This window comes from Strongylocentrotus purpuratus, unplaced genomic scaffold (assembly GCF_000002235.5).
Source record: "Strongylocentrotus purpuratus isolate Spur 01 unplaced genomic scaffold, Spur_5.0 spur5_scaffold_5, whole genome shotgun sequence".
NCBI lineage: Eukaryota > Metazoa > Echinodermata > Echinoidea > Camarodonta > Strongylocentrotidae > Strongylocentrotus > Strongylocentrotus purpuratus.
Window position 1 is genome coordinate 37,779,882 of NW_022145611.1, and position 125,640 is coordinate 37,905,521.

General features: G+C 36.7%; 5 protein-coding genes across 10 annotated transcripts; 2 read left to right on the forward strand and 3 right to left on the reverse strand.

Moving 5' to 3' along the window:
• Nucleotides 1-38,191: 38,191 nt before the first annotated feature.
• Nucleotides 38,192-62,750, reverse strand: LOC115919060. 3 transcript variants are annotated; one of them, XM_030998554.1, is made up of 14 exons: nt 62,093-62,746; nt 59,709-59,933; nt 58,992-59,186; nt 58,205-58,406; nt 57,307-57,819; nt 54,526-54,735; nt 53,282-53,344; nt 52,241-52,498; nt 51,539-51,754; nt 50,939-51,085; nt 50,391-50,591; nt 42,519-42,679; nt 41,284-41,488; nt 38,192-40,338 (listed from the first exon to the last, which is right to left on the reverse strand). In XM_030998554.1, the coding sequence occupies exons 4-14, from the start codon at nt 58,397-58,399 to the stop codon at nt 40,228-40,230; spliced, it is 2,280 nt and encodes a 759-aa protein (XP_030854414.1). In that variant the 5' UTR covers nt 58,400-58,406; nt 58,992-59,186; nt 59,709-59,933; nt 62,093-62,746; the 3' UTR covers nt 38,192-40,227. The 3 variants fall into 3 exon arrangements, with proteins under 3 accessions (XP_030854414.1, XP_030854412.1, XP_030854413.1); XM_030998552.1 differs by lacking the exons at nt 38,192-40,338; nt 41,284-41,488; nt 42,519-42,679 and adding exons at nt 47,155-48,504; nt 48,882-49,100 and having other exon boundaries at nt 62,093-62,750; XM_030998553.1 differs by lacking the exons at nt 38,192-40,338; nt 41,284-41,488; nt 42,519-42,679; nt 51,539-51,754 and adding exons at nt 47,155-48,504; nt 48,882-49,100 and having other exon boundaries at nt 62,093-62,750.
• Nucleotides 62,751-63,771: 1,021 nt separating this feature from the next.
• Nucleotides 63,772-73,394, reverse strand: LOC115929502 (D-aminoacyl-tRNA deacylase 1-like). Its single transcript, XM_030998555.1, has 5 exons — nt 73,269-73,394; nt 67,604-67,694; nt 66,700-66,802; nt 65,651-65,783; nt 63,772-64,214 (listed from the first exon to the last, which is right to left on the reverse strand). The coding sequence occupies exons 1-5, from the start codon at nt 73,309-73,311 to the stop codon at nt 64,060-64,062; spliced, it is 525 nt and encodes a 174-aa protein (XP_030854415.1). The 5' UTR covers nt 73,312-73,394; the 3' UTR covers nt 63,772-64,059.
• A 5,708-nt stretch (nt 73,395-79,102) lies between these two features.
• Nucleotides 79,103-82,278, forward strand: LOC115929796. Its single transcript, XM_030999839.1, has 4 exons — nt 79,103-79,172; nt 80,281-80,345; nt 80,745-81,151; nt 81,904-82,278. Exons 1-3 carry the CDS (start codon nt 79,109-79,111, stop codon nt 80,925-80,927), a joined length of 312 nt encoding a protein of 103 aa, XP_030855699.1. The 5' UTR covers nt 79,103-79,108; the 3' UTR covers nt 80,928-81,151; nt 81,904-82,278.
• An 8,442-nt stretch (nt 82,279-90,720) lies between these two features.
• On the forward strand, nt 90,721-106,868 carry LOC764666 (probable inactive tRNA-specific adenosine deaminase-like protein 3). 3 transcript variants are annotated; one of them, XM_030999333.1, is made up of 9 exons: nt 90,721-91,167; nt 96,988-97,071; nt 98,336-98,390; nt 98,742-98,830; nt 99,382-99,592; nt 100,750-100,861; nt 101,566-101,728; nt 102,674-102,773; nt 104,763-106,868. In XM_030999333.1, the coding sequence occupies exons 1-9, from the start codon at nt 91,050-91,052 to the stop codon at nt 104,938-104,940; spliced, it is 1,110 nt and encodes a 369-aa protein (XP_030855193.1). In that variant the 5' UTR covers nt 90,721-91,049; the 3' UTR covers nt 104,941-106,868. The 3 variants fall into 3 exon arrangements, with proteins under 3 accessions (XP_030855193.1, XP_030855194.1, XP_030855195.1); XM_030999334.1 differs by having other exon boundaries at nt 90,722-91,095; XM_030999335.1 differs by having other exon boundaries at nt 91,086-91,184.
• Nucleotides 106,869-110,668: 3,800 nt separating this feature from the next.
• Nucleotides 110,669-113,988, reverse strand: LOC105439024. 2 transcript variants are annotated; one of them, XR_004066634.1, is made up of 3 exons: nt 112,924-113,093; nt 111,983-112,102; nt 110,669-111,468 (listed from the first exon to the last, which is right to left on the reverse strand). XR_004066634.1 is itself a non-coding variant. In XM_030999336.1 (3 exons), exons 1-3 carry the CDS (start codon nt 113,971-113,973, stop codon nt 111,217-111,219), a joined length of 381 nt encoding a protein of 126 aa, XP_030855196.1. In that variant the 5' UTR covers nt 113,974-113,988; the 3' UTR covers nt 110,669-111,216. The 2 variants fall into 2 exon arrangements, 1 of the variants encoding a protein (XP_030855196.1); XM_030999336.1 differs by lacking the exon at nt 112,924-113,093 and adding an exon at nt 113,965-113,988.
• Nucleotides 113,989-125,640: the final 11,652 nt, after the last annotated feature.

Here is a 125,640-nt window from a genome sequence, read left to right on the forward strand (position 1 = left end):
TCTTTATTATGCTGCCATATTTCCTTCTAAATTACATCGTAAGTATCTTGAATTTGATTTCTTACAAACCCCGAAAATGGCATTTGCTCTAGATACTTTGATGATTTTCATGCATTTACAATTCATTTTCCAATAACACTTCTATTGACGCGAACAGTGTCTCTAGTTTGTGATTTACACTTTTTTTTAACGTATTGAAATATTTTGCTCAATTGACTGTGAGTACAGATGATGGCTCAGTGAATCCAAATAGATAGCTTCTTGGAACGCAGGTATAGTCAGTCACTCATGTTTCCTCTCATAAACATTAAGGCATTGATACGCATGCTTGAATGCTTTGAGTATTGCAGAGTCATGTCGACACAATCGTATGGTAATTTGTTTACATCGTCAACCTTACTAAAGCACTATGTGGCTATAAATATTATTCAATTGCTTTCACATCCCTTCCCCTGTCCCTGTAATGTCCGATTAATCTGAGTACAGGCTGTGATAAAGATTAAGTTGAATAGTAGTTAAGTGATTGCATTTGGTAATAAAAATGTCTCAAAGTTGTTCATAAGTTAGTTTGTTGACGAGAGGTTGACTCAATCTTGTTGGAAAATACATGCACGAGACGCAGAAATGGGAAAAGGGGACTACACAAATATTTGGTATGAACGTTTAAGTCCAACCCGTCAGGTATTTCTCGTTATAATTCGAATATGAGAGCATTTGAAAAGAAATACTTTCGGTGGACATTTTTACGATGGTATTCGTTCGAACTAATATGAAATTAATTATAGTGCTCAAAATAATTTAATCTCGTGCGTTGTTTTCACCTTTACCAAAACTACGCCTTTTAAATGAGAAGCGTTTGTAAAAATATCTGTTACGAAAAAGAATTAGCCACCATCTCTACAGGTCAATTCACTCTACAAAGATAACTTTTTTCTGTACTAGACAAAAATAATACATTTGCAGTTGATAACATTTGACGATTGTATTGTGAAAAACATTGGTATTCGGTACTTCAGGTCATTAAATATAGTCTTGAATATTTATGGCTAAGATCAAGCCACTTGATAGTCGCTCATGATCAAATCCCTTTGCTTTGACTCGAGAGCTATTGTTTTGAGAGAGATTGCGGAAGAAACAAACAACAAACAAAATGAGATGGAAAGGAATACAAAATAGGAAGGAGAGGTTGAAAGAAACAAAGATAGACGAAAAAAGGTTTTATCAAGAGAAAATTTCAGTAAACAAAATGTACATGTCTGAATGGAGAACGACTTAGCAAGTGATATAAAATATGATCCCATCTCACAAACCATACTTCTGTGGACATTTCCTAATAGACATTAAGAGAAACCAGTCTGTTGTGTATGCAACAGTGGTACACTTTTAGGCTGTTATATAGTGAATTTCAAAAATTGTTTGTGTGCGTGTGTGTTTGTGTGTGTGTGTGTGTGTGTGTACGACCTCATACCTTTCATTTATATCTGGCTACGCTATCAAACTGGCGATTTATCAAGACACACACATACGCACCCACACGCACACACATCTAGGCGGCACGCACTCTTAGGCGGCACTAGGTTGTTATTAATCCATATTAAGAACAAACAACCAAATCAATTAGGTCTCATTAAATCACGGCGCGAGGTTAGATTGTTATTCCACTACAAAATAAAAAGGACACCCAAGGGAGACGACCTTTCTAATAAAACCTGATCAACGTGTTCAACTTATAAAAATGCTAATAAAAAGGAGGCAATTTGAGAAAATAATTGGATCAAGTTCTAGACCAGCACGGGAACGTGAAATCGGTAATTGGTGAAAAGAAATCCGCCAAACATGGAGCACGAGTAAAACTAGGTCAGAAATCATGTGACAAAGCTATCAATTGTAATTACCAAAGTATCAATAATAAATACTGGGCCAGTTTTTTGTTCTTACTAAAAAAATATCCAGTCATGGCGTCGAATCAAATGTTTGTGAAATAAGTTCATATCTACGACTGATAAGATTATTGACACCGGGGCTCGTAAAGCATTACGACATTTGGAATCGTTCTTTTTTCGGAATTGGGCTCCCAACCCCCTCCCTCCCCCTGAGTTTTTAGCTAAGATTGGTTATGATCGATTTAATTTTTTAAAATTTTGAATCTTTAACATTCGGCTATATACGTTCATCTAATTATGTACATTATTTACATTATTTTGACGATGGAACATAGAACAATCTTCCATTTTGCTCTCGTATAGCATCTCCGTACGCTCCTGCGAATTCTACCCGTTTTTTCCGTCCCACTCTGCCCGCATATGCCTCCTCGTATAAGAACGACCGTGTAAATAAGAACGCTCAGATGCATATTCATTTATCCTGTAGTATTGTTTTAGTAAGAAATAGCCACGGTCATAATCCAAACAAACAATATCTTATTTACGATCTACAAAATGCTTTAAAAAAAAAGCAATACGAAAGTTATTGCTGCTATTATTAAAATGAAGAATTTTTGTTCTGAAGTGTCCTCTCATACGAGTAATCTAAACTGTTTGTTCTGGAAAGAGATTTCCATACCCTACGTTTTTCCTCTCATATGAGGATGCAATTTAGACAGCTGTCGAGTAAACAAGCTTCCGAAAAGCATGTAAAACAAAAGGCGGGAACTGATTTAAGAAAACTAGATCACGTGATGAGAAAGTTAGTGATGTCGTCTGCTCTGTCATTGCTAGTCACACTGATGGTATTATCCAATTCAGTTGGTATGCAGTAAAGCAATTTCTGTCAGGTGGGTCGCACGTTGCAAGGCTGCTTTATATACCTTTCCTGACTCATAATCATCAACATTTTCCCTCCCTTTCCATCATGACCGAGTTCACACTGAAAGATGTAAAATCTTTGATTTTGGACTATTCCGTCGAAATGATATATTTCTATTCTCACTGTGTCTCTTCCACTCATTTAAACTGTGACTATCTTTTGAATTAAAGATCCTGATATCTCCTGACTCAGACGAAGGAAAACAAGGAGATTAAAGAATTGAGTAAAGGCAGCGGTAATACGTATGTTCATAATTATGACAGACAAACAGAGGTGGCAAACAACAACTCGTTCAAACTGCCAGTATAACACATTAATTAATCACAAGAGGTAAAACCAGATTTTCATTATCATTCCAATGGCCTTTAGTGACCTATGCCTTTGTACACAATTCGATTATTCGAGTTATCGAATCAGCGCATTTGTGAGAGAATGCAACGTAAACAATATAGTTCAGGGTCAAAGTTGTTTACGCTAGCAAAGTGCAGAAAGGTCAAAAGAGAAACTATTAGTTAAGCGCATCGCGCGCGATACCGGTAAAGTGCGCGCATTCCAAGTTAGCATGCGCGGCACAACAACTGAATTCGTCTCACATACTCAACAAGTTCCACTGGGGTTGGATGTTTTTCTTTTCCCGCCTCCCCACCCTTCTACTCCTTAGACAATAAGAAAGGAAGAAATAAGAAGTAGAAAGTGAAAGATCTCAAAGAAAGGGGGAGAGAAATTTACACAGCAGAGCTCGGGGAGGATAGATTTGAGACATGTGGCCAAAAAACAAAAAAGTGATGATGATTATGGTTGGTTTGGCTTGATGCATTTTAAATAAATGGTTGGTTGGTTGGGCTAGTATGCTTTTAATGAATGGATGGTTGGCTGGGCTTGTAATAATTCGTGTTATGGTTGGCTGGATGGGCTTGTATTCTTAATTGGAACAAAGTTTTGGTTGGTTGGTTGGGCTAGTGATGTTCCAATAAATGGCTGGTTGGTTGGGCCAGTAAGCTATTAATGAATGAATGGTTGGCTGGGCTAGTATAATGATTCGTTTTAGAGATTGGCTGGATGGGCTTGTATTCTTAATTGGAACAAAGTTTTGGTTGGTTGGTTGGGCTAGTGATGTTCCAATAAATGGCTGGTTGGTTGGGCCAGTAAGCTTTTAATGAATGGATGGTTGGCTGGGCTTGTAATAATTCGTGTTATGGTTGGCTGGATGGGCTTGTATTCTTAATTGGAACAAAGTTTTGGTTGGTTGGTTGGGCTAGTGATGTTCCAATAAATGGCTGGTTGGTTGGGCCAGTAAGCTATTGATGAATGAATGGTTGGCTGGGTAGTATAATGATTCGTTTTAAAGATTGGCTGGATGGGCTTGTATTCTTAATTGGAACAAAGTTTTGGTTGGTTGGTTGGGCTAGTGATGTTCCGATAAATAGCTGGTTGGTTGGGCCAGTGAGCTATTAATGAATGAATGGTTGGCTGGGCTAGTATAATGATTCGTTTTAAAGATTGGCTGGATGGGCTTGTATTCTTAATTGGAACAAAGTTTTGGTTGGTTGGCTGGGCCAGTGATGTTCCAATAAATGGCTGGTTGGTTGGGCCAGTAAGCTTTTAATGAATGGATGGTTGGCTGGGCTTGTAATAATTCGTGTTATGGTTGGCTGGATGGGCTTGTATTCTTAATTGGAACAAAGTTTTGGTTGGTTGGTTGGGCTAGTGATGTTCCAATAAATGGCTGGTTGGTTGGGCCAGTAAGCTATTAATGAATGAATGGTTGGCTGGGCTAGTATAATGATTCGTTTTAAAGATTGGCTGGATGGGCTTGTATTCTTAATTGGAACAAAGTTTTTGTTGGTTGGGCTAGTGATGTTCCAATAAATGGCTGGTTGGTTGGGCCAGTAAGCTATTAATGAATGAATGGTTGGATGGGCTAGTATAATAATTAGTTTAATGGTTGACCGGATGGGCTTGTATTCTTAATTGAAACAAAGTCTTGGTTGGGTGGTTTGGATTGAAGATTCATTTGAACATTCGGTTTTGGCATTCTTTATTTTGAAAATATGCTGAAGGGTTGTGGCTCGTAGTGCCTTCTTGGACGCTGTAATTAAGTAGATATAAGTGCCCAGATAGATGTATCGAAGCTTATCATAATTCATCCTGCTATGAAATTATTATATGTATGTTTGGGGTTGAAAATTGTCAAGGTTGCTTATTGCTATTGATATTTATGTTAATTGTTGTTCATAACAGGGGAGAGCGGTTTGCCCAATGGCAAGGAGGGGCTCTCAGTAGGAGAGGTTGTTTAGGGGAATCCGTAATCTCAGGAAACTGGGACTTCGGTTGGATGTCTTCCTCCCGGTTGGTCACGTGACCCGGGTTCCCCTACTTAGTATCTCGTTTTTATTTAGCCTCTCCCCTCTTCCCTGTACAATAGTGCGGGTACAGATATCGCCCCTTTTTAATTTCATTGCATTTCTGTTATTTGATTGTGACATTAATTGTTGGACGGTTTGAAAGGGGGAAATTCTATCCCCAGTGGAATAAATGTTGAGAAAATGGCAAACAATGTATCCATGTTGTATTTCTTCTCACAATGAGAGAATAAAATACGGGCGTTCAGAGGGAAACGAGGTTAAGCGATTCTGGGAAATGCATAGTCTCCATAACAACCGGTTGAAGAACGTGTATTTACCCATTGTACCAAAATAAAGGTGGTCAACACGGAAGATGAAATGATTACGTACGACGAGAGAAGGTCATAGGTGACGGTCCTGTCTTCTTGTTAAATGTCACCATGACATATTGGTCACGTACTACCTGCAGTTTGTAGCAGCCGTTTTTGTCCTTGTCTTATCCTTTCATTCTGTAGCGTGGGATCCGTTTGTACTTTCAAACATCACTTCAATATATGCCCACCTGCAGCATTTCCTATTCGTGCACTAGAATCAAATACATTAGGACTCATTTTCAGTTTGAAACCATGAAGGTTTTGAAACATCTAGGTTAGAGATACAAAGAAGAAAATAATTTGTAACGGGCACGGTAATGTCTGTTTTGGTAAGAATGTGGAACATGTTAGAAGCATCGATTGTTTGTGTAAACTCCGTCTCCTGCCACGCTTACATCAGGGGTCTGGTAGAGTATTTTCAAATATGGTAACATCGTTTGAGGATGTCTGGCAAATGATTTTCACTTTCCTATCATCAGTGACATCTTCTCTTCCTCCATCTTAACTTCTCATTTGTTTGATGAATCTCTCTAATCACAATCCATACCTCCCTCACACCCACTGTCTTTAGCTTTATCTCTCTCTCTATTTCTCTCTCTTATACGCTGAGAGATATGATAATATTTTGGAAAATTACAAATACATTTCCAGTACATTTCTATAAAATTCAATCATTTTAACACTAACTTGAAAATGCTCAATGCTACATTAATATAGCTTTAAAAAAAACCTCAAACCTTTCGACGAAGTGATATGGTTTGATGGTATATAAAGGAGTATTTTGAATAATGCGGAACGATCTGATGTGATATGTGACCATATGCCCACCTGAATCAGTACTGCCATATGCATACATACGGACTGTAAAACTGAATTAATAAAAAGAAAAAACAAGGTTTATGTACAACTTACTGTATTCATTCAAAGCAAATCCACACCTATACATTTGTCTTTCCAATGACAGCAATATCAACATGATACATATCTTTCTTTTCATCTACTGGAGTTCCTTTAAAATGGCAAACCTGGCCAGCTGTCGAACTGTCGCCCCAATTTTTTCTCTCCTTCTTTTCTAAAATATACACCATACATTATCACCACAGTCCTGAATAAACGATCTACTAGAATAAACCATGCAGACACTCACAATTCGGATGTATTGTAATACTATTTATTCATTACTTCAAGTCGTTCATCTTTATTGACTGTAATTTTCTGTCCATGCCCTTTAAGTCTTGGTTAGAAGAACGCTGTGGCTAAGGCCTTGTCTGATCGCGAAACGTCAGTGATGATATGTGAAAAATGTAACGCCTGGCCATATGCATCAAAACCTCGGCAAATAGATCGGCGGTTTATCATCACCTAGAGCTGTGAAATGGGTACATTCAAGCGTATAAAAAAACGAAGTAATATAATCTGACTTCTTTACTTTTATTGGATGTTGTACTTATTGCTAAACATTTTGATTTAATGCCATTTGAAGCCACAGACGTAGTATACAAATATGTTATCGAGATTCAGCACAATTCCCAAGTTTCTTATGCAATGTAATGACATATGGTTACTTTCGCAAATTTAACATTGTTCATTAAAATCACGTACTCAATATAACTCGTAATATTGTTGTTCAATGTAATTATATTATCGAGTTACAACACGATTCAGTTTGTGTGAAAATTGCCGACTTTGTTGCTTGAGGGTGATATCATTTGAGAATTTGTAATGACTCACAAGACACTCTTGGGAACAAAAATGATGTAGATGCCTTCAAAAATCACAATTTCAAAGTATTTGGAGAGCACAAGAATTCAAGAGAGAGAGAGGCAAATTATCATGCTTGGAACACCGGTCAATGATTGTGTGTAGATTGTTAACACTGACTCCAAGAAACGCGTACACTGAAGACGAATCGCCGACTATTTATTTTTGTGTTTTCTCGCAGAAACAAAAACCTCGGGGCCAGTCAAAGAAAAGGAGAAAGGAGAAGAGGAGGAGAATAGGAAAAAAATGCGCATACCGAATTTCATTTGAGCTCGGTTGTCATAGGAACGCCTTCATTTTATTTCTCCGCAAGCTTTCTGCCACTCATTACAGCGAGATACCTACTGTGAAACACTATACCGTAGAGCATTTAAACTGTATCATGTAGGCGTTTATTGAGAATAAATTTGATGAAATGGAATGATACTGAAATACACATTGCTTCGGCTTAACATAATATATTTTTTTCTGCAGGGTATAATTCAAACTTGAATTATACTATCATTAAAATTCGCTAGAAAAAATATGTATTTAATACAAAGTAACAAGAAAACCGGCAGTACGTGATCTTTAAACGACGTTTAACTTGTCAATATTTAATATAAATATACCATTCTTTTTCATTCCTGATAATTTATTCTTTTAACAGAAGTTCAATTGAGGTGTACGTGTCATACGCCACTTTCCTATTTTTCAAGGGCCTTCTTAGGATATTCTGCTTTGAAAATGATACAATCCTCAAACAATTTGTAAGGAATGAGCACTATTATGAACATTGTCTCAAATGCTTGTTAATAGGCCTATTAGGCATATGTGATTTTGTGGTCCTTTAATTTACCTGATTTCACTTAACGATTTTAATTTACCTATCAATATAAGCTTCCTTGTAAATACTAATCATTTCTACTATTAATCTAATCACCACTGCCAATTAATCTCTTAGTATTCCATGAAATTCATGTTCATGTAATCATTCAAATTCATAGGCCTACATTGATATGGCGGATGATTTAAAAAGGGAGACGTAATGCATTTCTTTTTACACGCATCAATGACTTGTAATAAATTTTCACCAAAAGCATGACATAGATGTACGGTACACACTTTATCAGTCTCTTAGAACAAAATCAGGATCTCAAAATTATGTTACATAAGCTTTTTGCGATATTGTCTTATTTTCTTCATGCCAATAATGCACGTGTGCACACATGCATATACGCGATGTCATACATGGTGGGCAAACGCGCATGCATGATGCATAATGCCATTGTTCACGTGGTGATTGTGTATACACAACTGTCAGTGTGTAAAAGTATTTTCCTCCAAAAAGTATACAACGCATAAATCGCCCAGATGGTAATTGCTTCTCCAGCGTATTTTTAGCTGCTCTACGCTGACCATCTTGGATACGACATTTCTAAATCAACATTTACATCTGTGAGGGGCGGATTTAACTTGATTTCCACGTTCAAGTCAAACTCAATTTTCCTTCTAATGATGATCTGCGAGTGTTTGTGCGAGTATAGCTAGCTGTTTAGAAAGCTTACGCGCCATGAGTAAAAATCAATTCATTTAAGGAAACACCTATTACTAATGAATGTTATCCGATGAATGGAGTTATTAAAAGGATCCTCGTGATTTCTCTGCTAGTATTTTAGCAATGCAATGAATTGTCTTCAAGGATTTTGTGAGAATTATTTTTGTGTAACATGGGAAAACTCTCAATGAGATTTTAGTTAATTTGTGTAGCAGTCACATGAAATTGGTGTTCTATAATAATCTTTTTTAAAATATAAAATCCTTGCCATTTGATTGGATGAATGTTGGTCACATGATATTCAATAAATAATCTATTGGACGACTAAGTCATTGAGCCTGCAAATTTGGTCATATTCACCATGCATTTCTTTCTATTCAGCGTGTATTTTTGGTTGTATGCGACCCGTATTGTTTTTGTAGTTGTGACGTTGCACTGCAGCACAACCTTTGACACATACATTCACAAGCAGACGACATGGATCATCATGCCGGCCGGTATGAACAACAAATAATGAATGTTTTTAATTCGTTCAATAGTGCGAATATTTTCATTCGTTGAAAGATTAACGTTCTATTGAACTCATAAACATTCACTATTTGTATACTAATATCAAGGTAACATCATCCTCCTAATATCCATCATACTTTCCTTTATCCCCCATCTCTATGTTATCACTTTTTTGTTAACAATCGGGTGTGCGGTTACACGTAATCAGTAGACTATCCTTTCAGTAAAATATAAAGTCTTTATTATTCATTTCATTTAGAACAAGAGTATAACTGTATGATCTTTGCCGTAGGCAAATATTTTTAGAAATGGAAAAAAAAAATGATTTGAAACCTATTTCAAATCAACGGCAATATCAAGGTGCGCATTATATCAGATGTAGAAATACTAAGGATGCTTGAAGCGGTTTTCTCGAAAGATGTTTTGTCTTATTCTGCGACAAACGTCCGAAATGGGGGATAATTCGCGAATATTGAGCGCCTAAAGACTTAATCAGATCGACTAATCCACCTGATATTGTGTTCTATAGCATTCGTTACACTGGGCGAGAGTATATTAAAGATAAACTCCAGTACTGGTAAAAAAAAAAAAATTAATTCTCACAGAATCAAACGAAACTTACACTGAATGTTCAAGATTACAAATAAATGACATGTGCCAAACAATTTTGGAAGAAAATGTATACTGGCTGAGTAATGAGCATAGAAAGACAAGGAAACCAAGGTAGTACCATCCCCGACACGATGTGTGTTGTCCCATATATAGCTTTCTATGTGAGTGTTTGTTACTTTACCAAGACTCGGTCAAATTTATTATGATTTTGATGACTCCAGAACCTTGCAGTGCACACCAATACTCACATGCTACATGATCAACTGTTTCTGATCCTTTCACACCTTTTCTTTCACAATGCAATCGCATTACCAGTACTAAAGTTTAGCTTTAAGGTTATTGCTCACGTTTAGTTCTATATTTACTAAGCGTGGGATGAAAACTAGAAGACATAATATTTACAAAGAAGTCCAGTGGGCTACAAGAGCAAGATCCAAACAGCAGTCATGAAAGGCCCTAGAACAGACATCAACAGTTTCATGTAGCGCTAAACATCCCACTTAGAATAAGTAGAATGTAGGCCTATACAAAATTAAACGTTTATGTTTTCTTGTTTTCTGTCGCAGCGTTTTTTTTCATTGAGCTTGGCATCACCATCTTTTTGTTGTTGTTTATTAAGCTCACTTAGAGATAAATTGTGTAACCCGTATATTGCAATCAATAGATGAATCTTGTAATCTACGGTAGATGTAAACTAAGCGTACTTGAATTGGCAGAATTCTTCTTAAATGATGGAGGTATTAATAACCACATATCTTTTCACACATAAAATCCGTCACCATACATAAGCAAAAAGAAGATAAATTCTAAATATTAGAACAGAACAAATATGTAAACAGCTAAAGTTAATTACTAGGCTTTGTTAAGAAATAATTATAAATAAGAAAGAAGCCTACATTAACCCAGAAAGTTATGTTTTTGGCGCGATTATTACCACTCAAATTTTGTCAAAGGCAACAAGTGAATTCAGAATTAAACTAGTCTCTATTAAAAGCATAGAAGTCCTTGAAATCTAAATAATCGATAGACTTCCGATCCAGGTGTTTCGCTTCTATTAATTATATTTCCAACTGCGAAATAAAAGGAGGATGACTATAGTTTCGCGAGTAGTCTATTGATTTGACATTTACGACTGCTAGCTGATGGGACTAGATCCATGCAACATTTTCACTTCATTACCACAACCCCGGAAGTCAAGATTCATATTGTTTACGTTTTAAACCTACCGTAGCACCTGCCTTAAGCTGGGCGACAAGCGGGATTTTAGAATCAGAAACTAATATCGGCGGGCAGGTTCAACATACTTCTGAGATTATGACAATGATTTGATTTAAAGTTACTTTCTCCTACGACACGAGATAGAGAAGGAGAGTTATAAAACAATATACATTACTGACGTCATATCATCAATGTTTCATTTCTAGAGAAACGTGAAAAGAAAAATTACCTGATAAACATTACTGAAAACTAAAAAATTAAAAAACGAAAATTACACAATAAATCATGAAACCGTTTGGATACCGAAGAAAGGAATACATATCATAACCATTCTACAGGGTTGTTTTAAGCAATTTAAACCTTTGATGGCATTGTTCATAGTATACGAAAGCGTAAACCATTTATCATCAATTTAATATAATATCAATGTTTTAAAATTTATGTAAATGGTTGGCGTTTTCAGTTAAAAACATCCATTTAATAGCCTCTGTTATGGTAGACGGAGTTATCTTGAGGAAGTTCTAAGCAAAAAACTGCAACTTAGTTTTTCATTCACCATCTATCTAACATTCTTTTTACCCTTTTTTTTAAACAGATATTCAGTTTCTAATTTTGTCCATGCATGCTGCAAATCATCATAATTTTTCCCCCAACATGAAATGTAATCCTAAATACATGATAGGAAATGAAGGACAATATTATGAGATATAAAATGAACCTCAAAAGTCACAAACTATAGATCACCATTATATTAATGAAAGCTGCGTGGAAAAAAAGTTGTTCCCCCTTGAAATGTTTTACTTTTTAAGTCGTGTGGGCTTTTACAGCGATCTAGGTGATATGGAACCGTCTTCAAAATCGATTTTTATAAAAACAAATTTCTTATTTAAAAGCAAAACGTGCAAAGACATGGTTTCAGACGCACCAAAAAAAAAAAAAAATCTTGATAAAGTTCGTTGTGTGTCTATATCGCATAACACATGGATGCTAATTCTAATTCTCTTATCTTTATCATCTCACCATGTGAACATTCAATGCTAATATTCATCTCTCTCTATCTCTTTCTCTCCCTATCCCTCTTTCTCTCCCTTTCTCCCTCTCTCCCCCTCTCCCCCTCTCCCTCTCTCTCTCTCTCTCTCTCTCTCTCCCTCTCTCTCTTTTTCTCTCTATAGTATAATTCCTCCATTACTGTATCTTTCTCAGTCTTTCTTTACTAAAACCTCTAACCACTTCCTCCTACACATCCTCCTTTTTCGTCTCTCTCTCTCTCTCCCTCGCTCTATAGCATTCATAAATTCAAATATAACCTAACACGGGCTTCTTTAAGCTTGAATACCAGTACCTTCTGCATGAATGATAGCGTCTATAATAAAGTAGCATTCGGTAGGTAAGCGATTCTAAAACCAATCACTACATCTCCTCCTGAATATGGGTGGGTTGTCTTGAATCTGTATTCCCTCTTTTAAATTAGTTTTTGGATTGATTGAAAACACTTCGTTTGTCTCGACTCTTTCATTGATTTGTCAGCTTTGTCTATCTTTGTATACTCCATCGTATGTAAATTGTACCTCACTTTCCCTGTCAGATATTTCCTTTCCGTTCTTCTGTCTCTCGCAATGTCTTTAAATACACCCATCTCATTTTCTCGCTCGTTTCCTTGCTTGCTTGCTTCCATTCCTTCTTCTTTCTTTCATCTCCCTCATCAGGGATATAGTTTCTGGTTGTGTGTACCTAACGTGCAGGCAGGCAGCTGGTAGCTGATCTGAGACAATCTTCAATTGATGAGCGAGGCAGAGCCAACATTGCCCACAAAAGTACACAGCAAACATGTGGAGGACAGCACGCTCGCATTGGACTACCGTGCTAATCGATGCTAGTGACTTCGCTCTCAAGTTTGTCCGATCTATATCAGCCCATTCAACAACAACAAAAATCAAACCGCTTTCCATGTACGTTTCGTATGTTTCAATATGCTTGAAAATGTGGTTAACCATGAATATTTCTTAATAATAAGATTTTTATCCTGGCCAGAAGGACTTATCTCATGTAAATGAAAGGTCATGCTATGATTGCTACGATGCAAATCTGTGCATCCACTGTGTACATAGACGATCTAAAATGCATCAATTTCTTTTCAAGAGGAAGATCAGTATACAGCAGATGAATTGTTAATAAATTATAGCATAATGGTTTCGAGGATTAAATGATCTCCAAAAACTTATAGGTGAGAGCGAAGGGTGCCTATCCGCTGATAAGCACTGAATATTGAAGATCAACTTCCCGAAATTTGGTTCTATCCATTTCTTATAATAGTTGATATTAAACATCTACAATGAACTGTGAATTTTCATTTTTACTATGGAAATGAGTTTTTTTTTTGACGGGCTGCAGGGGCTGAACGAAACTATTTCAACAACCAATATACTTTATATTGTCGCTTGTATCATGACTCCTGCAGCTGATACATTGTATAATTTTCATTAATATGAGCTTGTACTGACACTCACGCATTTTTTCTAACATCTTTCTCACTAAATATTTCAATATCTTTCTAACAGTCATGTTTCCGCTTTCCCCCTCCCCTTCGCTTTAATCTCTCTCTCTCTCTCTCTCTCTCTCTCTCTCTCTCTCTCTCTCTCTCTCTGAGGTCCTCCATCTGTAAAGTCACTGCATCCACTCTTACAATTACCGTTGCTTGGGAGATGAAAGTCTATCCTTTAACCCTTTAATGACGTGGGGCTAGGCTCAGGATTCGGTTACTTCACAATCACCATCTTGATTGTATTGCAGATTAAGCCCGGGATGGGTTTAATACGAAGAGGATTAATGCCGCCTTACATCAAGGTCTTTATCTGATATTCATCCTACCGTAATGAAGAAGAGGAGTTGCCCTAGGAACGAGTAAGCGGAAGGAGGAGGGAGGGAGCAGGGGCTGAAAGGGTCCATGTGAAATGGGGAGGAAAAGCACAAAACGTGAAGAAATTATATGCATTATATCATGGTTAATTTCGATAACGGTCAAGAAGTGGAAATAGCATTTATTATTCCTTTTGTTTCTTAATGTAGAATGCAGTGTATAATGATCATTTCACATGCCTCACGAAAATTCGTAACAATTCTTTTAGGATAATCGGTATGCTCGGCAATATTTTGATTCAATACTATACTAATGTACATTAGGATATTTCTTCCGTCTTGAAGAAAACAAAATCTTGAAATGCCAAATAAAGTGATGGCATATTACTTTATTGCAGTTATGTGCAAAATTCACATATCCGAATTATTTTTTCATATTTATATTGAAGGTAAAAAACACATTTTCAATTAAATTTATTTGAACAGTATTACACAAATATTTATTGCAATGATAGCATTGTGAATGAGTTGATATTTGCATACTGACACATACTGGAGGAGAGGGATTCATATAGGATTTCTGTTTTAAAAGGGACCATGGGAGCCCCTAATTATTTCGATGCTTGGAGCTCATTATGAAAGATACTCCTCTCATGGGATTTATTTCAATGTACACTTCTGAAACTCCACGAAACGACGCTACGTATTCATATAGATATGTCTCTCAGTCAACGACAGAGAAAGGGTATAGAGAGAAAAATAGATAGAAAGGGAGGGAAAAGCAGCTTTGAACGAAGATGATACGACCCCTTCCTTATCTCATATTGCAACCACCAAGTAAATCCTGTGCCCTCCTCCCTCGATATCAGTGCCCCTTTCAACGGCTGAATTCACCCGACGCCACTTAAATCGTATGTGTGGGTGCGTGTGCGTAAGTGTGTGTGAATGTGTGTGTATGTGTGTGCGGGTGTGCGGGTGTGCGGGTGTGCGTGTATGCATATGGGTATAAAGTCAGAAAATACATTTTCCAGTGTTGTAGTTTGGTGAGGTAAGAAAAATTTACTCAGTAACATTTCCCTGGCTGAGGCCTTTACAAACACGCTCTTCACGTGGTTTGTACTGCAAGGCCCCTGTACTTAATACAACCATAATGAAATTAAGAACGTGATTTTGAATCTGTGAATGCTTTAATCTAGCATATATATGGGTCGCGTACCTCGGATCAATAGCACAATAGAAGTATCTGTAATGACGTTTAGTTGAGCCAAAATCGACAGTTGGATCAATATGTCGGTTAAATGCGAATGCCCCGACGATGAATCTAGCTATGTGCAAAACAGATTGAAAAGAAATAGACTTATAGAAGTCATAATATATCTAAAAGAAAAACAGCAATAGACCATCAGTGAGATAGCTACTAATATCATTCTATTTTTAACGGTAGAGGAAAAAATGGGTCATGGCTTTGATAAACCGTCAGATTATCATTTTGTGTTTAACGAAGCCGTGATTATCATAAAATGGCGGTGTCGCAACCAATCATCGTCTGGAAGTTACAGACGGGAAGTTAGCTGCTACAAAACGACATCTCCTGCCATTTTTGCGATGGTGGCGCCAACGAAGACACCTCGTTGTCTATTTTTTCATGCCAGCCAAGATATTTCTTTTGTATGAGTCAAAACTGTTTAACTCTAAAATACATCCACTTAGAGCGAAAAGTAGGTTACGAACTATTACTAGAGGCTGCATGTACAGTCCTACCCCAGAAATAGGTGGAATTAGGAACAAGGCATACGTCTTTAAAGGTACTATGTCCCTTTTGCAGCCAACCTCAAATGCTGTAGAACTTTGCAGGAATTATGAATATGTCATGTATGTCCTATCTGTGAAATTTAAACGTTAGCAGTGTCCTAATATTCAAATTATGCAAGGAAACCCGTTTACTTGCTAGACTTCACTGTCAGACACTATTGAGTGACTGACTGGCTTTTTTCTTCTTTAGTAATAACATACATGAAAAGAGTTGTAAAGGGTACATGAGAATTTGTCTACATCAATAACCCACTTCTTGTGATGGCCAAGATTAAACTGATTGAATCTTTGCCCAGCATAAAACGTATGAGCATTCGGTACAATTGTCTGAAAATCAAGACTATTACTTTTGGGCTCTATAGCCCTAAAGTCGATTTGACAACTAATAGTCGTTATTTTCCCACTTGAAGACATTTTCAAGCCCCACCTTTTTTAGGGAAGTTCTAAATTAGTATTATCTTTCAAATGCAGTTGGAATTTAACTTTTTCAATTTTTTGGCCTGCAAATGGGACATAGTACCTTTAATGCATTTTTGTTCGTGCATTATAATTGTGGGCTTATCAGGCTCAATGATATTTTTTCCGTAACATTTTGCATTTATTATCATCTAATTTCCGGTATGGTGTATAGCTAGAGTAATTTCTATAATTCGAATTCTATTTTTTCTGTTTCTCTTCACGCTATAAAATACAATTGGATACTCCAAAATCCTTGAACCAATGATAAAATTAACCAGAGGGATTAGCAGATTCGTAGCATCTGTGACCTGAAAAAGAAGAAGAAGAAGAAGAAGAAGAAGAAGAAGAAGAAAGAAAAGTATCCGTCGGATAAATATATATGGTAATTAAATATTTCTACAACGCGCTCATGCTAATTATCAAGACAACTCAGGTACTGTGGGAATATACTGATGCACTGTACGTAGTATAAATAATACACTAATGACTAGTGGCTCTATAATATCCTCGGCAAAGCAAGTTGAAACGCCTCATTAGCCTCTTAAGTCATTTACGATTTAGTCAAGCACCTTTCATTTTCTTGATTGATATCCATGAGGTCTATCACTTAGAGTAAATAGCATCAAGGGAGTGTACCCAGATCATTATATCTTCATGGTCACGTGGTCTTGAACTCGGATTTACAAGATTTCTTTGAAAGTGATTATCATTCTAACTTTTCCATTGGAATTTTGATGATTCCTTGATAGAATAAAATAATGATCTAGAGCAAATGTATATTCAAAGGTAAGTAGGATGGTTATGTGTTGGCTTACCTTCTAAATCTATTTAATTAATATTATGTAAAATAGTGAATTCATATTTAAAATCTCACGTGAACACACGCCTAGCGAGCTTTCAATGACATACATGTATGTACAAACAAATGTGCAATTTGTCATGTGCACTGGGACACACTTGAGACGTCGTAAAATTATAATTTCATGCCATTAGCATTCATAAATCCGGCATGCATAGCTCCTTCATGACTACGACCTTGTCTGAGTATTAACCCAATAAATCCCTAATCTGTTTAAGTAAACAACAACCAAGGATTTATGATCGGGATATAGACAAACACTTTTCGAGTAAAAGCCACTTAATATGAAATAAAAATATCATTTTTAATCTTTCTAATGGGATTTATGACATGGAAAGCCGTTACTAATTAACATTCACTGTCAGCAATGAAACAGAAACAATAATAAAAAGATTTTGTCAGTTCGTGAATTTTCTTCACACTTCTTCGACTGCTTGGATTATCTTAAGATTTAAGAGATTTGTTCGGTCGGCATAAAACCGGAAATTATTAATTTGTATTGTGAAAGTTTAACGCACTGTATCCGAAGACAGCGACCTTTCTAACTACAGTGTTTATCGTATGGGTTACATATAATGGTACGCTTGTATGAGGAGAGAATACTAGCGTCTATATAACTTGTAAGAGCTTTTAAAATCCAATTTTCAAATTTTCAACATAAACAGAAAGTGCATAGACTAAGGAAGTCACCAGGCGCGTTAAAACAAGAATCAGTGAATACAAATCATCTATGATATTGATAGACTAATAAATCAGGTAAATGAGCATTAAAATACGATTTAAGAAAGAAAGAAAATCATTAACATAACAGCCTTTAATTCTATTTTAATTTAACCCACTGAATATGGTAACAAAGCGAAACAAATTTATGGTTCAGTATGTCAGGACATAAATTGTTCTGCAAAAATGTCAGATTTATCTTGATTTAGCAGACTTTATTTTATGCTTGTAATATTACTTATATCGAATGGGACTAATTGGTTGGTATTCCCGACATTCTTCGTTAAAACATAATCTCCATAATATATTTCTACATGTATATCATTCTCCAATCTCCATGTCATCTCATCATTATGCCTGTTCTACCTCACTTTCTCTCTTCATCTTTCATCATCTTGCAGATCTGTTTTTCTACAACTTTGACTGACTTTTTCTCGGCTTCTATCCCTCTTATATCACACCTTTTATCACCCTGTATGGCAATAAGAACAAAACCAAGTAAAATGACGACTGGTCGCACCATGCAGTCGCCACGTGCATCATCACATCGAATGGGCAACTGATTGCATTAAAATCGATGGATTACGTAAACCGATTTATGTTTTTTATCACTACCTCGTGGCATCAACACGGTGGCCCTACACTGGTACAATTTAATCGATTAGAGTGTCTGACTAAAAATAGGCAAGGTATACTTGACTATATTTCCAAAAGCATGTCAGTATGACGTCATTACGCTCACACGGTTGCTCGAATTAGCTACCAAGTAGGTAATTTGGAGGACCCAAACAGGCATCCATCCCAACAGGCCACTTTGAACACAACTCAGACATGACGCACAGATTTTGAGTGAGAATTATCATCATCATGACAACAATTACATTTCAAGGACTCCCTATCCATCTCAAAACTATTGATATCTACCCTAACTCGATGAATATGTTGGAGTTTGAATTTTAGAAATAAAATTGAGTTTCGGTTGTCCTCTACCCCCTGCCCCTCTTCCTCTCCCTCTCCCCAGTTATTATCCTCTTTATCTTTATTTCCCCTTCCTAACATCCTTGATATGTGATGCAATACACGTGTTATATATATTTCATTTGTATACTCTGTTTAATCTATTCATGCTAACATCCCTTTGAATATTATTGTATTATTCTAGTTGTAAATTAATCCCTCTAGTCTGTGCTGCTGTCCAGGTTTATTATATCCACCAATATAAAAATAAAAAAGCAATAAACAAATAGATTGGCAAACAAGGGGAAATAAAACTTTGATTACAGATGTGCCATTCTCTGAAAGACAGAAAACATCATTATCAAGCTTTCGAAACATGGAAAATAATATTATCAGATCGTAGATTTGCGTTTATACAATAACATGTATTTATGAAGGGCCTATCTAAATTCCAATTGACTCTCTGAGTATGCAAACTAAACTTTGGTTTGATTATATTTTATTTTATTTCTGCATGTTTCCAAATACAATAACTGCATAACAAAGAACATATATAAAACGTAAGGTATAATACATAATATGCAAACACTTATAACTTCATGTTAAAATGTTATTTACATATATAAATAATATAATAACTAACTTAATACTTCTATAACATATTATTATAAACTCAAAGTATTATCCCAACTATCTGTGGAAAGAGTGCAGGAGATCGCAATCATAAGCGATGCCTAATTAGGATGGCGGCCTCAAAGTCTAAACGTGGATAATGTAATATTGTAACTTTTATACTAATTTTGAATCCCTTTTTCACAGGGCTTCCCTGTGGCTAAAAACTACACATTATTACCCTTTTTTTATTTTTTAGTTTACGACTGATATCACTGCTTCAATGGTTGGATTGATGGTGATGGCGAAGTACGTATTAAGGAACAGGCAGATGACCACAAATACCACCACAAACACGACACAAGTGGATTCATTCGAGAACAAATAAAAATCAAGATTTTATAGGACCACGACAAGAATCCTGTCGAAGTGTCTGAACTTTTGAACTCGATATCTTGTCAGAAAGACAATTATCGATGAAATGATTGTGCAGTGTTTATATTTGACTAGAACGATAGCAAAGTGGTCCATCAAAGACTGGAAGGGGCCTTGCAAATACAGATTGGGTGATAATTAGAGCAAATAAATCTAATATACATTAACAAAAGGGATTGCAAAATCCTAAAATCAATGCATCATATCGTTGTATTCAGTGTTATATGGCAATTAGTCAAATTTGACTATTTATTATTTAGGTTGGTATTTCTAGTTCACTGTCCCCTCCCCTTACCTCGGTACAGAGTGAAGTAAAAATATGATGATAGTTACAGTTAGTGGAATTTAGACTTCTCACAAGATCGATTTTTTTTCTCAGTTTCAAGTACTCTATTTAATTACTTCATTCAATGTTTTTCAAAGTTTATTTTATATAAAAATAAAATGAAACTACCAAAAAGGAATACAATTGGCATACCTACATTACTATATCCATGATTTGATTATGTAGCTAATGTTACTCAACATGCCTATTGCATTCATATGTAAATTATTAGATAGCTCTTACAAATGCAAAGTTGTGATTGGTCCAATGTTCGTCACGTGATATCGATTGATTTTATATAACAAAGTGTAATGAGGGATATGTATTATTTTTAACAGATATTGACTGGTAGGATGTGTAATATAATATCTGGACCGCACAGGAGTTATATTTTCCATCGTGAAAATATGAACCCCTTTTGGAAAATAAACTTTCCTTCGACGGTCCAAAAATTGTTATTACATACCCTACCAGTCAATCTGTATAATACATTACCGATAACCTCAGAGTCAATTTCAATTTACAGAGAACGTGTCTTCATATCTGTGCGATAAGAAATGGAATATCAATTGCTTCCTGTTCAATGATGAGTCGCAAATTGCTCTATAAGTCATTCCAATTAAACTAAAATTCAACTAAAATAATTGAAGAGGTCAATATCAATTGTAAAGAGATGAAAACCATTTAGTATAATAGACATTTGAGAACTACTTCTACAATAATAATTGTTAACATTAGCGACATAACGCCTGTCAACGATTTCCAGACATAACAAACTCTGGTGAATGCGATCTTCGTTCTGTTTATTAGAATACAATGCCTCGTAAGAAGAGAATGTAGTCATTGGGTGGGTGAATAGGGCTCCCCCAAACCAGCATTCATGTCTTAAATACATATGAATACATAGAGTGAAATTATCAGGTAGACGTACGCATATTGCATGGTAAATATAATTATGGGCAGTATGTTAAATTACTATCAATTGAACGATCATCCTTTTTCAAATTTCGATTATTGAGCTTATTGAACGGAGAAATCCATATTACAAGTCATGATCTAGATTCAGAGATCAGTAATCACCGCCCTTGATCTATCTTCTCATTAGTCAGATCCGTGCAAAATGTGATCTGTCCATTGATAATAGAATGCGAGAAAAGGAAATATTATCCTCTAGTGTTCCATTCATATTCATTAAGAATACATTATATACGTCATGCAGTTTCACTAGAACAGTGCTGTATCGTTCAATCAGATTGAAGTTATTAAAGCGTGAACACTAACGTCAGACTTACTAATCAAGAACAAACCGATGCATTGCCATGTAATACAAAATGGCTTGAAGATAGAAAACGTCACCGATATGATGTCAATAGAGACCTTCTAACAGGACTTCACAGATTTGCTAACGCATTTAGAAGTGGCAAACATGACTTGAGGCCTAGCTGCGAGAGGGACGAATGCAGCCAAATGATATTTTGATCACGAACCCCGCTTCGAAGAGGTCGATGCATCCATCCATCATATTGTCGACGATGATGGATGAATCTAGTAAATATTTCATCAAGATGCCAATATGTGAAAAGGCTTTATTAAAGATGTTTTGAAATATATTTATGGCTGCATTTTTTCGTAATCTGATGTCAGAATAACTGATTTGGAATCAAATATGTGACGTATCTGTAGGTTGTTAAAAGATATTGGTGATTCTTTATCACATGCCAGCAAAATTATTTCATATTTAGAGTTTAAAATGTAAAGTATCCATGCCCTTTGTTTCCCCATAGAGTCCTGACCAAGAGAGGGTCGGTATGCAGGCCTATACCTCTGTTCATGCTATATTTATCAACCTTACTCCATCGATCATTGAATGACGATAGTAACATTAAAGCTACAAATTAAGATACAAATTGCATCAATTTTGACTTCTTTTTAAGCATAAATTAATTAGCGCTATGATCATCTTCTAAAAAGACTATCTTGTCATATCCAAGGCAAAATAAAAAGAAAGTAATAACTGTGGTGAGGAAATCAAACGTGTTTCGTATCATAATTATTCGCCGCATATATAAGTCCATTGTGAAAACACTGATTTTTAAAGGAGTGAACATCATTTACCATGTCAAAACAATAGCCTAATCAAGTTAACTGGAATAGAAAGAACATGAAAGTTACATGCAATATTTTGCGGAGACGTCAACAAATCAAGTGTATCTGTTCCTATTCCCTCAACGTTAGTAAGACTCATTTGACTTCCATTTGATCGTAGTTTCCATTTCATATATTTAACAGTAGCACTGGAGGGGTTTAGTTTCCTGTTCTTCACTAAGATTCTTTATGTTTCACTTCCGTAGTACACATGCAGGAAATTGTGTAAGTGTTGGAGAAAAGCCCAGGATGTTAATAGGCAATGCAGACAAAATATCTTAATCATAATTGTTCTACTTATTAAAAAAATAATTGGATATAATGACTGCTTCAGTTAACGTCGTAATGAGTAAGAAAAAAAAGACATTTGTCTGTCAGATTTCTAACCGAAAAGTCGTCCGTTTCAAATTTCTTTTACATGTTTACAGAAATTTCCACTTGAATAACACATGAAAAATTCTCGAAACTTCCTTTGAATGCAATCAAAACAAACAATCCGTTTCAAAATTTACAATAACCTCGGCGTGGGCATGGCAAATCACACGTGTTTCGCTGAGCAAGAAATGTCAAGGAGACTTGAATATGACAGAAAAATAAATGATAACAGATCTCCGTTAAAACAGATGTTTGTAAAGCTGATGATATGCTTAAATATGGATGAATCATTGATTCAATATCTGGTTACACACACTCTTCGAATATAACTTTGAAGGACATGAACTCGAGTAGATAGTTTCCCCTATAATAAGTTAACTGCTTAATTCTCAAGAACCCACTGCCCCTGATGATTTCTTAACATGTAAGATGCTATGTTTAAATAGTCATCGATGCCTATAATTATACAAATCATAGGATGTGAACTTTCCTGATGATTTCCAAAATATTCCATCAATAATTTACATCATTGCCGAATTGCATCTAATTTTAAACTGACATATCACATGCACACAAACTTTATTCATTCGAAGTAATTACACTAGGATAACCCAATTTTCTCGCCTATAAGTTTTCACCATGAGGAAGACCAATGACTTTAATCCCTGTTTTAATAGAGTTTTTTTTTTTAAAGCCTCTTGGGAGCCCAACAAATTTAATGCCAAAAATTCACTTCAATTTCATAATGAAGTGAAAGAGAGTGTCGTTTAACACTGACTTCTGCAAGGATTTTCAGAAGAAAAAAAGTTGTTTGAAGACGAATATTGATGAAAGAATACAAAATTTAGGTTTTCTGCGTACAAGACAAAACCCAAGTTTTGTATTCTTTCATCAATATTCGTCTTTAAACACATTTGTTTCGAAAATCCTTGCAGAGTTGACTGTTAATGACATCATTCTTCACATCATTACACATTTTAAATGAAATTTTGCCATCAATTTTTTTTAATAGCGAATTTGGGGCTCCCAACACTTTATAGAAGGACTTTTATTAAATTTTGTGTAGATAAATGCACACCTTCCTTCCGTTTACAATGTACGTAAAGGAAAAGGGTTGATTAGTAAAGGAAATCGCCTGTTTGTCGAGACAATGAACTTCTAAACTGGTATCCAAATAGATTCACCCCGTTGGTGGACAGGCATTTTAACAGGTTGGGTTCACCAACGTCACAATATTTTAAATAGTGGGAAAAAATAAAGCGACCTCGTGATTTCGGTAGGTCAGGTTCTTTATGTTAGGTGAGGGGCATTTTAAAGCAATTCAGCTAATAATTACGCACAGGTCTCCATGGTTGATATTTATCCAGGCGTATCATTGACGATAATAACTTGAATTTACGTGTCTGATTCTATTTGGTTTCCAAATTTTACTTAACAGTAGTTGAAACAATCAGATGGAATGTAGGCCTACAATACAGTCGTCATGTAAATGAGTAGTAGACACTAATGTCTTCGCTTTTTACCAGCATTTCGAAACATTTGTCATGATTACAGGTTAATAACTTTACATCACATATTTGACTAATAATTGTTTTCATAGAGGAGATGATGCCTGTACGCCTAAATATAGCTAAGCAATATTGAGTACTCAAAGGGTACTAAGAAGATCCTCGTTTGATATGTAAGATCAGGAGGTGCCCCTCTTCAGCTCCCCACCTTTCCGTTCTCTCTCTAACTCTCTGTCCCTCCCCTCCCTCTCCCCTCTCTCTTTCTTTTCTCTCTCTCTATCTCTCTACCCTCCCCTCACTCTATATGTCAGGACATCATGGTGGACGAGGAGTTGGAGGATGAACATTGTATTTCATCCTGAGGTCCGGTCTTGCCAAGGCATTCCAGGTATGCAGCTTATGCGTTTCAGCTTTACCCTCTGTCTGGTGATTCGAGATGGCTACGGTGAGAGCAAGCTAGGTATCACTGGAGGACACCGGTGTCATGTGGGAGATCTTTCACCCCTTCACATCATTACATCCTACTTTAAGATACCACTAGACGGAGCCCCCCCCCCCCTCCCCCCCACACACACATTCAAAAAGACGTGCCCCACCTATACACCCCGCCGCTTTACCCTATAGTATTTCATATGCCCCATACGCCCCACATTCTCCCCAGGATATTGTGATGGTGATGAGACGGCCATGGATGTGCACAGGATCGCATCACTAATGGTTCTGATATCCCTACGGTGATGAAAGACTCGTGGCATCTCTAACCCCCTCCCCTCCAGTCCTTATCCATGGCGTACCCAGATATTGGTCAATAAAGGTGAAATCCTGACAGGAAGGGGTCGTAGTGCTTTTAGGCGTCCAGCCACTCTTGATGTCCTAGTGGACATTTTCTTTGGGGGGGGGGGGGGGGGGGGGGGGGGCTTCAAAACGAGAGAAGGGTGTCTGCTTCACCTTATATACAGCATACGACAATGATCATGCCCCCAGTCCTACAAAACTTGAAGTTTCTGGACAAGATGTTCATGGTGTGGAATAGTGACGTGACATCGTGTCTTTTCCCACCTGTCCAATACAATTCAACCTTCTCAATCCTTATATCCGAATTCTCTAATTCGTCCATGACAAAACATATTAACACGTTTGTATTAATAGGTATCGCTTGCCCGACGATTTGAATGCAGAACGAGATAAACGACATTTACCTCCTCTACGAACCCACGGACGGGGTGGTGAAACAAAACATAAGAGCTTAAATTAGAATTATTGATTAATTTTGATTCTCTTCACAAACTTTTACATGCATGCCCGCTTTCAAGATCTCAATCAATATATACATAGAACCCAAATTTACACGTTTGACCAGTTTCACATAAAATATAAAATTAAAATAAAAGCAAAAAAGGATTGGATTCACTAATCTTGCACAAAAAATAAAAAAGTAGACCGCTCTAAAATACAAATATTAGTTACAAACTTACAAAATAACACTTTGCTGGATAGATACTTATTAAATTAGAGATGCTATTTCAGTCATGTTATCACTGACAATGTTAAATAAATTGTAAAGGAAAATAATATCACTGCAAAGATGAAGATACCGCGTTTTCTGTCACCTAATGACGTCAAACGCATAAAGTTCGTTCCAAAATAGACCAGTTTTCTTTACTGCGGTCATGTCATCCATTGATGTCCAGTGCAGTCCAGTCTATTGTCCAGCTAATGTCCTATATTGACTGATAGTTAATGGTTAAAAGTCGATAGCTTTTATTTAGTCTCGTCGACAAAGATTTGTTATAAAGAAAGGACCTCTTTGTGTTACTGTACAGTAATTATATATGACCAAAATAGATCTAACCTTCCATTCCCCACATCAATAGGCTACAGGATAACGAATTCGTTGACGTTTTTTTTTTTTTTTTTTTTGGGGGGGGGGGGGGGCAGATTGGTTACTTTTGTGGACAAAGATAACAATGGATTATGTCAATATTAGTACCAATGACAGAAAGAGAGAGAGAGAGAGAGAGAGAGAGAGAGAGAGAGAGAGAGAGATAAACATGAGTGATAAAGTGTAGTCCCATTACGCAATCAGTACAAAGATCAACTACCAATCAGGTGTATTTAATAAACCAAAGGTGTCAAAGCAAGTAGGAGCATTATACTTGATCTTTAAAACTAAAATTCACTATGCTGTGTTTCATTTCAGTCAATACACTTTGTTTCAATTGGCTGCATCTAGTTTCGTTTAGTTTATTTGTGCTTATTCAATTAATAAACAAAAAATTGCCTTTAAAAAGTTGTGTACAACCAAAAGAGAAGTATCTCTTTAACCACTATCATAAAACGATCCTTCAAGTAGGCCTATCCATTCATGTCACTTTATACCCCCCCCCCCCCTGTAAATCAAATTTTAATTTAAAGACCACATAATTATCATAAGTTTATGCATTCTGGAATGCTATAAATATTGCCCCAGGCTTGACCTACATTGCAACAGCTATTTCATGTCAAAACAACTGACAGAATAGATTAAAAAGCCTTTGAGATTGACCCCTCTCTTCTTGGCACTCGAGACAGAAATATCGGTTGATTGCGAAAGAAGTCAAATTAAAGTAGATCACTATTCCTTTAAAGGTTTCACCGGTGCTCCCTGGGAGGGGAAAAGAATAATTTGCATTAGTAGAAGTAATACATTAATACAATACTTCAAATTTGAGATATATATATATATAAATGCCCCGTATTTTTCTTCAACATTTTATGGGTATTGATACAGTTATCAGTGCCCCGTCTTATAAAGAGTTGCGATTTATCCGAATCAATCGAAAGTCCTCTAATCGATCGCAAGTTTGAAGTCCCTTATCTCTTATGTATATATTTGCGATTAGTTATCAATCGCAAGTAATTAGATGGGACCCTGAGCCGAAGTTCTGAGCCAAAATACGGCTATTTGACCAAAATTGTCACGAAGTTAAGAGTACTGTTGACGTTCTACCGTTGGCTTGGCTTGCCATGTTCGTATTTCATCGACTTAGCCTGTGGTGTCTTCAACTGTTCAGATTAGCCTTGACTAGACACCTATCTGGCAATGATTTCATCCAAGTTCTCAACTCAAAAGAATTGTGAATGAACGATTCATGGGCATAAACCCAAAACGCTTCAATCTCCTCTATTGTGATGTGTATATGTCATGGAATTAGAGTCTATATTCATCATTTCACCGCACGTGTAATTTTGGACAAAGAAGTGGGACGACTTGGATATTGCATAATTGAATACTTACTAAAACTCTAACTTGAAATTAACTTTCGTGAAAACAGTGATGAATAACATTTGCTTGATTTTAATGTTGTATTGCATATCATTACAGTCGACAACATTTATCTGAAATATTCATGACATGTGAAAAGACTTCGTTCGACCAGAGGAGTAATGAGGTCGCTCAGAATTTCCTTCGAGAATTTTAGAAGTTCCTTCTTTAGACATCAGTTTTGAAATAAAATAATTTGAAAACTTTAACATTTCAATTGTCTTTAACGATCCAATATTACGAGACTTTCGTGCTCGTCTCGATGACGCAGACTTTCGCTGAAACATCCGACCGCAAGTGACTCAGAGTTCTTACTGGCTCATAGATTGAAGGTAGACCATTGTACGTTCTTTGCAAACGCAACTTCGAAAATTAATGATGAAATGAAATAAATCACAGCTCATGTTTGAATGTTTTCAACGTAAATAATAAAGGATTACTGTATCAATAGATTATAGCAGTACATTGGAGTATTCAATAATATTGACAAGTTTGACATGAACGTTTTCCTTCTCATCAATCACTGCCATCCAGGATCCCTTGATATGTGATCTTTTCCACACGCATTTTTCATTGAATAGTGCTTTCTAAGAAGAAATAGTAAATCACGTATTCCTTCCATCTATCCTGTATCTAAGTCAAATTTCTTGTTTGAAATAGGTGCAACGTATCGAACTTGTACTATCACAAATACGGGTCTAAAAGCACAATAATGGATATGTTATGAGAGGTTAAAGGAGAATGTCATTGACATTAAACTGTCATAATAGTGAGTTCGAGTAACTGTCAATAAAGATTAGAGACCGATGTTGTAAGAGCTGAAGCGAAAACACGACAGAAATCGTTAAGAATGAACAATTGCAAATTTGGCAACCTCAAGTCATTGCATGTGACTATCAGAAAGCAATGTGTCATCATCAAGCGATTCATCGCACCCATTAAATGACCCTGAAGGGAGCTACAAGATTCAATTATGATTTTGTTGATGATACAAAATAGCAACAATGACACCTAACTAGCCCCCCCCCCCCCCAACTCCCCAAAAAGAATAAAAAATAAAATAAATTAGAAACAATCAATCCTCAACAAACAAGTTTATGTGCTAAGGATAATGAAAGACCATGACCCCCTCTTTCTTTCTTTCTTTCTTTCTTTCTTTCTATCTCCCTCCTACTTTCTCTTCATTATTTGGTTAACAAAATATGATATCACGTGAAGTGCCGTTGTTGTGATTTCCTGTACAAACACAAAAGTTATTTTTTATACTGACCTCATCAGGTCAATTTGTATGATAACAAACTTGATCTGTACGTGAGATCCTGTATTGTATATGACCGAGAATAATATATTGTTCTTCTTTGTTGAAAGAAATGTAACATTGAACGAAATGCTCAAGGCCTCCTCAGCATCCATTGTTTTTAAACGCGTGTAATTTAATGCATATTTTATCGTGTGCCTGCAACTCGACTTATCATAAGGCTAACCAGTAAACCAATCTTTTATCGATGTTGAGAGAAATGCAGGTCAGTCATAAAATGTCATCTTGAAACAGGAGCTTATGTTTCAAGTCATTGAGGCTGGGGTAATATAATATGTCAATGTGTTTATAATTGCGCTTAATCATCTTTGGAAATAGCAATGTAATCATGTTTAAACTTTAAAGAGTTAAACTTGAACTCTGCTTTACTTAGTCGAATTTAAGGTGTAGTCGGGAAGCCCCGGATTTGTTCATTATTTTGTTTCCTTAGTTTGTTAAAGTACATGCACGAGCAACTGAACAAGCAGTAAGCCCAAAACTACACATAGTAATCATGGGTTCGTGTTTTGGTCAACAACAGTCTCCAGATGTGAATGAAAGTTTGATTGATTCAAGCAAACTGCACAAACTACAATTAATAGTGATGGTAATATCACACGTTTCGATTTCGAACAGTAAGTGAGGGAGCATTAATGTGCCTACTATCTCTAAAAAAACGACGTGCACATAGCCCTTGGTGTTTATGTGTACTCTTTGCTTGTGGAAAGAGAGGTACAAAGTTCGCTATGATATCTCAATTAGACCGCCAAACCAACCGACTCCAAACCAACCGGGTCTTGCCCCCTATAATTATAGGGATATGTAATGTCTCATTCACTCTGTGTAAGTCTATAGCATCGGCCTCGTTGGTGTGACTGAGGAATAAAGTGGCTGTTCTTTCCAAACAACCCAAATGATACAATACCGATCTAGTCAACCATCTTACATAATTGTTCACCCCTTTCTTTCCTATTTCGTTCAAGAGGCTGTAGTTCAAAAGATAATATTAACAACCGCTGATTCAGAATAATATATCGAGAAAATAGCTGAATAAACCTTAAAAGTGCTAATTGTATATCGGCTTCTGAATAGATGTCTGTATGGATAGGGTTGATGAATAAACTGAGGTTGTGTCTATTACCATACCAGTCGGACCTTTGCCTCTATGCCACACCCCCTTACGCTATTATCCAGGGTCGATCCCCAGGAGCCGTGATATTATCAAAATCACAGGATAAGTAACGCACCCTTCCACCTCCCATGCAAGTATTACTCGCGTGTGTTTGGATTTACTGTCAGAGCAAGGTTTAATTTGAAGAGAAACTAATTCACAAGTAACGCAAATAGGAAATCGAATCGGATATTAATTTCCGGTATATTTACATCATTGTACAGAGACCAGAGACATTTTTTCACCTTACAAGTTCATATGTTTTTTGTTTTTGTAAATATATTTTTGTCTTCATGGGCAGTGTTTGTGTGTAAGGAAGCCATGCATAACTAATCGCCAAAAGCAATGACCTACAGGTTTGTCTGTTTTAGCATATGCACAACCTTGTTTCACAATGTAAGATTGTAAGTAGGCATTTCAGATGTACAATACAGAAGAATGTGGATAGGCAATCATTCTCAGAGTATACAAACACGCAAAACCTTTGTGGGATGATTCTCAATTGCCGCAGTAAATTGCGTGTTTTAACAAACAAAAAGGCTTCTGATTTGGTAAGCGGTATAACATGTAAAGGCATCTGAATTTGAAAGCTGTAGACAGCTGAAATTGAAACCTGGTAAAGTCGTGTTATTTAATACATGGATTTCACGACAATGCTGGTACGAGCATTGAGCTAAACAAGAATCTCTATGCTTGTTATTGAGGTCATGCTTCATCAAACATCATAATTATCTGCAATACCTGCCTGCGCCACATACTATATTGAGTGAGAATACTCGTGATTGAGTAGGGGGTTAATAGTGTAAATAGTGGCAAGTAAGAGACATACCTGCGCTGTGACGTCTTGCTACGTGTGTCAGTGCAGTCGAGAGGACAAAGATGAGGGCTATAAAGAAGATTTTCTTCCAGACATAGAGGCTCCGGGTCCTCCTACCTCGTAGTGCCATCCCCATCACTTCAGCAGGGTGAAGTCACGGCGCTGCACAGAATGGCAACGCTGTAGCAGTAGCTTTGACTTGCTTCAGTAAGCTATGCACACTCTCAAATTAATGAGACCCGGTGGACTTCTCCAGGCTCGTTAATTGAGTTTAACACCACTGGAAAACTGATCGCAATCACAAAATGTGGGTCCGTGGTGTAATAAAGAGGGAATATCCAACAGTACGTCAAAAAGACTGCAGAAAGGTCTACAGAATGATCAATAAATAAAATGACGTCTGCATTAGTACGTTGTAGGGATCCCCCCTTGCGGCGAATCGTCAAGTTACTTGATGGTAGCTCCTAAGAATGTGAAGCGCGTAGTTTGAGAGGTAACAAGCATCTCCGATGAACATGCATCAAATGATGTCGTGTATCTTCTGCTATGCTGACCTAGCTGTAGTTCAAGTCAGCTGCATTCAACTCGCAACTTATTTTACAGATACTGAATCAGAGTTAAACACGAACGATTGGTAACAAAATGAAGAAGCGGCATAACAACACAAGCCACAGAGAAAGAGAGAGAGAGAGGCAGAAAGAGAAAGAGAGAGCATTCAAAACATTGCAGTCACGCTCTCGGTCGTTCCCCACCAATAATCGCACAACAGTCCAATGAGTGAGCCGACTACGTTGCCATTGGTTACCGGAGAACCCCCTTATGACGTCAATGCGGGCAGGCATGTGAAACTGTCAGAGCAGACGTTACAGACACTACAGACACCCAACACGGAATGAAACACACATCGGTGTCGCGTTCATATCTCCTACAAACGTATATATCCAGGTATATTTATAAGCTAGCCTAAAATACAACCCTTTTATCATACCCCATGTTTCGGAATGAATACACAGACGCTTTGCTTATAGGGAATGCTGAGACCAGATTGACAGACAATTATTACTCGTGGCGTTAGAAATTGATTCTGCTTTTGTCGCGCTAATGTAGCTCAACTCTTCGCGACAATCGAGGTATATTAATTTCCGGATGCGACCCTGGGACGTGGGATGTTTTTACTTCTGACCGAATATCCCGATTTGTTGAACTTTCTCGGTTTCCTATCGAATCTATTTTGGATACAATAGCCTATTTCTGAAAACGACCGTTTTCTTCGAGAAGAGAGGTTCGAACAATATCATTTTTGTTTCATGTTAAACTGGTCAAGGCTTCTCCTGAGTTTATATCTAGACTTTATATACGTTGCATTCTAGGACTTACTTTTCCTTTAATTAATCTTTTGCCTTCTACACAATTATGTTTGCCCTACATGCAAATGCACATACATGTATGTGAAGAAAAAAAAAGAGAATAACTTGCTTATAATCTAGACCGAAATGATGTAGTTTGTATTACATCTTCATTGTTGCTTGCAGGTATGGTACAGAGGCAGACGCGGTTCTAGAAGAATATTCTAGAAGCCCCTGGTACAAGTAGCAAACAAAATAATGATAATTATGGACGACTTTCTTTTGATTTGATTCAGCATTTGGGGATTCCGATCGGTGCATGCTTCTCATGAAATTGTGAGAGAGAAGTTGAATTAATTCTGAATTGTTATGCTGTATAGGATTGTCATTAAAATAAGAGAAAATATTGCATTCCTATAAACCGTCAAAGCTCACACACACCTTCGTTCATGCCCTCTCGCTGCCCCCCCCCACACACAACCCCCCTCTCTCTCTCTATCTCCTCCCATTCCTTGTCTTCTATCTATCTATCTCTCTCCTGTGACTTCTCTCCATCTGCATTCATTTGCTCATATGTAAATCCTTTTGCAAGTATTTCTTTAAAACAAAAAGTCATATCGACATTATATGAATATGAATTTATATCTTATGATTTTTATCCATTGGCAATAACGCATACAATGTTCTCTTTATCTCCTCCTCCTCCTGCTTCTTAACCGTTTCCATTTTACACCAACCATGGGACATTCACCGATATATATAATTATATAAAGTATATTATCATGTAACTTCTAAACTTCTCTCTCTGTCTCTCTCTCTATTTCTCTCTCTCTCTCTCTTTCTCTTTTATTTATTATTTAAGAAGTTTTTCAATACACCAATGTAATTATAAAGTATGAAACTTGTAAGGATTCTTCTTGTTAATATCCTATGTATACCTCCCAACTGAATGTTATATACATCCAGCTTATACATAATTTTGACGTTAAATGTGATTACTTTTTTCTTCATCAATTTGTAATGCATTGTCGGTTTCTCCTCTCTCCAGACAAAGAGTGTTCGCTGACACTGTTAGCGAGCGGGTAATTGATTAATTAGATTTCAATGGTAAGAAAAGACAGATGAATGGATAAGCATGAAAGGAAGGATAAAGACAGTACTGGCAATGTGCCACTTGGAGAAGGCGGCTGTAATCCCTCAGTTGGCTTGCAGCTCGTCTTGAAGGACGCCATCTTGGCCAACCAATCCCGCATGTTTTCTCTCATCATCTGTCTTTGATTGTCATTTCTGTAGACAGTAACACATACCCTTTCTCTAGCTCTCTCTTCGACTCTCTCCTTTCTCGCGTCGCTCTTTCGTCTCTCATACTTTTTAATGACATATGAAATTGAAACCGAATCTGGGCTGAACCTTTTCCGATGAGCGAATCATGATATACCCAGGGGCAACAGGGGCCATTGTTACCCCCAAATCCTGTGATAACGAGTACATTGGAACAGATAATTGTAAAAGAGTTGAATAATAATAATCCATCGTTTTATGGATTATATCCTTAATCACTTACTCACTGTAAGATATATAGTCAGCTGTTGATGAGCTACCAACCCTATATAGGACTCCACATATTGCAGGAGTTGATTTGTCATGAATATTTCTTGTCATTGTCAGCTCATAATCACGATTAACATACTAAATCTTGACAATCGTGATCACAATCAAAGTAGGTCAAGTCTTTTTGTTTTAGGTTTAAAAAAATGACAGGAAAATACGCATATTTCCATAATCTATATACCCTTGATGAAGAAGGTTTTTCTGGGCAATTGATTACTAGTAGGCCTAATCACGTTTAATCCACAATACGGAAGTAATGTTATTCAGATTCAAATCGATATGCCTGGATATTCGTATCTATTCATGACGCATTCATAAAAGGCATAAAGGAAGAATGTGATGGGAATGATTAAGTGAAAAAAGTGAATTAAATTGTGCTGACAAATGAAGCAACAGTAAAGAAAACAATATAAATTGTTAAAAATCAGTTAATGAAATTTCAAACAAATTGATAAAACAAGCAAACGAAGGAATAAATGAATGATGAATAGTTGAAAAATGAATAAACAGCTGATTGATCAATAATTGATTGAGTCATTTTAGAAAAGAGGGATAATGTACAATACGACGGGCCTGTATAATTATATAAAGTCGGACACGGCAAAACCATAAGACCCTACGAAACGTAAGAAATCTATCTTATGGTACTACAACAAAAGAAGAAGTGAGAAGCGGGTGAGAATTTTTGAGAAATTTAAATTAAAAACATATGATATTGGAGTTTAGTCCTATGATAAAATTGCAATTTCACAATAAGAATGTGGCAAAATTGTTGCTCACTTGCTCGGCTTGCTCGGGAAAATAGCTGTACAGGACGTATGATATTTGAACAATATAAAGCCCTGCTATGTTCTCTTTACCCGGTACACAATAGCAAAGACTAAACAAACAAAAAATCAACCTCAGACAATTTCAATAGCCTTGTGCATCACATATTGACAATTATGTTCGAACATTACAATGACATCTGCCGTAAATCTGAACATGATTTCTCCAGGCATTATCATGATAACAAAAGGATATGGAAATGGCCCTTGAAGTGAGTTTATGAAAGTCTTTCAGATCATGTTGCCTGTATCATGTATGCTTGTACAAACCACATAATTTTCGGTTAGGAAAGACTCACAATCACACTCTCCCTTGAAATTATATCATGAAACCAAATTTGATCGAGTATTTTTGTTATGAAGTAACAATTAACACGATCGCAACTACTTTCGACAAATCAATATGGGGCAATTTGCATAGCCTCGACGGCACCGAGTGAAATGTGCGACCATTAATAAGACATATTACGTAATTCTAACTTGATTTTTATGGGACATACCATTGGGTGTTGAAAATGATGGGAGTTTAAAAAAAAAAATAGTTATTTCCTTTTTTACACACAAAACTATACAAATGGAAGCTCAGCATACAAAAGATAGATTAAAAAAAAAGTATATTTCTCTATAGATAATGAACACTAGTGGTTTATTACCTCGACCGGAACCTTTGGTTAAGTATGAGCTATAATAATGTTGATCTAGCCTATATAGAAAATACTAACTTTTTAAAACTAAAAACTAAAATTAGGACCATTTCAAAGGTGGTCTTTATCTCAGAAAGGGGGAGTGTTATTAATTGTTGGAAAAAAAGAGAAAAGCCCACGGTGCCTTGGATGTTACTTAATTTCAGATTTTTTTTTTTTTGGGGGGGGGGGGGGGAAGGGGGGGGGGGGGGTAGCGGCCGATCTTTCTCTTATGTGGATGCACGTAAATGCCGTTCCGAAGAAGTGAGCGAGCGATCTGACGTGTGGGGGAGGGGGGATGGGCGTGTTGAGGTCACGTCGTAAAACCGCTTGGTAAGGGAGGGGGAGGGTTTTAAGCCTACAAGACAAAAATTAGTAGTCAGGAATCCCATGGATACTATCTTGATTGCATCGACATGACCTTAATTGATAGCTTGATCTCATGATCAGTTTTGATTTCGCATGTAAACAGACTAGAGTTCATTGTTCAAGTTTGGTTTTCTCTCTGCGATGCGTGCGACCTACTCGTGTAGCTTTCTTCTTTTGTACGTTGTACTTGAGGAAACCATAGCAACAATTACGTCAAGCAAGCTAACCGGATTGTCTGTTTCGGTAGACAATGGCGGTTTTGCTCAGGTGACTAGAATGGGATATGCCCTGCCAATAAAGTCTTGTCTAACTACACACCGAAGGTTAATCTGTGACCTATAACAGTTCTCTAATGAGACGATAACATAAAGGTTCTTATAGCTTTCCATTTTATTGTCTAATGAACGTTGTAGGAATCAAGATGGTAGGAATAGGAAAAGAAGCTTAATTCACATTAACACAGGAATACGAGTGTTGGGAATTGCGCGTAAAAGTAGGTGGGGATGGGTTGGTCGATGGTGGTGGTGATGATGATGATCGTTGTCAGATATTTAAAAAATCTCCACCTCAATTTTTGCATACCATGCTATTTATCTGTTTTATATTTAAAGCTTATCTGCCTTAGTTTACAGGAGGGATTAGACTGCCCTGCAAGGTCACTGGACAGGTGGTTATCTCATCAACTCAGCTCTCAGTTAATATAAGAAAAAGAGGATCATGGGGGACCAAAGGTCACCGATTAGGCATTGTTTGTTATATAGAGGGCGCAAGTAGCTACAAGTAGTGCAGTGGGCCTTTAAAACTATTGACGTCGGGTCCCATAGACAGCCTTGGATTCCGAATTTAGAAACTCAATGGTTTTATAGGAAGCAGTAAAGGAAGTGGGCCTACATCAGGGATAGAGAGAGAGAGAGAGAGAGAGAGAGAGAGAGAGAGAGAGGGAGAGAGTGGGGGGATATTTACGCGTTGTGATCTTTTTTCTTGCGGCAAAACATCTTACATTTTACTTTCGGATTGTCCACAAAGCGATCTCTTTTTTTTACAGCTTAATAATAATAATCATAATAACTATGTACCCAGGGCAGCCACATCAGTATTGATAGTGCTCTTCTTGCGGGCCTTAACCAATATATATGTACCACAGCTTCTCCCACATTGGACAAAACATAACATTCTGATCATTACGGGGAAAATGAATGAGGGCAATGCCTCGTTCTTCTATTATGATGTAAAAAAAAAAAATCAAGAATAGATAAGTCACGCCAATAATACCACATATATCACCGTAACTGCCACTCTTTCATGGGATGAAATATGAAATAAAAATACTAATATAATTGGACATTGTGGTGATCATATTCAAAGACTAATTCAACAGAAATGCATGAAATAGATTTTGAACCCATCAAAGTCAGCAAAATGGTGCTGATATCATACATCAAGTCATCTGTGATAAGTTTATTATATCATATCACTAACCGTATGGTTTAAACTGTTCTACAGGTGGTGTAGAAAGTCTGCAAGCTTCAGGCAAGGTTTAATGTGCCTCGCTGCATGTTTTCTATATCACGTGAATCCACGGACGGAAAATGTCCATTGCCTTGGAACTTGACAAGCCTGATGTGAAAACAATACAACCTGAAAATCCATCAAATAAATTCAATCTTCTCAGACCACATATTGCCTGACATTCTCTTTATTACATACATTTCCCAATTTCCCTTACGTTCGGATTCGAGGGAAAATAATTACCCACAGGCCTTGGCTATGGAATCACATTAATTATGAAATACCCTTGGAAAGTAACGTTCCTTATGTCCCCCGGCGAAATTACTATTATGTGCAATTGGAATTTAAGAGGATGGGGCCCGGATTGGGGGGGGGGGGGTAGGCCCAAATATATTTCAGTTTCTTAACATAGATGAATATATTATTTCTCAGTTGTTTCATCATTTAATCATCCGAATTTTACTTTCATTCGTTGGTCATCGTTTGTAAATGGTGGTGATGGCGGGGGGGGGGGGGGGGGGGGTATAGTTTAGTACAGACAGTGGTGAGGTTTGGGGGTGGTAGGAAAAGCTTTGGCAATCCGCTGCCAAAATCAGCTTCACCTGCAAGGCTGATGTTATTTGAGTTTCATGTTAGTCTCACTCTGTTGAACAATCATGCTCCACGAAAGAAATGTCTTTTTGAGAGGCTCTACCAAGGTACAACTATTCATGTTCGCTGCAAAAAGCAACATTCTACAGAGAACCAGACAAACAGGCTATCCTGTTTAGATTTAATGCTTTTCTGGCGTGTCTCCTTCTATTCATTCCTGAATTCGATCTTTCACCATCTCTCTCTCTCTCCTCTTATGTGCATAATAATACAAGTACATCTCTGTCGTTTTTCCTTGTGCCTATCGTTCAAAATGAATTTATGCTGCTCCCTCTTTCCTCATTCTTTTGCGGCATCCTCATCTCAATTCTCTTTATATATTGTCTTTTGCTACTGATAATAATTGCTCTATGTTATACTAATACACAATACACGGGGAAATATGATATCTGTTTCGTATTTTATTGAATACATCAATACGACACCCATCACTCATATTTTTTATTAGCAAACAAACCCATCTCAAAAGAAATAAGTCACTGTATACAATAAAATAATCCGGAGATTCAGGGTAGAGGCAGAACAAAGGAAAGAAAAATATTGGTAATAACATACATGCACCAACCTATGGAATACAATGTATGACATGGCATTCAAAGTACTGTTAAATGTGGTGTTATCCTTGCTGTTTGATTTGATTCATCATTTACGTCATACTTTGTGGAGTTAACTAGGGTGCCACCACAAGACCCGAACTGACTGGGCGAAGATCGTGAAAAGTTCGGGGTAGCTCCGCGTACCTCTTTACCCATAACGGACCACACTTTTTTAATCCGTGGAAAATCAACATTCTTTGACATGGTTGTCCACGACGACAATAGGGACTTTTAGATGGCGTGGACGTGTTACATCCTTTTAAGGCACTGGCAGTCACATGTGACGTCCTTTTAAGTACATGGCAGTGCCTTAAAAGGAGGTCACATGTTGCAGTCCACATTCTCGTCGTGCAAATCTAAAAGTCCCTATTATTGTCGCACCAGAGCTAATATAAGCACCCCATATAAGAGCAGCTACAAAGCATCTATTTTACAACATTACGAGACAAAACATCTTCAGCACAAATACTGACCTATACCTCTTTTGTGATGAAATAAATATTCACAGAAAGTCAGAACTCTACATAAAGTGAGATAAGGGAAGTACAAAGAGAGGGAGAGAGAGGGAGAGAGAAGGAGAGAGAGAGAGAGAGAGAGAGAGAGAGAGAGATGAAGAGACAGAAGGTAAAGAGTGTGATTGAGAAAGAATAGTAGTTGATAAGAAGGTTCAGACAACACATGCACATTACAAATATAACAACGGTTTTATCTTTTGCTGTGGTTAGGCATTCTGTACAAAAAGGAGAGACAAGAAAGGCAATGCATCTATCGTACAGTGCCCATTTTTATTTTTATTTTTTTAAATATTTTTTTTTGGGAAGGGTTAATATAACATTAATGCCGACTGCATTCGAGGAGTCAATTCCATTCGACCAAACAAGAATATGAATGCATGTACATCTAAATAGACATGACACGGACACCGCACAGACGCAATTAATTGGCAAAGAGCCTGATTGGTCAAACACGTGGCGTCACTTCTTTCCGATAATAAGTTTGCTCAATGCAAATTAATTTGTGATACACTGACAAGGTAAGCTGTACACCATGAGTCAATCCCACATTCAGTAAGCACTTGATGGTCTGTATAAGCTCTATAATTTGTCAAGTTAGTGTTCCCTTCAACACCAATTACCCCCCCTTCCCCTTGTTTATTCATTTATATGTTTCAAATCCAAAAAATTGCTAGGCCGTCCATACTCCTTTGTCTATAGGGTTGCATCCGGGCCTCTCCTCCGGATCAGCCTGCCTGAATGTCCTTGACTGGCCCAGTGCCGGAACAATGTTCACACCATACCTGACACAGCTACACTTAAAATGGACCAATCACCAAAACATGTTTTGCCCTTGATGTAAGAGGTTCCATGTGACTGTACTGCATTCAAATATGAGGTAATCTCAAACACGCTCAGAATATATTCAATCCAAGGTGAACCTAAATACTTACATGTAAGCAAATTCATCCAATCCCATTCAATTTTTCTACTAATTTTTTCTAAAGACAATAATTGCATTTCCATGTAGATATTACGAGATATTAGTGCTTTCAATAAAGGCCTTGCAACAGTTCATGCAGTATTGATAGCTTCTGCACAACTGAGAAGGAAAATATTGCTAGCAAGATTTAACAGAAGTCAATACAGAATGCACATTGTTGGTTACAATGTGACCTTCCATTTCAATGATTATGAATTAGGATATTTTAAATTACATGCACGTTATCTTTCTACCTTTCTACCTTAGTATTAGTACTTAAAAGCTAAAATTCCAACTACTACACACATTGAAAGTTAATAGACTACACTGCTTCTATTCATACAACTATGACTGCGTCGTTGATAGTTTATCAAACTGGGATATAAGTTCACTCAACCCTGCTGTCATGTCTGAGGGTGCCCTCTGTTCTTCAGGAACAGCCGATGCAGAGTTACTCTGAAAAATAAACAAAATTTGATAGAAATGAAATGAAAAACATCAATTTGAATTAATTTACATTAGGAGACCTAATTTCAGCTAGAAAACAGACAAGGTTCATACAACTTTTTAGAACACCCCCCCCCCCGAAAAACAAAGTAGTTCTAAGTAACCGATGGCGGATCCAGGATTCTTCTATCAAAACCGACTTATTCTATAGTCACAAGGCCAGGGCGACTCAAAAAGTCAAACAACAATATCTTGGCCATTTGGAGTTTGTTTGTTTAGTTATGAATGTTCTTATAAGAGCTTACTAAACATCTATTGTAATCATGAAAACATTCACTTAACGTTTAAATCTAAGAGCCTATATATATATTTTGTGTTTATATTGAATACATCAACGATGTCTCTATTTAAAGTGCTTTACAGATTACCACGGTCATGGGATTCAGGCTTGCCCGCACACAATGAATGCACATTCTCCACTCTCTGGCGAGCATTCCAGCCAGGCACCATTTCACAGAAGCTCACAAATACTGACCTAGGCTATAGTCATCAAATGAATTTGCAGGAGTTGGTATTTTGGTTTGTATGCTTGCTGTGTTTCATAGTTGAATTAGGAATAAACTATCTTGTATGGGGCAAACTCCTTTAAACTTTCATGTTTAAACAAAGAAAAGAAGAGACAAAAAACCTGCATTGTTCATCACTGCGATTCTTGGGCAGGATTTGCAACTGATAGAAAGGAAAGGGTTTTGAATACAAAAGCATATATCAGATAGCTCTTACAGAAACAAAATTGTGATTGGCCTGCAGCTCGTCACTAAATATCAATTGTGAGGATCGTAATTAGCATATTTCACTCCTGGTCAATATTTGTATAATATGCCTACTTGTACCTCATGTAATATTTAATCATACACCTAAATGCTATAACAATATAGCTAACATCACACTCACCCTAATTGAGTCCACAAACTCTGTCAGCTCCTGCCTGTTCAGAGCTGACCTCTGACCTGGTATGCGTACAATGACCTGTGTAGGGTCATTGTTCTGGATGCCAACAGTGTGACCAGGAGGAAGGAATCCAGTCAGACTACATAACAGCTCTCTCTGACCTGACAGCAGACCGGTGACTGATAGCATCATCTCCGCCACACTGATGCTAGGAGGGAGAGGTGATGAAAGGAAAGGTCAGCTGCTAGTCAGTTAAATACGGCCATGTACTTGTCTTCACATATATTTATATCACTCTCAAATGAATCAAGAGAATGTGAGACATTTGATAACTTGTCTGCAACATCCCATTTATTTTTCATGGATGACTATTGGTATAAGCAGCTTCATTAGAAATAGTCATTAAGTAACTGGCTGCAGGTATACCAATCTTCTTTAAAACTCATAATAACAAATCTGACAAAAAGTAAATGTTAAAAAATGGAGATCATTAACAAAATGCATTTAAAAGTGATCAATGTGAGAATTGTGTTTAAGATGAGCTGGGTGGGAAGGATAATTTACTATTTATGTTATCAAAGTCAAAGGAAAATGAATTTGATGTTCAGTTTTGTATATCATTCAGTACCAACTTTATGCCACTGACCTCCAGTGAAATAACAAACAATGGAAAGGTTTGTTATGTACCTCTTTGATTGATTTATCAATTAAAAACTTATAATTTTTCTTATAATCATTTTGTTCTTAAAAATTGAACATAACAATAGCTTATAACTACAAACTATTTAAAAACGATACAAACAACCTTCTGAACAAGGTATTCCCATGTATTTATCATGGATAGTCTTATTATGTTACCAGGACTACTGGTAGACCTTGATTAGCAATATGTTTGTTTCTTTTTCCCAATATGTCTTTATTGTATATCATTGCATGAATGCACAAGTTTTGCTGAGAGAAATTTACATACATTTAGCATTTAACTAGATGTAAAGAGAAAAAAAAGAAGGGTGCAAACAATAGAAGAGTACCAAACTTTGAGCTTATTTTCTGGTCATCTTCCAGAACATGTTCAAATACATGCACCTGCTTGGTACAGTTAGGCTGTGTCTTTTGGAATACATCATCATAAAATTGAAGAAGAAAAAAGAATGTTTGACCTACGGTTAAAAAAATGGAAATGTGTAACTAGTGGTATTGCACATTGATAAATGCAGCCAATTGTATGACTGTCTTACCTGCCCTGTGTTCCTTTGTTGATTGAATCAATGAACTGTATTTGAGTATCAGGCTGATCTTGGAAAGTCTCTGTGAAGTTAGACACATACTTGGTTGCCTTCTCTACCTTCTTGTCCTTGGGTTGTGCTTTGACCACAGCAACGGGCGTCTTGGTTCCAGACTGCCAAACAAGAAGAGGATGGTTTCATTCTCAAAATAAATGATCATGGGAAAGAGTAGCTTAGATGGATGGATGGATGGTTAGGCAAATGGGAAATAATGTAAATGGAAATAATGCACTAAAGTAGCTCCACAAAAAATATTTTGTGTAACAGATATGTAGCATCCTTTACTCAATTATGCTAAACCATTGTTATTCTGCATAATTATGTAATACATGTTGCACTGTAAAGACAACTGTTTTGCAAATGGTCCTGTCTTAGTAAATGACTACTACATGTTGTGATATTGGAATACCAAACACACCAACTATGTGTGTAAACTCCAATTTATCCTTCTCTCCCCTCCCCTCCCACCCTCCCTCATTATCCCCATCATCCCCCTCTCTAATATATTTCCCTTCTCTTTCAATCCCTCTCTCATTCCATCTGTCTCAAACATAATTCTTTTGTAACAAGGTTAAGACTCATGAAGAGGTTCCACATTATTGTCAAGAGATAAGGATATAAACAATTATTATCAAGCTTTTTTTCTTTCTTTTGACAAAGTTTCTACAGACAATAAGTAGTTATTTAAATTCTGAATCACAATCACAATTAAAAAACAACGACAAAGTAATGATAATTAGTACTAGAAAGAAACTACACAAACTTGTTCAGAGTTTTGATGTAAAAAATATCACATACTTGTGATGTTTTATTTCAAAATGTATACACATGTTTCTTTCATATCAATAATTCTCTGTTTCTAATTTCAATAATACATTATCTTTTTATTAATATGTCTCTTCATACTCAAATGTACTTGCAATGCAGAATAACATGAGTGATACATATAACCATGGGAGCTGTCTATTTAAAATCATTTTATTATATTGATTCATTTCCAGTCACACAAAATCATGTAAAGTCATGGACCTTGTACATTCCCAAACAAGGAACAGATATGAACACTCCTCAGATAAATCCATTTCACTTGTTGCCTATCAGTGAATGAACACAAAGTAGTCTGTTTGGAGTCAGAAGAGCATTAACTCATATACTTTACAAGAGTTAACATCCTTCTAGCTCTGTACATATACACATGTATTAGCTACTTGCACTTAAATGTAAAACAAACAGACATACAAACAAATTCATTTTGAACCCTTCCATGAAAGCCAGGATTGCAAACAGTCATCTCCAACAAACTTCAAAGATTCAATTTGGGGGTATTGACTACCGGTATATTGTTTAATTTGGCTTCAGATGTCTTTCATGGGAAGAAATTTTCCATGACATGTACACATTTGTACTTCAATACAAATCAAATAGCAAGAGAATATCAAGTTATCCTTGGGCAAGAGGTCCCCGCTCCCCCTCCCCTCCCTTTCTTCTAGCTATGACAAATTATTTATCTCACATTTGAAACGTCATGTTAATCAACAGCATTAAAAACAAAGTGAATGTGCAATACTGTATTTAAAAATTCAAAATTTCAAGGTAACTAGCCACCCCCCTCCCTCCCCCAAAAAAAAAACAAACATAGAAAAACAAAACTAGAATAAAGACACTCTTTCTCTGTTAATTTGTTAACCTTAACTTCTGTATTTTCACCTGAACCTTTCCAAGATGAGTTTTAAGGCAATTCAATATTGATAGACGCACAATTTAACCACTTCAAGTTTTTACTGAAAATAGTTAAAGAGTACATTTTAAATAAGTAGTAGTTACTTATTATTATGTATTAACAGCAAACAAACGATGGGGCAAGGCAAGAGGACGAACTAGCAAATGCATATTGGCAATTTATCTCATTAATCTTATGAGAGATTCAGATGAAACGTACCGGTAAGAAAGGTAATGTACCAACACTGAATAAGTCAGTCAGAATTGTTGTCTTCTGTGGACATTTGCAAGGGCATTATAAAAATTTATATCATTGTACCTGTAATATGAATGTACCTATTGCACCTTAGACATGATTTGTATCTTTAAGAATGAGTTAGTGACAATCATATGACATAAACACGATCTTCTAGGCTGATATTGCACATACGATCTGAGAAAAATATGTGGTGGGATTATTGAGTATCAAAATGCATTAAAAAAACCTTTTACATCAAGGTTAGGATGCAAATTACTGAATAACCACCAAGTATCATGCACAAATGTACAGCCTACAGGTAGAAATGTGTTGTGTTCTGAACAAAAAATAAATATAATCATTCACACTTGGATATTCATATCCATATTCATATCCATACATGTAAAGATATAAATTATTAGCTTTTCAAGACAACATAGCATAACAAGGACTAAAACAACATCACATAACTTAAGCAATACCTCAACAGGCCGAATAGAACCATGAAATCTGGAATAAATTATATAGCACCATGAAAAAGTAGCATGAATAAATATATTGGTTGAATCAATTAACTATAAAAAGGGCTAAAAACATTTAGAATAAAATTTAAAAAAAGTCTTGGTCAACATACAGAAATGTTGACCAGCATTGATGACATTTTATGGGTATCTTTAAAATCTGCAAAAGTTTACACTGAAGTATTAAATAAAACAGAATGATACATTGAACAAGGGAAACGCTCTCGGCGGCGGTCTCGCCTGCATAACGCAATTCAATATGATAAACCAGAACGTCAATGACGTAGCGCTCATCTGCATCTCGCAACAACAAATATCGTAAATTTTATGTGGTACACTTTTGAACTGGTCAAAAAATTTGATGCCCTGCATGGAAGGGACATAATATCATTTCATTTGCATAAAGTACCATAAATAATCAATGGAGCAAAATCTCACAATTCTGTGTAGAAGTTTAGTGTTCCAAATTTAGCTCTACCAGATAAGGCAAACCAAATCAAAATCAGTCAAGAAATGAGGGAAAAGAAGCAATTTTCGTTATTTTTGGAATAAATTTGCATAAATTACCATACTTAAAGGTAATACAAAGTTTTGGGAAATTTTGAAAATGGGTGGATAGCGATTCTTTACAATTTTGATGTATTTGGATACCCCTGTGGATGTAATATAAGCAGTAGAAAATTTAGCCCCTAAAACACTTCTGCTCCCGGTAAATTTTGATAAACATTTCAATTAGCGTCTACGGCCGTACGATGGTAGCTGCGACCATGAAAATCTCAGAATATGTAGTTGTGATATATAATTTCCAAACGGAAATAGCTAATCGGTCGATTTAAGTCAAGAAACATTGTTTTATAGCTTAATTAATGTCTTGACCTTGAGAGGGAGCTATACAACATAAAGAGTTTATCATGCACAATTTCATAACTTTAGACTTGGTTTCAACCGCGACAATGATCACTGAATATTGAAGGGTCGCATATGCTTCCAATATGTTCATTTGAACCAAATTCATGACCCCATACCAAAACTTTGTATTACCTTTAATTAATGGAGAACAATTTCAAAATTCTGTGTAGAAGTTTAGTGTACCAAAGTAAGCTCTACGATATAAAGCAAACCAAATCAAAATCGGTCGAGAAATGAAGGAGAAGAAGCCTTTTTTGTGATTTCAAATAAATTTGCATAAATTAGCATAGATAATGAATTTTACAATTCTGTGTAGAAATTTAAATCCCCCTCCTAGCCCTATCATATGAAACAATCAGAATCAAAATCGGTTGAAAAATAACGAAGAAGAAGCTTTTTGAAATTATTGATGTTGATGTCACAACAAAGTCTAAGTTTGTTGACCTTAAATGACCTTTGACCTTAACTTAGTGACCTGAAATTCTAATCACATGATTGGGGAGACTTGATAACCCTATAGTCCAAGTTTCATTGACTAAAAACTTATCCTTTCAAAATTATATCAAAAATTCAAAAACTTAACCTTAGGTTAAATTTTCGATGTTGACGCCGCCATCGCCGCCGCCGCCGTCACCGGAAAAGCGGCGCCTATGTCTCGCTTTTTGCTATGCAGGCGAGACAAAAATGAAATTTTGCATTGTAAAATTCTAGAGTATTCAAGACACAAATTTGAGTAAAATGATAACAGTAAACTGATATTCAAGAAAATGCAAGCACTTTGTGAAGCATAGTTTACAAGGATTTCAGGCTTAATATATCTAACATGGATGAATAAAATGTAAAATTATAAAATCTTTCTCCATCACAACATTGGTCTCTTTAACATTTACATCACAATCTAAAATTGGTATCTAATATCTGGTTACTATACTATGACAAGCATGCAAAACATAAGATACAATACATGTAGTGGACATAATCGAATGAAGAAATAAAGAGGTACTAAGGTATAACATGCCTAGAAATTGAGAAACTACAGACGTTCTTAAACGTGGAATGACAAGGGCACCAACATCAAATGGCAAAAATAAAACTTTAACGTCATTTCTGTACATTTAGCATTTACATTTTCAGTGAGCTTCCTAACATTTTTTAAATATTGAAATTTCCTACAAATATAAGTTAACACACTGGTCAAAATTATATATTCTCCTTATCTTACCAGTACATGTTATTGTAGTAATATTGTGACTTTTAATAATACCATAATGATTATAGTATATGGCTGATCTCAAATTACATTTTTTTAATTTGGACTTACATACTTGCAGTCATTGTGATGCACACAATGTAAGTTTGAGGTATGCTCTATTTCATATCAATGATAAATAGCACACAAGTTGAAACACCAAACCCTTGCTCGACAGTCACTCTCATTAAAAAAAATGCTGGTCGTAAACTTGTTACAAAAAGAGACACATTTTGTTGGTAAAATAAATAAATGTCCTTTTATCTGTTGAGATTTCTACACGCCATCAATGGCAAGAACTTCCCCCTCAATTTGACGAAGGTCAATGATTTGATCTTCCACCCCCACCACCTGACTCAACTCTTCCCTGATATGAGCTACAATATCTTCCAGGTCTTGGGTTGATCCCTCAGTATGTATCTGGTTGTCAGAGCTCATGTCCTCTAGAGTGCTATAACAGCCAATATGCATGTCCTCTGGACTATTGCTACATTCTAAGATGAGCTCTGTGTGGGTAAGGGCTGGATGTACTACCTCAACTGAGCTACAAGTATCATGTATCTTTGAATTCCTATCATTTGGCTCATTTCCCTTGTTAAGTGGGTATTCAGAGTTGTTTGTTAACTCAGAGTGCTGCTGATGAAAACCTCCACCATCTATCTTGTGTTTGCTCTCGGCCACTTTCTGCCCCATCTCCTCTGCTTTCTTCTCCATTGATGTATCCTCTTCTCCAGTTGAATTCACCTCTTCAGCTTGGGAGAATTCATCCGAACTGTCATCGGTCACAAGTAGGTACTTTTTAAACTCACCAGATCTATCCTTTCTCTCATCAAGTAATTTTACAGATGTTACGCCTGTATCAAATCCTTTGACAGATGTTTGAGAAACTTCACTTGTTTGCTTAGGATCACCATTGGATGCATGGCCCTGGATCACATCCTCGTATTCATCATCGATATCTTCATGAATGCTATTTTCCTGGTGATTGGAAGCCTCTTCTTTGTCAACGAGAGCAGTGATAGAGCGAACTTTCTCCACGTCTTGAGTGACATTGTCCCCACATGTGGTTTGTTTCTCATACGCTGGAATTTGCAATCTCCTTGGGACCATACTGTGACAGTTGTGTAGCAGAACACACTGTGGATGAAGGCCTCGATCACATGATGAACATGCTGTACGGGTGATCTGCGACTTTCTTGATGTGGAACAAACACAACAGTAACGGGTTATACCATCGTTGATCTCCACATATCCCATGTCATCATCATCATCTTCAAATGGTTCTTGATTATCTGAAGTATCCTATAAAAGAAAATGGAAATATAATAGTTTAAAAAATGACTTAATAGTAGACTGATATGGCCAAATAAAACAATTTTAGTTAAAAAACATTTTAGACTGAGAAGGCCAAATCATCTCCTTACCCCTTCCAATACATTCACTGACTATTTTTCTTCAATTCATTAGCCATATTAAATATATAACAAGTTTTGTCAAGAATAAGAGTCATAGAGAACAACATCACTGATAGCATATAAAATCCCTAATCCAATTCACATTCTATCCTTTGCAACTTTCCAAGAAAAAGGAAACAAAATAATATGACCTCTAAAATAATGAAAAAGTCATTCCACTATAAGCAGATCAGACAGGGCTGCACTGAGACTCTGAGGACTCACCATCTCAGTGAATTCTTGAGGCAGGCTGATCATAGGACATATATGTTGTGGAGCACAGATCCTATGCAGTCCTTTCTTACAATGGGGACACATTGTACTGGAGCGACTGCGCCTGCCTGCCTTACGATTGGAACACACTGCACAGTCTTTCTTCCTTGTCTTGACATCACTCACAAGGATGGGAACCACATCTCCAGTGAAACGTCCACCTGTAATAGCCTTCAAAATGAGAGCAAACGGATGACTGAAAAGGATACTCATTTCTGCACTATGCAGCAATAATGAGTATTTGTAAAGCGCCGAGTGTTCATGAATTATATAGACTGTAATTAAATGAAAATTGCAATACAGAATACATGAACAATATAATAAAGAGTAAAACAGAGTTTGATGCAAGTGGTACAAAAGAGAATTACAAAAGTCTAAACCAAAGTGTGGCTGAAGTGACATTTTAAAGTGATAAAACAGGAAGACTTGCTCACAAATAGGAAGGTCCATAACCTATACCCGCAATCTTACCCCTGGTACATCCACAGCTGTAACATAGTCAATCCTCTGCCTATGGGGTTCAAATGAAAGTGCAGATTCAGGACTAGAAGTACACTGTTCAACATTATGCTCAAGTGATTAGGAAAATCAACCTGACCTTAAACTTGGAATCTACTATTGAAACCAACCTTTTTAAAATTCTAATTTTGAAATATTATGTATGCCAGCTCTGCCATCATTAACCCTATTTTAACTGGGCTATTTCAGACCAGGTTTTTACTGGGGGGGGGGGGGGGTCAATTTGACCCCCCCTTAAGATCTCGGCCGTGAAACGGCCGATCGCCGCGAAAATTTGCATACATGTTAAGTGAAGTGTATAGAATAATATGGTAATTTCAATTTTTTGAAAAATTCACTCATTTACATATTTATGGTAATTTATGCAAATTAAGTCATAAAATTCACATTTTTGCCCATAAATCATACATTATTGATATTTAAGCATTCTTTTTCACTACATATATTTGTTAGACCGTTTGGAATAATAATACAACACAAAAAATTAGAAGAGCCAGGTTATTCCTTATGTTATCTCTTGTTTTGATAATTTCTTATGTATTTCATTGTTTTTTCAACTTATGTATTTTATTGTTTTTGTTGTTTTATTTCATTTATAACTATAATTCAACTAATTTGACCCCAAAACAAACACCCAAACTTTAAACAAGACTAAATAACCAATGTTTTATCTCTTTTTAGGAAAAATGACATTTCCATATGTTTTGTACACAAATCACAAAAATGAGCGATTTTCGGGCTGACATGCAACAACAAAATGTCACGTGACTCCGTAACTATACGTCCGATTTTCGAAAAAATTGTTTTAAAAGATGCGTAAGACTCGAAAGAAAAAAGTCATGAAAGGAAAATTTTATATCTGCCACGGTTTCGGAGTAGTCGCGAAATTTCTACAGGGGGGGTCAAATTGACGTAGGGTTAAAGAAAACATCTCATTCTTACCACTGTGTTTCCTTTGGAAGTATCATTGAACTTGCAGTAATGGCGCCACTCACATCTTAGGTGAACGTTCTCCTTACAGACAAGGCATGCCATCCTGGTTTTCTGGCCAGAATGGCATACCGTACAGAATTTGTCTTGGCCTGTCTTTAGAAGATTAGAGTCCTTATTTTTTTGGTCTTTCATAGGCACTGGAGAATGATCCTATTGACAGGAAAGATATAGAAAATTTATAAAATGATAATCGAGTAGCATACACCAATTAAAAAAAAAAGGTGCTATATGGTTAACAGTTGGCATGGATGTAAAACTAACATAAATGAGCGTGAGGAACAAATGATCAACATTTAGAAAAAGAAAAAGCAATGTTCATTTGGAATAAAGATTACCAGACCTATATAAGTTACCTCAGTACAAATACCACAACATTCAGATATTTCAATCACATTCCACATTTTTATTGCCATCCTTTTGTATTTTGCTTTATAATAACTGAAGATCACACAAACTGGATTGAGAAATAGACAATGTCTCATCTTAATTCAACTTACACCATCAATGAAGTTTGCATTGGATGTAGAGGGTGTTGAGAGATCCTGCTGACAAGGTTCTAGTGATGGTTCTACATCATTCATCTCCTCATTGTTTGAAATGGTCATTGGCATCGTGGCTTCGGTTAAAGCAGTGAAGGATGAATCCTGCATTAAGAAACAAATAAATAATTTATAATCAAACATCCATTTTTCAATCTTGATGTTTGCAGTAACAATGCCTTTAGTGTAGATCATATTAATTCAGTTTTATTAAATTCCTTCAACTGTTACTTTTAATATACAGGAGACGTTGTCTTATAACAAAATAAACAAAGCTGGAGAAAAAAAAAAAATGCAACAAAAAGTTGGAGTAAATTTGTAAGCATATTGTACAAACTTACTAGTGAGAGTTTGCTTCAGAAACATATTATTTTGACAACCACATTGGTTACAGGTCAAGGAGGAATAATTAATACATTAAGTTCTTCTATACATATGCTGCCCGTCAGGATGGAGTATGCATTTTAGGTTGAGGTTTTGATGCTTTAGTATCCATTCATAAATGGTGTTCTATAAAAAGATAAGAAGAAAGCTTAGTGTACACAATCAAAAACCCACTTGTGCATTGCTAACGTTGCTCCCAGGGCAGATATGTTGGGCAAGGCACCTGACATGTAGACCTCTCCTACAGACAGCACACTGTGTTCTTGATCTATTTCTCTTCCCATCCCGCTTCTTTCCTGAACAAACATCACATGCTTTTCTTCCATCTTTCACCTCACAGCTCTCTATCCGTACCACTAATGGTCTCTCCCCAACAAACGTGCCTGTGTTCTGTGCAGTTTCAAAACAGAATATACACTCACTACATTTGATATAATTCACACTATTCATTAATAACAACCCATATTTCAAGAGGGGATAAGAGGCATATTGATTTTGTGAATATGAAATTAGGAAAAAAATGAAAAACATGATTTCTTTAAATATTTTCATAGGTCACCATAAAAATTCTCACTTGAGTTACTTGAAAATAGATGCCCAATTCCAATTTGAATGTTCAAACTGAACACTATGCTACCCATATCCATTTTGTCCGAGATTGATCACATTTTGGAGTTTAAAAAAAAATATATATCTCTATCTTTTATATATCTCTCTGAGTCTCTTTTACATTATTTTCCCTCATTCCCTCAAAGTTGGGCTAAAATGTAACACTTTAGATACAATATTCTGACCCACAGAATAATTGATTACATTATTTCAAACATTACGCTATTACCCATCGAGTAAACACTGTGACAACCTTAGATTACATACCAAGTTAGGCACATGCCTTTCTGTATTCTCCTCGTCCCTGAAGCACTGATGGCGATAGAAGCATTTCCTGTGGACCCCTTTACCACATACATTGCACATGAGATGGGTCATCTTCTTGTTTCCATCATGGTAGGCACATTCATTACAGTCTACTAAGCTTTGTGGTCCACACTTGACCAACATTGCTACCACCTCAGGGTTATCTTCCTGTGAAAAGCCGTCACTCAACTCGTCGGCTTCCTCTACCATATCATCAGGCTGAAAGACAAACAATTGCAAGAAATGGTGTGATGCCACTTTATTCACATTGAATAACAGAGAGCAGTGCTCATTACTAAATATTGCAAAGATACACAAACAAAATTTGGATTTTTTATAAACTTTAAATTAAGACACATAAAATGGTACATATAAGGTGAGGCAGAAATTGTGTGTGGGCATATATAATTGATTGTCATAAAGTAACATATTTAAAATGTACAGTAAACATAGAATTTCACAAAGAATTCAATTTTCACAGTACATAAAGTACACTATGTCCATCAACATCATTTCATTTAACATTCAAGCCAAATTTTGAAAATGCTGCAAAGGAAATCAAACATTTCATCGCTCTGTAAAGCGACGTTTTTTGAGTGAGCAGCCTAGAAGATCAGACACTTTGAAGCTTGATACTTTGACATGAAATGAAAGGCTCCAAAAGCTCTCATGAATTGCTTCATCCAGTGCACATTTTGTGCGAAAAATATGACAAATACGTCTATCACCATGGAGAATTTGCATGGTGAAAACCAAGTCATGAATTCATAGATTTGTTTTTACTGTTAGTCATTTTACTCTACATCCACCTCTATGATGTACAACCTGTATATGAGGAAATCAGATTGCAAGCTATATTGGCAGATATTCCTACTCCAGTAGATGTTTTGGCAGAGGCTAATGTTGCAAAGGGGGCAGAATCTTATCCCATTTGTGTAATGCCTCTATTCATGATACCTTTACTGTCTATGATATTTAATATGTCTATGGTTTGGACCTTACCTTATTACTCCAGGTGAACACTGTTGCTTTATCCACTGCAGAGCTCACAGTTGGGACATCATACTAGCACAGACAAATGATACAAATTTACAATGAATGATATCATTCAATATGAACATTCCATTAAACGCTCATAGGATAGACCCGTCTGCATACAAGGAAATTTTCCTTTGCAATTAAACTATGACCACAAAAGCGAATCGGGAGAATTCACAAATATACAACATACTGTAGTATAAAGCTTATACATGTTACTGTATAAAGGTCATAATTATGCAGGTGGTAATTTTGAAATATGTATTGCTTTATTGTATTTCAGTAATTTCAGAAATTCCATTTTCATCTTTAACCATCTCATGTACAGTGTAAAAGGCAAAATATTCCTGGGAAGGGTCATATAAAGCTTGTCAGTCTATTCCATAATGACTGACAAATAAAAACAATTTTTGGAAATGTCAATCATTGATTTCAAGGGTTAATAAAAAAAATCAAAAAAAAAAATCATCATTACTTGCTTTATTACAATAAGGCAGCCAATTTCTTTACACAATAAGAGGATTTTCATTTTGTTTGCTAACAGAGATGGAGTTAATGAAACGATACGGTATATCATTTTGGCTCTCAGCTGAAAATTTCTTACATTTGGTAAAAGCGTCAGCGTCATTGGTAAGGTTTTCAACCTTACCAATGACACTTTTACCAAATGGTAAGGCTTCAGGCTTCTTGATAGTACACCATACGATTGGTCATTGCAGTAGGCCGAGAAGGAAAAGATTTCTCAAGTTCATTCTTCTCAATAATCTTAACAGTAAATGATTCAAAAGTTATTAAGTGCTTGATCGTGCAAACCCCTCCCCCTTGCTGTCCTGCAAACTTACATGTAGGTATTCAATTTGCCAACTGATATGAAAATCACATTGAGTATGTGAATCTGACTCGTTTTTAATAATAATTGATATCAATAACAAGCCACAAAAACTGTAATTAGCTACTGAAATAAATGTATTTGATTGGTTGTGAGCAAATTTGTCAATGAAAATTGAGTTATTGACACATGTTATTAATAACAAATGTTATGAAACAGGGCCCTGGTTCTCATCAAATTTCTAGTGTGAACAATTATTTGTATGTTCGTGACTTGCGACCATCTATCAATACACCTTTTACATACTGCTACTTTAAAAAAGAAGAAGATCAAATTGATTGAGTGAATGGAGCAAAAAGCCTGGAGTACATGTAAATACCTTTGGATGTTGTTTGCTGAGACCACAGACGTGGAACTGAAGACACCTATGATGTAGACCCTTCTTGCACAGACTACACTGAGTGTAGGCCCTCTTACGCCTGCCAAAACAGGTACGACTAGAGCATACAATGCAGTCCTTCCTTCCATCTCTAACATCATCACCAAGGATCTTCACAACTGTTGGTTTCCTATCACTCTCTATGTCTTCCTGTTGTTTTTTATTCAAAGAAAGGAATTGAAATATCCTTATTCCTCGTGTCTTATTTAATGAAAGCTGTTAGCTTGAAATTGGTATTCACAATGATATCTTTACACTCATACATTTCCAAACTAGTGTAAACTAGATGGACCTTCGACTGTGCGCAGTCGAAAATGATGCCTCCGCCACGGAGCAATTTTACAAACCAAAACAGAAGCAATTTTTAAAATTCAAGTTTGATTGCAATCCACTAAAAGATTCTCAGAATAATGTGATATTTTTCATATTAGGCTTGAGTCGGTACGGTCGGTACGACCGTTGCCGTCGGGTCCCGGTTTCGTTTTTTGAGAACCTAAGCTCCGAAAAAAATAATGAAATATGTAAGAAATTGCAGTTTTGCACACCACTAAAATCAATCCACCTTAAAACTTATAATTGTTACCAATCATATTCTAGCTCATCCTGAATCAATCCGAACTGCTGATATAAATATGGGTTGCAAAGCAGTTTGCCCCATGGGGTTGTACTTGTCAGCTGCTAGCTAGCTACTGGCCGGGTCTCTCGGCAGGATTAATAAATCAGGTTGAAAGAAACATTAATGCTTGAATAATAAAACGGCTTTCTAAAAAGTACTTCTTTACAACATACCGATCAATAATTTTTAAAAGACAAAATAGATATTTTTTCTTTGATTTTGAGCACTGCATGCTTCTTTTAAAAGCTGAAAATTACTTGGTAATCACAAGAAGTTTTGATACGGATAGTTGTTGCAAGGCAAGTTTAGACTAGTCTCGGAAATATGCGCAGTGCTCCTCGTTGTTAGCTGTAATGCGTGCCAGAACGAACCCAAACAAGACGTGATCGTAACAAGAAAAAAGCATTAAAAACTACGAGAGCACAATTGGAAAGACAACTACTCAAAATTATCGTAAGCAGATACATAACTTGGAGGAAGAATACAATAGTTGTTCAAGAAAAGCCACAGAAATAGTGATATTTAAGGAGTTACTATAGGTACAATCATTATCGGAATGGGCCTGCTGATATGTCCGAATTACACGAGGCTAGAAACCAAATACCGCCCTCTACGGTAAAAGGCAGTATAACAAAGGATTCAAGTATTTGCAGCAGGCCCCTTGAAATAAAAATGTTCCCAGTTACTCCTTGATTATCACATTTTCTGTGGCATTTCTTGGGCGATTATTGAATTCTTTGTCCAAGTTATGAATCTGATTATGGTAATTTTGAGCGTGCAGTTGTCTTTCCAATTGTGCTCTCTTATTTTAGTAATGATTTTTTTCTCGTTACGATCACGTCTTTGTTCGAGTTCGTTCTGGCACGCATGACAATTAACAAGGAGCACTGCGCATTTTTTCGAGACTAGTCTGAACTTGCCTTGCAACAGCTATCCGTTTCGAAACTTCTTGTGATTACCAAGTAATTTTCAGCTTTTGAAAAAAAGCATGCGATGTTTAAAATAAGAGATAAATATTTATTTTGTCTTTAGAAAATTATATGATCGGTATATTGTAAAGAAGAATTTTTTAGAAAGCCGTTTTATTATTCTAACATTCATATTTTTTGACCAGATTTATTCAACCTGCATAAATCAAAATGGCGGCTCGAATGTTGTCTTTCTATTTTTGCCTCAGTTTTTTTACTTTAGAGGCACGATAATGGCACTAGACATCGCCAATCATGGATGAAAATAATGTCAAATGGAAGAATATACCAATCTGAGCCAAGGTATGCATGTGTTGATTTGTTCGAATGATAAAAAAGGTCACTTTTAAGGGACATACTGATGATAATAATCATGATATGCGCTTTTTATAGAGGCAAGTGACAAATCCTGCGAGCTGATTTCGGGACACCGGGTCCCGATCGGTACGAGGCCGTCGGGACCTGGTTTATGAAAATCCCGACATGACTCAGGCCCATTTCATATACATGTTTGACCCTTCGATCTTTGACCTCAGGAACCTAAAATCTATTCACTTAATTGGCTCTGCAAGATACATGTTTTGAGTTTGATAGTAAGCCATCCATCGGATCTATTGATAATACGTTCACAAGCTATTTTCGCATACATAATAAGCCCCATATCCTTTGACATTTGACCTCGTGAACCCAAAATCTAATCAGTTCATTGGCTCTGCAAGATACATACATGACCCAAGTTTGGCGGGAATCCATTGATTGGTTCTTGAGATAACGCGATCACGAGAACGGGACGTACGTACGGATGGACAACCCAAAAACATAATGCCTCCGGCTACTTTGTAGCGGAGGCATAAAAATGTTTTAACCCTTGTTTTTACCATTTAAAATTTGTTTACATCCATCATTTTATCTAGACCTGAATATCTGTGTCACTGGGGGAAAAGAATTAAATCATGCACTGTTCTTTGATATCTTGGTCCAAAATTAACTTTTAATCACCAGGGGTCAATTTGGAACATAATTTCAATGACAAGGCAAATGGTTGCTTTTCCTTCTTTAGTTCACATCTCCCTTGTGTGCTCATTATTAAATTAACAATCCAGAGAAAAGGAAGAAGTGATTCTTCCTTCAACTCACCTGTAAGAAATGATGTCCTTGAGAGGAGTCCACTTCTGTAGGGTTAGCTGCATTCGAAATAAACTCACAGTCCTCTTCAATTTCAACTTTGATATTACATGTCTCGGCAAGAGCAGTGGATGTCTGGGCAAGAGTATTCCGGTGAGCATGTGTTGGAGTTTCATGTGGTCTCAGCTGGAGTTGAGACAATAACCCTTCTTGAGTATGGAATCGCATTCGAGGGTTGAGCTGCGTGTGAGAGTTGAGTTGTGTGTGAGAGTTGAGTTGAGTGTGAGAGTTGAGTTGAGTGTGAGAGTTGAGCTGTGTGGGAGGGTTGAGCTGTGTGTGAGAGTTGAGTTGTGGTTGAGCACCGAGTTGGAGATTTGCATTGGAGATGCTCCTGCCACTGCTATGACTTGATAGTTGATTTGCCATATGCAGTTGGCTGCTACTATTATCTAGCAAAGTGCTCTGGGCCTTAGATCCTGTCTTTCTCTTCTTTTTTTGACTGCCAGAAGAAATTCTATTCAACTCCTGCAAGAAAAGATATATATATGCACTGTTAAATTACATTAAATCAATTAAATTTAAAAAGCAGTAAGAACAAAAAACAAGAACAAAAAAAATACTTATCACAAGGGGTCTTGAAGAAAAAAAGTACACTACAACCAAGCAACTCAATGATGTTTGTTGCACAATTATCAGTCAAAATCATTTTTAGATGGGACACTAATATAACCATTTTGTATTCACACAATCCTTTTGTCAGAGGATCCAGCATGACCTAATGGATATTTCCACCATTTCAAAACTTATATGGCTGTATGTATATTATTTGCTAAACAAGATTATACTCTGAAACGTATGGCTTCCTAAAAATGGTATGGAAATCTATATTACTGTTTTATTAATGTCTTACATTTTCATTGACTTCTTCCTCATTCTTCATCCAGGCACACATGTGATTATGTTCACATTTCCGATGCAGGCCTTTCTTGCAAAACTTGCATATAGTCCTGGACCTGTGTCGCTTTCCCAACCTGCGTTGTGAGCATACAATGCAATCTCTCCTCTTTCTGTTACCACCCGTCAAAAACCACATTAGTTCCTCCATCAGCAAGCTGAAAGATACAAGACGAATACTAATTGTCAGTGATTCAAACAATCAAAATACAATACTAACATGTTTCAAACATTTACAGTCTACAGCAAAAATGAATAACTGAAATGTATCATTCACACTTTAATCACAAATGTGTGTGTGCATTCATAGATTTGTTAAAAGACTTGTCTGAAATGTCTCAAGTGTAATTGGTTTTTTAAACATCTGGACCCTGTCTTACAAAGAGTTGATATTGATCCAAATCAATATCAAGTCCCTAAATCGAGCACAAGTTTGCAGTCTCCTATCTCTTATGTACATAGTTGTGATTGATAGCAATCACAAATAAGTTGCGATTAATATCAACTGTTTGTAATACATGGACCAGGTGTGTATTCTTCCAATTCAGTTAAGCTCAATCCTGGGGCTAGGATCATGGTTAACAAAAGAAAACTTTAACCTCGGACAAACTTCCTTGATAAACCCAATTTTGAACAATAGCTCATAAGCCTAGTGTAAGAATGAAATTCCAATCAATACAGGCCATAGAGTTCATGATTAGCCTACAAATGACATTTTAATCAGACATTTTTAAAAGCTTTACCTGTTCTGGGTCTGTTGTCATTAGCTCACAGTTGTGCCTGAATCTGCACTCCCAATGCAGCCCTCTCTTACAGTAATAGCACACAGTTTGTGACCTGCGCCGTATGTGAACGCCTGCACCTCTATTGGAACAGATGCAGCAATCCTTCTTTGTCTTGCATCTCTCCAATCGGAATGATTTCTTAGGCTTCTGTGCCTAAAAAACAAACAGAATATAGACCTGAATAATAAGGATTCCAAGTTTAACATGTGAGGAATTAAATAAATGGTCTTCAAATTCACTCTTGTTCAAGTACAAATAAAAGATGATATTCCCCTCAACATGAAATGTTTACACAATGTGGCTTAGTTCATATGCACTGTGTCTCCTGCTTAACAATACTCTGGGAATTGGCCAGCTACATTTATAACATTTTACAATTTAATGAATTTTATTTAATTGGGAGTTGGCAATTTTAGGCTTTTAGTGACGTGTATCCATCTTGTTTGTCAAAAAAAAATTGGTGAAATTCATATGGAATTACTGATACTAAAATATTGATGATATAAAGATATAATATTTATACAAATTCACAACCCCACATAACGGCTCCTTTGCAGTATAAATTGAATTAAATTGACACCGTACATTTGCCTTCCCAGCCCTAGGAGTTGAATTTCAGTATGATTACAAGAATTAAAGCATGCATAATGATTCCAACTAAAAACTTGTCCCTACCTCTGGTGGTTTTGAACGGTGGCCATACTTTGAATACTTCTTGTGTAAAAGCTGACTGAGGGTGGGATGTTTGTGTTGAGCTAAGGCGGGGCATTCATGCTGAGCTCTACACATCTCATGGAGGTTATTGTCACACCCAGCACACATAGCCATCACACCACCTTGCTGGCATTCAACGCACACTCTGGCTGGGGCATGTATCATGATGCCGTCTACAGCAGTATTCTAAAAGGGGGAAATGGGTTGAAAGCCGATAAGTAATGAGGTTGTATCAAAGCAAGCAAGTCTACTCATTGTGAATAAGATTTTAATCACTGGCTGTGCATGAACTCTCTTTACCAATCACCTAAACAAAAATTTGCGTACAGTTACAATGCATAAAATCTACCTAAAAAAAGTTTATCTTGCATTCCACAGCCTAACTGATCAGGAGTATCAAGAAAATAAAGATTATATAAAACTGGGCACACTGAAGGTCGTGTCGTCTACTCAAAAGTCACGTTTTATGTCAGAATTAATATTAGAAGCTCATGTTTCAAATATAGTATTACCACTTTATAGGAATTACATACAAAACAAAATATTTCTTGAGGTATCGAATGGTGGGCATTTCGTTTAATACAGGGCAACTATGTAACTGCATTGTATGTCTTGACTTTCATGCTGAAATTACAAGTTCAGCTTCAATTAGAGATATTGTACATTTGAATACTAACAATAACACTAAACTCAAAATATAAGTAAAGGTTAATTGAGAATAGACCAATCAATGCACTCTTGTATCATTTGGAGTGGACTTTAAGATTATTATTATTATTATTATTACTATTATTATTTCGAGCACGCAGTATAAACTTAAAGGGCAATCCAACCCTTGTAATAAGTTGATTTGTATGAAAGCAGAAAAATAACAGAAACAGAATGGCAAGAGTTTGAAATGAATCAGATCAATAGTAAGAAAGTAATGAATGTTTGAAATATGAGATCACTAAGTCTATGTGAATCTAAAATTGGTAGTTTGGTCAGTGGATTGTGACGCAGAACGTGGATCACTCTCCTATTGGCTGTGAAAAAAAAATATCACTAATTTCCGTTTTTCTCTTAAGTTCCTTCTCCCTTGGGGCTCTACTCAAAATATATTATAAATATAATATTATTATAGGAAACTCTAGAAAGAAAATACCCCTCTGAGACATTATTTTGTTTAACATTTAAATTTTAGTCATTTTATATGTTGAAACAGATGGGAAAGTAGTCCGGCATTACATCACATTGACATTACTGCTTCAGCTAATTTGAAGTACCCATACGTATAGTGATTAAAACTCTAAAAAAACTCATAAATTTCTCATATTTAGTCAGATTTAGGTTCATCAGTTTGCTTCTCTGATTTTTCTGCTTTCTTTTAGAGTAGATGTCTGTTTGGGTTGTATTTCCCTTTAATCTTACATATTTTTCTATCTCTCTTTATGCTCTTTGGATGTTAATCATTTGAATGCCTCATATAGCATGGGGGCTAATAGTTTAACCGTTACAATAGTAACTTACAATTAATTTTATGTTACAAATAGATATTATTAATAAATTGCATCTAGATTGGAGATATATTTTTGTGATTGATTAAAATCTAGGAAATCCATTCATTAAAGAATTACCATGGTCAAATACTATGGATTACCATTCACACAGTACACAAGCGAAGCTTTGGTTCATATGCAGTGTTATGGGCCTTTCCTGTAAGCATGCATTCTGTAGTGCAGGCAGTTTTTTTATATTTTTTATTCAATTTCCTGGCACCCAAAGATTCTGTACTGGGGCCCCTATGCAGGGCCTCAGGGTAATAACAGGAAGTCATGTCAGACCTGATAATTAGCAAAGGAACCCTAACATGAACAAAATTTGGAACACAACAGAATGGAGAGAAAATAAATCAACAAGCCTGTAGAGCATGCAACTTTATGAATTGCCTGTATCATAGTGCTGTAAGCAGTGTTCTCTCTATATATTGATGTTTCTCTATCTAGGTCTCTGTCCACCCTCTGTATCTCTTTCTATCAATCTCTTATGATGTTCTTTATAAATAAACAACCTGTCTACTTTTGTTTTACACATTTTAAGTGTTGTTTCTTTTTTGTCTTCATAAAATACAAAAATTCCAAAAATGTTAAATAAAAATTGGAAAATGATATTTTGTATTAGGATTTACATGTATAATGATAATGATTGAATGCCTCAATGTTGTCAAGATATATAAATGTACAGGACTAATTGAACTCAAGACATAATCAATATTGAAGCCTACATCTCATTAAATATTTTGGCATATCTTGTCTAACAAACCCTTAAATATTGACCTTGAGGCCATTAAACATTACATCAATCACCTCTGTATTGTCATTGATTCCATGTATATCAGAGTTTAGATCACACCGATGAAGCACAGAGCAATCTTGATGGAGCCCCCGGCCACAGTTGCTGCACACAGTAGTTGTCAAATGTCGTTCATCCACATGAGTTAGGCCATTGCTGCATACACTACATGCTAGATAGCCCTCTGAATTCTCCAACGTTTCCTGATCAGAGTGCAATGGTGTAAAGCCCACAGAGCTGGTTGGTATTCCTCTATGCTTTCGTTTGAGGTTAGCCGGGGCCTGTGTCAGAGCAATCAGGGAAGAACCTTGTTTGAAGATCACTTGCTTGCTTGCCAAATTTCATCAACAAATTCACAACGGGAATCAAAAACAATTTGGAATTTATTGGATCAAATAAACTTCGTAAGTTAAAAGTCTTCTTTATTCTTATAATTGAGAACAAATATAATGTATTGCCTACATAATTTACTACACAAGGGCTCAAATGTCAGTCTATAAGACTCTAGCTCTAGCTTTGAATAGTACTCTAAACTCTTAAAGTAAGTCTATATTGTTAGTTTCTTTTGTAATTCATTAATATACTGACATACATGAAAGAACTCACACAATTTTGCTACAAGAAGGGAACACTATTTTGACAGTTTCTTTACATGGACATGAACAATCTTCATGTATTTCTAATATTCAAAAAGAGCAACAATAACCTATTGTATCGATGTACATTACAATATTTCTAAGCTACAATGATTTTATACATGTACTGTAAGCTCAATAATAACACAGAAAGCAAACTTTACCTATCTACATGTACAGTGTGGGACCTATACAGTGCATAAAATACTAAAAACAATGACAAACACTTTGAAACATTACATTGACATTTGACAATACACTAACCTTATCAATAAAGGGTAAAGAAGTTTTTGTCGATAGCGGTGTTGGACGGCAGGTCGTGCAGGCAACATGCAAGCTAACAGTTGCTGGCTGCAAATCAAGTGCTTGCAGCAATGACGCTATGAATTTTCAAATAGGCCTTCATCAAATATTAAATTTATAAGTTTGTATTAACGTTTGGTTCGACGGTTTATACTATAAGGTTCCAGAACTATACCACTAGTACCCCCCAGCTCCTGATGAAAACAGGCAAACATATAAACTGAGCAGTAACCAATTCAACAATTGTTCTATGATTTCTGATAACTATATACAGAAGTCTTTTGCATGCATACATGTAATTTATAGTAGACTGTGAACATATGACATAATTTATTCCAAGATTTGAGGAATTTACCAATTTCTTAAGTATTACATGAATACGAGACAATGAAGTTTCCTTAACAAGTAAAGTTGTATTCAAATTTCAGCTGGATACATTTGTGTTAGTGAACAAGCAACTGTCAAAATAGATTCCACTTCTTTAGTAGCAAAATTTACCAAAACTATGTACATGTATAGTTGAATATGCAACTTCAATCTTACACTTAATTTTTTGCAAAAAGGGATAAACATCTGTAAATCAAGTGATAACAATTAAAAAAAAAATTATTACGATATTTTAGAATATAGGAAAATATATAATTTAAAATTATACACAGAAAGGGGAACAAAATATAAATGGGATCTTAATGATTATTATTTAATGTTTCAGATTGAACATAATCTAGTAATTTAATTTATCTTGATAATCCCCGCCCCCCCCCCCCCCCCCCCCCCCCCCTGTCTCTCTCTCTCTTTATTAATCTTCCCCCATACGTCTCTCACTCCATTCCTCTTTGTCTTGCTCCCACCCTATTTCACTCCCTCCCCTTCTCTCTCTTTCTCTCCATCCTTGTCTTTTCTCTTTCCTTCCCAACCCCAAACTCCCTTGCCTTCTGTTTTATCAACAAGACTACTTGGCTGGACTTTGTTGAATGAACACTGTTACCAACACCTGCAGTACAACAATATTATTGCTATCAGAAACACCCTCCAATGCTCTATTACAAACCCACCTGTCTTGAGTGCCGTAACAGATCTGTATTGCCTGCAGACTCCTGACCTGTGCTTATGCCTGAGTCTGGTGGTGAGTCTAACTGTATAGTGACAGGTCCGTCATTCTGTATATGAACCTGCATGTGTGCTCCAAATTGACCATCTGCCAAGTATGAGAATGTCAGTCTACATGTTAAATTTGGATGTGTAGATATACAAGTACATGTATGATTTATTGTTAGTTGTGTACGGTACTTACATGTACATGAGTGACGTGGCACAGGTCTTTGCAATTTTGAAGAAAGAAAGAAATCTACACTTTACCAAGTTGTGAAGACCCAAAGAATAGAGCCTGACATGTATTATTTCACTGTAGAAATATACATGTTGAAAAATCAGTCCGGTCTTTTTAATTATTGAAGTATTAAAGGTATTACAAAGTTTTGGTAAATCTTGAAAATTGGCTGGATAGTGATTCTTTACAATTTTTATATATCTAGATGCCCCTATGGATGTATTTATAAGCACTAAAAAATTCAGCCCTTAAAACACTTCGGCTTTCGAGAAAAATTGAATATACAAATTTACCGGTGCTCCCGGTAAATTTTAATAAATTTCAAATAGCGCCTACGATCATACGATGGTAGTTGCGACCATGAAAATCTCACAATATGTAGTTGTGATACATGTACATATATTTTAAACGGTAATAGCAAATCGGTCAATTTTAGTCAAGGAACATTGTTTTATAGCTAAATTAATATATTGACCTTGAGAGGGCGCTGTACAACATAAAGAGTTTATTATTTACAATTTCATAACTTTAGAATCGATTTCAACCGTGACAACGTTCACTGAATATTGTAGGATCACATATGCTTCCAATATGTTCATTTGAACCAAATTCATGAGCCCATACCAAAACTTTGTATTAACTTTAAGTAGATAGTCTTTAGTGACAATCTCATTGAATTTCTTAGAACTCTCCCTGTTCTTATTCTAAATGAATATTAAACTTTATTTGCTCTAATATCCTTATGTGATGTTTTTTTTCTTCTCCCTTTCTTCCTTACATTGGAATCATTGATTATCAATTCAACAACTTGAACAACTTATCACATGTTCCATAGTTGTATTGGGGTTTCTCTATCATCGTTTATACATGGAAATGATTTGAAGATTCCTAAAACATGTAATTCCAAATCATCAAACTACATGTACATTATGTTCTATATATGTACAGCTAGCATGAGGAATTAAACAATCTTTGAATTGACCCATGTGACTCATAAACCTTTACGATTTATTCTTACTTGAAGGGTTGTTTCCCATTAACTGCAGCACTGGAAATGAAGTCATGAAACATGAGCATGGCTAGATATTGCAATACTTTCATGAAACAATTACATGTATGTACATCGATCAAAGCCAAAATTTCAATTATCATGTGAATGATTTTTTTTTAATCGAGCACACACCTACTCCATTCGGAAGACGAAGTGACAGGGCTTTACAACTAATATATTACTAGTACAGTATGTTTTATGAATTACATTTCAAATTGTTTTTCATTCCATAAGAAGCATATCAAAACCTCACCTTTAATCTTATCCGGATTATAATCCTTCCTTAGCATATCAAGGAATTCATTGTAGTATGTTTGTGATTGGTCTCCTGGCATTGCCTGGTGAAAGTCTGGTTTATTGCCCTTCAGTATAGAGTACAGTGTAAACTGAAAATAAATATAAAACATACACCACATAATGTATCATTCTGTACTTACCGTACTAAAACTACCTACATTCTGTTGTGTAACATTTTTAATAGTTGTTGCCATCACACACAGCAAATATGGAATTCTTAATATTCTATTAATATTCCTCATTGCACAAGTCCATGGACCGAAGGGCATTACGTCTGTGTTAAAGTGCATTCATAAGAACACCTCTGTGGTTCTTAGCAAAAGATTTGTACATTTAGTGCTCTGCTTTAGCAAGAACTTTACTGAGGTATTTTACAATCTGATATTCTGAGTAGACCCTAACTGCTCTTGCGCACCCACATGCAATTCTAACAATTTTACAATCAATATAAATAGAAATTTGCATGTTGCATCCTAATATTAAATTCACATTTTGTAGACTTACAAAAACATGTATGTTACAAGTATACCGGTATGTATGGAGCATTATACTGAGCAAATATAAGCACCATGAAATCAGGGGTGAGCACTAAAAAAAAAAAAAAAAAAAATATTCCTCAACAACCCCCCCCCCCCCACCTCTTGAGTGAAAAGAAGAAAAAAAAATTGGAAGGGGGGGGGGGGGAAATGGCGTCCAAAAAAATTCCTCCCCCCCCCCCCCCCCCCCCCCCCCCCTTTTGAGTAAGAAAATTGTGGAAAAATAAAGGAAAAATCTAGAAAATAGGGGTAAAATTGTGAAGAAGAAGAAGAAGAAAACATATCAGGGGGAAGGAAAAAAATTGGGAAACCGATTTAAGTTGGGTAATTATCAGGCCTGCATTAATTCCCTTTAACATGCAGTTTTCCAGTTCTATCCAATATGTGATCTGAAATACTATAATTTAAAATGCAGGGATAAATGAAGAAATGTAAATTCTATACAATTTCACATATGAATATTAATTACCTGACTGACACAAAGAATTTCCAGTTGTTTGTCTTTGACACTCTTCGCCCATCTTTTGTCATTTTCATCATCAAACACCCTCAGGTTCAAAATCTTCCTGACTCTGTGAAGAGAAAGACAAGTTTCAACAAAATATATTCCTCTTCACTGTTATTGACATTCTTTATAACTGACAAATACTTCACATTTACAAAACAAGTTTTAAACTTTCTCTTCCAGTTCCAACATGACACACTAAACTAAACGCCATGAAACCTATCTTGAATAAATTATTAAAAAATAAAGAAACGGTGAAGTAAAATTTACAAAAGAATGTACATGTAAAGTACATTGTAATAAAAGTACCCACAATTTAAAAAAAAAATACATACTGGTACTGGTACATGTACTTGAATGTATGTAATACATGTACCTTTAGACATACTTTTGAAACAAAGGTTATTCTTGACAACTTCAAGTCTAACACTTCTTGACAAAAGCTTGCCCAATATAGCAACAAGTACTTCATGCAGACATGATTCAAGTGTTGTAGATCATTCATTAATAACAGGTCAATGAAAAACCTTGTCACTAGGTCCTCAGAAAAGAAACATCCATAAATTTGAATAAATATTAAAGCTTATCTGCACTAGTTTGGCCAGAAGGGATATATTAGACCTCCCTGTATGGTCACTAACGGGTGGTTATCTCATCAGATCAGCTCTCAATGGGTACAACTTAGGCATTGTTTTCATTTGTATAAATCTTGCACATATTCTTGAGGAATATTGTACATCAATAGGCAAGAATAAATCTCTTCTTTCAGCATACCAAGTTTACCTACAATGTACACATATTATTCAGGCTGAGGATTCCTGTAAGTTTAAGGAGGGAAACCAGTATGTATGGACAATAGAGTACTCACATGTATTCTCTTTCTTTAGGAGTGTCATCTTTTGATATCCCCACCAGAATACAGAGTCCTCTTCCAATGCTACTTATCAATTCGTCACCAACTACAGAAAGAGAAACGGAGAAAGGAAAAAAAACAATGATAAACATTAACAAAATCTATACAAGTTGAATAGGAGCGCATTTTCCTATTTCTTCACAAGGAGTGGGCAACACATGCATGCAGACTGGTCATCTTCGGTACTGTACACCTAAATAGCAGGGTTTGGACAGCCCGACCAACAGACAACCTGACCCTAGATAGCTCAACCTATCTAGTTATCCAGGGTGAAGGGCCTCACCAAACAGCTTGACCAACAATGACTATTTATGTGGTAAATTACAGATTAACTAATGCAGTCATGGCAGGGAAACATGGTAATTGTGGACAATTATGGTGCACAGAAGGAAAGTAACAATACTATTTTTAAAGAGAAGGTTGAGTTCTAGGAAGAGGTGAAAAATAATTTGTGAGCATTACTCATTCTTATTATGCAAGTGTGGAAGAACATCAGTTAAGACATGTTCCCTGAAAAGCATGGCTCTTCAAATGCCTTCATATTCTAAATATGCATGTAACATCGTAAAAATCGGGGGCCGGATTTTTACGCCACGTGTTCGTGTAGTCCCATATACATCTTTCTGTGCAAGTGTTTGTAACTTTACCAAGACTTGGCCAAATTTCTTATCATTTTGATGATTCCAGAACCTTGCAATACACACAAATTCTTATACGCTAGATGATCAACCTTTTCTGGTCGGTTCCACACCGTTTCTTTCACAATGCAATCGTATGACCAGAACTCAACTTCATCTTTAAAGATAAAGACCACTTCATCAGAAACTTTCTTTTTCCTTGCAGGTCTCAAAGTGAATGCCATGTTGGTTGTACAAAATCAAGGACACAGCAGAAAGAATATATCCTAACTATATTAGTTGTACACTGCACATCTCATTGAACGCGGTTAAGATTCATGAGAAAATTCAACAGCGGGACAAGGGTTGTAAGTTTCAAGACAAGTATAGCATTTCAAACATTTTTTTCTCGATTCACAACATTTGTATATTTACAAACGTTACTGCCAGCGGAAACCACAAACCGCGACTCGGCGAGTGATGTTAATTTCGTTAATGTAATGTGATTACCAGTAGAGGGAATTTGAGGAGTTTTGTATCAACCTAGCCTATAATCTAGGCGGAGTGCCGAGCTTTTTTCTTTGCTGCTAGACTAACCCTAAGCAGAACGTCTGATACGGCGAGACTACGAACCGTGAGTCGCGAAGCGGCTCACCGCCTATAATCACTGGTCTAGCTAATCAATATTCATATATATTCAAAATGGCGGATCTATGAATCATTCAACAGCCCTACCAAATAAGGTACACCTATGTTACGTTCGACCAATCAGATATACGAAACCGCAACGAAAAAAGATCATGATCATAGAATCCGTGGTCGCGTAGAAAATCACAGCACAAGGGGATTGCTTGGTATATTGCACTCTTTCCAAAACCAGTAGGTAATGCAACAAAAATATCCCTGCCGGCTTCAATAACGCTACGAATAGCGGATTCCTGCAGTTCTCTGAATTTTCCATTAGGAATGCCTAGTTTGTTGGCCGCATATGATAAACTTTCTCGCAGAAGATCGTCGTCGCATGAACTACCCGCCATCTTGGATGAAGAAAATGACGTAATGTCAAGTGATTTATAATATGCATATGCATAGACTCTTCTCCATACGTGTTTCTGATTGGTTGAGTTCATTTCGTATTCATGAGGTTTTTTCGTACGAAAAACTGCCACGGATTCATGGTCGATAATAAAAAAACAACGACTAAAGCTAGACCAGTGATTATAGGCGGTGAGCCGCTTCGCGGCTCACGGTTCGTTGTCTTGCCGTATCAGACGTTCTGCTTAAGGTTAGTCTAGCAGCAAAGAAAAAAGCTCGGCACTCCGCCTAGATTATAGGCTAGTATCAACCAAGCGAGTCAATATGTTGTGAATGATGAAAACAAATTATGGATATAGAGATAGCTGTGTGTAAATGTTTTACCCTACTTCATCGCTGTTATGCGGGCCGCATTTCATTCATGAGCTATTTTTGTAATTACCGGTACATTTATCTGAATCTGAATTCTCCTTGGATTACGTGGTGTTCAACGGCATTATTTACATTGAGATTCTACGAGATAATCATGTTTTTTCAGCAACTGTTTTGGCTAGTTTCATGATCAAATGACTGAGTTCTTCAATTCTGACCGTATGAGAACTTGTGGCCCAGCTCCAGCAGCTGACTCGGATTTGGAAGACAGTGATATGGAGTATGAGTAAGAGACTTGTCCCACACATACCGTATTTGCCGGCGTAAAGGCCACAGTATTTTTGGAAGAGAAAATATCAAAAAGTTGGGGTGCGGCCTTTGCGGCGAAAGAGTAAAACCCCCCCCAAAAAAAAACACGAAAAAACAGCACAAATTTGCACATATTGGACTACAAATAACTTACCACTATGGTACAGGACATTTCCACACATCTTACCTACAATTTTATTTTGTATTGTTGACATGAAGACAAAAAAAAAACTTCCTAAAACAACATCTGCCGATAGATCTTGATCTAAGTTTGTGCCAAGTAAAAGAAGGGACCGTTACGGAGCTGCCGCGAACGCAACTGCACATCCAGCCGAAGTCGTCATTTTGTATCGATTTCATGCAATTTCGCATTACACCGTACATTGTGGTAGGTGTACATATCCGACACCAAATCTGCCTGTGATCCCTTTTTAGCTAAATTTCTGGTAATTTATAAGAATATTGATGAATTTGGTATCAGTGTGTAAAAAAAATGAGTGTTCTACAAGAAAATTACAATTACTTTGTTTTGTCCGTTTGTTTTTTGTTTTTTGTTTTTTGTTCTCCTCTTTGAAATGTCAAAGTTGGGGGTGCGGCCCTTATCACTGGCAAATACGGTATATGTACACCTTTATATGGCAGGCGTTTCTTTACAAGTTATCAAATAGGGACACCAACCGCAAACACTATTGGCAGCATTACTATCCTGGCTGTGTATTAAGATGGGCAACACAGACTACACTGTACTGCAATACATTCATGCAACATTTTAAAAAACCTGTACCGGTATACTTTCAAATGGTTTTATAAACAAATTGAATGAATCAATGTTGATTACAATTAAGTAATGATTGGAAATGACAAGTTTTATTTCTATGATTTTGCAGATATTTGAGCCTATTTTTATCGATTGGGCCAACCGTACTCTGTTCCGCCATTTTCTAATTTTATGTTTTTTTAAAAAGAAGGGAGACTTTATCGTTGCTGATTGGTTGCTAACACAGGGCAGCGGCAGGCTATCTGCACATGTGAGATAGACAGCCACCCGTCCGATATTGCACAACTGCTTTAAATGACGTCACTGGTAGAGTGTCCGCAACGCACACTTTTTTTATTTTATTGATATTATGAGGAGGGAACTAAGCATTCGTCTCTCGAGAAGGAGGGGGGAAAAGGGCTTTAAAAGTAAGTTTATTAAATTTCTTTCCATTTAGTATAAAAATCATGTACCAAAATGGTATATGATTCAATCAAGACCATAACCCACGTTAGGCCATTTAAAAAAAAATCATGTTGTAATGTCGAGTATTTTACCAGTATAAAAGTTCAAAAATGGATCTATTGATTTACACCTGTCAGCAGGTATGAAGTCCATCCTGTTTATGGTTAGACCTTCATGCATTGCAGAAGTGCCGGCAACCTACACTGTACATTGTACCTACAGACATAAAAGAATAGGCTTTATCAGTGGACATGATATGGGGTCCAGACAACTCGCCACAAAGACAACCCGCCCCAAGACAATCCGCCACAATACCCTGGACATCTCGCCACAATACCCTGGACAACTCGCCACAGGCGAGTTGTCCAGGGTGGGGTGCCTTTTCGGACAACTCGCCACACTTTTTTCCCCTCATGATTTCTAGATCTAAAATAGATGGAATTGTCATTTTATGTATTCATTATTCTTTTATAAACACAGTCATGACAGGAAACATGGAAATTTTGAGAGTTGTTCTAAAGAATGAAGATGATTTTCCTTGCGCTTGCAACAAGACCCACAACAAGAATCTATTTTGGACTTTGCGAAACTAACCTAGAAAATCTAGAAATAAACCATATTTCAATTTTATTTCGTGGGTCAACTGCCCCCTCCCCCATCAGGACGCCAGTGCTTCCAGTACCCTTCCATAAATTCCTACCATTAAAAATTATCAGAAGGGAAAAAGGACATGTACAAAGGATAAAGGGGGCACTTTAGGGGAACCTGAAAAAGTGGGGGCACAGTGTCCCCCCCCCATGAAGAATGCCGCCTCTGACGAAACTAACCCAGAAAATCTAGAAATAAATTACATTTCAATTTTATTTCGCGGGTCAAATACCCCCCCCCCCCCCCCCCCCCCATCAGTACACCAGTGCTTCCAGTATCCTACCATTAAACAATTTCTGAGACAGAAAAATGCAGCTGCTATAGACCTATAGATCTAAATACCAAGTTATCCTAATGATCTGGCGATCGTACGCCTTCGGTTTGTCAAAAATATATTATTGTTGCAAGGGAAATCAGCTTTATTCTTTATTCTTTGTAATGACTGTGTTTATAAAAGCATGAAAATCATGAAAAATGACAATTTCATCTAAGATGAGGGATTTTAGATCTAGAAATCACGAGGGGAAAAAAGTGTGGCGAGTTGTCCGAAAAGACACCCCACCCTGGACAACTCGCCTGTGGCGAGTTGTCCAGGGTATTGTGGCGAGATGTCCAGGGTATTGTGGCGGGTTGTCTTGGGGCGGGTTGTCTTTGTGGCGAGTTGTCTAGAATTCCATGATATCTATTCATAACTGACCTGGTCAATGCCGCCAGTCAATGAGAGGATTAGTCCATTGTCAAGCCTCAAGGGTAGCTTTGTGCTAGCAGTGTAGCACACTTAGTCTTAGATTTTACAAACTTCCTCTCCTCTTGAACACATGGTTTTGATGTGTAAAGAAAGCTTAGGCATTAAACTTTTCAACAGTCTAATTAGAAAAAAAAAAAAAAAAATTGATCGACACTTTGGGAAATTCCACTTTGTATCATTCTTCAATTTTGTGTGTGCGATGATCAGAACCGGAGGCGGAGCGATAGAGTGAGCAACCGAATATTTACTAAATATTCAAGCGTCGGATTTCAACGTTGGATTCTAGGAACTTAAGTAGACTCTAGGGTGTCAAATTATATAGACCTGTCTCTCGATAGAATATTTATTCACTTACCTGCATATGAGTCTACGCTACAATACAAGTAGGCCTAACTTAGAGTCTATGCCATATTTGCCACGGCCATGGGCCTGGCCATAGCGCACAGCATGCGACAGGGCGGGACCACCGGCCAGGGGCCCACATGCACAACACACACGTTACTTACACAGAAATTGTACGACAGACTTTCACACACATTTTACATTCATACATCACACAACAAAGGCGATCGAGACGAGGGTCTCTTTCGAAACGGCTGTAATTGTTTGTAAACAGAACACAGAACTAGTAAACGGTCTGCTTAATTCCTTTAAAACTGTTTAACTTACCAGTTACACTCGCTTTGGTGACTCGTTGGATAACTGTCCTCATTTTGACTAATATTAAAAATTAGTAGCCATCCAGGCGAAATGCAAACGGGCCCTGCCGCAAGCCGGATATAAGTACACACAACAGTACGGCGCGGCAGCAGCATTGCAGATCAACAACCAGTGCAGCTACAGTATGCGCAACAGTGCACTCGAACTGAATTCGTAGGCTAATTTTCCTTCGAAATACAATAAGTATTCGTATAATGATAATAATATTATCATTATACGAATACTTATTGTATTTCATAAAAAAATATATATATATATTATATATATTATAAAATATAATATAAAATATAATATAAAATATATATAATATATATTACACAGAAATTGTATATATATATATATATATATATATATATAAAATATAAATATAAATATAAATATAAAATATAAAATATAATATAAAATATATATATTATATATATTTTTTTATGGCGCTTGTCATTCGTTTTTTAAATATTTACGCCAAAATTACTAGAGGATTATGTTATAGTTTGATCTTAATTAAGGATATCTTCTTTTATCTTATTTGTTTACAGACCGTGATCATTGTTGAAGTCTATTGATCGACTGACACAAATAGCCAGGCTAATTTTCCTTCGAAATACAATAAGTATTCGTATAATGATAAATATTATCATTATACGAATACTTATTGTATTTCATAAAAAAATATATATATATATTATATATATTATAAAATATAATATAAAATATAATATAAAATATATATAATATATTTACACAGAAATTGTATATATATATATATATATATATATATATATATATATATATATATAAAATATAAATATAAATATAAATATAAAATATAAAATATAAAATATAATATAAAATATATATATTATATATATTTTTTATGGCGCTTGTCATTCGTTTTTTAAATATTTACGCCAAAATTACTAGAGGATTATGTTATAGTTTGATCTTAATTAAGGATATCTTCTTTTATCTTATTTGTTTACAGACCGTGATCATTGTTGAAGTCTATTGATCGACTGACACAAATAGCCAGATCTGATTTAATTACTCATGGTTACAGGCGCGGATCCAGGGGGGGGGGGCCGAGCGGGCCTTGGCCCCCCCCCCCCCCCCGCAAAAAAAAAAAAAAAAAAAAAGAGAGAAGAAAGGAAAAGAAGGGAAAGGGAAAGAGGAGAGAAAGGGAAAGAAAGAAGAGGAAGAAGAAAAGAAAAGGGGGAAGAAGGAGATCGGGGGGCCGAAAGGGCCTTGCCTCCCAGGCTGTTGACCCACCCCCCCCCCCCATAAAAAAAAGAAGGAAGGAAAGGGAAAGGAAAAGAGGAGATACTGGCGTACTGATAGGGGGGGGGGGGGAGGCTTAGTGGAAATCAAATTCAAACGTGGTTTATTTCTAATTCCACAACGGTGGATTACAAATAATACTGAAATGACATCATTTCCAAGATTTTTCCTCACTTTTTAGTAAATTATACGTTTGTATGTGTTTGTTGGAAAATGACAAATTCCTAAATTTGCAGCAAGGTAAGAAATATGATTCTTGAGATTCATACATGTCAGGGCCCGAAGTACGCCGGGGATCGGGAGCCTCGAGCTCCCTACCCCCCCCCCCCCACCCCCACCCCACTTTTTTGGAGAGAGTGTATTAAAGAGAAATAAAATAGAATGAGAGCAAGAAAGAAAGAATAGTTAACTGCCAGTGTTAACAAATAATGAGGCATCAAAATATGCTCATCTGACCGTGATTAAATGCCTAAAACCCCTAAGCTTCCGTGGGCTCTGCCCCCTAGATCCCACCTAGAGCCCTACGGCGGGCCCTTAGATGCTCATCTGACGGTAATTTAATGCCCAAAACCCCTGATTTTGGGGGGGGGGGCTCCGCCCCCTGGACCCAACGCCAAATAGTTATCTGCCAGTGTCACGATATAATAAGGTATACAAAAAAAATATGCTCATAATGACCTTAATTAAACGCCTAAAACCTCTGAGCTTCCGGGCCGGCTTCGCCGCCGCCCCGGACAAGGATTAACAATCGAGAACGGTACAGCGAATCGTCTTCTTTCTCTCATAATCTTATGAATCGTGAAGCTTCCGCGCTTCGCGCGGGAGGGGGAACCTGAATTCAGACAAGAATTCAGAGGCGAGAACGGTAATACCAATCTTTTATGATTTAATGAAACGTAAAAGCTTCCGCGCTTCGCGCGGGATGGAGGGGGGCAACTTAATTCCGACGAGGATTATTTTCGAGAGCGGTACAACGAATCGTCTTCTTTCTCTAATGATTTAATGAATATTAAAAGCTTTTACGCTTCGTGCGGAAGGGGTAAACTGAATTCAGACGAGGAGTAAGAGTCGAGAACTGTACAACGAATCGTTTTGTTTCTCTAATGATTTAATGAAACTTAAAAGCTTCCGCGCTTCGCGCGGGAGGGGGGGAGATTCTAAATTCAGACGAGGATTATTTTCGAAAACGGTACAACGAATCGTCTTTTTTCTCTAATGATTTAAGGAAACTTAAAAGCTTTCGCGCTTCGCGCGGTAGGGGAGGGGGAACCTGAATTCAGACGAGAATTTAGAGTCGAGAACTGTACAACGAATCGTCTTCTTTCACTAATAATTTAATATATCCTAAAATTTTCCGCGCTTCGCGCGAGAGGGGAAAAAACTAAATTCAGACGAGGATTATTTTCGACAACGGTACAACGAACCGTCTTCTTTTTCTAATAATTAAATGAAACGTCAAAGCTTCCGCGTTTCGGAGGGGGAAACTCGCCCCCCCCCCCTCCCCTGCACCGACCCCCCCCCCGCATTACGTCACTGTTGGTCATCATTACGTACCAATATTTGGCTCGCATAATTTCAAATTTGGGCCCCCCCCCTAAGAAATCCTGGATCCGCGCCTGCATGGTTATTATGGAACATTTTTTTAATAATTTGAATCTTCAGCCACATTATACAAAGCAGTATTAGATCTGTGAATTTTAGGGAACTTGTGTGATGTATGGAAAGCAGTCAACACATTAGTTGTTGCCAGGTTTTCTGTATTTTCTGGCCAGCCCGGTTATAAATAATGTTTTCTTCTAATGACAGGTTAAGTCCCCTGTTACACCTACCCCCACTCCGGGGTCGGAATGACCGCATGCGTGTTACCAAAATGTCCGGTAAAGGGGTACTTAATTTTCACGCACCTAAAATCTGGCTCGTAGTATACACAAAATTGACTTTACACACCGGACTTTTCAAAATGAGGGAACACGCATAACACCCTAAATAACACTATTTTTTTTTGTTTTTTGTTTTTTGGAGGGGGGGGGGGGCGGGGTTAAGCGTGTGCCTCCAATGCGTGTGATGCTTGCTTGTCCAGAGGCGGCGCATCCGGTGGGGGGGGGGGGGGGGGGGGGGGGGGGGGGGGGGGGGGCACACAGTGCCTATTCCCATTTTGTTCAAGTAGCCCAAAGTGCCCCTTTTACATAGGAAAAGTGCTCATTTTATTTTTTTGAAAAGTGCCCCTATTACTTTCCATCTATGATAAGTGCCTCTGTTATTTTCACACGTGTCCCTTTGCCTTCGACATGTTCCCATTTTCCTTGCAATACGTGTCTATTGTCCGTTCTCATAAGTGGCCTTTTAATCGCTAGTTAGTGCCCCTTTTCAGCTACGAGAAGTGCCCCTTTTCACTTTTGATAAGTGGCCCCTTCACCTCTAATAATTAACCTATTCAAATTTGAGATGTGCTCCTTTTACTTGACAAAGGCCTCTTTCCCTTTGTAAGAAGTGCCCCTTCCCCCTTTTAACTCCGATAAGCGCACCTTTTATTACAAAAGAGCTCCTCCCCCTTCTCATAAATGCCCCTCTTCACCTATGAAAATTGACACTTTTCACTCACATAGCCTAAGTACCCTTTTTCATATTTGGTCAGTGCCCCTTTTCAGTTTGATAAGCGCCCCTTTTCCCCTCTGATAATTTCCCTTTTAACAATGATACGTACCTCCTTTTATTTCTAATAAGGGACCTATTACCTTTTCATAAATAAATGAAATGACAAGCGATTTCACCTCTTATAAATTAATAAATCTTAACAAAATCTGATGGGTGCCCCATTTCCGTCTACAAATGCCCATTTACCATTCTCATAAGTGCCTTTTTTCATCCCCGGTCAGTGCCTCTTTTCACGTATAAGAAGTGCCCCATTTTCACCTCTGATATTTATTACCCTTTGTATTTTGACATTATACCTACTTTTTGTGTCCCTTTTCCTCTCATCACGTGCCCCTAAGTCAAAGCGACTAAGAGCTATTTCCCCAAAGCTCGCTCGTTATACTCACTCACATTTATTCAATGATGTAATGATATAATTAGGTAGTTATGTAATTATCATAATCTTACATTTTTCCCTCGCTTGCTTCGCTCGCTCGCAAATGAATATTCAGACCACACACCCAACTGCAAAGTACGATGCTTAAGCAATATCTTGTATGATGTATAAAGAGAAAAAAAAAATATTCAAAGCGTCCCAGATAATGTAATCACAATGTAGGGGTATATACCAATGTCTAAATAATAGTGTTTATTTTCGCCTTGAAATTTCCCTTTGTAGTTGCCCTTTTTTATGTTTTAAGAAAGCGCTCTTTTTTGTTGGCGCCATCCCCCCCCCCCCCACTTTGAAAGTCGCTCCGGCGCCCTGTTGAGGTCTTAAAGGGGAAGTCCACCCTGAAATTAAGTTAGTTTTAATAGGAGTAGAAAAATGAGAGAAACAAGTCAGTGAAAGTTTGAGCAAATTCCGATTAAAAAAAAGGAAGTTAGGATTTTTGAAGTTGTGATCAATCAAACACAAATTGGCAACTCTATGACGTATCATGCGAGCTCAACTTCCATTTGCTCAGTACTAAAAAAATCTAAAATTTCCATTTTCCCTCAAGAAAAATTTCAACCATACATGCACCCTAAATATAATAATTGCAAATATGTTTCTATACTCCCCCTGCAAGGAACAAATATATATTCCGTCATCAATAACGAAGAAAACATGATTTTATGGAATATTATGCACAAAGCAAATGAAGGAGAGCTCGTATAATAAGTCACAGAGTTGCCAATTTGTATTTGATTGATCACAACTTCAATAATTCATAACTTTCTTATTTTCATTCAGAATTTGCTCAAACTTTCACTCACCTGATTTTCTTATTATTCTGCCTCTATCGAAACAAACTTATTTTGGGGGTGGACTTTCCCTTTAAAGTGTAACATGGTCTTAAAGTGTAACACGACCCCCTAGCTCCTGAAAAAAGAGTCGCTGCGTGCGCGCGGCGCTTACGCAGCTAGCTGTAGTTATCTGCGCATGCAAACAGCAGTATACTGCTCGCTTTCGTTCCAGCTAACTAGCTAGTTGCAGCAATTGTTTGACTAAAGTGTATCAATTCAACATTTAAAGCTTAATACAGACCGATAGGAAAGATTATGCCTTACATGAGTAGCTTCATAAGCTTTCTTTTATCCCATAAAGAGAGAGAGAGAGAGAGAGAGAGAGAGAGAGAGGGGGAGAGATTCAAGTGGAAAAGGCCGAAGATTGTCAATAGGTAATTTTCGCAAACTCATTGGGGAATTAGAATCTGCGGTTCGTGTGCAAAAACGAGAAGTTACTATAGTAACAGTTGGATGACCGCTGAGGCCCTAAAATCTAGAACGGGTTTTGGCCAAATCTATGGTCGTTCTCATTGACAACCCAAGTGAATCAGCAGCCAATCAGAGAGCTCGTATAGCTGGCCCGCGCCCGGGAACTTTATTCTTCTGATAAAATGCAGACGCGATCGACATCAAACCAGAGACTAGAAAATGAATTCCAACGCGAATGGCTCTTCGGTGAGTTTCTTTTATCGATTATTGTTTCTTAACTATACTATGGATATAACATGAATTGTTTTAAAATTGGACGATGAATTGTTGAAAGATGATAAAAGCCGTTTTGTGGCTTGTTCGAGACAAGTTGTGCTACTGAGTAGTACACTAGTCGTGCGGTATAGTCCCGTCTGTACGGTACTGTATTGCATGCGCAGGGCCAGCATTGCATTGCATTGCAATGTTGTTGTGTATTGCCAGTTTATCGTCTCTGACTCAGACTCTGTCTGAGTTCTTGGTTGGTTGGTCCTCCAAAATACTCGTCTGAGTTTTAACTGGAGGTGCGGGTAAGGTGTTTTAATTTGTAGATGGGGGGGACGATAGGGCAATTTTGAATTTGACAGGGTCAGTGTGAGTGATCGAGTGTTAACCTACTTCTAGGGCCTAGATGGACCTACAGTACAGAGTACAGTAGACTACTAGTACTTGATGGCTAATAGCCTACTACTAGATCTAGGCTAGTACTATAGTAGACCTCTAGTAGTACTAGTAGGCCTAGACTAGTAGTAGACTCTAGTCTAGATCTATAGATAGACTATAGACTAGATCTAGGCTATAGCCTCTGATCGTGCAAAATGGTGATTTAGTTTTAGTTTATAAGGGCCTAGACCTACTCTCCTCGAAATTGTGTCCTGAATTAAACATCCCTGAAAATGTATTGTTTGCAAGTGTTTTCCAGGCTAGCCTAGATCTAGGTCTAGGGTTTGTTTGGTTTTACCCTCACATTCACAACACAATAACTCAACTCGGAGTCAGAGTCAGACAGCTCACTCTCTCTCTCTCTCTCTCTCTCACTCAATCTCACTCTCATTCTTGAAAGGAATCTAACTACTAATTAGTAGAGCAGGGGTACCACAAACTTCACCCCTGCTCCTGTACCAGACTGATTTCCTTAGTCTACTGTAATTAAATAAAATGTAAGAAAAAACACACACACACACAATTATGTCTGCAGCATCACAAAATTATCTTCTTATGCCCCACCAGTGCATTCAAACTTATGACGTTAAACTAATTGTGGAAATTTTAATGTCAGAATGTTACAAATTACTTTCTCATCTTTTTGTTACAGCAGGTTGGCGAGGTGGTGCCTATCGTGCCTGTGAAAGCAGCAAAGCCTTCGAAATCTGTGAATCGGTATGTTTTCCATTACGTGCATCATGTTAAATTATAGCTATAGATCCATAGGCCTACTAGAATTAAATATAATTTGAAATTCAATGATAATGATAATGTTCTTACATATAGCACATGATACATAAGCATTTAAGCAGAAAAGGGGTTAGTCTATACAAAGAGAAACAAACATGCATGAATAGGTATGTGTTTGCGACTCAAAATCCTTTGTACAATCGTTTTCCACCTTTTTTGTCATAAAATTATAACGCCAAAAATATAATGCATTCATGATATGATTATGATGTTTTTCATTATTACAATATAGATAGGTCTACACATGTATAGTACCATTTAACATGATTTCAGAATTCCATTTTATCTAAATCATTGTTTCATTTTTCATTTTTTGTACCGCAGAATGTCCTGGGACAACAACAGCATAAATATATTAATAGGGGAAGTGGTTCTGGCCAACCCCTTCCAGTACAAATACAGAACTGGAGATTGAGCCAGAGCATGGCAACAGATGGCGGAAGGCATGCAGAGGAAGGGGTTGAAGGTGGACTCCTGAGCAGTGAGAGACCGAATCCACATCCTTAAAGATTAAGTGAAGGCAAAGAACTATTTGGAGAAGGCTGCAAGTGGCATCGTAGTAGAGGAGACAAGGAGGAGAAAGCTATCAGAGAGGCGATAGAGCGGATGCTACAGGAAGAGGAGGACATTGAGTTGGCACCAAAGGAGAGAGGAGATGAGCAAACGAAGAAGGCGGAAGGTGAATAGCTGAGAAAGAGGGCCTGCGAAACATTAGGAGAAACGAGGAAGAGGTATTTTTCAGAAGATTTTTCAAATTTAACATATTCTACGTGTACTCCCTAACACCCCCTCTGCTCCCCTCTCAACACACATAAAACCTACACCATTACATTACAAACTAACAGTTATAATTCAACATGGTCGAAAGGAAAACAAAATTACAAATGACTAAGTAAAAATTCCATTATCGTTTTTAAAAAGCCGTTAAAAATCAAGAGGGCACTCTCTAAACACTTGTGCATATATTGTGGATGTGATGTTTTGTAGAAATAGTGATAAGAAAAAGAGATTTACAACAACTATTTAGAAACTGGCTGGTTCAAAATTATTAAGTAATTGTGGGGCCCCACAATAAAGCTTATTGTCATTAAAATTGTATGCTCTTTCGAATTTGACACTCAGTTTTTTATTATCTGACAAAAAAACTATTTTGTGTAGCGCCCTCTATACCAAACTCAACTATCCCTTTAACCCTTTGATTACTGAATTATCTTATTCCCATTGGCTTAACACAGGGACCACCATGTTCCCGTAAGCAATGGGTTAATATATTTTTAGTATTATGTAAACCAACATTCAGTTAGTGTTCTTCATGTACAACATGTAGATTGACTTTAAAAACTCCTTTTTCTTTTATGTTTTATATTTCATGTGAGATACAAAGGTGAATGCAGTACCCGCACCACATCATGCAGGCTCTTGAATATCTTACATAGTTTAAAATTGACACTCCCCTTTTCTCTTATTTTTAATATACATGTAGCATTTTAGACACCAAGGCGAATGCGGCACCAGAGGAACAGGAGAGACAGCGAGCTGAAGAGATGGAGAGTAGACGAGAGGAAGAAGAGAGACCGGGAGCTGAAGAAGCAATCCGAGAGCGTCGCTTTGAGCTTATGCAACATCAGATGCTGCATCAACAGCAACAAGCCCTCCAGCAACAACAACAACAACAGCAACATAATCAACAAATGCAATCAATGATGATAGCTCTCATTAAATCTTTAGAAAAGAAGTAAAGAACAATATCTTATTTTCCTCATTCATTTCAACTGAAATATGTTATTCAAGATATTTAAAATGTATTCAGTTTCTAACAAAACATTACAAATCAATTATAAGCATTTAAAACAAATTTAAGAAATACATGTTGGAAACAGAGGGGTCCACTAAAAAGCAATGCTTGTACAAGTGTGAACACCTTAAATGAAACTTAGGAATAATGAGTTTGAGTGACCAACAGTGAACATTTTACTTTGTCATAATTTATTACAAATCTGTCTTTTCAGATATATAGTTCTATTTTTACGGCTGCAGGACTTGTTAACAATAACATTCTTGTTAAAATATTGACTTTGGCAGTATTGCTAAGTCTGTGTGTATTAAGTTATATGGTCTTCCTAAGAGTTACCCATCTGCCATTATGATATGTACATGTATATGCCAAAGATACATTGTGTTAACTTGTATATATATGCAATTCAACAGCATCTTGCCTTTTTTTATGTGTGTGACTTCCTTTTTGCTCCTTAGTTTCATTTGTATGTAGTTGGTGCTATCACATTCTTTCTATGTACCATTACCATTGCCAATGTTATATTCCTTTCATTCAACTGCAAATCTGGATACCATAATATATGAAATCAAGATATTTCACCTTGGTCTTTAGTAGGTGACTTTGACCGTGTTTACTTGTGTTGTGCATATGTTATGTTTTCACAATGCCAGCTTGTGTTAATTTTATGAAGGTGTTGAGGCAAGTATGTCGTTGAACTTGATACGTTTACGTGTTTAGCCTTCAGAGTAACTTGTTAACATAGTTTTGTTTAAGTAGCTACGCGAAGAAAATCTCATTTTTGAAATTATGCATCACTAGAGAGCTAGCGGATTATATATATTTATTATACAAGTTAAGATCCAAGTAAACCAGCTATTACATAAATCATCTCAGGATCAATACTAAATAATATTTTTTGCGCAGGTACTTCAAATTCTTCAATAGATATTTGGTGTATTGTAAGTAAGTTTATGGTACATGTAAGTTGATACTTATAAGTGATTGAAAGTTCAGGTTTTTAGCTTATTTCATGTATCTAACTTTATGGTAATTTCATTTCATTGAAATGAAATAGGTGATAGAGGCTAGAGTGGAATCATGGATTGCACTGTACTGCAGTTTTAGTATTACTTCATATTTTCTATTCATTGATGTATTCAGTACCAACAGTAACACAGGTTTATACAGCTAATAGTGCGTATTTTGAAAACAAATCTTTTACACAAGTTCTATTGAAATAGGTGATACAGGGTGGAATAGATTGTAGAATAGATACTTTTAATACAATTAGTATTTTGCGTCTACTCAGGGAGGTGTTTTGAATCCCTGGTCTACTCACTGTTGTTTACCCTTTATAATGTGACCTTTTTAATGCAGGGTTTGATTAGGCTAATAGTGGAAAGAAAGTGGCATTTTATGTAGTTGTGGTATTTTATTTATTATGTATATATACTTAAATATATTTATATATATATATATGTGTGTTTGTTAATTTTATTGAGAAATAAAAATTAAAAAGTACTTGATTTTAATATTTTTTCTTATCACAGGTGTTTCTATGTTTTCAAAAAATCTTAACTAGTTTGAATGCAGGTTGTAGATAAAGAAATGATCTAAATACAATGTTAGTTCCAGCAGTCCAAGCTAATGAAGCTGGAAAATCTTGAAGGCGAGGAGGGGGTGGGGTCATACCACCAAAGGGGGCTTATTTTCTTTCAAAATTGTTCACGTTTGTACCTTGATCGTGGCATTTATGCTCAATAATTTCAAGAGTATGAGTAATGTGGTACAGTGTGTGTGTATACTTATGTGTATGTGTTGGGGGAGTGAGCAGGGATAACTAGTCTCTGCTCAACCCTTTGGATTTGCAAATGATATGTGCAAACAATATGAATTTTCAAATTCAAGTACCGAATCGTGCAGGAGCATTCACACAAAACTACCCAAATGGCCAGCACATTATATCCATACTGGAACTGGATAGCAAAAACACACTTACAGAACTGTACATAAATACAGTTACACACTCCACAACACACCACATTCTTTCATCATCCAGTACTGTTTTTCTTTTTTGTCCCTTTTTTTTGGGGGGGGGGTAAAAGAAAATGTGTTTTTGTAGCCATTAATTTCAGTTTAAATAAATTTATTTTACAATATCAACACTAGTTCAAGTTCAAGTTCAGTTTATTTCACATCCAATAAAAAAACTTACAGCATTATAACATTCAAATACAATTACATCGAAAGCATAGGCTGCCATAACTGCATCTTGCACTCGATGTCAATTCGCCATGTTTGAGGGAGAGGGATATTCCCAAGCGATGATGACGTCAGCTACTCTGTAATTATACGTCCGCATTCACCGAAGAGCGAAACCGCTTATTGTAACCAGAGCGGTCTGTGTGCGCGGCCGTAAACCTGAGTGCTCTGATTCCGCGAAGGTTCCTTATGTTGGTGAGCGAAAACTCGCTATTACCGCGAAGCGACTGCGCTACATGCACAGCAGGCCGTGTTAATCGCCATTCGTTATGGGGGGACAAAGCCATCACCTACCACGTAATTCTGGCGTGTTTCATCAAGTGACTTCAGTCTTAAAATAGCAATACCAGTTGCCATTAGAATTTGGAGATATTAATGTTTCTGTTTACATCTATCTGGCACATTTAACTTCTCTTGATGATGAAAATATGCCGGAAAGTAAGCCGCAAAGAAAAGAAAACAAATGAAAAAGAAATTGAAGAAACAGAAGGAAGGAAAGGAAGAAAGAAAATGGGATCAGAAAGAAAAAAAAAAGTAAAAAAGAAATAAATATAAATAATAAATGAATAGAATATAGGAAAAAGAAACCAAGAAAGATAGAAATAAATTGAAAGAAAATTGAAATGAAAAGAAGACGAAAGAAGAAGGGAAAGGAGCAAGATAATATTGATACCATGTCTTCACTTCTAGTCAACCTCTTGGTTTTTTTTATAGGCCTGGCTACCCCTTTTTTCCCTTCTTTCCTTTATCTTTTTCTTATTTTTTTCTCTAATCTTAAAGCAATCTTGGTTTCTTATATTTTTCTTTCCTTACTCGTATACTGTGAAGAAATGATTTCATCCTATGGCGTATTTCATCTGGATTGTATGTTTGTCACAAATTTATAAGTGCCCCTTATGATATCTGATAATAGCCCTTTTTATTGTTTACCTTGACACGCGTCCCCTCTAATAAGTGCCCTTTTACTTTTTGATATGTGCCACTTTCCCCTTTTTAATAAGAGCCCCTTCCCTTTCTCATAAATTCCCCTTTGACACATGCCTCCTTTTCTTTTCTTGTAAGTACCCTTTCCCTCCTAATGGGTGCCCCTTTTCCCTTTTTTATACGGCCCCTCTCCTTTTCATAAATACCCCTTTTCATCTTTGATAAATGACCCTATATAAAATCTTATAGGTTCCCCTTTTCCTGCGACAAATGCCCATTTTTCATTATCATTAGTGCCCCTTTTCAGGTGCGAGAAATGGCCCGTTTTCACCACTGATTACTGCCCATTTTACTTAGACACATGTTCCTTTTCTTTTCAAATAAATGTCCTTTTTCCATATGAGTGCTCCATTTTCATTTATCCATAACATGTGCCCCTATTTTTTAAGCGACTAAGAGCAACTCTTTTTCTTTAACCCCCCCCCCCCAAGCTTGTGTCTACGCTAGATCGCATTTAAAGTTGATATAAGTGTGTTATATAGTTTTCAGTCTTTCATCATCGTGATTAAAATCCCAAGCTGTAATTTTTCGCACAGCGACCTCACTTATCTTGAAACTTTTGCTTCCATGTCATGTATTCAGATTGTGCAAAGTAACATGATGCTTAAACAGTAGCTAATTGGACCATGCATGTTCAGTTAAAAGAGTCTCCGAAACAAATATTGAAATCATCCCTCATTATTGTGACCACAATGTAAACAGTCCGACGACCTATTCACTAGACTATACATCACCTCTTGTTGTATTGACAATTAAGTGGCTTAATTTGTTCCAACAGAATGGTGTATCGGGCTAGTATTGTTCATATCTACAAGAAAGGTCAAAATACCGAACCCTGATGATTATCGAGGAATCACACATAATTATTGTTACGAAGAAGTAATCGGCAGATAACAAGGGTTTCAACAACTGATTTCTGAAGACTATAATCTAAGAATTTTCTATTTTATTAGTGCATTTATTGATTTTAAAAAGGCCTTTGATTTGATTGACAGAACATCCTTATGATTAAAGAAGTTGTTGAGGCTAAGTGTGAATGGCAATTTCTTTTTCTTTCTATCATTATTTTATAAATAATTAAGTCCTGCGGTGCAGGCAGTGGCGTAGACAGGTTCGTTCACCTGGGGGGGGGGGATGACTGGTCTGCCAACGCTAGTGAGGGCGCGTAGCGCCAGAGCGAGGGAGCGAAGCGACCGAGCGGGGGGAGGGTGTGGGAGGGGGGTGTCCCCCCTCCCACGGTAGGGAGCTTTTGCAATTTTGAACTTGAAATCGTGCAATCTGATGCATACTTAATGAGGTAAAATAACACACACAAGCGTGCACGAACACACACACACACACACACACACACACACACACACATACTACGCCTTGAATGGACAGACATACATCGACAAGATCTACACACCGTGGCATACGAATACAGAATGGACTGACACATAGTATTGCATATTGAACCACACTACGTATTTATTTATCTCTGTGAATTTTGCTGTTACACCTCTTCAGAAAAAAACCAATGTCAACTGTGTACACGCAGGTATAGTCTTTGTTGTCTTGATAGGGGCATGGACCCTACTAGGGTCCATGATAGGGGTATGTGGTTATGAATGAAAACAGCCTCTGTGGCCATTTGTGAATAGAACACATAAACAACAAACAAATAACGATTAAACTTTGAACAATATGTCTGTTCATTATAAAGCATAATGAATACGTACATACTATGTTTTTTTTTACCTCAAAGAAACAGGCATAGTATCCATAGATGGATATTGGCTGGCGGCTCATTAACATACAGATACAAAAAACATAAACAGTATCACTATGATCCATGGAGTAACAATACTGCTTTGTAAGTTTGTGAAGAAATCGGAACCATAACGGCATTGCATCGTTTCAAATTAGGGCATTATTTACTTCTATTTGATCTCAGTCTTATAATAATAATAATAATAATAATAATAATAATAATAATAATAATAATAATAATAATAATAATAATAATAATAATAATATAATAATAATACAAATAAAAAATAATACTAGTACAAATAATAATGCTAATACTAATAGGTTCCTTTTATCTCGCATTTCAAGACAGGGTAAATTCACACTGCGCTTTACACGAAACAAACTTCTTTAAACATTTCAAACTTATGTCTTCATGCATCAATCAACATACTTTAAATGAATACAAAACAAAGTGCATCTTAAATAAAACAAAAATAAATAAAATAGTTAACAATACAGAAAAGATGTAGCTGCTGCAAGCTTAACAACAAACTAATGTATACCAGTCAGTCCTGATATCAGTATTAGTGTAACAATAGTCATATAGTGGGAGCATGAAGTTGAACATTCATGATTATACATAATTATATATGTTTGTTTGAATAATACTTGTTATAAAGATAGTAGTATGGTACTCTCTGTCACGAATTATTATGTATACTGTTGTATCACATTCATTTTCTATTCTGTTTTAGAATTGACTTTCACCGTGTGAATGCGGCTAACAATAAACACAATTACAATAATGATGAGGATTATTATTATCATCATCATAATTATTATTATTAATTTTATAATTGTTATCATTATTATTATTACTATTATTATCATCATTATGACTTATTAAGTAAGCAAATATCATTCCCCAAAACCTGGGGGGGGGGGGGGGGATGATTGTACATGCCATCCCCCCACCTTGTGAGGTGGGGGATGCATCCCCCTCATCCCCCCCCCCCGTTGTCTACGCCCCTGGGTGCAGGTGATGGAAAATGGTATTACAGTACTACCAAAATAATCATAATTATGGTTTAGTGAAGTTTTGAGTTTTAACGTATAAATCAAATCAAGATTTTCATATCAAGTTTTTTAAGGACAATTCTCACCTAACTGTACATGATGTATGGTAAAACTGGTCGGGGATTGATATTGAACCATATATGTAGCACAGGCGCGTACGCAGGGGGGGGGGGTGAACCCCCCATTTGGTATTTTTATGTGTGTATTTTGGAGGAAACCCCCCTTTAGTAATTTTTTTAATTTTTTAATTTTTTTCAATTATAAAAAAAAAGAAAGAAAATTATACCAATGGCTGACCTAAAAAGTTGACCTTACCCCCCCCCCCCCGAACGGAGCAAAATATCAACTTTTCAAATTTCGAGACCAAAAAAAGAAAGAAAAAGAAGTGTCCTCTTACCCCCCCCCCCCCCCCCCCGCTTATTCAGCGGTTGGCTGAGTCGTTGCGAAATTTTCGGCCCGATTTAAAATGTTAACCCCCCCCCCCCCCCCCCCCCCCTTGAAGAAATCCTGCGTACGCGCCTGATGTAGCATGTAAAATACATGTAAATGCACGTGGGATTGGAAGCTTAAAAGTACCGACGAGATAACGATATTATAATAACTTAGGGCAAGAAGGGGAGAAGACAAGTTAACAGACGAAAGAACGAATTGTTGGAATTCGGCAAGTCGACTTATTAAAGACAAGAATGAAGACGAGATGACGGTTTGTTAAAACTCGGCAAGTTGAATTGTTTTTCACGAGAAGACGAGATGACAAGTTAATGGAACTCGATGATGTCAATTTGTTTGGAACTAGAAGACGAGTTGTTTTAATTGGCTCGGCAATTCAACTCGTTTGGAGCGATGCCCGGTCAAAATATGAATTGGCAAATGTCCCGATTATTTGATTTTCCTGTACTTGCCATGTAGCTTTAAAAAAATAGCAAATTTTCAAGAACTATTATGTTGCAACTTTTCTCAGACACCAAAACAAACGAGTGAAGAATGTGGTTTTATGAAGCGCAAGAAAAATAGAATTGTATATTATACTCGTAGAATAGTAAAAAAAAAAAAAAGTATTAAAGGTAATACAAAGTTTTGGTATGGGGTCATGAATTTGGTTCAAAATAATGAACATATTGGAAGCATATGCGATCCTACTATATTCAGTGATCGTTGTCGCGGTTGAAATCGAGTCTAAAGTTATGAAATTATGAATATTAAACTATTTATGTTGTATAGCTCCCTCTCAAGGTCAAGATATTTATTAAACCCTGAAACAATGTAGACTAAAATCGACCGATTAGCTAATCCCGTTTGGTAATTATATATCACAACTACATATTCTGAAATTGTCAGGATCGCAGCTTCCATTGTACGGCTGTAGGCACTATTTGAAATTTATCAAAATTTATCGGGAGCACTGGTAAATTTTTATATTCAATTTTTCTCGAAAGTAGAAGTGTTTTAGGGGCTAATATTTTTGGTGCTTATAATACAGTCAAACCTGCTTTAGTGACCACCTGTCTACAAAGACCACCTGTCTACAAAGGCCACATTTGTTGTTTCCCTTGAAAATGGATTCTCATTGAATCATGTACTAAATGAACCTGTCTACAAAGACCACCTATCTACAAAGGCCACTTTTTGTGTTTCCCTTGGGTGGTCGCTATATAGACAGGTTTGACTGTACATCCACATGCAGGGGCATCCATTTATATACAAATCACTATACGAATCACTATCCACCCAATGTTCGAAATTTCCCAAAACTTTGTATTACCTTTAACGGCTTGTCTTTTAAAACTGTTTATAAAATGAATGAATTGGTGCGCATTTTGAATGTACTATGTATGATATTTGTAAATATATTCTAGTTCAGATAGAGTTAATAAATATATAAATAAATAAATGAATAAATAAAGAAATAAATAGGTAATTATGATAATTCTATACTATTACCCAGAGCTGGCATTTTTTTTTATTTACCCGGCCCCAAAAATGCTCCTTTGTACGTAGGGGAAATTGTCCCTTTAACTTCAGAAAAGTGCCCACCTTCCCTTTTCTATATTATGCCCTTTTCATGCACCTCAGAGTCTGATAAGTGCCCCTATCCTAATCTGTGCCCCCTTTTTGCATTAATTAATTCCCCTTTTCCTCTGTAAAAAGACAGTGCATGCATCTTTCTTCTACTAATAAATGCCTTGGCCACTTACCGGCCACTTACATAGGAACTTAGAGTGGACCATCGCGGCTCGGTAACGACAGTAAGGTCAATACATATTTGTTTTTTAAATCTACCGTATCGTTAGCATTTTTGTTCGGAATGTTCAGTTTATAGTGCGTATGGAAACCAATGCATTCATATGGATATGGACATGGCATGCATACGGAATTATGCATTCATAGCATGCACAGACGCCGCCACGCGCGCAAGCTGGGATCGGAAAAACTTATCATATCATCGACCGTACCGATCGCGAGCGGACCGTTACCGAACCACCTCCAGCTAGCAGCAGCCAGGTCAATTTTCAGTCTAGACCGAAAACTTCAGTCTCTCTAATCGTCGGTTGTTCCACTGAGACTACGTCTGGCTCCACTAGACCTCCGTCAACAAATGTCAGTTTTATTAAAGAAATGACCCAAATCAGACGGTTATTTCTGTCTATTTTCAGTCTAGATTCTAGCTAGGCTACATGCAAGCTGTCTCGTCCCAATGTGCTGCCTGCATGCAGAGCAGAGGAAGCTCCCGTGTTTATACTGTGCAGCGCATGCCTCATCCAGGGCAGTGCAGTAGCTCCAGGTCATAATAGAAAATGGCAAATCATCCCGCAGCAGTGAAGAGGAGAAAATTGTGTGAAGGTACTACAGATGTGTGTATATCTGCAAGATCTCGCAGTTACGGGAGTGATGATGACATTGCCATTGGTCCTGGTACGTCTATTGGTAAGGTGCGCTATTAGTAATGCATTGTTTGTATGAATTTATAGTTTCCCTTTTTTAAATAATCATACAATTTTTGCTAATATTCAACGTGGTTTCCAGTGGTTTCAGATAAAAAACATAGCACTTCTCAGCATAGACAGCAATAACCATCTGATTTGGGTCATTTCTTTAATAAAACTGACATTTGTTGTCATTCCCCAATACAGATGGCAACCCAGAGATGGGGATGGCTATGTTACTATAGACTCTATGTACATATTTTCGTCCACGACATTTTCTCCCCGATTTTCTTTATTTAGATCTAATTTCCTGATTTCTAAATCAGATGTAAATTAGGTCGGTATGTCATTTGTCCTAATTACAGTTATCAAAATTTGATAACTCAATATTAAATTGATAATTTACGGACTTACTTAGATCTATATGAATTATCCAATTTGTATCTCCGAACGTTCATGCACTCGGAACATAGGCCAAAATATTTCCAGGTCAACCTACCAAAACATAGCCAAATGGCCAATCAGAGCACTCGTTTCGTGGGAGTTCGTTGGTCAAGCTGGGCTTACTCGTACGTAGCTACGGTAGCTATTGGACGTTCGAAAAGAAAAAATGAATATTCATCAACTAACACCAAGACGGATAATGTTGACGACGAGACTTTCTCGGATTAATCATTAATTTAGGATCTAAATGAGCAAGCTGTCGTAAGTCAAATAAGCTATATATATGTTATTTTTAATTTGTGTTATAATTGCAGCAGTTATGAGGATGTAAAGAGTGAAAATCTTGTTGCATATCTCATTCATCGCGGTCCGGTCGAACCGAACCATTTGTTCCGTACAGTGCCTCACAGAAAGAGGTCCCCAGACTTCAGTCTCTGTAATCGGAGGTCTAGTGGAGCCAGACGTAGTCTCAGTGGAACAACCGACGATTAGAGAGACTGAAGCTTTCGGTCTATTCTCAGCACTACTCATGCTTAATAGGCCTAGATCTAGTACTAGGTCTAGACGGAAATAACTGTCTGGTAGATCTATAGTTTTGTCAACATTCCCCATACACAGATGGTAACCCATACGCCTCGCACAACCAGGGGAGATTGAGCCGATTTTGGACCACTTTTGGTACAAAAACTTTCTCCCCCCGTTTTTCCTAATTTAGATCTAATTTTCTGATTTATAAATATTTTTCTCTTTTGTAAAGGTATCAAATTCAAAGTTGTCATTACCTATTTCCAAAGGCGAAATTTATGGACTTGTTATCCAATTTTTATATCGGAACCACTGAAACGGTACGTTCATGCATAATTCAAACTGGTATTGGTAATAGATCTAGACACTGGCGGATCAAGGGGGGGGGGGGAAAGGAAAAAAAGGATAAAAAAGAAGGGAAAAAAAAAAAGGGAACAAAAAATGAAGGAAAAAAAAAAAAGAAGGAAAAAAAAAAGAAGGAAAAGAAAAAGGGGATAAAAGAGAGAGAGAAAGAGAAAGAAAAGAAGGGAAAGAGGAGAGAAAGGGAAAGAAAGAAGAGGAAGAAGAAAAGAAAAGGAGGAAGAAGGAGATTGGGGGGGGGGGGGGCCTCGCCTCCTAGGCTGTTGCCTCCCCCCCCAATCAAAAAAATAAGAGAGAAGGAAGGAAATGGAAAGAAAAAAGGAAAAGAGGAGATAAAGGGAATTAAATTGGGGAAGAAGAAAAGAAAAGAAGGGGGTATTAGTTGCAATTTTCCCGCCAACAAGTTGTGGATCGGGGTGGGGTGGGGCAAAAGGCCCTTGCCTCCCCCCACCCCTGCTTAAAAAAAAGAGAGAAGGAAGGAAAAGGAAAAAAGGAGAGCTAAAAGAGACTGAAAAAGAGGAAGAGAAAAAAAAGGGTGAAAAGAAGGGGAAATAGATCATTTGCGGTTAGTCCCGCCAACAACGTGTGTAAAAGGGTGGGGGCCGAAAGGACCTTGCCTCCCCCCCTAGCAAACCTAAAAGAGAAGGGAAGGGAAGGGAAGGGAAGGGAAAGGGAAAGAGGAGAGAAAGGGAAAGAAAAAAAGAGAAAGAAGAAAGGTAGGGGAGATCAGCTGCGATTTTTCCACCAACAAAGTGTAGATCAGGGGAGGGTGGGGGGGGGGGGGGGGGGATTTAATCATGGTTTATTTTGAATTCCATAACGGTGGTTTACACATAATGCTGAAATGACATAAATTTTCTCATTTTTTCTAATTTTTTAGTAAATTATACTTTTTTATGCGTTTGTTGTAAAATGACAAAAAAATCATGTAAAAACACATGGTTTTTACCTTTTTGGGGAGTTGGTCCCCCCCCCCCCCTGGCGCTCAAGGGGGGGGGGGGGTGCCAATTTAAAATTTTTTGAGGACCAAAAAAAAAAAAATGTGCTCACTACCCCACAGGGGGCGGTGGGGGCGGCCCCCCCAAAAAAAAGCCGGCCCAAAAAAAGAGAGGATAGAAAAGGAAGAGGACGTAGGAAGAAAAAGGAGCAGACAAAAAACATTTTTGAAATCCAGACAAGGATTAAGAGTCGAAGACGGTACAACGATTGTCTTCTTTCTCTAATAATTTAATGAAATGTCAAAGCCTTCGCGCAGGAGGAGGGACTGAACTGAGACAAGGATTAAAAGAAGAGAATGTTACATGTACAGCGAACCGTCTTCTTTCTTAAATAATGTTAATGAAAGGTCAAAGCTTTCGCGCTTCGCGCGGGAGGGGAACTGAATTGAGACAAGGGTTAAGAGTCGAGAATGGTAATACGAATCGTCTTCTTTCTCTAATAATTTAATGAAACGTAATAGCTTCCGCGCTTCGCGCGGGTGGAGGGGGGGGGGGGGGTAAACTGAATTCAGACTAGGATTATTTTCGAGAACGGTACAACGAATCGTCTTGTTTCTCTAATAATTATATATGAAATGTCAAAGCTTCGCACTTCGCGCAGGAGATGGGGGAACTAAATTTAGACAAGGATTAAGAGTCGAGAACGGTACAACGAATTGTCTTTTTTCTCTACTGATTTAATTAAACGTAAAAGCTTGCGGGCTTTGCGCGCGCGGAAGGGGGGGGGAACTGAATTTAGACGAGGATTAAGAGTCGAGAACGGTTTACAACGAATCGTCTTCTTTCTCTAATGATTTTAAAGAAAAGTAAAAGCTTCTGCGTGTAGCGCGGGAGGGAGGAGGGGAAAACTAAATTCAGACGAGGATTAAGAGTCGAGAACGGTACAAGGAATCGTCTTCTTTCTCCTGATGATTTAATGAAACGTAAAAGCTTCAGCGCTTCCCGCGGGAGGGGGGGGGGGGGGAAACTGAATTCAGACGAGGATTAAGAGTCGAGAACGTTACAATGAATCGTCTTTTTTCTCTAATGATTTAATTAAACGTAAAAGCTTGCGCGCTTTGCGCGCGCGGAAGGGGGGGGGACTGAATTTAGACGAGGATTAAGAGTCGAGAACGGTATACAACGAATCGTCTTCTTTCTCTAATGATTTTAAAGAAAAGTAAAAGCTTCCGCGTGTAGCGCGGGAGGGAGGAGGGGAAAACTAAATTCAGACGAGGATTAAGAGTTGAGAACCGTCTTCTTTCTCCTGATGATTTAATGAAACGTAAAAGATTTCGGGCTTCGCGCGGGAAGAAGGGGGGGGGGGACTGTATTCAGACAAGGATTATTTTCGAGAACGGTACAACAAATCGTCTTCTTTCTCTAATAATTTAATGAAAGGTCGCCCCTTCCTGCACCCCCCCCCATTACGTCAATGCTGGTCACGATTACGTACCAATATTTGGCTCGCACAGGCGCGTACGCAGGGGGGGGGGGGGGGGGGGGAGGGGGGGGGGTTTAACCCTAAACCTGTGTTATTTTTATTTTTAATAAGATTCAGTGTAATATTGCTGCCAAAGTGAATATGAAGACGTAAAGAGTGAAAAAAATGGTTGCATATATCTCATTCATCTTGGTCCGGCCGAACCGACCCATAATCTCAAATTTGGGCCCCCCCTAAGAAATCCTGAATCTGCGTCTTGATCTAAATGACATGACCCGGACGATATATTTCTGAGTCGACCTTCAAAAACAATGCCAATAGCCGATCAGAGCACTCGTTTAATATTGGGTTTATGAATATTCAATTATCACTGTGTCAAGACGGGCTGACTCGTATGTAGCTATTGGACATTCGAAAAGAAAAAATGAATATTCATCAACTCAAATCAAGATGGCTGATAACAAATCATGTTGTTGACGTCTTGACGACAAGACTTTCTCTAATTAATCATTAATTTAGGATCTAAATGAGCAAGCTATTGTACATGTAATTCAAAATAAATATTTCTTTGTTATTTTTATTTTTAATAAGATTCAGTGTAATATTGCTGCCAAAGTGAATATGAAGACGTAAAGAGTGAAAAAAATGGTTGCACATCTTGGTCCGGCCGAACCGAACTATTCCTTCCGCACAGTACCCCATCCGATGTACTTCAGTCTATGTATACTGGCTGTCAGAGGAGCCAGATGCAATCTCAGCGAAACAGCCGTCGATATCAGAGACTGAAGCTTTTGGTTTAGCTGTACAATAATATAAAAAGTTTATTGTCTTTTGTTGATAAGGTGTCACATGCACTAGACTGAAAGCAATTTTGTATTTTGAAATATCATATAAATACATCGAGTATTTCTAAAGTTTTTTTTTTCAGCCCCATAATTCTAAGACCCCCCCCCCCGATTTTTGGGCTGCTACCTACTCCACGATACATGTACCTATATCAGTCAACTTATAGTATTTTATGTTATTTTCTTGTATTTATCTTGTCATTTTAGCATTCTTTTGTTGTATTGTAATGCAGCCCATGAAATATATGATACACAAGAGTATACCGTGAATAGTCTATGTAACAATTTACTGACCAAATTGTACATTTGAGATTCACATTGATTGAATGATCAAACATTGGCCTAAATGCAGTTTTACACCGGATGCCTAAAACTGTCATTCCGTTGATTCTGTTAAATAGTTTACAAAGGAAAAGCCCATGACATTTTAGGCACCCGTTGCATATATCATTTAATTAAATATGTTTGATTGTTTTTTCTTTCAAATTAACTTTTACCTTAAAGATACACTCCAGTACTGGTAAAAAAAAAAAAAAAATTCTCACAGAATCAAACAAAACTTACACTGAATGTTCAAGATTACAAATAAATGACATGTGCCAAACAATTTTGGAAGAAAATGTATACTGGCTGAGTAATGAGCATAGAAAGACAAGGAAATCAAGGTAGTACTAGCCCCGACACCATGTGTGTTGTCCCATATATAGCTTTCTATGTGAGTGCTTGTTACTTTACCAAGACTCGGTCAAATTTATTATGATTTTGATGACTCCAGAACCTTGCAGTGCACACCAATACTTACATGCTACATGATCAACTGTTTCTGATCCTTTCCACACCTTTTCTTTCACAATGCAATCGCATTACCAGTACTAAAGTTTATCTTTAAAATTTCTGACACACCATGTTGTTAATCGTTATTCATTTTATTAGCTGTGGTAGGTACTGGTAGAGCACTAATCACATATAAGGCAGATTTTGCCGATAAAGAAGAAATAAAAAAACAGTTTTCAATGACATAATGAAATGTGTTTTCACATTTGATAAGCACAATTTTCTATAGAAAGTCTTCAATCTTGAAAATGAAGATCTGTTATGATCCATGGTGTACCAATAGTCTCATCCTTGAAGGATGACACTATGTTACAAATGTATACATCATCATGTAGCCAAAAACTTTCCAAACCCTCTTACTTATTTCACACTTTTAACAGGTTCAAGCCAGATTATTACCAGTCATGATGAGATGAGGATTATACCAGTTCTTCCTGATCATGTCTCAGCTCCAGTTTCCTTAGGTATTTATTCACATCATTTTATTCAAACTTTTCATTTAATGCCACCAATGGTAACAAGTCATAATTTTGATAGTACATGTATGTGAGATATTATTGCCTAAAATGAAATTACGCCTTAGACTAATTTATACAACGCCTACTAAGATTCTTGCAACCTCATTGGTCAATTCTTGATCACATGACATGCGCTAAAAGTACCATTGAACGGCATCATTCTCCAGCCGTGCAATTCCCTTAGATCCTTTCGCACCATTGCACTCTGGCGTCACTAACGATGTACAAAGTATATTGTGAGCTAAGTGACGTCAGAGTGCAATGGTGCGAAAGGATCAAACAAAATTGCACTCCACGTCAAAAAAAACATAAATCTTTGTTTGCGCGGCGCATGGTTTGCTGCCTGCTTAATAGTGCGCGCTCACTATCGGCAATTTCATGAATTAAAAACAAACAAAAATCGCTGAGATTTAGGCCCAGAAAAACTGTTTTAAGCCCATTAACGTCCGAGGTGTTGTATAAAACAAATAGTGAATGGCCTTTATTCGTGCAATGGAACAAGGTTTTGCATTCAGTGAAAGATGAAACGCTCTATTTTGAATTCTCTTATCTTTCACCTCGTGCAAAATGTTGTACCATTGCACTAATGGCGCGTGCCGGGTTGCTGAACTTGTCTCCAAGCTAACAGCAATGGTTGGCATGGTAGCCACCTTGCATGCGCCCGCCGACTTTACCTTGTATTTCAACTTGTACTTAGGAGTTGGTTTTTAGTTTTTTTTTGTGTACTTTTCCTCTGAGCAGCAGCAGTGCAGCTGCCCTCCCAATAACTTTCTAAACCTTAAAGTGCCATGTACTTTCTCCCTCTTTTCCTTTCTCTCCTAATTCTCGCTTACCTTCCTCCAATTCACCTCCTTCTCTCCCTCTCTCTCCTTTTCTTTTTGTTACTTTCCTTTCTTTCCCCCTTCTTCTTTCTTTTCTCTTTCTCTATCTCTTCCTTCTGTCTTCTTCCATGTATCCTTATGTTTTATGTAATTTGTATTCTATGTATGTTATTCATTTCATACTTTTGTATTTTGTATGCCTTTGAATATTTTGGTATGATTGTATTTATATTATAAATTTTGTATAAGTTGTGAAATGTTTATGTATATGTATCACCTGGGAGGAAAGTTTCTTCATTCTTTGGAAGAAGACAATACAATTATAGTCTACCGGGTATTCTATTCTATTCTATTCTAATGTTTTGTCTTTTCTTTGATATATATTTCAGTTTCTGTTTATGCTGCAGCCATTCTCGACAAGAAGAACACAAGTACTCTACTTAGGTAATTGGTTTTGTAATCAATTTGGCCTTTATGAATCAAGGAATATATTTTGTTGTATCCCATGGTAACTATGTTGTATGTGTAAGCAATTCTGGTAGTGTGCTTGCATACACGCTAGTTTTTCCATATATAATGCTTTTTAAACTGAATGGATACTAACATGTAAACAGAATATATCCATTCTCTTCATACATGCACATACATATTTATTGCACTTCACTCCGGACATCTTTAGAGGGATACTCAGATTAATTTATTCATTAGAAATTGCTTAGTTCATTATTATTATGTTATCTGATGGTAAAACAAGAATAAACTGGATTATAATTCCTAATTTTAATTTTCCACTAGGCAGCTTTCAGATGTGCATCCTTTAGACAGCTTATCACACATCAAAAGAGTACGGAAGCAGACTTTGAAGAACGGGAGTTATGAAAAAGGTATACTGGTATTTATTTTTCATGATGTTAAAGAATTGTGGTACAGTGTTCCCATAAAACAGGGCGATCCACAAGGGCTTAAAACATGTAACAGCGACAGGTTGGAATTTGAAAAAATATATATCACCAAATATGTTTGACAACTTTTATCATGTTAAAGGAAACCCAGACAAGAAAAGTACAAAACTGTGAAATGTGCAGGAACCTATAGAAAAGCATATACAATGTAGCCATTAACAACTGAATTATTCATACTCTTTGTAAATTTGATGTGTTTTTGTGTTTGTAATTCGAACAAGACAAGTATGTAACAAGAAAGAAAGGTGGACTGGTTAAATTAGGACTTTGTTGATAATTTTAGTTAGATGTACCTGTAAGCTTTAATATGTCATATTCTCAAGAAACAAATCACATTTTTCATGTACCGGTACTTAAAAAAAAGTACAAACCTTGATCGAGGATATGAATAATTTACTTGTTATAAGAAGTTAAACAAAGAAAGGATGAAGATCATTGAGCTTCACAGATTTTTCAATTGTTTTCACCCCCAGCTGAACTGCAGATCATTCTTTGTGAAACCAGTAAGGTAACACTGCCCATCACTGATGAGGTATCAGTCTCAATGATTCTGAATGATGACATCGACAGAGATCTCCTAGGGGAACCATTTCTTGCATACATTCCTAGTGCCCCACCTCAGACCAAAGCTCAGTATGAAGAGGCATCTCAACACTGGCCTACAGCATACCATGAAGACAAGGAGTAAGTGTTTCAGACTGAAGATGGGTGTCCCACTGAGAAAGGGATATTCCACATTTGATGGATAATGTCAATATCAATTCTATGCAGTGACTACTTTTGATTTATTAGGTTATTTGATTTCATACACACTTCAGACTTGAATGTTCCACTATCGGTTCTTTATATATATGATTACCTGCTGTAAGACAACTAAGTAGGCATTATGAAAGTCATAAGTCTCCATTTTCTTTAAATGAAATATAAAAACATGTACCCTATACAATTATGCCACATATATGTGTGTACATAACAAATTATGAAATAAAACTGATTCTTTATGAAAAACCAGTAACATAAAAATCTTACCCATAGTCCAAAGCAAATGGTCAAGTTGCATAAAAGGTATTGCCATGGAGTTGTCAATTTGCATTTTGTGATTACAACTATAGAGGGTTCTACGTGTACAGAGATGCCAACCAGTACGGATTTCCCGTAATTGGTACGGAAATTAACGACCATTACGGCAGTACGGAATGTTGTCTAAAAATTACGGATTACAAAAAAAAAAAAATGATTTTTTTTTTTTTTTTTTTTTTTTTTTTGCGCATAGGGATCTATCGTAGCAAGTGCTGTGCATTATGGTGGCCATCCATGAGAAAGATGGAAAAGTATCAAGTATTCTCTTAATAGAAGCCAATTTTTCATTGAAAACTTATGTGTTGTGATGAACTGAAAGTCAATATTTAGCAACTTTGTGGGAGTAAAATCACAAAAAATTTCAGATAATCATGCGCGCATGCGTCCGCCTGCCATTCTTTTTAGATTCATGACGCCGCATAGGAAATTACTGATTTATTCCCCAAATTACTGATTTTGAGCCTTATGATTACTGATTTTCTGTTCTGGAGGTTGGCATCTCTGCGTGTATCTTATTTTAATCTGTTTCTCAATTTTCTGATTTCATTAAAACAGATTTCTAATAAGATCCAGTTGGAATCCCCTTTTACAGAATGATGCCCCTTTGACTTCATTTGGAGTATACTTTTTGTTCCCCTGTAAACTTGCTCTCTAATAGCAGTAATGAAAATGGTGTACTCTGCCCTACATCATTGATGAGAATGATTTAATCAGTAATAAGACTGATCTTCATACTGTTTTTATAAATGAATTTCTACAAGGCTCAGCAGGCTAATATCTGGAGAGCACTTTTCAGCACTGGACAGGAAAAATGTTCACACAAACATCCTAACAGCTGTAAGAAAAGCTGAGGAAGCCAAAGTGAATGGAAAGGTGGGAGAGATGTTACTATTCAAACCATTTATTTGAATCAGTTGACTTTGACAGTTCAGGCTGTGCTAATCTACCCCATTCTTGTACGCTTCATGATGAGGTTATTTTTTATTCTTGACTTGGATATTTTATTTCATGTCAAGAAAAGTAACTGACAAAAAGTAGACTTCCAGAACATGCTGTTAAATTCCAGTTAGATATCCTGTCTGGAAAAAAATAAATAATGGTCTTTGATCATAGAAGTAAAGTTGGTGTTTGTACATGTAAGCCTCATGAATATAGGGCAGCCCATACTATCTCACCAATGAGGTAAAGATTTTATAATGAAATTTATAATATTCTGCTACATGGCTTTCAAATTTATTGCCTCTGTCTCGATGATTATCAAATGAATACAGAAATGGCTTAAATCTCTGTTGTGCTTGACTCTTGTTCCTGATTACATAAGATAAGATTTGATACAGCTTGGCTCTGGATGGTAGTCAGTTGGGGAGATAATGTATAAATGTAGAGAAGACTTGAGTCTGGATAAGAATTTCCTCAAAGAAATTGGTGTAAAAAAATACATGTATGATATGTATACACTCCAATATTTGATGTTTGCATAAATTTCATGCTACAACATGTATTGTGTATTATATTTTGCTACTGTTTGTACAAGTAATGCAATTCTCTTTCCCCCTCTCCACCCCCTTTCCTTCTAGGCAGCTATTGGAGCATTGGTTGTAGATCCAAAATCTGATACCACTCTGGGAATGACATCATCCGTTCCAGGCATAGGGGAAAACTCACTCCAGCATGCTGTAATGAAGTGCATTGACCTTGTGGCTCATAGTCAAGGGGGTGGAGCTTGGTCCATTTGTCCAGGTAATATCTTTGCCTTTATTCTGTTTTATTTTTTTTCTTCATCTCATTTTGTGCTTCTCTTTCTTCTTTGTTTATGTCCTCTGTTTCTCAATATTTACCTGTATTTAAAAGTGTTATCAGACGTTATATGTTTTTAGTCATTTCTATTTAGAATGTGAATAACTTGGAGGGGTCTGCAATTTTTTTTCATTTTTAATTTGCAAGAGAATAATTTGTAAGAAGAGATCCATTGTTTCCAATAGTCAGTCTGATACAAATATAAACGGTGATGGAATATATGGGTGTCTACTGTATGTTATTATACTGAAAGAAACTTGTTTAAAAAGTGTCAATTCTGTACAGAAAAATTGTAAATCCTTCTCCAGAAAATCATCTCTTAAAATGATGTACTTTAAAGGAAATTGAAACCCGTAGAATAGAAATTGAAACAAAATCACATGGACTATTTACATATGGGTTTCAATATCAGCCTGAAAGTAAGCTTTAAGCAAAAATACACATTGAGCTCTGTAGGGTGAATTGCCTTGGAGATGTTTGGCACTCTATATTGGTATTTCCGGTCATATTTTCATGAATGACTACAGAATGTAGCCATGTCCTGTACTAAAGTTTCACCCATAATAAGTATGAAATGGCATACAAAATTGATCATCCACTGCAATGAGCTGACATTACCTTCAACATGAAATTATTTTTGGATGCAGGCAAAAATGTAAGATTTGGCCAAAATTGAACAGAAAATTAACAGGGGCCACAAATCGAGTAACAGTAAGCATCTAATCTCAAGTGGAGGGGGAGGAGTAAAATGGTAGAGAGCGACTGTCTCTCCTCTTTTGGGATTCTACCATTTTCTTGTGCAAATGTGATATTTAGAAGGAAACCTTTTGCAGATTTTTCAATGTACTCATACTAGTTTTCAATTTTCTGATTACTGGTACTAAAAAGAGAGCTGCTATGAGTCCGTAAATGGTGAATGCAGTACCGATGAAACACCCTATCTGTGCACAGGATTCGACCTCTATATCACACAAGAACCATGTGTAATGTAAGTCAAAGTCTCTTCATTGTGTATTTAAAGGGAACCCAACTGTGATAGCAAATTGTTCCGAAAGAAAGAAGAAAAATCAGAGAAGTAGATTGAAAGGTTGAAGGAAATCAATCCAACCTTTAAGAAAGTTATGAAACGTTTAAAATATATGGGAATTTCAAATTGGCTGAATCCTTAATGTCTCTGTGATGTAGTGCTGGGCAACTCTTCCATTTGTTCCAAAACACAAAATGACTGAAATATCAATTTATTATAACTATAAATGTTATATATTTGAGTAGTGCCCCAAAGGACAATGCGCTTAAGAGAAAATCAGAAGTAAGTAATATTTTAGTACAAACATTTTATGACAAATAGGAGAGTTGACTGCGACTACGTTACAACCCCCTGACCACATTGCTGATTTGAGATTTGTATATGGTATATCTGTGATTCATTTCTAGTTCTCGCCATTTGATTTTTTTTTCTTTCTGTGTTTGCACAAATTGATTCATAACAAAGGTTGGTTTGCCCTTTATATTGACATTTTGTAATGTAAGATGTCAACAATAAAGCAGAAATTTTCATTTTCATCGGGTGATCCTGTTACTGTTCGTTTTAATATAGGATTCACATGATTTAAGTTGTTCATCATAGAATATACACCTGTAGGTCTGGTCAACTTCTGAACAAATTATTTTATAACAAATCTGCTTGGTTTTTTGGATGATAAAAGTTCTGTCTGTAAATATCACTAGTTGCCCCAATAAAAGAGCCCATCTGATTTCACTTAGTGAATAGGAGTCTACATGCACATTCATGAGTGTTTATTGCACAAACAGGTTCTTGTGGTGTAGCTTGTATTTTTTGAGATCAATAATGTAATTGACATTCATATCAAATACCTTTTGAATTGGATTGGAAATAAACGTTATTTGTTAGAAACACACTAAACCCATGTGCGTTGATAAATTATATGCATTTTCTACAGGTAATTTGACGTTTGATCCGGGCCTTATTTCATCAAAGGTACAAAATGTCCTTAGTGAGGTTTATGGTTCCCATTATGTTCTAGGTTAGGTTTATGGTTAGAATTTGTATTGGTGTTGGGTCAAGGATTACAAAGCTACACATTCGGTTAGTGTGGGGCTGGAGCAAGTGTCATACAACCTTGAACCTTCCTACATGTAAGCGATTACACACAACTTTTTTTTGGTCTCCTTTAATTTCCTTGATTTTGTTCTACATCTCTATCTCTTCATCTGTCTATCTCTACATCTGTCTATCTCTTCATCTGTCTATCTCTCCATCTCTATCTCTTCATCTGTCTATCTCTCCATCTCTATCTCTCCATCTGTCTATATCTCCATCTCTATCTCTTCATCTGTCTATCTCTCCATCTCTATCTCTTCATCTGTCTATCTCTCCATCTCTATCTCTCCATCTGTCTATATCTCCATCTCTATCTCTTCATCTGTCTATCTCTCCATCTCTATCTCTTCATCTGTCTATCTCTCCATCTCTATCTCTCCATCTGTCTATATCTCCATCTCTATCTCTTCATCTGTCTATATCTCCATCTCTATCTCTTCATCTGTCTATCTCTCCATCTCTATCTCTTCATCTGTCTATCTCTCCATCTCTATCTCTTCATCTGTCTATCTCTCCATCTCTATCTCTCCATCTGTCTATATCTCCATCTCTATCTCTTCATCTGTCTATCTCTCCATCTCTATCTCTTCATCTGTCTATCTCTCCATCTCTATCTCTCCATCTGTCTATATCTCCATCTCTATCTCTTCATCTGTCTATCTCTCCATCTCTATCTCTTCATCTCTATCTCTTCATCTGTCTATCTCTCCATCTCTATCTCTTCATCTGTCTATCTCTTCATCTGTCTATCTCTATCTCTTCATCTGTCTATATCTCCATCTCTATCTCTTCATCTGTCTATCTCTCCATCTCTATCTCTTCATCTGTCTTTCTATGCTGATTCTTTATCTCCAGGTGTGCTATGGCCCTGGTACATTCTCGTATACGTCGTGTCTTCTACATAGACAGTCACCCAGATGGTGCTTTAGGGAGCAGATACAAACTTCATGCAGAATCGTCTCTTAATCATAGATACCAAGCCTTCAAGGTTGTTGACCTGTGCAGTGCCGAACAACAGCTTGATCACAGGTAGCTTTGAGATTAGTTCAGAAGTCTTCAAATATTTAAGCAAGTCCAAACTTTCTTGTCCCATACATGTATGTTACCCACCACATCTGTGAACTTAGTATATCCGATGATTATATCAAGGCTTGAATCTGCAAATCTCCTATAAAATAATATCTTTGTATAAATTTATGTTTACTATTCCATAATACAATTGATATCCCATCCATTGGACCTTGCCGTTGACAATCTTCATACAGTCAGCTGCATTTCAGCTCTCTGGAATTAGAAGTAAGAGGAAGCCCCTTGGGAACCGGTATGTCCTTTAAATGAAGTTGGGAGAATGGCTCAAGAAAAAGGCTGACCTTAACAGCAGCAAGGTGTGGATTGGGATAATGGTTGTCCTCCTCCTCCTTATCGTTGTCTAGTAAATACGCTGTTGGACTGTAGATTATATGATTCATGTTTTGAGTCCCGCTGCGGCACTTATGACCTTTAGCAGGATGTTAATCTACATTTGCCACTACTGGTTGGAAGGAATTCCTTGCATACTGTAAATGGTAGCCTAGTAAGCAGAGCCAGGTATTATTGGAGCCCTTTGAGCACCTAGCATGGTGAATTTGTTTGCTATGAAGATTTCCAATACTATAATTATTTTCATAATTATACATGTACATGTGTGTGTAAAACAATGGGGATTGGATGCATTAAACTTTAGTTCACCATTATTTTATGCTAGGACGATTAAGCATTTTAACAATATTTTAAAGAATTTTGTAATTTTTAGTAGTATATTAGATCATGATATATCCTTCATGTTAAAAAAAATCAGTGCTATCAACCTCTCATGATGATCATTTTGATGTTTGTTTTGTAATTTTTCCCCTTTATAAATAGTATTTTGATATGAAAATTAATGTTATGTATTGTGTATGAAATAGGTTTATATATTGGGATTTGTTTTTGGAAAGTTAAACAGAATGATATGTTATCATGTAGTGAATTGACTTCCTTTAATTGCCTCTTGTTTTCACATCCATTAGCGAATGCTTACAGACAATTTGCCATTCCTAATGTACATATAACTTAATAATAAAAATGAAAATATATATTTTACTTCTTTATAATTCTTTTTGCCTCTCTTGTCATCCATACGCTGAAGACCGATTTCTCACCATGTTGTTGAGTCCTTTACCAATAACTGTGAAAAATGTGAATTGGAATTTCAATTGTTTGCCTGAAATTTGAAGAAAAATAGGTGCTTTGAAATATGTAGTCAAAATAATTTTTAATAAATTCAAAAATAATTTCGACTATAATTTATTCAAATTATAATTGTTTAATATTCAAAACAATACAAGAGTTTCCATGTTGAAAGAGTGAAACTCGGCAGTTTATAACTCTTCAGTGCCTAAATAGAGTCATGCAATTTTTCACTTTTGAGTTCAAAATTTCCGCAACGAGTGATGCCTCTGGTTCAATTATATATAATGTAATTGACCTAGGGAATGCTTGGACTGAGCAAAAAATTGAACTTTTAATACATGCTCAACCTAATGTGATTTGAGCTTTACTGAAATGTAATGTTTTGTACACAGCTCGATAAATTACCACAGCATTAAGTTATTTATGATTAAGAAATCATTAATTTGGTTGAACAAAATTTCCATGGGCATCAATATCAAATTGACAATATGTCGGTCCAACGATACACGTGTAATCAGTGCTAGAAATAAGATCAATAAAGCCTACATGGAGTACCAGAAAGATACAACTGATGAAAATCGGCAGATCTACAAGCAAGCCAAGCACAACCTTGAGGAAGCATACAATGTAGTTATAGAAGAAGATCTTGATAGTAAACTAAAAGATGTGGAGAGAGCGCATGCCAACAGTAAACATGGGCAGAGCTGGAGACTCATAAATGACATAACCGGAAGGAAAGCATCCCCGAAAGGGCAGTTAAAAGGAGACACACAGAAAGACAGGGTCATAAACTGGTTCAACCACTTCAAGAATCTTCTTGGAAGCCCTTCTGATATAGATGATGAGGATGAAGAAATTCTGCCTATACTAGAGAGTCTGAACATCAAGACAGGGCCATTTGATCTGAAAGAATATTCAAAGGCAATAAAGTCACTAGTAGAAGGGAAGAGCTTTGGGGAAGATGGCATACCACCAGAGGTTCTAAAAAGATGTGACCTGGATGAAATCATTCTGAGTTTCTGCAACAACGCTCTGATCAATGAAGAAAAGCCCCACCAATGGTCCATACTGAACATTGTACCAATACCAAAGTCTGGAGACCTGAGCCAAGGAGGAAACTATCGAGGGATCAGTCTAAGCTCCATCGTGGCCAAAACTTTCAATAGATTGATTTTGAACAGGATCAGACCTGTACTTGATAGTCACCTGAGAACCAACCAAAATGGATTCAGAGTTGGAAGGACCACAGTGGGACATATTTTGGCACTTCGCAGGCCTATAGAAGGAGTAAAAGAAAATCAGCTCCCGGCTATTATCACATTTATTGACTTTCGCAAAGCCTTCGATACCATCCACAGAGGCAAGATGTTGAAGATCCTTACTGCATATGGCATACCAGAACAACTGGTGAATGCTATTGGCAAGATGTACGAAGACACCAAAGCAAAAGTAATATCACCTGATGGAGAGACTGACCTCTTTGAAATCATGGCTGGTGTGCTTCAAGGTGACACGCTTGCACCTTACCTATTTGTAATAGTCCTCGATTATGCCTTGCGAGCAGCTATAGACGGCCATGAAGAAGAACTTGGATTCCAACTAGAAAGAAGGGGAAGTAGGAGAGTTGGTCCAGAAATCATAACAGACCTAGATTTCGCCGATGACATAGCCCTGCTATCTGAGGAATTAGAGGAAGCCCAAAAACTCCTGAGCAGGGTGGAGACATCGGTAGGCAAGGTCGGGCTCCGGATGAATTCAGGCAAAACCAAGTTCATGTCATTCAATCACAGGGGGATCATCACTATAAAAACAAATGATGAAATTCAGTTGGAGAATGTACCTGATTTCAAGTACCTGGGAGCACTGATGGTGAGCACAGAAAAAGGTGTGAAAGCTCGTAAGTCAGCAGCATGGAGAGCGTGTAGCAAGCTTGGAAGAATCTGGAAATCTTCTCTTCCTAGGCACTTCAAACAACGTTTGTTTGTTGCTACAGTTGAATCTGTGCTTCTATACGGCTGCGAAGCATGGGCAGTTACAACAAAGCTGGCAAAAGAATTAGATGGTTGCTACACCAGACTTCTTAGAACAGCATTCAACGTGCACTGGAGCCAGCATATGACCAATAAGGAGCTGTACGGGAATCTACCAAAAGTATCAGAAAAGATCAGGGAAAGAAGACTACGTTTTGCAGGCCACAGCTGTAGGAACATCAATGAACCAATATCTCAGCTTCTACTCTGAAAGCCTAAACACGGGAAGAAGAAACCTGGAAGACCTCATCTTACTTATACAGACCTACTCAAGAAGGATACGGGACTTGAACTGTCAGAGATAAAAGCAGCCATGTTGGACAGGACTGTGTGGATGGCCATCACAGCTCGGGCAGTTGACCCGACTTAAGCAAGTAAGCATGTCGGTCTCATGGGCTGTCAGCTTCATGGCCTCTCGGTCTCTTGGGCCATATTGGGGTCATCCCAGTAGCAGACAGCCCATGAAACCACAACAACAAATTTATAATAATAAATGAATACAAAATGAATATAGAAAGAAGCATGTCATTCATATGGTAGTCAGTCTCAAAAAGTTGTCAGAAGGCCCACGAGACTGACAATGTCTGTCTAGTGGTCTTTTGGTTTATTGAACCCTCAAAAACTTGTCAGAAGACCAACGAGATTGGCTTTGTCTGTCTAGTGGTCTCTTGGTTTCGTGAACCCTCAAAATAAAGTTGTGAAGAGGCCTTTGAGACCGACATTGTTTGCCTCATGGTCTTTTGACCAATTACAGTTTACACTCTACGATCACATACTTTTCCACATTACTGGATATAGTTAGAAAACTTTGTTTCACTATTCTAAAGAAAAAAGAAAATCCACATTAACTATGATTTATGACACCTCAATCCAAACTTTATTTAGAACATTAAAAGGAAAATGAATTGACGATACATTATTACCTAACACTTTATTGTACATGTATATTTGAGATTATGTTCATCTATTGCAAAGAATAAGATGTACTTTGAAATACATGTACAACCCAAAAATTAAATTCACTTAGTTACATTTTTTATAAAATTATCAAGAAAATAGCTCTGCATCAACAACTTCAACAGCATCATTCTTTTTTGTACAGATAAGCAGCTTTTTAACAGAGAACAACAAAGTCAAAGTTTTGACAAAACAATCAAGGTGATAGAGCATACCATAGAAAATGTTTAGAAAATACAATTTTTTTTTACACTGAAGTCATGTGAGTCTTTTTGTTTATAACACTAAACATTTCATTGCAATACAGTACCTTTAAAAGCATATTTTCTTGTGTATCCAAATAGAATACGTAACTATACAATATGAGACTGTACAACAACTTTCTAGTATATATTTTGTAGGCACAATTAATATATCTGTTCCTCGAGGAACCAATGAACTCAATTCACGACCAGTTGGTATTCGGCTAATCTCGTAAGCTTGGACAAATAATTGCTCTTTTTTTTTGTACAGTGCTGTAATAGTTAAAAAGTACAATTATTCTTACTCGGGTTGAATGGAGAAAACAAAATGGAAAATCTGTTTGTTTCTTTTAGTCAATGTCTTCCTTTATGTATCGATAATGATTACAGATGTAAAGTGCTTAACACAGTTATGAGTACCATTATAGCCCTAAACACGGCCAGCTCATAATGTTTGCAACATCTCACCTCGGCCCCCTCCCCAAAAAAGAAAATGATAAGTTCATGGAGGGCAATATGAGTAGACTATCACAATATTTGTGTACATCTTATCAGGTTCCTCATTTAAATATAATGTATGGAGCTTCCTTCCCATTCCAAGACTACAAAATACATTTCCATTCCCACCTTTTAAACAGTTTTATCAGGCAATGAATACAATTCATTCATAAGCGTTCTTCCTGTGTATTGGTTGATAAAACGAATATTTTTTTTGCTTGTGAGTAGTTTTTCATACCTTTCAGGTCTACATCAACATACTGGCAATCATCAGTTTATTGATACATACACTACATTTTGATTAGAGAAAACACATCATGGAAACAAGCTTTAGAAGCCTGATACCCAGGTCATTTGTGTCATTCAAATGTAATGTAAATGTAAATGTAATTAGAATATTAAACAGTGTTCTATCAGATTTATTAAAACTCTCTTAAAAAATAAATGTCATATTGTTTTATCCTATTCTCTATTTATCAAATAATTTCCACTCGTCTATATTACATTTGGTAAGGTCACAAAATCTACAGCAAAGTTGAAAACTTCAAGAAACTATTTATCAGTTTTAATGTCTTTTTCTGCATTTTAAGGGTTTTGTTCGCTTGACAATCTTTATGTTTCATCTTTTTGACAGATTTAACTTGTCCAATTAAATCATCAAATGTTATTTTTCCTGAAAAATGCTAATCTCGCTATGTGTTTTCAGGAATAACTTCATGCAGAAAATTCAGGACGGATTTTAAGACATTTTGAATGTAAAAAGTACATTAAAGCCATTCTAAACTTTTCTATTAATAAATATGTACAATATTATATCCAAATAATTTCCACTCGTCTATATTACATTTGGTAAGGTCACAAAATCTACAGCAAAGTTGAAAACTTCAAGAAACTATTTATCAGTTTTAATGTCTTTTTCTGCATTTTAAGGGTTTTGTTCGCTTGACAATCTTTATGTTTCATCTTTTTGACAGATTTAACTTGTCCAATTAAATCATCAAATGTTATTTTTCCTGAAAAATGCTAATCTCGCTATGTGTTTTCAGGAATAACTTCATGCAGAAAATTCAGGACGGATTTTAAGACATTTTGAATGTAAAAAGTACATTAAAGCCATTCTAAACTTTTCTATTAATAAATATGTACAATATTATAGAAGAAAAATTACCAGAGCTAAAATTGAGAAAACTTCAATTATTTTCAATTGAATGTTTTATTCAATCAATAGTTATTTGTAAAACACAAGTCTGTTACTTACTTTTGCAAACACTGATGGTTTAGAATTAAAATTTGACTGTGAATTGAATAGGCAAATTTGTGCCTGTTATAATAAATTTTAAAATAGAAACAGCTTTTGAAATTTGAATTTATTTAGGTTCTATAAGTGATGAGCATGATGACCACTGAGAAAAGAGATGTCAGCCATGTCACACAGCTACAAGTGAGACCCTCAGAGCTGGATTTGTTGTCGTTGCAATTTGACTCAGTACAACAGGATGTGCAACTGGTAACGTTATTAGCCATAGTGCAGTAAGGTCCACCACCTTTATGCAAGTTTTCACATGGCTCATCTGTGCATCCACGCGACACAACCGTGTGTGATGAGTTCTCATAATGATCAGTCTGCAAGAAATGAAGAGAGTTTTTATTATGACTATAACATGTAACTTGATCTTTCATATTCAGTTCTGTAGAATTTTCATTTCAACATTTGATTTCTTGAAAATATGAATCGCACGGCTCTTTCCTTTATCTAGTTAACTAATGTTTTTGTCCATTGGTTTTTATAGACATCCCACTAAAAAAATTGTTCTCTTGCTTTGTAATGTATTTCATTATTTTTTTTCTTTGATAAGAAAAATTAAAGCAAAAGAGAGAAGAAAAAATTAAAACCAAAAAAAAATTGACAAAACTATCATTTACTCCGAGTATATGAGGACAAAATAAATAAACAGATGAGACACAACATAATCTTAGGTGAAAATTAATGTTTACTTTGTATAAATTCATGTCTTCTGTTTCACAACATCAATTTAGAGATATATCCTCATTGTATTTTCTGTTATATTACCAAACTATAAACACATGCCAGATCAACCCTGTGAAGAAAAATATATATTTCAAAGTATTTGAATACCCAACAACGCTGTTCTTCATAGCATGTAACAGTTGATACTCCGGAACCGCTTGCAAGGTCATTAGCAGTAGAGCAGACATCCGATATGGAGTTAGTCGAACAAGAATAACATTGAAGAGTCTGCAAGGAAAAGTTAATGCACATGGTATTAGTTTCAAAAGTATTGTAAGAATGTATTATCTTATCTAATTATCTTATATTAGGATTAGTGGTCAGCATTTATCGCTAAAAATGCACAAATACTATCCCTCCCATGTTCCACATCAAAGGTGAACCCAAACCACATTAATATGGGATTGTGTTTATAGTGACAAAAAGATGTACACAGAAAAATTGTACAATATTTTCTAAGCAATGAATTTCTGTTTTTCTTCAGAACAAAATGCTTTCGTTCAGAATATCAATCAAATTTATTCTGTAGGCAACAAGTCATTGCGTTAAGCACGGAGGAGAAAGTTCTTTCATAACAAATCTCTTTCATAGACCTTCCTAACAAAGAAGTATACATTTTTAGATCATTATATAGTAAACACAAATACATAGCCACACATAACATGTACAATTATTGAGAAAGCCTCTCCCCATCAAGCTTTAAAGGTGAAATTCAAAGAAGATCACAAATATGTCAACTAATGTATCACTAGAAACTGGTAAGCTAACCGATGGCCATCGGACAAGTTTTAGGTCAACTACATATCGGGTGATTTATACAAATACAAATACAACCACCTCCATAGCAGCTGGGATATATGTCGCCCAAGCAGACGACATCACATAGAGAATGAACATTGTGGCGTAACCGGGCTCTGCCGGGGTAGCGTTCTGCCTTGCAGTCTCTCAAAACCCGGTTCACGCTCTCGACAATCAATTATATCTCTCTGTGGGCTCTCACAAAAGTATATCGTGTAAGAATTAACGTGGACAGCTCTCATTTTACTCACTCCCGCAATCACTGAATGTCTGACAGGACTAAAGAAACAACACTTGCACAGTATCTGCAGTTCAAGTAACTTTACTCGTTCCTGGTAACGGACCTGTCGCAACGACAGCCCGACGCTGACTCACAGATCACAACTATATAGAACCTAACTAGCTGCCCCAACGGCAGCTAAGCGCTGACCATAGAGATATATACTTAATAACTTGGTAGTTATATATCTCTATGGCGCTGACTCACTAACATCTCACGATGTCCACATATATATTTCACAATTAACTATAACGCCCTCTATGTCTCACTAAATTACTGGGCTAGTTATGCTACAATATTATTAATTGCAAAGCTATTACTTCTCTAATTATAATGAGTTTAGTGTATAAAAATGCAATAGCATGTCAAACCATTCAAAAGGGGATATGACCCGATTCTGATAACTAAAATCTTTTGCTTGTAAATACACAGGATAAGGGTTAATTAACAATCAAAGAAACCAGACTTTCAAATTTAAAAGCCCCGGAATGATATTAAGGACGGCATTTGTTCCCTCTTGAAACGCCGAACATACCCCGGTGTGTGCAGCTGAATATACAATGGCGCCTTGTTTTGTTTACAAGCGACAGATTCCTTTATTTTTGTATCGCTGCATTTGTCATCAAAATAAAACCATGTGCGGGGTTTAGAGTGAGGCAATAGATTTTACATTTAGCCTGACGGTAGTGAAGTAAGAGAAAGAACTCAAGAGAAGATGAAAACACAGGCACTGGAAATGTGTGAGATGTCATGGGACATCGTCTGCTTTTGCAAATCATGTCCATACTGTGATCTCACACATCTCAGCAGCGTTCGGAGAGCCCTTCAGGTGCTATGCCGGGGCTGTATTTAAGCGTTTTGTAATTTATAATAATCATTGCTTCGAATGTTTCCAAGCATTGAATTTTGATAACCTTGTCGAATCAAAGTTTCAACTTTGCAATAATGAAATAAAGTTAGTTTTTAAAATCAATGAATATCTACTTTAAAAGATATCATATTTTTCACTTACCCCTTGCATTCTTGTGGCTGGGGTAGTCGCTGTAGTGATGGAAGTTTGATAAGGTATCATTAATATGATGTAAAGACATGAAATGTTAGCAATACATAACTATGTTTCCATACCTTGCTAGGTCATTCAGATTCAAGATTCAAGGGGGTGGAGATGGTTAACGTTTCCAATACCAGAGTCTTGGAGGGTCAGTGAAATGTCAAAGTTGTGAGTGGATATTTTATAAAAAATATGTTAAAATGAGGATCGAGTAGTTCCTAACCCCAAACTTGTTCTTTAAAACTATGAATCAAAAGATCAAATTAAGTAAGCAAACTAAATCTATCCGATGAATTCGTCCGATTTTTTTCAAAATTCATGGACTTAGAAGAATTAAAAGTCTCGAAAACAACTTTCGTTGTCTGACAATCCTTGAAGAGCAAAAAAAGCGAGATATAGGCGCCGCTTTTCCGGTGAGGGCGGCGACGGCGACGGCGTCAACATCAAAAACTTAACCCAAGATTGTATCTGTAAACTCCCTTATTCAGAACCTTTATGATAGCCGTCTTGAAATTTGTTTTTAAACAAGTTAATCCATCCCTTAAAATTTTCACTGCCCCTATTGGTTTATATTGTTGGGAAGCAATTCTCTGTCACACATACATACACACTCTCTCCTAAGGACAATTTTATAGAATAAGGGTTTGTCGTGGGAACGATTTCTATCTGTTCGCTTAAGGTTCAGGACTCCAAAACTCCAAATAATGGCCCAGAGGGCCCCTGTCGTGTTGCAGGGGCAGAGGCCTAAGTTGTCAGTTGTGCATGCAGGGGAAGGAGCCATCGGACGCTAGAACCTTCAAGATTGCCCTCCCGACGAGTAGAAAATTGTTATTTTCTTCTTAAAATTCAAACAGCCCCCCATTCACTTCATTAGAAATTGTCTCTCTTTCTCTTTCATAGAACTGCATTTAATTTTTTGTTTTACTGTTCTACTTTCATCTGAAGTCTTCGTAGGCACACGTCGAACCTATTGCAACTCATCTGCAATGTAATCTGTATGTTTAGAGTTAAGTTTCATGTTCTTCTTTTTATTTTCCGTCTCGTTCCCTCCCAATTTCCTTTCTCCCTCTTTTTTTCTTCTTTGTCTTATCTTTGTTTCTTTTTACCCTTTCCCCCTTTTTCAGGCCCCCGCTAAAGAAGGCGGAGTATCGCGGTCGATACACCCTTTCCCGATCCACCCTAGCTTTATACATTCATTGCACATATTTCAACAAATTGAGGTGGGTTGAGGTTTCCATCCCAGCTAGACAAACAACTACTTGAACATTTGTTTCACTGAAAGGGTATATTCTAAACTAATTAGCAAGTACCATCAATTTTAAAAGTATCCTATGATGAGAATGAAAGCTCTATTTTGCACGAAAATAAGTGTTCATTTTTTCAAAATTGTTCATAAAGTTATGGATGTAGATTGTTAATAAATTGTAGTTTGGAGTACGTTTTCAGCAAATTGTCTCATGAAAATCAAGGGGCCGGAATCATAGTGCCGATTTCATTGAACAGCGCCATCTTGTGTTATAAAAGAAAGAGTGAAAAATAATTTTGTGACGGAATGGACTATTTTAAGCGATAGGACCCGGGGTAGCCGAACAATTTGTCAACCTCCTCATTTATGTTCGACACTGTAGCTTGATTCACACTATGATACGAAGCATGAATAATGTCTTGATGAGAAAGGAGCATTGCTTTTGGTAATAGGTGTTTGTATGTAATCTGCCTTGACTTGATAGCTTACCTGCACACGGAGACCCAGCATAACCAGCAGAGCACGCACAAGTATACATGTTCACTGCATCAATACAATCTTCATTAGCCATACACGGAGTGGAAGCACATTCGTCGATATCTGTGCAAATTGAGTTTCAATTATTATGTCTTGCCAAAGGACATTAGTGCCGCGGAGGGACTTTAACCGCGGACATGTACATGTGCTTCGGGGTTTAATGGAGCTTTGTCTAGTACAGGTACTAGAACCTTATTGAAACAAAACATTCATGTTAATTTCTACGGGGATCAAAATTATGATACATCGGGTTTTAAAGATAATATGCCCTTTTTTGCAGCCAACATCAAATTCTGTAGAACTTTGCAGAATTTTAGGAATATTTTATGAATGTCCTATCTGTGAAATTTAAACGTTAGCAGAGTCCTAATGATAAAATTATGCAAAGAAACCCGTTTACTCGCTAGACTTCACTGTCCACACTATGGAGTGACTGACTGGCTTTTTTATACTGCTTTGGTAATAAACATACATAAAATGAGCTGTAACGGGTACATGAGCATTTGTCTACATCCATAACCCACTTCTTGTAATGGCCACAATTAAACTGATTGAATCTTTGCGCAGCATCAATCGTATGACCATTCGGTACAATGGTCTGAAAATCAGACTATTACTTACTGGCTCTATAGCTCTTAAGTCGATTCGACAACTAGTCGTTGTTTTCCCACTTCAAGACATTTTGAAGCCCCCCTTTTTTTTAGGGAAGTTCTAAATTAGTATTTACTTTCAACTGCCGGTGGAATTTCGACGGCTTGAAAGTGTGTAGGGAATTATAAAGGACCGGGCAGATTCTGGACTAATACGTTACCGACCTGTTACACACGTAGCAATTTCTTTTTTTAACCATTCACTTGTTTTCTCTCTATTGCGCTCTCCTTTTTCTCTCTTATTCTCGTTGATCTTAAATAAATTATCACTTTCTTTTCTCTTCTTTTCTTCCGTCATTCTCTCTGGACCCAACCTCTTTATTAAGCCAGTGAGAATGATATATTTACATACCTCTGTCACACACAGATCCTGTAAATCCATCAGCACATGTACATGTATTGGTACCAGTAACACATGTACCTTGGTTCAGACACGGGTTGTCACCACCTGCACAGTCGACTACAAAGAAGAGAGAAATCATTCCAAACTAATCTTGCACATTTACTGAGAAGGAAAATAACAAGTGACTATTTGTGAGAACAGTCACGCTTGGTAAAAAATCTTATATTCAAAATAAATGATTGGAATTTGTATTGTTAATTTCATCAAACTCCAGAGGTGTATCCACGTGTATCCACTTCCGGTAAGGTTGTCGGAGTATTTCTTTAAAAGTATCGTATGATAAGAACAGTCACGCTTGGTAAAAAATCTTATATTCAAAATAAATGATTGGAATTTGTATTGTTAATTTCATCAAACTCCAGAGGTGTATCCACGTGTATCCACTTCCGGTAAGGTTGTCGGAGTATTTCCTGTAAGGTAAGACGGCGTACGCTGGTCAAATATCACAGTCGTACTGTGTAAGAGTTGTTGGGATTACCCCTGACAAGATAGCTTTATTCACATATCAGGTGAAGGAAAAGGATGAGTGCATTCACAGGTCAGACATTTTCAAGAATAGCTTACATTAATAAAGGTTCATTTAACCTAATATTATTATCTGTGTGAATTAGTAAGATCCCAGTCTAAGGTGTTTCTCGATTCCCGCCTTGTGACAATATGCACTTGGTTTTCGTATGTGAGCAAAGATTATTCGAAGAAAAGAAAAAATCACTTGGCAGTCTCACCTTTTTCAGGGTTAATTTCGTACCATTCTTTATGCAATACAATGTAGTTTTTAGTTTGGATATTTACCGTGCTATTATGTTCTTATTATTTCATTTCTTCAGTACTCACTTCTTGACTTTCTTCTATTTCCATAGTGCTTAGAGACTCAATTGTAATTTACGCTATATAAAAACTGAATATTAATCTATAAATATCTTACTTGTGTCAGCGCATGTAGCTCCATAATACCCCGAAGCACATGTACATACATTGTTGTCACAGGTACCTGTGTTCATACACAGGATGTCCGCAGAACAGACCACGACTGAAAGTAGAGAAAATATACTAAAATAAATAACGAATTTCACATTTATTGTTAAGGACCAAACTGCTCCAAAAGCGTGGAATTTAAGAATGGTGTACTTAAAATTGTTAATTTAGAAAGTAAGAATTACTTGTTTACCTTCTTAATGGAAATCTTGGGGGAGGGGGTGGGAGGGGGGGGGGGGTAAATTACAATAAAGACCATGCAATAGTTATTAAAGGTTAAAGTCACGATATATGTCATCAATGTAGGTTCTTTATTCATAGGATTATCGCATATTTTCTATCTCAAATAAATATGCTTTTGTTGTTGTTCCATATATGGCTTGTAACAGGTGGGTGTTCTGAAGAGATAGGATATTCTTTTCATAACATGAACTAACTATCTCTTTAAAATAATGTTTAATGTGTTCTCTATTTTGTAATAGGAATATTAATGTTCATTCGTCAGGTGAAACAAAACTATATTCTAGTCTGGATATTGTGAAGAAACACAGTGTTTTGGACAACATCAACACAGTGTTTGGAGACTTGATAGCGAATACTTGGTATGGATTACAATATCATTGAACATCGAAACATAATAAACAGTCACCTACTAATCTTGTTTCACTGAAAGGGTATATTCTAAACTAATTAGCAAGTACCATCAACTTTAAACGTATCGTATGATAAGAATGAAAGCTTTGTTTTGCACGTTTGTTGCAATAAACGAAAATAAGTGTTCATTTTTCAAAATTGTTCATAAAGTTATGGATGTACATTGTTAATAAATTGTAGTTTGGAGTACGTTTTCAGCGACTTGTCTCATGAAAATCAAGGGGCCGGAATAATAGTGCTGATTTCATTGAATAGCGCCATCTTGTATTATAAACGAAAGAGGGACAAATAATTTTGTGGCTTAATGGACTATTTTTAGCGATAGGACCCGGGGTAGCCTAACAATTTGTCAACCTTCTCATTTATGTTCGACACTGTAGCTTGATTCGCACTTTTGTAATTTGGGAAGATAAACTGATTCATTAACTTTTTACGTCAGGCCGTCGCTGGGTCAACTAAAAAAAAAGGCCATTAAAATCAATTAACAGTGTGACTTTTCACTGTTGATCGAGTGGAGATGCAAACCGTGAGTTGAATTTGACTCTGATACGAAGCATGAAAAAAGCCTAGGTATCTATAATGTCTTGATGAGAAAGGAGCATTTGCTTTATGTAATAGGTGTTTGTATGTAATCTGCTTTGACCTGATAGCTTACCTGCACACGGAGTCCCAGCATAACCAGCAGAGCACGTACAAGTATACATGTTCACTGCATCAATACAATCTTCATTAGCCATACACGGAGTTGAAGCACATTCGTCGATATCTGTGCAAATTGAGTTTCAGTGATAATCATTGGAATAAAAGCGACTAGAAAACAATTTCACTTTTGACCACTTTATCTTTTTTGTCGGATGATAGGAAAATTAATTTAAAACTGGCATTTTAAATAAGACAGTTAATGAATTGACAACCTCATTTGTAAAACTACAACAATACATAACTTAAACGAAGTAAATGAATTAAATATCTCTTTTAATGTTTAATGTGTTTTATATTATTTTTGAATTGGGAATATTAATGTTCAGTCGTCAGGTGAAAAAAACAGAACTATATTCTAGTCTGGATATTGTGAAGAAACACAGTGTTTTGGACAACAACAACACGGTGTTTGAAGACTAGATAACAACACTTGGTATGGATTACAATGTCATTAAACATCGAAATATATTTACAGTCAAATACTTAAACATTTGTTTCACTGAAAGGTTTATATTCAAAACAAATTAGTAAGTAGCCGTCGCCGGTAATCAAATAAAAAAGGCCGCAAAATAAATTAACATTGTGACTTTTCACTGTTGATCGAGTGGAGATGCAAACCGTAAGTTGGATTTGACTCTGATACGAAGCATGAAAGCCTAGGTATCTATAAGGTCTTGATGAGAAAGGAGCATTATTTTGCTTTATGTAATAGGTGTTTGTATGTAATCTGCTTTGACTTGATAGCTTACCTGCACACGGAGTCCCAGCATAACCAGCAGAGCACGCACAAGTATACATGTTCACTGCATCAATACAATCTTCATTAGCCATACACGGAGTTGAAGCACATTCGTCGATATCTGTGCAAATTGAGTTTCAATTATTATGTCTTGCCAAAGGACATTAGTGCCGCGGAGGGACTTTAACCCTATTGAGCCCGGGGGGGGGGGGGGGGCTTGACATTTTTCGCGATAATTTTTTAACGCAAGAAAATCTTGCACTGAAATTTTGTGACTTTTTTCTTTCGAGTCTTGCGCAACTTTTGAAAGAAATTTTTCGAAAATCGGACCTACCATTATAAAGGCACGTGTCCTTTTGTCTTCGCATGTCAGCCCGAAAATCGCTCATTTTTGTGATTTGTGTACAAAACATATGGAAATCTCATTTTTCAAATAAAGAGGTAAAACATTGGTTATTTGGTCTTGTTTAGATTTTAGGTGTTTATTTTGGGGTCAAAATAGTTGAATTATAGTTGGAAATGAAAAAAAAAAACAACAAAAACAATAAAATACATAAGTTAAAAAACAAAAAAATACATAAGAAATTATCAAAACAATAGATAACATAAGGAATAACCCTGGTTTTTCAAATTTTTGTGTTGTATTATTATTCCAAATGGTCTAACAAATATATTATGTAGTGAGAAAGAATGCTTAAATATGAATAATGTCTGATTTATGGGCAAAAATGTGAATTTAATGACCTTATTTGCATAAATTACCATAAATATGCAAATGAGTGAATTTTTCAAAAAAAATTGAAATTACCATAGTATTCTATACACTTCACTTGACATGTATGCAAATTTTCGCGGCGATCGGGCTTTTCACGGCCGAGATCATAGGGGGGGGGGCCTTAGAAGCCCCCCTCCCCCCGGGCTATGCAGTTTCAAAATAGCCCGGGCTAAATAGGGTTAACCGCGGACATGTACATGTGCTTTGGGGTTTAATGGAGCTTTGTCTAGTACAGGTACTAGAACCTTATTGAAACAAAACATTTATGTTAATTTCTACGGGGATCAAAATTATGATACATTGGGTTTTAAAGATAATATGCCCTTTTTTGCAGCCAGCATCAAATTCTGTAGAACTTTGCAGAATTCATGAATATTTTATGAATGTCCTATCTGTCAAATTTAAACGTTAGCAGAGTCCTAATGATACAATAATGCAAAGAAACACGTTTACTTGCTAGACTTCACTGTCTACACTATTGAGTGACTGACTGGCCTTTTTACTTCTTTGGTAATAAACATACATAAAATGAGCTGTAACGGGTACATGAGCATTTGTCTACATCCATAACCAACTTCTTGTAATGGCCACAACTAAACTGATTGAATCTTTGCGCAGCATCAAACGTACGACCATTCGGTACAATGGTCTGAAAATCAGACTATTACTTACTAGCTCTACAGCTCTTAAGTCGATTCGACAACTAATAGTCGTTGTTTTCCCACTTAAAGACATTTTGAAGCCCCCTTTTTTTAGGGAAGTTCTAAATTAGTATTTACTTTCAACTGCCGGTGGAATTTAACCTTTTCATTTTTTTTGGACTGCAAACGGGGCATAGTACCTTTAATACATGTACTACACAAAGCTCCATTAAATCCCGAAGCACATGTACATCTCATCCAATACGCTACCGACCCGTTACACAGGGTAGCGATTTCTTTTTTTCAATCATTCAATTTTTTTCTCTCTATCGCTTCCTCTTTTTCCTCTCTTCTTCTCTTTGGGCTTAAATAAATTATCACTTTCTTTTCTCTTCTTTTCTTCCGTCAATCTCTCTGGACCCAACCTCTTTATTAAGCCAGTGAGAATGAAATATTAACGTACCTCTGTCACACACAGATCCTGTAAATCCATCAGCACATGTACATGCATCGTTCTCACAGGTACCTCCGTTCACACACGGGTTGCCACTTGTACAATCGACTACAGAGAGGAGAGAAAATATCCTGAAGTCAATAAGTTTTACATTTATCGTTCTCGACCGAACCGTTCCAAAAGCATTTAAGAATGGTGTACTTTAGATTGTCAAATTATAAAATAGTTCGACTTGTTCAACTTCTTTATGGAAAAATGGGGGCTGAAAGTTACATTGACGATCTTAAAATGTATTTTATCTCGTAACTCCAAGTTACGGGATTCTGTGAGATACCAGCTGCGCGTGCGCCAATCAGTGAGCCTAGTGCGTGTGTTGGCTGACCACGGGCAGCCATTTTTTATCAGTTAAAATTTCACATTATTCGAAATTTCACGCTCTACAGGAGGTACGTGTAACTGTATTCGAATTACTATTAACAATACCAGCTTCTGAGAAGGTTATTCTAGCTTGATAGTTGTGTTAGTGCCTGTTATGGCTGATTTTGTTAGTGATGAGGGCCCACGAGAGGGCCCACGGTAAGAGGACACTTTTTTTTTTTTTTTTGGTCTCGAAATTTGGAAATTTGACATTTTGCTCCGTTGGGGGGGGGGGGGTAAGGTCACCTTTTTTAGGTCGGCCATGGGAATAATTTTTTTTTTTTTTTTTTTTTTTTAATTAAAAAAAAAAAAAAAAAAAAAAAAAAAAAAATCCAAAAGGGGGGGGGGGTTTTAGGTTTTTTTTAGGGGGGTTTACACACAAAAAATTTCCAAAGGGGGGGGGGTTTAACCCCCCAAACCCCCCCCCCCCCCTGCGTACGCGCCTGCTCTCAGTCTCAGAAGACCATTCCAAATAAGCCTTAGCCTAATTAGGCGAAGTAGAAGGCCGTTACGACCTGTAAAACAAAACATGGAAAGGCAAAGTCAAATGACATGAAGGAGGTAAATGAGTCATATGATCAGAGATTCCAAAATCTGGAAAAACACTTGAGAAACAGAAATTAATGTTGGAAAAGCTCTGTGAGAAAATGTCCAGTGATAGTACAGTTGGGAGACCTATGACGCTGTTGAGGTTAGATGCCCAAGTGGTACAACAATAAGCATATAATGAGTATATGGAGGAATTGACCCTTGATGATGGGAGCTTTGAATACCATTACGAACATAATTATGAGGATGATGGAAATAGTTTTTCCCTTCCGTCTTATGGACAAGTATGTTCCACCAAACAACACCCCTAACCTGGTAGTACCCAAGGTAAACCCTTCGATTTGGGATAATATCCCTGCGAAACCAAAATCAAGAGACTTGAGACTGCAAAAACGCCAAAAGCCTCTAATTAAAGGTTTAATAGCAGTTACAAACCTTATGAAAGAAAAGTCTTCCCCAGAACAGGAAGAGGCCTTGGCATTACTGGCACATGCAAATTATGAGGTGAACATGTTTAGAAGAGAGAGTATAAGGCCTGAACTGAATCCGAGATATCAACCAGTGTCGCCCTGAAGTCAAGGTAACACAGCAACTCTTTGGTGAGGATAAGGTTGTCAACATGTCAGAACAACAGAACGCAGTGTCTGTTACCATAATGGGGAGCCTTAAAGTTAAACAGCAGCGATATGCTCCATAGTAATGCAGGTTACCTCATCTGGCCAGCCTATCCCGGAAGAGGCCGGGAAAATCAAAACTTTCTTTTGGCGCCCTCTTTTTTAGGCAATATGCAGAACAGAGGGCGTACGGGGATTCTACCCGTGGGGCAAAGGAAGAGGATGGTACAATCATGAGAGGTCAGAATAAACAGAGCGGTGTCAATGCACCAGCCACCCAGTACAGGGTCCTTTACTAGAATCCGAAGTGATTGAGACAAATGACGAGGTGAGGAATGATTGTCCACTGAGTACCCCTCTGAATTGTAACCTTTTCAAAGAAGGCCAAATAAATTTGCATTTGAGCCAATGGAAAGAACTAACTGCTAATAGAAATATCTTGAACATGGTCAAGGGATACCAGTTGAAAGATGTGACCACATACGTGATGTGATTTATTTCTAATATTTTCACAAGGGAGTAAAAAGCCAAAAGATTGAGAATGTTTCTCATCTTATCAGAATTTTAACATGGTCAGGGAATACAAGTTGAAAGATGTGACCCCATATCTGGCGAGTTTATTTCCAATATTTTCACAAGGGAGTAAAAAGCCGGAAGATTGAGAATGTTTCCCATCTTATCAGAATTGAACATGGTCAGGGGATACAAGTTGAAAGAAGTGACCACATATCTGGCGAGTTTATTTCCAATATATTTTCACAAGGGAGTAAACAGCCGGAAGATTGAGAATGATTCCCGTCTTATCAGAATTGAATAATCACTTGGATTTCCACTACTTCAAAATGGACACATTTGTAACTGTGGTCCAATTATTGTTAACCAAAGAATGTTTCATGGTTTCACTTTACTTAAAGCATGCATACTAGTATATCTCCATATATACCAGGTGCAGAAAATTCTTGCGTTTTCCATGGAAAAGAAAACTTGTTTCAATTCAGAGCGCTATCTATCGGGCTTCATCAGGGTCCAGGATGTTCACGAAAGTGCTTAAAGTGCCTTTAACTGCATGTGCTCAGGAGCAGGGTGCATGTTTTTATCTCCTACATTGACGGCATAATTATGATACTTATAAAAGCAGAGTCTAATGATCAAGTAGTGCATGCGGTGCATGACACAATATAAATACTGACGAATTTGGGGATAGTTATTCACCCTCAAAAATCCAAATTTGAACCTAGCCAGCAACTCGGTTTTCTTGGGTTTTTATATAAACTCGGATACAATGACTGTCATACCGACAGAGAGGAAAGTAGCTGAGATTAGAGAGTTTGCGGGCAAATTGCTCAGAACAAGCAAAGTCACTGCAAGACAGCTGGCTTGTTTTATCGGGAAAGTTTTAGCAACTCTTCCTGCTTGTGAGCAAGGAAACTTGCACTACAGAGCATTTGCAAGAGACAAAATCTTTAACCTGAAAGCACTTAGGGGCAATTATGATGCTAATTTGACACTCACAGACACAGCAACGGAAGAATTGCATTGGTGGGTGGAAAACATTTAGTCACCAATTAAACATTTGGGATAAAGGAAACGAGATGTTGACTTGAGCAGTGATGCTAGTGGTTCTGGCTGAGGGTGCACGGATGGTAAAGCCTAATGTGGAGGTCGATGGAATCATTCAGAGCCCCTCGCCAGTTGAAACAATATAAAAATCTAGAGTTATTTGCAGCCTTCTTTACAATGAAGGTCTTTTGTAAGGGGTAAAAGTGGCATCCATGTCCTCATGAGGTTAGATAACACCACGACAGTCAGTTACATTAATGAAATGGGTGGTATCAAATCTGTATAATGTGATGAACTTGCTCATGTATTATGGCAATATTGTATAGAAAGGGATATATGGGCCACAGCAGCCCACTTGCCTGGTGCAGAAAATGACATTGCCTACAAAAGGTCCCAGAAACTCCAGCGATGAAACTGAATGGATGTTAACCAAAAAAATGTTTAAGGAGTAATGTAGCTTGATGGGTAATCCGAAGATTGACCTCTTTGCATCATGGTTCAATACCCAGCTACCAGAATATGTATCATGGCAACCAGATCTAGAGACACTAGACATTAATGTATTCACGCTATGTTGGCGGAACTTGAGTTTTATGCTTTCCCTCTGTTCTGTGTCTCCAGCAAATTGTGGAGGATAAGGCAGAAGGGATATTTATCGTCCCAAAATGGGCGTCAAATGTCATGATTCCCAAGGTTATTACAATTATTAATTGATGTGTCT

Coding starts and splice junctions, on each gene's coding strand:
- LOC764666 (XM_030999333.1), top strand. CDS start 91,050: ATGGCAAATCATCCCGCAGCAGTGAAGAGGAGAAAATTGTGTGAAGGT. Junction 97,072..98,335: donor CTCAGCTCCAGTTTCCTTAG/GTATTTATTCAC, acceptor TATATATTTCAG/TTTCTGTTTATGCTGCAGCC. Junction 101,729..102,673: donor AGCTTGGTCCATTTGTCCAG/GTAATATCTTTG, acceptor GGTACTAAAAAG/AGAGCTGCTATGAGTCCGTA.
- LOC105439024 (XM_030999336.1), bottom strand. Junction 111,469..111,982: donor ATGAAGAACAGCGTTGTTGG/GTATTCAAATAC, acceptor CATTTCTTGCAG/ACTGATCATTATGAGAACTC.
- LOC115919060 (XM_030998552.1), bottom strand. CDS start 58,399: ATGGAGGAACTAATGTGGTTTTTGACGGGTGGTAACAGAAAGAGGAGA. Junction 57,820..58,204: donor AGGAAGAAGTCAATGAAAAT/GTAAGACATTAA, acceptor CTTTTCTTGCAG/GAGTTGAATAGAATTTCTTC. Junction 49,101..50,390: donor CTTCCAAAGGAAACACAGTG/GTAAGAATGAGA, acceptor CTCATTTTGAAG/GCTATTACAGGTGGACGTTT.
- LOC115929796 (XM_030999839.1), top strand. CDS start 79,109: ATGCAGACGCGATCGACATCAAACCAGAGACTAGAAAATGAATTCCAA. Junction 79,173..80,280: donor CCAACGCGAATGGCTCTTCG/GTGAGTTTCTTT, acceptor TTTTTGTTACAG/CAGGTTGGCGAGGTGGTGCC. Junction 80,346..80,744: donor CCTTCGAAATCTGTGAATCG/GTATGTTTTCCA, acceptor TTTGTACCGCAG/AATGTCCTGGGACAACAACA.
- LOC115929502 (XM_030998555.1), bottom strand. CDS start 73,311: ATGAGGACAGTTATCCAACGAGTCACCAAAGCGAGTGTAACTG. Junction 65,784..66,699: donor AAATTCTTTGTGTCAGTCAG/GTAATTAATATT, acceptor ATTTATTTTCAG/TTTACACTGTACTCTATACT. Junction 64,215..65,650: donor TAATCCGGATAAGATTAAAG/GTGAGGTTTTGA, acceptor CATACTTGGCAG/ATGGTCAATTTGGAGCACAC.